A 123,639-nucleotide genomic window follows, 5' to 3' on the forward strand; every position below is an offset into this window, starting at 1 on the left:
TGTGTATACCTGTGGCGGATTCATGTTGATATATGGCAAAACCAATACAATATTGTAAAGTTAAATAATAAAATAAAATTTAAAAAAATAAATAAATAAAATTTTCTGATTTTAAAAACAAAGAGGGTAAAAGTCCAGTCATAAGAGAAAGGATTAGTCCAGGGTACTCCAAGAAGCATATACCAAGACAGGACTAAAGGAACAACTTTGTTCCAAACTAACTAGACGGTTTACATTTCACTCTCTGAATAAACCCATCTTCATGCCTACGTGTGTTCTAAGTCACTTCAGTCATGTCTGACTCTTTGCAACCCTATGGACTATAGATCACCAGATTCCTCTGTCCATAGGGATTCTCTAGGCAAGAATACTGGTGTGCGTTGCCACACCTTCCTCCAGGGGATCTTCCCAACCCAGGGATCAAACTCACATCTCTTATGTCTCCTGCATTGGAAGGCAGGTTCTTTAACACTAGCGCCACCTGGGAAGCCCCCTTCATGCCTACAGATACAGTTATCTTTCTGCTTGGAGTCTAAGCATCTTTCAAACCCATCTTAAATCTAAACTGTTTCCTCCTGAGTCAGACTTTTTACCTGTTCCCCTGGAACATGCTGAGGTCTAACTCTGATTATGAATCTAAAGGCAACAAGGGATAGATAGGGGTAGATCTTGAGGATAATAGCCATCCTTTCACAGTTATTACAGGATCTTTAAGCATCCTCAGATATAGAAGATAGGCTGCTTCCAGGAGTAGAGTGACTCACAAGTACAAGATTCTCAACTTCATTGAAAGACTTGATGAGGCTGAGGATTCAGCTTATGTTATGATTCTGAAACCTACAAAAGTAAAATTTGCTCTGATTTCCAGCAAGATTACCACTGAAGCTAAAAGAAATAAGAGGTTCTTTTAGGTCCACCACAGAAGCTCTGCCTCTCTGACCATTCACTGAGCCCGAGTCTAAAGACCTAAGCCTGTCATTTTCCTTCTTAAGCACTTCAGTTTGTTCAGAAGTAGCCATCCCTCCACTTGACCTTTTGAGCATATTTGTTGCCCCACAAGTAAGCAAAAGAGCCACTTGTTCCTACAAGGCACTTGCTTTAGTACACAATTTGCCACAATCAAACATAGGTGATATTATGGTTAGTTGTGATACCACCATTTTCCATGGATTGATGCATCCCAATTCACAGTTGTCCAAGGGCTCAACACTACATTGAGATCTAAGGACATGACCAAGCCAGCTCCCAAATGTCATTTTTTTTTTAATTTTTAATTTTATTTTATTTTTAAACTTTACATAATTGTATTAGTTTTGCCAAATATCAAAATGAATCCAAATGTCATTTTTAATTGTTTGTTTTATTGGACCATTCCTGACAGCAATCTTTGTATTAGTCAGTACCCAGTCACTATTTATTTTAACATAAAGAATATAATATTAAAAATTGTTGGTGAGATACTAGAAATCCTAAAGAACAAAAAGAGGATACAGAATATCATAGAGGTAGTAATTGCAGAAAGGGCTACCACCTCCAGGCCCAAGAGACAAAGGGAAGAGACTGGGATGATTGGAACTTAGAAGCTTAAAGGAAAATTGCAGACCTGAGATTGCCCCTCTGAGGATGGTGCCAGCTGGCTAGTGTTGGCTCTTTGAAGAACATGTAGAAACTGGCTCTATGAGTATTAGAACAGCTGTAACCTGGAACTAGCTATGGAACCAGTATATTGCTACAGTAGTGCTGACGGGAACAGGAAGCAAGTAGAAAGGAGTAAGTCCCTTCTTTTCTAGGTTCTAAACTCCCCCAGACAAGGAGCAAGCTGGCAAAGAAGAATGAGGTTTGCAGAGTCCCAGGCCCAGAAAGTAGAGCAGAAAAGAACAGATCTGATGAAAAGACAACCTACTAAATGGGAGAAAATATTTGCCAATGATATGAATGATAAGGGATTAATATCCAATGTATATAAACAGTTCATACAATTCAGTATTAAATACAACCTGGTTTAAAAATGGGCAGAAGAACTGAATAGGCATTTTTCCAATGGGGAAATACAGATGGCCAATAGGCACATTAAAAGATACTCAACTGATTCACACTGTTGTTGTAACAGAAACCAACATAGCACTGTAAAGCAATGAAAAAAAATTTTTTTAAGATACTCACTATCACTAATCTTCAGGGAAATGCAAATCAAAACCACAGTGAGATATCACCTCACACCTGTCAGAGTGGCTATCACCAAAACTCTACAAATAACAAATGTTGGCAAGAATGTGGATAAAAGGGAACCCTTATACATTAGTGGTGGGAGAGTAAATTAGTGCAGCTACTGTGTAAAACTGCATGGACGTTTCTCAGAAACTAAAAACAGAACTACTATATGACCCAGCAATTCCATTCCTGGGTATATACAAGAAAAAAAACAAAAACACTAAGTCAAAAAGATACATTCACCCTAATGTTCATAGCATCATTATTTCCAATTACCAAAAGATAAAAGCAACCTAAGTATCCACCAACAGATGAATAAATAAAGAAAATGTGACATATATACAATGGAATACTACTCAATCACAGAATGAAATTCTGCTATTTGCAGCAACATGGGTGGACATGGAAGGCATTATGCTAAGTGAAATAAGTCAGAGAAAGACAAATACTGTATGATATCATTTATATGTGGAATCTAAAAACTTACAACAAACCAGTCAATATAATGTAAAAGAAGCAGACTCACACATATAGAGAACAAACTAGTGATTATGGGTAGAGGGCAATATAGCGGGAGGGGAATGGTAGGTACAAATTACTGAGTGTAAGACAGGCTCAAGGATGTATTGTACAACATGAGGAATATAGCCAATATATTTTAATAACAATGAATGAAAATCAACTTTTAAATCATATAAAAATTAAAAACAATGACAAAAATTTTTAACGACTTTGAGTCAAAGGAAAATAATAATCAGCCAGCATTCTTTAAACCCATCCCAAATACCACTGCTGCTGCTGCTGCTGCTAAGTTGCTTCAGTCGTGTCCAACTCTATGCGACCCCATAGACGGCAGCCCACCAGGCTCCCCCGTCCCTGGGATTCTCCAGGCAAGAACACTGGAGTGGGTTGCCATTTCCTTCTCCAATGCATGAAAGTGAAAAGTGAAAGTGAAGTCGCTCAGTCACGTCTGACTCTTAGCGACCGCATGGACTGCAGCCCACCAGGCTCCTCTGTCTATGGGATTTTCCAGGCAAGAGTACTGGAGCGGGGTGCCATTGCCTTCTCCGTCAAATACCACACTTCTACCATAAAGCCTCTCAAGTTACTCGCATATAAATATTTGTTCTCTCTCATTTGAGTCAATATAGTAACTTGGTTTCCTTTTGGTGTCACCTGTATTTTTCCCTGAAGTAGATTTATGCTTGCACTTATCTTAATCTCTCCCCTCCCCACTGTCCTTCTCCTCCATACATGGAACACATCCATGCTGGTTCGTGAATCCTGAAACAGTAATTCACCTCTCTCAACATCCCCTGTGACTTCCCAATAACTAGTTGTATTGATTCACTACCACATAGTAGGTATACATATTTTAATGAGTGACTAAGTTAGTAAATAAATTTAACTGATTGAGTATCAGTCTAGGGAAATCAGACTTGGATAACACTAGGGGTTTTTGAACATAGGACCATAATGTGTACCTAAATTTTAACAATATATTGCCTTGGTTAAACAATATATCCTTTGAGGAAATAGAAGAAAATGGCCTCTTTGTGGAGTGATTGACCTAATTTCAAACTCAGGAAAATTCTCAGTATCTAATTCACTGCACCTTCCTCCTTATCCTCCTGACCATGTCAGAAGAGAGATATATGCCAAAATTTCACAGACTTAAGTGGATCCAAAAACTGAAGCCAATTTCACATAACACAACAAACAGAGAGAACGTATTTTGCAACCAGTAAGAAAAACAAACTAAAAAAAAGCATCTGGTGTAGACTTATCTGAAAAGTTAAACAGAATATTATACTCAGAACAAAGGAAGGATGGCTCCAAGCATTCTTGTGGAAAGAGATGAAGTCTGTTCCAAATCCCAAGATACCAAAAAATACTTCTGGCAGATGAACTGAATCACTGTTCTGTGTTACTAATAAGAAAATATTCAGAATAGGGTCACCAAGTTAAATCAACATTTACTTATAGAGCTCCTACGGAATACCCAACTCTACTAGGTGTTGAGGAAGATAAAATTTAGGTACACATTATGGTCTGTGATAGGAAATATCAAATCAGTCGAACAGAGGTAAGACTTAAAACTCATGAGACAATGAACACACCACCCCAGAAGTCTCCAAGGTAAGGGAGTGTGGGACATCATATTTGATCTGTAGGAACTCATCAGCAAAGTGTTTAGGTACTAGGAAGCCTTCTTGAGGAGACTGAAGTTTATTCAGGGTCTGAAAGATGCACAGGACTTGTACAGACCAAATGGCGGTGGAAGAGTTCCTCCACCCCTGAATTTAGGGGCCTGCACCAGGAGAGAGCATGATCACAAGCAGAGAGATGAGAAGGAGTGTGGTATATGTGATGGGCAGACAGGGTGTGTGCAGAGAAATGGTGGGATGGGTAGAGCAGGGCAGAGTGTGACTGCCAGCAGGAAGTGATCTTCAACTCCTAAGAAGGGGCATGACATAATAGGTGCTTTGGGAAGATTAATTTCTCAAAGTCACTTGAAGTCCCAGCTTCAGAAGAATGGCCCTTGGGAAAGAGCAAAAGAAAGAAACACTGCTAGCCGCAAAAGAGCACTCAAAGAGAATGGAGTTGAGTCTAAGTTCGTTCATTGGGACAGGCTGGGGCCAAGAAGGTAAAGTCGCCACTGAAGAAAGGAAAGGGGATACTGCCATTCTGACCCTTCAAACTTTCTTCTGACTGAACAGCTTTCTTCTCTGTGGCCCAAGGCTTCCTCTTAGATAAACCTGAGGGGTCATCTTCCAGGCAATTGCCATAAAATCTTGTGCTTGAAGGAAACTTCCAGGAAAGAGAAACCTAAATCTCTTTTCCTGTCTCCCTCTTCTATATTTGGCATAAACCAGGTAGAGCTAGACATCAGCTCAGGGAAAGGAGTAAGGGCGTAACTCTGTGGTCTGAGCAGTTCTGGAGATACAATGACATGAACCCCAGGGATCTAGAATCACAGTAAAGCAAGGCCTCTGGCTACAGTTGTGAGTCTCCCAAGACTCCATTAGGTTCGGCAAAATACAATAATGAGAATTACAAGATATGAAGTGATCTGGAAAATCTTCCCAAACCCTTACCTATTCTGCAATAATCAGCTTGTCTGTCAAGCATCAGTGCTTCTCACGCCTTATACAAGGCTCACAGTAAATTCTCTTATTCTCCCCCAGTCTCCAAGAATTCTAGTCTGCTTCCCAGGGAAGCCAGACAACAGGCAGCCTGTCCAAACTACTTCTGCTCTGTCCAGCATTCAAACTACAAACCACCTATGGAATTTGGAAAATGGAGAATTGAAGAAAGAGGAATGAAAAAGCTGAGCTGTTAAAGCTCAACATTCAAAAAACTAAGATCATGGCATCCAGTCCCATCACTTCATGGCAAATAGATGGGAAAACAATGGAAACAGTGACAGATTTTATTTTCTTGAGCTCCAGAATCACTGCAGATGGTGACTACAGCCATGCAATTAAAAGATGCTTGCTCCTTGGAAGAAAAGCTATGACAAACCTAGACAGCATATTAAAAAGCAGAGACATCACTTTGCTGATGAAGTTTCATCTAGTCAGAACTATGGTTTTTCTAGTAGTCATGTATGGATGTGAGTGTTGGACCATAAAGAAGGCTGAACGTCAAAGAATTAATGCTTTCAAACTGTGGTGCTGGAGAAGACTCTTGAGAGTCCTTGGATAGCAAGGATATCAAACCAGTCAATCCTAAAGAAAATCAATACTGAATATTCCTTGGAAAGACTTGATGCTGAAGCTGAAGCTCCAATACTTTGACTACCTGAAGCAAAGAGCCAGCTCAGTGGTAAGGACCCTGGTGCTGGGGAAAATTGAGGGCAGGAGGAGAAGGGGGCAACAGAGAATGATATGGTTGGATAATCAACTCAAAGGACATGAGTTTGAGCAAACTCCAGGAGAAGGACAGGGAAGCCTGGTGTGCTGCAGTCCATGGGGTGGCAAAGAGTCGGAAACAACTTAGTGACTGAACAACAATAAGAACGATCCTTATATAGCTGGTTTGGCTTATACTTCAGAGGCCCCAAACAGTAGTAGTCTCTCCACAGTATCCCCTTGACACATAAGGGGAGGCACTGGGAGGTACTTCCTCAGCAACATCTCCTCACACTGGGGTCCCATGCTGCTTCTAGGCAGCTGTACTGGACAGGATTTAATATAACCCCATTTTAGCTCATCTTAGGAGGCTCACATTTGGCCCTCAAGAAACCATTACACACATTTTATTGCAATACCCTCTGGGAGTGCAGGCCAAAGCCAACACAGAAGGTCCTTCCTAGGTAGCCAGCCAGAAGAGTCAGACACAACTGAAGAGATTAAGCATGCACTCATGCATTCAGTAAATCAACAGATTCAGAGAATGTTGGAAGGATGCTATTAATAGTTCAATTTTCTCATTTTACAGAGTAGAGATCTGAAGTCTTGTGAGAATTAACACAAAATATACAACCAAAGGGGTAAATCACTGAGTATTTATTATATAGCAATTAGAGAAGAGTATGAATGTGTTTAGGGGTTCTAGAAATACAAAACTGGTTTCCAATTCTTTTTTTTTTTTTTTTTAATTTTTGACTGTGCTGGGTCTTTTTTGGAGCACATGGGCTTTTGCTAGTTGCGGTGCAAAGGCTTCTCTTGCTGGGGAGCACAGGCTGTAGGGTGCATGGGCTCAGTAGTTGCAGCGTGTGGGCTTCTCTAGTTGTGGCACACAGGCTTAATTGCCCTGTAGCATGGGGGATCTTAGTTCCCCAACCAGGGACTGAACCCTTGTCCCCTGCATTGGAAGGTGGATTCTTAACCACTGGACCACCAGGGAAGTCCCTGGCTTCCACGTCATACATAACCCACTGTGCTAGACACTGCTCAGTGACATTGACCCACTCCTGTAGGGTCACTCCTGCATCCCAAGGATTTGAAGGTTCAAAATTACACTTCTAAGACTTGTTTGCAGTTAAAGCTTGGATACAATTTAGGTTTTCCCATTGAGATAAACATCTGGACTTGTAAGGCAAAGGGAAGCAGAGGCTACATTTCTGTGACATGTTGGTAGGCAAACATGTTCCAACAGATGTGTTTACATCAGTCAGACTCCATACCTCACTTTTTGAAGGCATCTGTGGTAATAGCAGAAGTTTCCTGTCCTTTGGGTGGTAGCTCTAGTGATATGACCTTACAAGGCCTGTGGCAGTCCTCTGGTTTCTGCTCCTCTTGCCCTTTTATCTACTCCTTTTTTTGTGAAATAGAATAGTTTCTGCTTCCTGAATCATGAGTGATATGCATATAGGCCACGAATATAAAATCTTAAAGATGGAAGGACCTTCTCTGAGGCATCAACTCTATAATTACCCAGCAAGTCCCCAAACATCTACCTCCTAAATATCTCATATGTCCAGTCTCTATTCTCCTTTCTGCTGACATTGCTCTAATTTAGGTTCCCCACATCTCTGCCTAGATTTCTGAAATAACCTCCTTGGTTTTGATATCCTTGATTGTCGTTATTGTCCATTCTAGTTTCCATGTGAATCTGATCTTTTCTGATCTTATCACTCCCTTGTGCAAAATTCCTGAATGGATCACCACAACCCAGAGGATGGTATCCAAACCCTTGAATGTGGCACTTCAATGCCCTTCATAATCTGGGCCCTGCCTGATTAATTCATCTGCTATTCCCATCACCTTCAGTTCAGTTCAGTTCAGTCGCTCAGTCGTGTCTGACTCTTTGTGACACCATGAATCACAGCATGCCAGGCCTCTCTGTCCATCACCAACTCCCAGAGTTTACCCAAACTCATGTCCATCGAGTTGGTGATGCCATCTAGCCATCTCATTCTCTGTAATCCCCTTTTCCTCCTGCCCCCAACCCCTCCCAGCATCAGAGTCTTTTCCAATGAGTCAAATCTTTGCATGAGGTGGCCAAAGTACTGAAGTTTCAGCTTTAGCATCATTCCTTCCAAAGAAATCCCAGGACTAATCTCCTTTAGAATGGACTGGTTAGATCTCCTTGCAGTCCAAGGGGCTCTCAAGAGTCTTCTCCAACACCACAGTTCAAAAGCACCAATTCTTCAGTGCTCAGCTTTCTTCACAGTCCAACTCTCACATCCATACATGACCACTGGAAAAACTATAGCCTTGATTAGATGGACCTTTGTTGGCAAAGTAATGTCTCTGCTTTTCAATATGCTATCTAGGTTGGTCATAACTTTCCTTCTAAGGAGTAAGCGTCTTTTAATTTCATGGCTGCAATCACCATCTGCAGTGATTTTGGAGCCCAGAAAAATAAAGTCTGACACTGTTTCCACTGTTTCCCCATCTATTTGCCATGAAGTGATGGGACCAGATGCCATGATCCCATCACCTTACAGTTCAGCAACACTGAACTAATTGCAGCTTGCTCTATCTTGTTCTCTTTTTTGTGCATTTGCACATATTTTTCTGACTATTTTATGTTCCTTGCCCATCATGTACCTAAGAAACCTCTATTCTTCCTTCAAGATTCAGCTTTCTTCTCATTTCCTCTTGAAGTTTCTCTCACTCTTCTTCCTCGATGTTCCTACCTGAGTGCCAGCACTCCACTGAATCACACTTCCATTGTGACTTTGATCACCTCTCTCCATTAGACTAAATGTTTCTAGATGGTAAAACTGTTCTTTCGATCTTTGAGCCCCCAACAGACTACTATAATGCATGACATGGGAAGCACTCAGGGAAGTGGACAGAGGGAAGGGGGGAAGAGTAGGAAGAAGGTATATAGAAACAGGAAAAGTGAGATGGAGACAGAGCCAAGATTCAGTGACTTTGAAATTCTGCCTGTTTCAAACTTTGAAACTCATCTTCTCCAAGAGTTAACTCATCTCATCAAGCCCTCCTAAATTTCTAGAAAATTGAAACTTTTTTTTCCACTGTTGGCCAAGCAAAACCTTTCATTATAGTCCAGGTGCATAGCCTTTGTTTACATATTCTATAATTCCAGAGCAAAAAAACATTTTAAAAACCATTGTTCCTCTAATCTCCCAGGGGGTTAATTTTACAGCTTTAATAACCATATCATAGTTACTGCTTTATTTTTTGGAACTAGAACCACAGACTTCATTCTTGCCTTTACCCTTTTCCTTTCTTCCTCTGCCCCCCACCAACTTCCTCCCCCCTCCCCCACCCCTGCCCTGTTCTCCTATGCCTACCACACTCAACTTTTCTATTCCAAGTTTTCTCTTCCCAGGGCTCTACGTCATGAAAAATACAAGTAAAAAGGAATTTTTACTTTAAGAAAAATAACTCCTCCCCTTTCCCAATTTTTACATCAAAAGACATTCTTAAAAGCCATTCTCTTCTATGTTTAGAGAACTGTAACTTCTCTGGGGAAAGAAGGTGGTTGATTAAGAGTAAGGCCCCTTGGCGCCAAACATTCCAAGTAAGTATAAGTGATCTGTTATGGTGGGTTTTTATGTAGAAGGCTTGAATTCTTGTTCCAGTTCTTATAAACTCTGAGACCCTGAAGAAGTAATTTCTAAACTTTTTGGAATGACAGCCATTTCATTTGCAATTGAGAGCATTAGATAGATGATTTATAAGGTCCTTACTGCTCTGGGGTTCACTGGCTCTGCTATTTTTGGCATCTTGAATAACCAGAAGAGGTCAGATTCAGTATCTTACTATAGTAAAAGTGGTAAAAAAAGAAAAAAGAGCATAAACATTTTTCCTTAGCATAAACTCTTAATGTATATCTATGTCTTCTTGAGTGTTAAGATGAGGATCGTGACATACAAACCTCAGCTGATTATTTCTACTGAAAAAAAGTTAAGCATTTAGGGATATCTTCTGAAGAAGTTCTCTCCAAATCCTCCTACAGACAACAATGGTGAAGAGAGTGGCCATCATTGGAGCTGGTGTCAGTGGCTTGGCCTCCATACGGTGTTGTCTGGAAGAGGGGCTGGAGCCCACCTGCTTTGAAAGAAGCAATGAAGTTGGAGGTCTGTGGGAATTCTCGGTGAGTAAGACAATAGAAAGTAATGGGTTTACATTGCAAATCAAATGTGAACAGTTGATCACAATGCTCCAGATGCTCTGGAAACTAAAATCTTCTCTCTCCCATCCTACTCAAGTCCTATCATTTAAAACTATCTCATACCAGCAAGGCTTATCCTGAAGAAGACTTCTCCAGCTCACTAAGTGTTGCCACCTACATGGCAGAGCCCAAATCTCTAGGATTTTAAGGGGTAAAAGGGTCAGTAGTTAACAGAGCTTCCCCATGTAACTGAAAGATCCTATGCCTATTGCTATTAAATCCTGAGAACATGGGCATGGGGGTAGGGGACTTGTGAAAAAGAAAAACCTAGACTGGGGTCAGAAGTCCTGAGTTCCAGTATCAACTCTGATTTTTTAAGCAGACAGATTTCAGGAAAGTCACTTTTTTTTTCCACAGTTCAAATGCTCATTAGTCAAATGCAGGAGTTGTAAATTAAGTTCCTTCTAACCTACCTCCTAATTATAGAAGGATATGATTTTTTAATTAATTCATGTCTATTAGGCACATATTATAAGTTATTATAAATGTTGATTGTGTGTGGTGTGTACATGGATATTAAATACTCTTGTCAGGCCATATCCAGAGAGAAAAATTATTATCTCTGCCACTCGGTTCACTGCTAGAAAAACAATGTAATCAGGAAATATTCATTATAAACCCAATTCTTAAATTTCAAAAAACAGCTTTGGGAAACTTCCAGACTTTCTGTCCTGAACTTCTTAGCCATTAGGATTAGATATAGATGATACTTATTTGGCTTGAAGATATTCTAGCCACATCATTTATTTTGTAACCTCAGTCTGTCCTGATCTCTGTATTGCGGAACCTGGAACAATAGGTTGCTCTGGGGGTCCTATAACTCTGAAAATATTGCATGAAATAAAGACCATCAATTTGTATTTTCCACTAGGAAATAATTGAGGTTTATTTTTATGAATTCAATTTTTAATTTACATTTGATCAGGGAGACATGACCAGCTTAATCTAAACCATGAAATGGTTGTTAATTGACTTATTCAGTTCAGTTCAGTTCAGTTCAGTCACTAAGTCATGTCCAACTCTTTGTGACCCTATGAATCCCAGAACGCCAGGCCTCCCTGTCCATCACCAACTCCCGGAGTTCACTCAAACTCATGTCCATCTAGTCGGTGATGTCATCAAGCCATCTCATCCTCTGTTGTCCCCTCCTCCACCTGCCCCCAATCCCTCCCAGCATCACGGTCTTTTCCAATGAGTCAACTCTTCGCATGAGGTGGCCAAAGTATTGGAGTTTCAGCTTTAGCATCAGTCCTTCCAAAGAACACCCAAGGCTGATCTCCTTTAGAATGGACTGGTTGGATCTCCTTGCAGTACAAGGGACTCTCAAGAGTCTTCTCCAGCACCACAGTTTAAAAGCATCAATTCTTTGGCACTCAGCTTTCTTCACAGTCCAACTCTCACATCCATATATGACCACTGGAAAAACCATAGCCTTGACTAGATGGACCTTTGTTGGCAAAGTAATGTCTCTGCTTTTCAATATGCTCTCTAGGTTGGTCATAACTTTCCTTCCAAGCAGTAAGCATCTTTTAATTTCATGGCTGCAATCACCATCTTCAGTGATTTTGGAGCCCAAAAAAATAATTCTGACACTGTTTCCACTGTTTCCCCATCTATTTCCCAAGGACCAGATGCTATGATCTTAGTTTTCTGAATGTTGACCTTTAAGCCAACTTTTTCACTCTCCTCTTTCGCTTTTATCAAGAGGCTTTTTAGTTCCTCTTCACTTTCTGCCATAAGGGTGGTGTCATCGGCATATCTGAGGTTATTGATATTTCTCCCAGCAATCTTGATTCCAGCTTGTGTTTCTTCCAGCCCAGCATTTCTCATGATGTACTCCGCATAGAAGTTAAATAAGCAGGGTGACAATATACAGCCTTAACATACTCCTTTTCCTATTTGGAATCAGTCTGTTGTTCCATGTCCGGTTCTAACTGTTGCTTCCTGACCTGCATACAGGTTTCTCAAGAGGCAAGTCAGGTGGTCTGGTATTCCCATCTCTTGAAGAATTTTCCACAGTTTATTGTGATCCACACAGTCAAAGGCTTTGGCACAGTCAATAAAGCAGAAATAGATGTTTTTCTGGAACTCTCTTGTTTTTCCGATGATCCAGCAGATGTTGGCAATTTGATCTCTGGTTCCTCTGCCTTTTCTAAAACCAGCTTGAACATCTGGAAGTTCACGGTTCACGTATTGCTGAAGCCTAGCTTGGAGAATTTTGAGCATTACTTTACTAGTGTGTGAGATGAGTGCCATTGTGTGGTAGTTTGAGCATTCTTTGGCATTGCCTTTCTTTGGGATTGGAATGAAAACTGACCTTTTCCAGTCCTGTGGCCACTGCTGAGTTTTCCAAATTTGCTGGCATATTGAATGCAGCACTTTCACAGCATCATCTTTCAGGATTTGAAATAGCTCCACTGGAATTCCATCGCCTCCACTAGCTTTGTTCATAGTGATGCTTTTTAAGGCCCACTTGACTTCAAATTCCAGGTTATCAGCCTCTAGGTGAGTGACCACACCTTCGTGCTTATCTGGGTCGTGAAGATCTTTTTTGTATAGTTCTTCTGTGTATTCTTGCCACCTCATCTTAATATCTTCTGCTTCTGTTAGGTCCATACCATTTCTGTCCTTTATTGAGCCCATCTTTGCATGAAATGTTCCCTTGGTATCTCTAATTTTCTTGAAGAGATCTCTAGTCTTTCCCATTCTGTTGTTTTCCTCTATTTCTTTGCATTGACTTATTAGAAGTAATTAAGTGCTGCTTGAGCATCTATTTTGACAGAGTTTTGTACTAAGTCCTGGGATGACAAATATGTGTTATAACCACTTTATGTAAATGGTTTCTACTTCATTTCGTGTAGCAAGCCTTAATAAAGTTCCACAATCTTGTGACAGAAAAACTCATTTAATAGCAAAACCTGTCCTGAAGTCATATGGTCAGGAAACATGACTGAACTGATATGATGCTATGTATATAGTCTTTGTCCAACTCCGTGTTTTGCTATAGTAATTTTATTACATTTGGTGATAGGGTGTTGTACCAGATCTCACTAGGAATATTAAGGAAAAACTTCAAAAATCTACAAATTCCAAAATGTTAATATATCTGGTCCTAAGAGTACAAACAAAAGATTATATAACTTTACAACAAGATAGCCCGTGGTGACTGTCAGTTAAATAAACAAGTGCCTTGAGATTTAGATGAGGCTGGACTCCTAAAATACTAGCAGGTCAAGAGAAATTTCCTATAGGGATAACACTTAGCTGAGACTTGAAGGATGTTCTCAGATGAGAAAAGTAAAGAACCATCATGTGACACAGCTGCAGAAAGAGGGCATTCCCAACAGTACAGACACCAACACTGTGCCAGCATCAGGTGGGAAAGGCTTCTAGGTAGCAGTGACCAGCAATCCACGAAAGGTGCAGGGAAGGCAATGAACACGGTGTATCCATGGATCTGTAAATTAACCAGTGCAGCTAGATCAGAAATTTTATTTTAGGAAGCACAAGATGGTAGATCAATATGATTCAAAGTCAGACTCTGGGTTATCCACAAGAGGGAAAGATATCTTTTTCAAAAAGTCGTTGTGTATAAGCAGAATTATTCTCAAAAGCCCTGTGGGAGTATGCTGCTGCTGCTGCTGCTGCTACTGCTAAGTTGCTTCAGTTGCGTCCGACTCTGTGTGACCCCATAGACGGCAGCCCACCAGGCTCCCCTCTCCCTAGGATTCTCCAGGCAAGAACACTGGAGTGGGTTGCCATTTCCTTCTCCAATGCATGAAAGTGAAAAGTGAAAGTGAAGTTGCTCAGTCGTGTCCGACTCTTGGTGACCCCATGGACTGCAGACTACCAGGCTCCTCCATCCATGGGATTTTCCAGGCAAGAGTACTGGAGTGGGGTGCCATTGCCTTCTCCGTGTGGGAGTATAAACATATACAAATATTCTAAACTTTAGCCCTCTCCATACACCCCACTTCTTCCTTCTTTTCTAAGAAAAGTTGCTTGGTATGCTGTATTATCAGAGGAATTTTTGAAAAGTGTGTTACATTAAGATTTTATATTGCAAGTTCTGTCATGTAGAAGGTATTCTGGAAGAGAGAAACTTGAGAATTCTGCACTTTTCTCTGTGTGCTTTTTCTGTAAAATAAAAACCAAATGGGATTTAAAAACCAGCAGGCTGAATGTGAGTGTGTCTTAAATTTTATACACTCTAATATAGGGCCTCATGACCTCAAAAGATTTTGTGTGGCTGTAATAAAAGGTTGCTCAACAAGCCACATACAATAGGTCATTTGGATTCCAAAGAGAAAAGTATTGAACCAGAACTATCTGAATGAATGAACACTCATTCATTCCTTTATTCATTCAGCAAATGCATATTTGAGTTCATTATGCATACGCATATGCATTAGGCATAGCTGCAAAGAAGAGGTAGAGCAGGCATGCAGTATTCTAAAAGCGGAGAGAAAAGAAGTCTTAGAGTAATCATAATACAAATGAATAAACAGAATATGATTAGGATAGTAAATACAATTAGAGCTTGGTGAAAGTAGAGATGACTTCCAATGGGTGGGATGGAAGATAAGGAAAGGCAAGAGACAGGGACAACTTTTGAGCTAGATCTTGAAGGTATATCTAAGCAAGCAAAAATGGGACTGATAAAATGGGAATATGAAAGATGATAAACCAGACTGCTAAAATGAGTGCACAGTAGTTTTGAATTAGTCTCTAACCTTGCCCTCAAGTTACTTATGTTCTAGTGGGGATGATAGGAGATGGACACAATTACAACCCAAGACAGACAATGCTAACATGCCCCATAGCATGACATCTTGTCCTAGACATCTAGGTCTAGGACAAGCTCTCCCAGCCAGCGGGGAGCATCTGAGCTTAATTTCCTCTCTACTGGCTCAAACCACCCCACATATTTAAATAATGAAAATGTGAACTCTCTGGAACTAGTGTCTTTTGTTTACATAATATTTTTATTTTCCTCTGTTTGTAGAACAGTCTTTTAGGGAAAATTCTAAGGAGCTGTAGGGAACATAGTCTTCTCTTGTGTTAAGTTTGGCTGGAGTCCAGTGGTGAAAGAGTCTAGTAATTCATTAATGATGGAAATAATTCATGGTCTTATCACCCCTCAGAGCAAAATCATACATTTTTTAAACCAGTCTCCAACCCACAGCTCAGCCCTCCCTTTACTGGGCAGCTTAGAAAACTCTTTCTCACAAACATTAACACAAGTTACTGGCTAGGGGTGAACAGTGACAGACCCAAACATGAGACCCCACCAAGCCAAAGCATTCACTCTCTTTCTGACCTTAGCAGAAATTTCCAAGTGAGGTTTAAAAAGTTAAAATCTCTGGGCTTAGTTATCGTGAGAAATGCAGCAACCACGAGTAGAGTAAGTTTATTTTTGTCACTTAAGGGGAAACAGTGAAGACTCAAGCAGCCCCCCAGAGACACAGTTCTCTCATTTGGGGTTGTTGGACTAGAGGGAGTTAGCTGTCTTGAATCCAGGAGCAATAAAACATTTCATCTTTTTCCTTCCTTTCATGAGAATTCCTTCAAGATTTGGGGAAAGATGGCTTGCCAGCTTTTAGATGTACTTTCAAGGCAGCACATTTTGTGAACTTTTATCCTATTCTTTAAACAGAGAGGAAATGTTTGTTTTGAACTTAGCCTTCCACTGCTCCTCAAAAGAAGCCACTTTTCAATTACATGGTGGTTTTACTATAAGATGCCAAAATTTAACACCAGTTCTAAGACTTCTTGTTTCTTTTGTTTCTTTGGTGAGGAGTGAATGCCACTAGTTGGTGGGTTCAGGAATTCCTCAAACACAGAATTCATTTACACTACAGAAGTGGTCTTCAGGCTTGGTCCCTGGACCAAGAGCATCAGCAGCACAGGGATCTTGTCATAAATACCCATTCTCAGGCCTCACCCCAGACACACTGAGCCAGAAATTCAGAGGTGGGACCCAGGAAGTGACAGTCTAAGGAGCCCTTCAAGAAATGACTTCTTTAGAGAGTTCTATGGCTAGTGAAGAGAAGAGTTCACCGAATTTCATACAGCCAATCAAACAGGCTAAAAGCCACAGCATCCATTGGACATTTAATTATGTTCTTGAAAATGAGTGAGATCAGACCCAGTGCTGTGACTGCGGGGGGAAAAAGAGCTAAACTGGAGCTAATCAGAGTAAAAGGACCAAGATGGAAGATTCACCAGCTCTGTGGCAGGTGTTGTTGAAGGCTTTCCTTTCCATGTCTTACAGACAGCACTCAATTTTTTTCGTGTTTTTTTTTTTTTTTTAACATATGGAAAAAGTTTCAATCAACTGAGCATTGAATAGTCACTGAGGGGAATGCCATTCTTGGTTTCCTTTGTAAGCCTTATTATTCTTCTTCAGTTTGGTCGCTCGGTCGTGTCCAACTCCTTGCAACCCCATGGACTGCAGCACACCAGGCTTCCCTGCCCATCACCAACTCCCGGGGCTTACTCAAACTCATGTCCATCAAGCCAGTGATGCCATCCAACCATCTATTCTTCTGTCGTCTTATTCTCCTTAGGACCATTCAGAAGAAGGCAGAGCCAGCATCTACAAGTCTGTGTTCACCAACTCTTCCAAAGAGATGATGTGCTTTCCAGACTTCCCATACCCTGATGATTACCCGAACTACATGCACCAAAGCAAGGTGCAGGACTACATAAAGACATTTGCTCAAAAGAAGAATCTTTTAAGATATATACAGTTTGAGGTAAGGACCTTATAATGTGTGCTGTTGACATCAATATGTTTAAGGATTAGAGGAGAAGCAGAGATACAGGACATTATCCTAGAAAATAGAGTCAAAGGTTTGGACACCTCACCAACCAAATGTTGGTTCAGATTATAAAGTACTCATGAATTGTTTTTATTTCTCCTTAAAACATGTTCTCCAAAGTCTCTAAGAGCTTTCAAAACATCATAGAAAGTGGTGGAGGCAGCTGTACCAGCCTAATGAACTTTCCACCCTCACACACTTACGTTTTAGAAACAACCCCAAAGTCTCTAGTTCACACTTAGACTTCTGTAGGTCCAATGCCCAAGTTGTGATTCTAATAGATGTGGCATTTGTTAGAGATTCTGCCTTTAATAAGAGAGTAACAATGTAAAAGGATAATTTTATTGCCCTCATTCTTCACACACTTAGTCCCTTAGATTAGAAGCCTTAGGAGTTATGGCATAGCAGCATTGTTTCCATAATTATAAGTAATTCTTCACATTTGTTTAGAACTCAACTTCAATCCATTAGTTATGTGCAGAGCATATATATATATATATATATATATATATATATAGTGGGGAAAAAAGAAGCAAAATCATAAATGGAACTTTACTTAATATTTTATTTATTTATCTTATTATATTTTAAATAATTTTACTTCTACCAAGCTCTGGGAGTTGGTGATGGATAGGGAAGCCTGGCATGCTGCAGTCCATGGAGTCGCAAAGAGTCAGACATGACTGAGTGACTGAACTGAGCTGATATCAACAAAACAGTCTTACAATGGAAGTGACTAATATTTCCAAAGGATAGTGTCCTTATATTGCAAAACAGAGATCAAGGATTGAAGCCTGAGATAATCTCATATTATTGGAGTAGATAGAAGAGGAAGCTAGAGAGGAAGAAGCCATGGATGTCAATGTAGGGTGACAGCAAGCAAATGATATGGCACCTTCATAAGATTCATAAGAATACTCACTGCAATGTATCCCAAATCTACTAACTACATGTAAAAAATATAAATATACCCCAGTGAGTAATTATTCTTGTGAAATTTGAAGATTCACTGTGACTTCCTATTTTAATGCCTTTCCACATTATTCTCAATGACCATGAGAACACACAGCAATTATTTTCTCCACAGAAATACTGCAAGGAACAAACAAACAAAAAACCTCGTAGAACTGTAAATAGAAGCAATTTATTTCTGGTTTTCTTTAAGACCCTGGTTACTAGTATAAAGAAATGTCCCAACTTCTTGATCACTGGCCAATGGGAAGTTGTTTCAGAAAAGGATGAGAAACAGGAATCTATTATTTTTGATGCTGTAATGATCTGTTCAGGACATCATGTGCACCCCAATCTACCAACGGATTCCTTTCCTGGTAAGTTTGGAAAATATATAAGAATCTTAAACACAAACATCATGGAATAAGATAGAGTTTTCCACAGATTGCACATAATGATCATTCTTAACATTCCAAATATTTTTTAAAAATATTTGTCTGATGATATGTCAAATATACTCATCATTGGCCTCATCCTAAAAGAATCAAGGACTTGCAGGTCAGAGATTAGATGAAGACATAGGTCTGTAGAGAAGAAACTTGGGTCTTAAAATTTCATCTATATCCACATTTTGCAAATTAACTTTAAAAATCACAGTAAGTGTGTAAGTATTTATGTGTGTGAGTGTGTAATGATACATTTCATTACTCTGCAGAAGTGGCAAATAGCAAATAAATACATAAGCAACCTCCCTTCCTTTTTCCTTTCTTCATCTTTCTTCCTTCTTTCCTCCTCCTCTCTTCCCCCTCTCCTTCCTTCCTATCTTCCTTCCCTCATTCCTTCCTTCTTTCTTTGCAACAGGAATGCATCCCCTCAAAAATATTAGAGCTCATATGTCAGAGGCTGATGTTCATGAAAGTGAAAATGAAAGTCGCTCAGTCGTATTCGACTCTTTGCCACCCCATGGACTATACAGTCCATGGAATTCTCCAGACTAGAATACTGGAGTGTGTAGCCTTTCCCTTCTCCAGGGGATCTTCCCAAACCAGGGATCAAACCCAGGTCTCCTGCACTGCACGCAGATTCTTTACCAGCTGAGCCACAAGGGAAGCCCATGTTGTTCTTAAACCAAGGTAATTAAAAGAGTAGAGATTAAGGAAGAATAGTAGATTGACATAATTAATGCTAAGAGGCAGCATATTTGGGGGTTCTGAATGTAGAATACCTGGGCTCAACTCCTTATTCTACTAGATACTTACCATGTAAACCTAGACAACTCACTAAACTTGTCTCAATTTCCTTTTCTTTTAAAATAGAGATAATACTAGTACCTACCATTCAGAGATGTTATCTGGATTAAATGACTAAGACAAGTAAACCCTCAACAAATAGTATGCTACTACTGCTGATAAGTCGCTTCAGTCGTGTCCGACTCTGTGCGACCCCAGACGGCAGCCCACCAGGCTCACCCATCCCTGGGATTCTCCAGACAAGAACACTGGAGTGGGTTGCCATTTCCTTCTCCAATGCATGAAAGTGAAAAGTGAATGTGAAGTTGCTCAATCGTGTTCAACTCCTAGCAACCCCATGGACTGCAGCCTACCAGGCCTCTCCGTCCATGGGATTTTCCAAGCAAGAGTACTGGAGTGGGGTGCCATTGCCTTCTCCAACAAATAGTATGGTTATTAGCAAATATAAGTTCAAATTCCTTAAGGTTTTTATGACGTCTTTAAAAGTAATTAGTTAGGGATTTAGTGCCAAAAATCTCCAAAAGGATAAGTGCATTTTAATTAGGGAAATTTTTAAAATTAAAATTGCTAATAGGAGAATTTAAAAATTTAAAAATAGTGGGGGGAAGAAAAGTGACTCTTAATGATTTCTTCTGGAAGTCAACTCAAACCACTCCCCATGTTCTGTTTAGGCCTCAACCGATTTCAAGGCCACTACCTCCACAGCCGGGACTATAAGGGCCCAGAAGTGTACAAGGGGAAGAGGGTCCTCGTGATTGGCCTGGGGAATTCAGGATGTGACATTGCTGTTGAGCTCAGTCGTCTGGTTACACAGGTATGAGATCTAAAAGATCTGGGGAAACAAACTTAGGATGGCTATGCTACAACAGCAGTATCCCAAGCACTGAGGATGGCATTGGCCATGTCATACCACAGTCTACCTGCTGTATATGCCAATCAAATCAAGGACTTGAGACACTCCCTGTGAAGCAATGTAATGTGTCCCATGCTAATAAGCAAGTATAGTCTGCTGAAACCAGAGTTAAGTACATGTATATATATGTAAGTATGCATTTTCGGTTTTAATTTTATGTTCTGATCACCTCCAAGCAAACTGGTTGCTAGTCAAGCTCTGCCTTTATTTATTTAATAGTATTTCTTGTCACCTACCATGCAACAGTACTATGCTTACCACCCTGGAAGAAACAAAGTTTAGGTTTTACTATTGTTTACCCATTCAACAGCCAACAAATAACAGGCTGTTTTTATGTGTCAGCACTCCATCAGGCTAGAAATAAACACAGAAGTAAGTCAAGCTACTTCTTTATTTCAAGGAGGAATCAATGGGTAGAAATAGGATGACAGGTACACGATCATCATGAAAGGAAGCAATGAGACTTTAGTTGTGGCCGTGGCAGCACCATGACTAGATAATCGAACTTTGCATGGATGAACTGTCAAAGAAGTCTCCAGAGGACTCCATGCTGAGTCATACATAACCAATAAACCCAAAAGAACTTAACATATTTCTAATACAAGATTAAACTTGTCACAGTTGAATAAAAAGCTCTCTTACTCCCAGGGGTCAGGTAGTCATTCTTTCAACACCTATGCACTTGATCTCTGGGGTGGAGAGAGGGTAGTTCTGCCTCTAAATACCTAGTTTCAAAGATGGACTATTCATCTTGACCTACCTCTTTAAAAGTGCTCCTATTTGGATATTAAGGGAAATGTATATGGAAATATCCATAGATATGTACTAACATATTTCTAAGGAAATAGTTGCTCAATAAATAAATTCGTAAATGGATATTTAAAAATACCTAAGGATTATTCAAAGTCAGACTCCCTTAGGTTATCACAAAAGTGATAAAATAGATAAGCAGTCGGGCTTGTCTTAGGCTAAAGCAGCTGCCCAAGGTCCTGGAGTGTATGTGTAGTGAGGATGGAAAAGGAGACCAGGCACAAAGAACAGAATTAAATCCTTGGCATTTCCTCAGGCTAATTTTGGCCAGCAAGTTAAATGCTTTACCCCCACTCAGCCAAGCAACTACCACCAGCCACCACCATTGACTGATCTTTACTAGACCTACCATTTTAGTCTTAAGGGTCTGCAAAGATTATACTTGTCACAGTTGAATAATGCATGCGTGCTAATTCACTTCAGTCATGCATGACTCTTTGTGACTGTATAGACTGTAGCTCACCAAGCTCCTCTGTTCACGGGATTCTCCAGGCAGGAATACTGGAGTGGCGTGCCATGCCCTCCACCAGGGGATCTTCCCCACCCAGTGATCTAACCCACCTCTCCTGTGGCTACTGCATTGCTGGCAGATTCTTTACCACTGAGCCACCAGGGAACAGAGAACTCTCATATTCCAAGGTGTCAGATAGTCATTCTTTCAACACCTATGCACTCGCCCTCTGGGGTGGAGCGAGAGAGGGTAGTTCTGCCTCTATCTAGCTTCTATCATGGACTACTCATCTTGACCTACCTCTTTAAAAGTTTTCCTACCTGAATAATGTATAGAGATGTCCATAGAATTGTGTTGTATCTGCTTAATTCTTACAGAGCGATATTGAAATCTGTTACCTTCCCTACCAGGTCATTATCAGCACCAGAAGTGGTTCCTGGGTCATGAGTCGGGTTTGGGATGATGGCTATCCTTGGGACATGCTGTATGTTACCCGCTTTGCATCCTTTCTTCGGAATGCCCTTCCTTCATTTGTCTCTGACTGGTTATATGTCAAGAAGATGAACATGTGGTTTAAACATGAGAACTATGGCCTGATGCCTTTAAATAGGTACTAAAAATAATACATATCTTATTATTAAAAAAAGTGAAGCACTGGTTTAAGTTGAATTCTTTCTAAGTCTTGCTTTAGTTATCACATTAAGCCTGGTGAAATTAAATTAAGGACTGCATAGATGACATGGTATAATCAGAGACCATGAATGGGATGAAAATCTTATTGAAATTAGTCTAGTGGTAAAAGTAGTAAGAAAGAATACAAAGTGGGCATGGATCTGTTAGCTAGATTACCCTAACATGCAAGATTCATTTGGGGTTGCCACAAGCCATAGCACAGAATTTTGAGGGCTGAGACATCTCATAAATGATTTTCTTGAGGAATATTTTGTCCATGCTTATAGATGAACACGGATAGCAATAGTAAGATGTACTCCTCAAGACTGTTGTGGTATTCAGTGAAATTTAATATATAAGAATTACTCTGTGAACTATAAAGCTTTACAAATATCAGTTCATATTAGTGTCTTCTAATGGGCATCAGTTCAGTTCAATCGCTCAGTAGTGTCTGACTCTTTGCAACCCCAAGAATTGCAGCATGACAGGCCTCCCTGTCCATCACCATCTCCCAGAGTTCACTCAAACTCACTTCCATCGAGTCAGTGATGCCATTCAGCCATCTCATCCTTTCTTGTCCCCTTCTCCTCCTGCCCCCAATCCCTCCCAGCATCAGAGTTTTTTCCAATGAGTCAACTCTTTGTATGAGGTGGCCAAAGGACTGGAGTTTCAGCTTTAGCATCATTCCTTTCAAAGAACACCCCGGACTGATCTCCTTTAGAATGGATTGGGTGGATGTCTTGCAGTCTAAGGGACTCTCAAGAGTCTTCTCCAACACCACAGTTCAAAAGCATCAATTCCTCGGCACTCAGGTTTCTTCACAGTCCAACTCTCACATCCATACATGACTACTGGAAAAACCATAGCCTTGACTAGATGGACCTTTGTTGGCAAAGTAATGTCTCTGCTTTTTAATACGCTCTCTAGGTTGGTCATAACTTTCCTTCCAAGGAGTAAGCGCCTTTTAATTTCATGGCTGCAGTCACCATCTGCAGTGATTTTGGAGCCCAGAAAAATAAAGTCTGACACTGTTTCCCCATCTATTTCCCAAGAAGTGATGGGACCAGATGCCATGATCTTAGTTTTCTGAATCTCAAGCTTTAAGCCAACTTTTTCACTCTCCTCTTTCACTTTCATCAAGAGGCTTTTTAGTTCCTCTTCATTTTCCACCATAAGGGTGGTGTCATCTGCATATCTGAGGTTATTGATATTTCTCCCGGCAATCTTGATTCCAGCTTGTGCTTCTTCCAGCCCAGCATTTCTCATATGTACTCTGCATACAACTTAAATAAGCAGGGTGACAATATACAGCCTGGGCATACTCCTTTTCCTATTTGGAACCAGTCTGTTGTTCCATGTCCAGTTCTAACTGTTGCTTCCTGACTGCATATACGTTTCTCAAGAGGCAGGTCAGGTGGTATGGTATTCCTATCTCCTTCAGAATTTTCCACAGTTTATTGTGATCCACACAGTCAAAGGCTTTGGCATAGTCAACAAAGCAGAAATAGATGTTTTTCTGGAACTCTCTTGCTTTTTCAATGATCCAGTGGACATTGGCAATTTGATCTCTTGTTCCTCTGCCTTTTCTAAAACCAGCTTGAACATCTGGAAGTTCACGTTTCACTTTTTGCTGAAGCCTGGTTTGGAGAATTTTGAGCATTACTTTACTAGCGTGTGAGATGAGTGCAATTGTGTGGTAGTTTGAGCATTCTTTGGCATTGCCTTTCTTATGGATTGGAATGAAAACTGACCTTTTCCAGTCCTGTGGCCGCTGCTGAGTTTTCCAATTTTCTGGCATATTGAGTGCAGCACTTTCACAGCATTATCTTTAAGGATTTGAAATAGCTCAACTGGAATTTCATAGCCTCCACTAGCTTTCTTTGTAGTGATGTTTCCTAAGGCCCACTTGACTTCAAATTCCAGGATGTCTGACTCTAGGTGAGTGATCACACCATCATGGTTATCTTGGTCATGAAGATCTTTTTTGTATAGTTCTTCTGTGTATTTTTTCCACCTCTTCCTAATATCTTCTGCTTCTGTTAGGTCCATACCATTTCTGTCCTTTAGACAGAAGCTGAAGCTGAATGGTTTTATGAAGACCTACAAGACTTTTTATAACTAACACCCCAAAAAGATGTCCTTTTTCACCTTGAAATGAGTACATCATGAGAAACACTGGGCTGGATGAAGCACAAGCTGGAATCAAGATTGCTGGGAGAAATATCAATAACCTCAGATATGCAGATGACACCACCCTTATGGCAGAAAGTGAAGAAGAACTAAAGAGCTTCTTGATGAAAGTGAAAGAGGAGAGTGAAAAGGCTGGCTTAAAACTCAACATTCAGAAAACTAAGATCATGACATCTGGTTCCATCACTTCATGATAAATAGATGGGGAAGCAATGGAAAGAGTGACAGACTTTATTTTGGGAGGCTCCAAAATCACTGCAGATGGTGGCTTCAGCCTTGAAATCAAAAGACCCTTGCTCCTTGGAAGAAGAGTTATGACTAACCTAGACAGCATATTAAAAAGCAGAGACATTACTTTACTGACAAAGATTGGTCTAGTCAAAGCTATGGTTTTTCCAGTAGTCATGTATGGATGTGAGAATTAGACTATAAACAAAGCTGAATGCTGAAGAATTGATGCTTTTGAACTGTGGTGTTGGAGAAGACTCTTGAGAGTCTCTTAGACTGCAAAGAGATCCAACAAGTCCATCCTAAAGGAAATCAGTCCTGAATGTTCATTGGAAGGACTGATGCTGAAGCTGAAACTCCAATACTTTGGCCACCTGATATGAAGAACAGACTCATCTGGAAAGACCCTGATGCTGGGAAAGATTGAAGGCAGGAGGAGAAAGGGACGACAGAAGATGAGATGGTTGGATGGCATCACCAACTCAATGGACATGAGTTTGAGTAAACTCCGGGAGTTGGTGATGGACAGGGTGGCCTGGTGTGCTACAGTCCATGGGGTCACAAAGAGTTGGGCACAACTGAGCGACTGAACTGAACAGAGATCATTCTGTTGTTTTTGAGATTGCACCCAATTACTGCATTTCAGACCCTTTTGTTGATTATGAGGGCTACTCTGTTTCTTCTAAGGGATGGAGGACATTTAGATATATTCAGTTAAAATATATTCTTTTTCAGATTCTTTTCCATTACAGGTTAATAAAAGATACTGAATACATTTCCCTGTGCTTATTTTATATAGTAGTATGTATCTGAAATCCCTAATTATTATTTGTAGAGTTTTCGATGATTCCCATTCTAAATGGTGTGAGTTGGTACATCATTTTAGTTTATTATTTCTCTAAAAATTAGCAATGTTGAACATCTTTTCATGAGCCTGTTGGCCATCTGTATGTCAAACAGATGTTCTTAAGGACTATTAATATCAACAGGAAAGAACTTTTCCAAAGAAGAGAGTTTAGTTGCCCTCTATGTGATCATGCTGATGTTCAACTGCTTAAATTTGGTTTCAGTGCTATGGACTGTTGCAGATATTTCTTGGAAATGAGGTACTTTATAGCATGGGCCTCTTTCTCTTGTTTCTCCACAGCACCTTGAGGAAAGAGCCTGTGTTCAATGATGAGCTCCCCTCCCGCATCCTATGTGGCACTATAACCATCAAGCCCAGTGTGAAGGAGTTTACAGAGACTTCAGCCATGTTTGAGGATGGGACAGTGTTTGAGGCCATTGACTATGTCATCTTTGCAACAGGCTATGGTTATGCCTACCCCTTCCTTGATGACTCCATCATCAAAAGCAGAAATAATGAGGTCACCTTGTACAAAGGCATCTTCCCCCCATTCTTGGAAAAGCCAACCTTGGCTGTGATTGGCCTTGTCCAGTCCCTTGGTGCTACCATTCCCACGACTGACCTGCAGGCCCGCTGGGCTGTTAAAGTATTTGCAAGTAAGTGGGCCATTCTGTCTTTCATTCATTTAGTCAACAAATATTTACTAAGCACATACTGCATGCCAAGCTCTGTGATAGGTGCTAGGGATATAAAGGGAATAAGACAGACATGAGCCTTGACCTCACAGAGCTTAAAACAGGGTAGGGGGAACGCTACAACAGGGAAAGGTTTAGGGTGTTGTGGTGAGGATAACTGGGTTGTGAGTTATTGTCTAAAAATAGAACAGTCTGAGAAAAGGTATAAAGGTAAGAGACAGCATGGACTGTGTGAGGAATGAGAAGCATTTTAGTGTAACAAAGTATAAAGCAGAGGTAGAGAGTAGCAAGAAAGAAAGGAAGGAAGGAACCAGAGCATGGAGGGCCTTACAAGCTATGTCAGAGAGCTTAAACTTCTCATTGGGGGATTGATAGGACTTTGAATGCCTATAAAAGCAAAAGAAGGACAGCAGTGGGTAACCGCAATGTCAAGTTACACTGCAAAGATTGAAAGGGCCCTGGTGGGTGTCAGGGCATGCTGGAGACATTATTGGTGTCAACGCTGTCAAAATAGCAGTGTCAGGCCACTCCTATATTCTGTTGATAATCTTCTCCCCCTTCCTCCACCTGGATCCTGTGGGCTTCAGGGGCAACGAGTATGTTTGTGTAGACAAATTAAGAATATAAGGGTGTACCCCAATGTTCATCGCAGCACTGTTTATAATAGCCAGGACATGGAAGCAACCTAGATGTCAATCAGCAGATGAATGGATAAGAAAGCTATGGTACATATACACAATGGAGTAATACTCAGCCATTAAAAAGAATACATTTGAATCAGTTCTAATGAGGTTGATGAAACTGGAGCCTATCATACAGAGTGAAGTAAGCCAGAAAGAAAAACACTAATACAGTATACTAACGCATATATATATGGAATTTAGAAAGATGGTAATGACAACCCTGTATGCAAGACAGCAAAAGAGACACAGATGTATAGAACAGTCCTTTGGACTCTGTGGGAGAGGGAGAGGGGGGGATGATTTGGGAGAATGGCATTAAAACATGTATAATATCCTATAAGAAATGAATCGCCAGTCCAGGTTCGATGCAGGATACAGGAAGCTTGGGGCTGGTGCACTGGGATGACCCAGAGGGATGGTATGGGGAGGGAGGTGGGAGGGGGGTTCAGGATGGGGAACACATGTACACCCGTGGTGGATGCATGTTGACGTATGGCAAAACCAATACAATATTGTAAAGTAAAAAATAATAATAATAAAATTTAAAAAAAAAAAGAATATAAGGGTTACACAGAGAAAAACAATGTCTCAAATGTTGATTTAATTTACTCCAGAAAACTAAAATCATGGCATCTGGTCCCATCACTTCATGGGAAATAGATGGGGAAACAGTGGAAATAGTGGCTGACTTTATTTTGGGGGGCTCCAAAATCACTGCAGATGGTGACTGTAGCCATGAAATTAAAAGACACTTACTCCTTAGAAGAAAAGTTATTACCAATCTAGACAGCATATTAAAAATCAGAGACATTACTTTGCCAACAAAGGTCCATCTCGTCAAGGCTATGGTTTCCAGTAGTCATGTATGGATGGGAGAGTTGGAGCATAAAGAAAGCTGAGTGCCGAAGAATTTATGCTTTTAAACTGTGGTGTTGGAGAAGACTCTTGGGAGTCCCTTGGACTGCAGGGAGATCCAACCAGTCCATCCAAAAGGAGATCAGTCCTGAGTATTCATTGGAAGGACTGATGTTTTGTTTGGTTTTTTTACTTTACAATATTGTATTGGTTTTGCCATACATCAACATGATTATCTCAATAGATGCAGAGAAAGCCTTTGATAAAATTCAACATCCATTTATGATAAAAACTCTCCAGAAAGCAGGAATAGAAGGAACATACCCCAACATAATAAAAGCTATATATGACAAACCCACAGCAAACATTATCCTCAATGGTGAAAAATTGAAAGCCAGAAGGACTGATGTTAAAGCTGAAACTCCAATACTTTGGCCACCTGATGCAAAGAGCTGACTCATTTGAAAAGACCCTGATGCTGGGAAAGATTGAAGGCAGGAGGAGAAGGGGACAATAGAGGATGAGGTGGTTGGATGGCATCACTGACCCCATGGAGATGAGTTTGAGTAAACTTCAGGAGTTGGTGATGGACAGGGAGGCCTGGCGTGCTGCGGTTCATGGAGTCACAGAGTTGGACATGACTGAGCAACTGAACTGAACTGAACTGAATCATATTGATCACCACTGTTAAAGTGTGCTTTTATTCAAGGATTCAAGAACCTTGGCCAATATAGTTGTACCTTACCTAACATACTGTTCATAGAAATTTAGACTATAGGTAATAAAGAAAAAGTTACAATCATAGAGCATATGTATATGTTTTCTTAACATGTTGTGGATAATCAAATTTCTATTTCAAACATACCATGAAGGATGATTACTTTCAAAAACCCATCATGAAATCTTTTGTAAGTGATCCTATTGTTTTTTCTCTTGAAAGGCACAACACTCAGGGGAAGATCAGATACAGTTCATATATCCAAGAAATTTACATAAAACTAAGGGCATCATTTATTCATTCAACAAATATTCACTGAACACCTGCTGTGTGCAAGGCTCTGTCTTGGCACTTAAGATACATCGAGCAAAATGACCAGAATTCTGGTCCCTTACTTTCTCATAGGGGCACAACAAATATCTGACCACAGGGTACCAGCAGGCTGAGGTGAGATATGAACAATGACTGGGGGGTATTCACGAGAATGTCATAATATCCCCTGCCATTATTACAGAGGCAAATTAGCTATAGTTAGCAATTGGAAGAGGCCTCCATTAATGTGAAATTTACAAAAAACTAAAAATTTTCTGTCATCCCTTAAAATCTCCTCCAGGCTGATGTTGGAAAATCCAGATTTCCTTCCATTGTCCCAATTGAATTGCCATGTACCTTAGATTGAATTATTTTACCAGACTATCTCTTGAGATAATTCTTAGTAAGAGGATGCAGAAAGAAATATGAAGACACTGGTAAGCTACTATATGCATGAGGCATGTTGAGGATTAGGCCCTCCATAATGTCATCAGAAGCATAAGACTGAGTCACTTGAAGCTACAAACTTCTCCACGGTCACTATCTCATGGAAGGCCAGCTTTGCAATTCCCAGAGCAAGTTCATTGGCTTCTCAAATCTTTGTTTCTGTGAATTGTTATTCTGCTAAACACACTAAAGATAGTTCCTCTTGATGTAAAATCTTTTAGGGATATAGTTCATAAACACTGAATGAAGTTCATCATGTGTAATTGCATATTTCTGATTTCTTTTTCTTTTTCAATATCTGACTTCATTTCTTTTTTAGATTCATGTACCTTGCCAACTACAAATGAAATGATGGATGACATTGAGGAGAAAATGGGGAAGAAACTCAAATGGTAAGAGATGATACTCGCTAATGAACAAATCTTAAAATTTGCCTTTATATGTAGGAAAACATTAATAGATTCTATAACCTTGTCATTAGTCAGTTCACATTTTTGAACCATTTGCTGTAATCAAGCAGTATTAGATGGGCAAATAATAATCATTATATTTCTCTTCTATAACTCTAGCACACAGGTTCTCAAACAGGGGTGATTTTGCCGCACAGGAGACATTTGGCAAAATCTGGAGACATTTCTGGTTATTGCAAGTGAAGAGATCATGCTAATGGGTAGAAACCAGGGATGCAGAGGACAGTCCACGTATACAAAGAATTATCCATCTCAAAGTGTCACTAGTGCTGAGGTTGAGAAATGACTGTTTTCCCAAGAGCTTATTTCCCATCAGCCACATGTCTACCACAAATTAGCTAACTGGAAAGTGACCAGTGGCAATGCTGTAACAAGAAAACCAAATACAGAATTAAATAGAGTTCACCTGCCCTAATATTTTCTACTAAAAGAATAGTCACTTCTGATTCATCCAATCATGAGTTTTCAAGTAACCATAAATGGGATTTGTAGGAAGTTAAGTGACTCAACATCAGATGTATAAATGTACTCTTTTTTGTGTTAATCACTCCTATAAAAGTCAGTCCTTTTCAAACTAAATATTAAAATCTATTAAAAATAATTGGGTAATGGATCACATATAGATGAATAAGTGACCATATAGGAAGTATTTCTACTTTAAAGTCTCTAACATGTCATTCATTAAAGGACCAAGAAAGTCATTGGCTAAGGGCCTAAAGAAGAGAAGACATGGGTATACTCAGACTCAACAAAACCTTCCCTGTTTCATACAGAAAACCATCACAATATTGTAATTATCCTTTCATACAGAAAACCATCACAATATTGTAATTATCCTCCAATTAAAATTAATAAATAATTTAAAAAAAAAAAAATAAAAAGATCAGCCAAAAAAAACCTCCCCTGCACCTCCTCCAGTTCACAGGACAGCTCTGTGAAATGAGCACTCCTATGTGCTAACAGTTCATGCAGCTTACTCTGCTTACTACCCTTTATGACTGAAGTCAATAAGAATAAAGAGGAAGGGAAAGAGAGGCCTCAATGTCAATCTTATTCTTAAGAGTTTCTAAAAGCAAATGAGATCACATTCCAAGTAAATGTATGAAACAATTTATAAATTGCAGCAAATATTAAAACTATTCATAAACCCAATTTCAGTTCAGTTCAGTTCAGTCGCTCAGTCGTGTCCGACTCTTTGCGAGCCCATGAATTGCAGCACGCCAGGCCTCCCTGTCCATCACCAACTAAAACACATCAATATAAAAATCTAACTCTGGAGAAGATCTTAAGCAAGTGTCATATAAAGAATATCATGTATCAAAGACTAAGTTAATCAGTCACCTTGAGACCCTAGGGTCAGTTTCGGCTTCATGGCTAGAGGCAAAAACCCAAAATGACATCATAGTTGAATAGAGGTTAGAAAGGAGAGGAAAAAACAAAAACAGGTCATTTAAGTCAAAGAACATATGATGCATTCTATGTTGTGAGAAAAGAGAGGAGTCATGGGGTGTTACTGGAGGTGCTGACTAAAATGCTCCTTTTCTGAAAGTAAAAAAAATGAAATTTGTGCCTCTGTTTACAAATGTGGCACTCACTGCAATGTGTTATTTTGTTTCCTCAGGTTTGGCCAGAGCCAGACTTTGCAGACAGATTACATCACATACATGGATGAACTGGGCTCCTTCATAGGGGCCAAACCTAACATACCATGGCTGTTCCTGACTGATCCTCAGCTGGCCCTGGAGGTGTTCTTTGGTCCGTGTAGCCCATACCAGTTTCGACTGATGGGACCAGGGAAGTGGGATGGGGCCAGAAATGCCATCCTGACCCAATGGGACAGGACATTAAAGCCAACCAGGACAAGAGTGGTCGGTGAAGCTAAAAGACCCCAACCTTTTTACAATTTGCTTAAAATTCTTTTATTCCCAGTGCTTCTTCTGGCTGTTTTACTTGCATTTTATTGATAAGAAATTTATTTGGGTCTCAGAATTCAGCCTAGAAGTTTAATTGCAGATATGTATACACATATATTAAATTTTATAGCTGCTGTTTCCCTTCTTGCAGATATAAGAATAAATCCTAGCCAATTTGACTAAAGTCTAAATAAAATGCAAAATAATAACTCTCTTTATGATGAGAATCTATACTTTAAATAGATTTTCACATACTGAATTGGCAAGTTTGGAGATGCTTAAGATAAAGAAAAAGATGGGAGGGTATATGGGAGTGAGCCCAGATTTGTTGGCTGAATAAAGTTTAATAAGCTTTTTAAAGTGTGTTTGGTCATGGGGAGAATTTACATCACAAAAAATGTTGAGTCTTATAACCCATGACACTGTATATCTCTCCATTTTAGATCTTTAATTTCTCCCTCTTGTAGTTTTTAGCACTGTGCCCATTTTATGTCATGTTTATCCTGAGTATTAAGCATTTTTGAATATTATAGTTTAATTTTTTTAATTTCTTATTGTTTATTGCTAATATATAGAAATGCACTCATTTGTTCTAGGAACTTTATATAGATCCTATATACTCTACATAAATAATCATGTTGTCTAAAAATAAAGATTTCATGTAAATGTATGGCAAGACCAATACAATATTGTAAAGTAAAAATAAATAAATAAAATTAAAGATATTTTACTTCTCTCATTTAAAATTAAATGTCTTTTATTTCTTTCTCTGCATTATTGCACTGACTAGAAACTCCAGTATTATGGATAAAAGTGGGGAGATCAGACATCCTTGCCTTGTTCTTGATCTTAGGAATAAAACATTCAGTCTTTTACCATTAAACATGATCTACCTATAGATTTTTCATAAATGTCCTTCATTAAATTGAAGAACAATCCTTTTGTTCCTAGTTTTCAGACAATTTTCATCAAGAATGGATTTTGTCTTTTTCAACTGCTTTTTTCTGCATCAGTTGAGATGGTCTCTTTTTTGTTTGTTTGTTTTAGTTTATAAATATGGTGTTTATAAATATGGTGAATTCCACTGTCTGTTAAACCAATCTTGCATTCCTGAAATAAAACCCAACTTGGTCATGATAATATTATCCATTTTATATGCAATAGGATTATATTTGTTAACATCTGCTAAGAATTTTTATACTTTTGTCTGTTAGGGATATTAATCTGTCTTTAATTTCTCATAATATTTTTGTCTGGTTATGGTATCCATGTAATGATGGACTTATAGAACAAATTGAAGAATATTCTGTCCTCTTTGGCAGAGATGTATATAATTGGCATTATTGTTTTCTTAAATGTTTAATGGAATTAGCAGTGAAGCCATCTTTAATCTGAAGTTCTTTGTGGGAAAAATTTTAAACTAAAAATTCAAGTTCTGTCATAGATGTAAGGCTATTCAAATTATATATTTCTTCTTAAGAGAGTTGTGGCAATATGAGTATTTCAAGCAATCTGTACCTTTTACCTAATGTAATTCAATAGTGACATGATAGTCTTATCAACAAGTGGTACTGGAACAATTGGATATTTATATGATATAAAAATAGTGATTTGAAACATAAAAACACTTGAGAACAGGAAAAGTGAAAATTTGAACTTCCCTGGTAGTATAGTGGTTAAGAAATTGCCTGCCAATGTAGGGTCAGATCAGATCAGATCACTCGCTCAGTCGTGTCCGACTCTTTGTGACCCCATAAATCGCAGCATGCCAGGTTTGCCTGTCCATCTCCAACACCCTGAATTCACCGAGACTCATGTCCATCGAGTCAGTGATGCCATCCAGCCATCTCATCCTCTATCGTCCCCTTCTCCTCTTGCCCCCAATCCCTCCCAGCATCAGAGTCTTTTCCAATGAGTCAACTCTTCGCATGAGGTGGCCAAAGTACTGGAGTTTCAGCTTCAAAATCATTCCCTCCAAAGAAATCCCAGGGCTGATCTCCTTCAGAATGGACTGGTTGGATCTCCTTGTAGTCCAAGGGACTCTCAAGAGTCTTCTCCAACACCACAGTTCAAAAGCACCAATTCTTCGGCGCTCAGCCTTCTGCACAGTCCAACTCTCACATCCATACATGACCACTGGAAAAACCATAGCCCTGACTAGACGAACCTTTGTTGGCAAAGTAATGTCTCTGCTTTTCAATATGCTATCTAGGTTGGTCATAACTTTCCTTCCAAGGAGTAAGCATCTTTTAATTTCATGGCTGCAGTCACCATCTGCAGTGATTTTGGAGCCCAGAAACATAAAGTCTGACACTGTTTCCCCATCTGTTTCCCATGAAGTGATGGGACCAGATGCCATGATCTTCGTTTTCTGAATGTTGAGCTTTAAGCCAACTTTTGCACTCTCCACTGTCATTTTCATCAAGAGGCTTTTTAGTTCCTCTTCACTTTCTGCCATAAGGGTGGTGTCATCTGCATATCTGAGGTTATTGGTATTTCTCCTGGCAATCTTGATTCCAGCTTGTGTTTCTTCCAGCCCAGCGTTTCTCATGATGTACTCTGCATATAAGTTAAATAAACAGGGTGACAATATACAGCCTTGATGAACTCCTTTTCCTATTTGGAACCAGTCTGTTGTTCCATGTCCAGTTCTAACTGTTGCTTCCTGACCTGCATATAGGTTTCTCGAGAGGCAGGTCAGGTGGTCTGGTATTCCCATCTCTTGAAGAATTTTCCAGTTTATTGTGATCCACACAGTCAAAGGCTTTGGCATAGTCAATAAAGCAGAAATAGATGTTTTTCTGGAACTCTCTTGCTTTTTCCATGATCCAGTGGATGTTGGCAATTTGATCTCTGATTCCTCTGCCTTTTCTAAAACCAGCTTGAACATCAGGAAGTTCACAGTTCACATATTGCTGAAGCCTGGCTTGGAAAATTTTGAGCATTACTTTACTAAGCGTGTGAGATGAGTACAATTGTGCGGTAGTTTGAGCATTCTTTGGCATTGCCTTTCTTTGGGATTGGAATGAAAACTGCCCTTTTCCACTCCTGTGGCCACTGCTGAGCTTTCCAGATTTGCTGGCATATTGAGTGCAGCACTTTCACAGCATCATCTTTCAGGATTTGGAATAGCTGAACTGGAATTCCATCACCTCCACTAGCTTTGTTAGTAGTGATGCTTTCTAAGGCCCACTTGACTTCACATTCCAGGATGTCTGGCTCTAAGTCAGTGATCAGACCATCGTGCTTATCTGGGTCATGAAGATCTTTTTTGTACAGTTCTTCTGTGTATTCTTGCCACCTCTTCTTAATATCTTCTGCTTCTGTTAGGTCCATACCATTTCTGTCCTTTATCAAGCCCATCTTTGCATGAAATGTTCCTTTGGTATCTCTGATTTTCTTGAAGAGATCCCTAGTCTTTCCCATTCTGTTGTTTTCCTCTATTTCTTGCATTGATCACTGAAGAAGGCTTTCTTATCTCTTCTTGCTATTCTTTGGAACTCTGCATTCAGATGTTTATACCTTTCCATTTATCCTTTGCTTTTCACTTTGCTTCTTTTCATAGCTATTTGTAAGGCCTCTGCAGACAGCCATTTGCTTTTTTGCATTTCTTTTCCATGGGGATGGTCTTGATCCCTGTATATGGGTTCAATCCCTGGTCCAGGAAGATTCCATATGCCACAGGGAAACAAAGGCTGTGTGCCACAAATACTGAGCCCATGTTCTAGAGTCCATGAGCTGCAAATACTGAGACCATGTGCCACAACTTCAAACCCCTCATTACCTAGAGCCTGTGCTCTGTAACAAGAGAAACTACAACAAGCAGAAGCTCACACACAGTAACTAGAGAGTAATCCCCATGCACAACTAGAGAAAGTCTGTGCACAGAAACAAAGACCCAATGCAACCAAAATAAAAATAATAAAAATAAATAGAAGAGAATGGAATGAAATATTTTTTTTAAAAAAAGAAGAAAAGTGATATTCTGAGTAAAGATACCTATGCTTCAAGAACATGTTTCAGGGTGTAAAGAGTCTCCTCCCAATCCAGACCCAATGCTACAGGGATGCTTTCCCCAACCAAGATTCTCGTGGAAGTGTGGATAAGTACAGCGTTGGCTCTTTTGATTAAAAAAAAAAATCTAAGCCAACTGGAAATTTCATTGGCAAATTGGAGCAGTTGGTATCTTATTCAGTCAAAAGGACTATGCTGATTTTTATCAAACTAAATTTGATGGGATGCTATTTACAACGTCTATGTACTTAGTCCTGTGTAGTAAACAGACTTAAGTATGTCTTTTTCCCATCATATTTATCAGTTATGCAAAATAAGATGAGAACAAGGAACACTGAGGAGCAACAGGGGTCTACAGAGCAAGGCAACTCAAGGCAATTCATATTCCTGACTTAGTTCTTAGCTGGATCTTTGGTGAAATTCATGTTGTATAAGAATATGTATATGTAGGTGTGTGAATATGTTTGTGACTGAATCCAGTGTGAGGATTATAGCAGGCAAACTCATTAACAAAGTAAACAAACAAAACCTTTTTTATCTGTTCATTATCATTGATAACCACTGATTTTTTTTTTTTTTTTACATCAGATTGGGAGAAAGTCTAACAGTTAAGCAACTGCTGGTTTCCCATCAAACACAAACTTCTTTTTCCCCAAACTTCAAACTTTTTATTTTGTATTGGGGTACAGCCAATTAACAACATTGTGGTAGTTTCAGGTCAGTAGCAAAGGGACTTAGCCATACATGAACTATTTTTAATGTTCTCCTTTACTCCTAAAATCCTGCTGCTGCTGCTAAGTCACTTCAGTCGTGTCCGACTCTGTGTGACCCCATAGACGGCAGCCCACCAGGCTCCCCCATCCCTGGGATTCTTCAGGCAAGAACACTGGAGTGGGTTGCCATTTCCTTCTCCAACCTAAAATCCTAGCATACAGTAATAAATTAAATTGAGATAATATACTTAGTGTGACCATCACAGAACTCATTAACATGACTCTCTTTCATGTTTGAGAGTACTTCATTAATCTTTGTGGCATTCCCTCTAACAGTCCATGGGGTCACAAAGAGTCGGACACAACTAAGTGACTCTATTATCATCACCTTGCCCCATTTTACAATTAAGTGGAAACTTTGAGGTAACATGAGGATTAAGGGTAGCACTAAGGAGTCCTTTCCAAGAGCTAATTGACTAGTTCCTATTGTTTTCTCTAAACAACACATGAGGGCATTGAGAACAAAAAGGACATATTTATGTCACTACCCACACATTAATAACATTCTTCATACACAGAAGTACTCTTCAGGAATATGATTAAATGCACTGTGTACATTATATATGTGTATGGGTATATACACATATATGTGTGTATGTATATAATACACATATACATGTTTGTATATACAAATGCATATATATGTATATATTATTTGCATGTGTATGTATAAATATGGCACAATGCATTTAATTATATTTCTGAAGAGTACTATACTTCATATGTGAATATACTGTATATGTCTTTGTGTGTGTGTGTACATATATAAAACATAGCAAAACTGTAACCAAGATTACAAAGACAATGTGAGGGGAGTAGTGTAGGAAACAGAGAAATATTTCCTGGACTTCTCTAGAAAAGGTTCCCAGAGGAGGTGTCATTTGTTTGGACATATGAAGAACATGCAGGAGAAGATGGAAAACAGTATTCTAATGAGAAGAAATGAACTTATCAAAGCCATGAATAAAAAAAATTCAAGTTCAGTGATAGAAGTAAAGGATATAAAAAGGAAAGTGATAGAAAATAAAGATGAACAGGAAGGTAGGGCCAAACTAGATACAGTGTTATATTTTATACTAAGGGCTTTCAGTTTTATAACATTGAAGTGCAGTACATGTCACCCCAAAATATGCCATTATGGCATAAGGATTATCTTGAAGTGAAGCCAACTGGGAATGAGACACAAGAAAAGCTATCTGCCTAAAAGCAGGACAGAAATTCACAAAGAACAAAGGTTAATACCTAAAGACAACTTTAGACTCTATCAGTCTGGAAAAACCACCAGAGGAATCTACATAACAAACTTTACTAAATAGTGCTTATCTTCACCCTTGGAAGCAAAAATCTGCTTTATTTTGTCCTGTCATTTCTCCACAAATTTATTATCTTTTTGTTGAAAATGCTGTATAAATTGGAATTCTAAGCCATCTTGGGGAGTTACTCATTTTCCTCTGGGCATTTCCCATGTAATATATGAGACATACATGTTAATTAACTTCTGTTTTTTTCTCTTATGAACTTATCTTTAATTACAGGGGTCTCAGCCAAGATCTCAGAAGGCTAGGGGGAAAATTATTTCTCCTTCCCTAGAATGTCTACTGCCAAGAGTTAATAGAGGTAAATATAGATCATACAATCTGAATTTTTTGAAACTTTAGGAGTTCAAAATTAACCTCAATTTATTTTTTCAAGCATACAACATTATATCTATACTTCTATATACCCTACAGTGTGCTCAACACCAAAAATGTAGGTTCCATTGACCACCATACATTAGATCCCCTTCACCCATTTGATCCTCTCCCTCTGGTAAACACTACTCTGTTCCCTACAAGGTTGGGAGGTTTTGTTGAGTTTGTTCTTTTACTTTGTTATACTTCACATATGATAAAATCATATGGCTTTGCCTTTCTGTCTGACTTATTTCACTTGGCAAAATACCAAGGTTCATTCATTTTGTCACAGTTGGCAAGATGTTATTTTTGTATTCCATCACACACACACACACACACACACACACACACACACACACCTTTATATACACCATTTCTTCTTTATCCATGTATCCACTGATGGGCACTTAGGTTGTTTCCATATATTGGCTATTGTAACTAATGCCATAGTAAACATACAGGTGGATATAGCTTTTCAAATTAGTGCTTTTTTATAGTGCTTTGGATAAAGTTGCAGAAGTGGGATAGCTGGATCATATAGTAGTTCTATTCTTAAATTTTTAATATTTAGAGGAATCTATATATTGTCTTCCAGGATGGCCGCACAAATTTCCATTCCTACCTTTTTCTATATCCTTGCCAACATTTGTTATTTCTTAGCTTTTTGATAATGTCAATCTAACAAACATGAAGTAATATATCATTGTGATTTTGATTTGCATTTCCCTAGTAATTAGTAATACTGAACATCTTTTTATGTGCCTGTTGAGTGGAGAGCAAAAAAGTTGGCTTAAAGCTCAACATTCAGATAATGAAGATCATGGCATCTGGTCCCATCACCTCATGGGAAATAGATGGGGAAACAGTGGAAACAGTGTCAGACTTTATTTTTTCGGGCTCCAAAATCACTGCAGATGGTGAATGCAGCCATGAAATTAAAAGACACTTACTCCTTGGAAGGAAAGTTATGACCAACCTAGACAGCATATTGAAAAGCAGAGACCTTACTTTGCCAACAAAGGTTCGTCTAGTCAGGACTATGGTTTTTCCAGCGGTCATGTATGGATGTGAGAGTTGGACTGTGAAGAAGGCTGAGCGCCGAAGAATTGATGCTTTTGAACTGTGGTGTTGGAGAAGACTCTTGAGAGTCCCTCGGACTGCAAGGAGATCCAACCAGTCCATTCTGAAGGAGATCAGTCCTGGGATTTCTTTGGAAGGAATGATGCTAAAGCTGAAACTCCAGTACTTTGGCCACCTCATGCGAAGAGTTGACTCATTGGAAAAGACTCTGATGCTGGGAGGGATTGGGGGCAAGAGGAGAAGGGGACGACAGAGGATGAGATGGCTGGATGGCATCACTGACTCGATGGAGGTGAGTCTGAGTGAATTCTGGGAGTTGGTGATGGACAGGGAGGCCTGGCGTGCTGCGGTTCATGGCGTCGCAGAGAGTCAGACACGACTGAGCCACTGAACTGAACTGAACTGACCATCTGCATGTCTTTTTTGGAAAAATGTTGGTTCAATTCCTCTGCCCATTTTGTAATTGGGCTCTTTGGGGTGTTTTTGCTGAACTGTATGACATCTTTATGTATTTTGGATATAATTACTTATCAGATATATTATTTGCAACTATCTTCTCCCATTCAGTAGTTGTCTTTTTATTTTATTAATGGTTTCCTTTGCTGTGCAGAAGCTTTTTAGTTTGATATAATCCCATTTGTTTCCTATCACTTTTGTTTCCCTTGCCTGAAGAGACAAATCTAGAGAGATATTGCTAAGACCAATGTCAAAGAGTATACTGCCTAAGTTTCTTTCTATGAGTTTTATAATTTCAGTGACCTGAATTTTTTAGGAAAAGACTCTGGCAGTTGAATGGAGGATGGCCTCACAAAAGAACAGTTTGGTATGAAGGATCACAGTTAGGAGACTGTTCTGGAAACCAAAGATGGTAATCTCCTAACTTAAACTGATGTGATGGTGATGATATTGGAGATGAGAGGCTAAATTCCAGGGGGAACTGATGGAATTAGTCTCTACCTGAACATGTAGAATAACACATAGAAAGGTAGAGACAGAGACAACATTACAGTTTCCATTGGGAACCTAAGTGGATGGTAACTCTTCCACCTGAACTAAATAATCTCAAAGGACCAGGTTCAGATTAGAAACAGTGATGACAAGTTAGGGTGAGCGAAATTTGAAATTCTTTTGAAAATGTCCCAAAGGCATTTGGAAGCATAGTTCTAGAAGACAAAAGTGAGAGTTTCAAAATTAACATGGGCAAAAATAGTTGTTGAAGCTAAAACCATGAGTGAAATCAGCTAGGGAGAACATGTAGTGTCAAAAGAAAATAGACAGCCCTAGTAGGAAAAGTAAAAGAAGGAAATTAAAAAGAAATACTTAGAAAGATAGAAGTAGAAACTAGGAATAAGTAACATGCTGAAATATGAAGAAAGGAGTTTTGAGGTATTTATACCCAACAAATACACATTGCCCATTAAATGACAATTCCAAGATTAATCTGAAATAATTAAAAAAAAAAAAAAGAAGAGCTTAGAAAATTTTGATGAAGACAAATCTGGAAGGAAATATTTCTCTGTCAGGTGTTTAAGTATTGTGTAAATATATGATAAATATACTATTATTTCAAATGAATACACAGATTCATGGATCAGAAAAAATGATCCAGGAAAACATGAATTTCTCAGGAGAAAATCTGTGTTGGTTGCAACAAGCCTAACCCAAAATGCCAAATCCAGACTTGTTTTTAGACTTATTCCCCTGAATCCACAAGGGAACAAGATTTATTTTCCAAAGTTTATTAAAACTCAGCTTGTCATGTCTCCTCCTAAATCTAATTGGGTCTAATAGCTTCAAAATGGTGTACAAGGGGGGCTGGTATTAATCGCAAAACTCTGATTCACAACTTGGAATTCAGGGATATTTCCAACCCCTTGGTGTCCATTCCACAAACTGAGGCAGATCTATGTCCCATTTAAGCAGGAAATAGCCAGAGTAGTTAGCACCCCATTCCCTCAAAGATTGGGAGAAGGATGAAACAGGAGTGGTTGAAACCAACTCCCCCTAAAACCTAGTTCCTCTGCCAAGTTAACCTTTCAATCCAAAATTTTATACCCTTTCTTGTCCTGTTACCCAAAAGCCAGGTTCACCTCTTGGTGGCTGTCAAGCCAAAAGATATAGCCACACCAAAGGTCAGGGAAAGGAAGGATTTTTTATTACTTACAGCAAGTAAGATGGAGAAGGTAATGGCAACCCACTCCAGTACTCTTGCCTGGGAAATCCCATGGATGGAGGAGCCTGGTAGGCTGCAGTCAATGGGGTCGCTAAGAGTTGGGCACGACTGAGTGACTTCACTTTCACTTTTCACTTTCATGCATTGGAGAAGGAAATGGCAACCCACTCCAGTATTCTTGCCTGGAGAATCCCAGGGACTGGGAAGCCTGATGGGCTTCCGTCTATGGGATCTCACAGAGTCGGACACGACTGAAGTGACTTAGCAGCAGCAGCAGCAAGTAAGAACACTAGAGATCTTTCCCAAAGCAGCATTTCTTCAAACAGCAAAAATCAGAGAAATTTTAAGCTTCTCTTCTTCTGAGGACGCCTTAACCTGTCTGCTTACAGTCCCAAGACTGAGGATTATCAAAGAAAAGGGGTCACTGAAACAGTAGAACTCTATGGGTCCCTCTTGTTTAAAAAATCCTTTCTGTTCTCTCCATTTTATTTATTTATTTATTTATTTTGAGTTCTACACGGTAGTGTTTTTTTTTTAATTTTATTTAATTTAACTTTACAATATTGTATTGGTTTTGCCATATATCAACATGAATCTGCCACAGGTATACATGTGTCCCCATCCTGAACCCTCCTCCCTCCTCCCTCCCCATACCATCCCTCTGGGTCGTCCCACTGCACTAGCCCCAAGCATCCAGTATCATGCATCGAACCTGGACTGGCGACTAGTTTCATATATGATATTATACATATTTCAATGCCATTCTCCCAAATCATCCCACCCTCTCCCTCTCCCACAGAGTCCAAAAGACTGTTCTATACATCAGTGTCTCTTTTGCTGTCTCGTATACAGGGTTATTGTTACCATCTTTCTAAATTCCATATATATGCGTTAGTATACTGTATTGGTGTTTTTCTTTCTGGCTTACTTCACTCTGTATAATAGGCTCCAGTTTCATCCACCTCATTAGAACTGATTCAATTCATATTTGAAGGGAAAATGTTTCAGCCTCCCAGATCTTCCCTGAGTTCCAAAGGGCAGATTCTAACAGTTGCTATTGGGTTGTTGAAAAAGTTTATTCGAGTTTTTCCATAAGATATGATGGGAAACCCAAACAAACTTTTTGGCCAACCCAATAATCAGGGAGGTGAGACAGAAGATAGTAACTTCCCAGCACAAGATTCCTGGAACACCACCCTGCTACCTCACCACCAATTAATAAGAGTAAAGTCACACATCATGCAGCCATCAAGCCATCACCCCAAATGTTGCCTTTAAAAATACTTACCCCAAAATCATCTGGGAATTCAAGCTTTTTTCAGTATCCATCCAAAAGTAGCAAAATGCGCATTCTTTTCAAGCACACATGGAATAATCTCTGGGATAGATCACTTGCTGGGCCACAAAACAAGTCTCAATAAATTTAAGAAGCCTGAAATCATATCAAGTATATTTTCTAACTATATCAGGATGTGATTAGGAATAAACTACAAGAGAAAAACTGCAAAACCCAAAAACACATAAAGGTTAAACAATACATTACTACACAATCAATGGGTCACTGAAGAAATCAAAGAGAAAATCCAAAAATACCTTAAGACAAATGAAAAAGAAAACACAATGATCCAAAATCTATGGGATGATCTAAAATGCAAGTTTATAGCGATACAAATCTACCTCAGGAAACAAGGAAAATCTCAAATAAATAATCTAATCTTACACCTAAAGGAAATAGAAAAAGAAAAACAAAATCCAAAGTTAGTCGAAGGAATAAGTTTAAAGAGCAGAGAATAAACAAAATGGAAATTTTAGAAAACAATTTAAAATATCAATAACACTAAGAGCTGGCTGGTTCCTTGGAAAAGATAAAATTGATGAAAACCTTAGCCAGATTCAGCAAGAACAAAAGAGAGAGGACCCAAATAAATAAAGTGAAAGAGTTATAACTGATATCATAGAAATTCAAAGGATCCTTAAGAGAATATATAAATAATTATATGCCAATTAAATGGACAACATAAAAGAAATGAATAAATTCCTAGAAATGTTAAATCTCCTAAGACTAAATCAGGAAGAAATAGAAGGTATAAACAGACAAATTACCAGTAATGAAATTAATGATTTTAAAGTTTCTAAAACAAAAGTCCAGGAACACATGGCTTCAGTTGAATTCTACCAAACATTTAAATAAGAGTTAACACCAATCCATCTCAAATAATTCCAATAAATTGAAAAAGGAAGAATGCAGGTCCATTACAATCAAATTTTCTAAAATTTTTGAAAGCTTAGTATTGATATTTATATCTGTTATTTTATTTTCTGGATTTTTAGTGTATGGAAACTTTTTTGAGATTTTTCAGCCTGGGACAGGCCAGTAAATACAGTTTTCAGGGGCTTCTAGTTTGAGATATCTTTCTTGCCTTCCTTGAAACAGTAAGTATTGCCTTCATATAGTCACCATTTCAAAGTTCAAAGGAATTTGAAAGGCTGCCTAGTTCATTCCTTGATAGAGGTTTGTGTTTTCTGCACAATATCCAGCCTCTTCTTTGATACCTATTTAGGCATATGATTCATTCATGACCTTCTGGAGCAGCCTTCAGATCACTGACTGCCTCTAGTCACATATCCAGTATGATTACTATTCATTCACAGTGGTGACTAGCCCTGCGATGTCTGTAATTTTCAGAGTCAAATGTAGGAGCCATGTTCTACTTGCTCAACAACCAAAAGTAAAGCACTGAATTAATTCCAAACTATGGTTTTAATTACTTAAATGAATATTGAAAGAGGCAGGATTACCTCCCAGAATCTATCCTATACAAATGTTTGCATAAATGCACAAAGATGGATGGACAAGGAGATTCAATGCAGCTTTGTTTGTAATCATGAAAAACTGGAAACAATTCAAATATCCACCATAATGTAAAATAATATACTGTAAAATATATGAAATCAACTTGACATGGAACTCTACAAAACATATTGTTTAATGAAAAAAAACTAGTAATTAAATAATATATGCAGTGTTTTCTCATTTATGTAAATGCTGCTGCTGCTAAGTTGCTTCAGTTGTGTCCGACTCTGTGCAACTCCATAGACAGCAGCCCACCAGGCTCCTCTGTCCCTGGGATTCTCCAGGCAAGAACACTGGAGTGGGTTGCCATTTCCTCCTCCAATGCATGAAAGTGAAAAGTCAAAGTGAAGTCGCTCAGTCGTGTCCGACTCCTAGCGACCCCACGGACTGCAGCCCACCAGGCTCTTCTGTCCATGGGATTCTCCAGGCAAGAACACTGGAGTGAGTTGCCATTTCCTCCTCCAATGCATGAAAGTGAAAAGTCAAAGTGAAGTCGCTTAGTCGTGTCCGACTCCTAGCAATCCCATGGACTGCAGCCCACCAGGCTCCTCCGTCCATGGGATTTTCCAGGCAAGAGTACTGGAGTGGGGTGCCATGCACATGTATATATATGTACATATATGTTTTCAATATAATTATGTTCATATATATCTTTCTTAAGATTTTTTTAAGAGGTATCATTCAGCCTACAAAGCACCTACAAGATGTTTGGTTAACTTCATGAAGACAAGAGGAAATGAAAGATTTTGTGTTTAAGAATTCCAGCCTCAACTGCAATTTTCGTGCTTTCTCAGTGACACTCCTTTTTGGTGTGTATCATATTACCACAGGGAGTATATGGTAATATGGTACCACATAATATGAGCTTTATCCATTATATAACAATGTTTACTGTAATTCTATCTTAGAGCACTGTAATTAGAGAGTTTTGTACTCACTACTAGAACGCACTTCATTGGAATAAACAATCATAGATGAGTTAACAAAAGCTCAGGCAAGATTGTGGACAAACTCACAATGCCCAGCCTGTGGGATAAATACTCTGGGGTCAAAGTGTCACAAGCCAATAACAGTATACTTTGCCTTATAGATAAGAGAAAGGTAAGAAAAAATGAATTCTGAAAGTCTCCAGGTAACTGATATAAACGATGTTTCATAATACATCATCCAGACAAATGCACAGGACTGCAAAAGAGATAATAATAGGATATTGATAATGCCCTGCCACCCCCATCCATCCTCCTTCACACTGCTACAAGGCTGGCACAGCAAGCCCATCCTTAATATCCTTCAAAAGCTTCCCATAACCCTTTGGATAGTGTTCAAGCTTGATAGCATACAAAACCCATTATCTGGCTGTAGCCTACCTTGTTCTTACCTCTCCCTGCTGCCCTCTTTATACTCTGGTGACATTGGACAGGTCATATTTCCTAAACTCATACCATAATGACTCATTGCTTTGCCTCAACCGTTCATGCTGTTCCCCTTGCCAGATAGCCCCCATGGCCACATACTCATTTCTACGACCCCTTGGATAACTCCTGATATTTTATTATTTATTTTTCTCCATAGTGGCTATTCCTGGAGGTCATTGCCCTGACTCTTCTTTTGCTCACAGTTGGCCCATACATTTACTTCTCCTCTTAAAAAAAAAAAAAAAAAAAACTTCTTTAAGTAAAAAAAAAAAATCTGACAAATTAATTTACACTCCATTTTCAATGACTGACATCTGCTAACACTGGTGAGCCCTTCCAAAGAAGGCTGATAAAATTGGCAAATAAAAATACAGAACATCCAGGTAATTTTAAATTTCAGGTAAACAACAAATAATGTTTTAGTATAAATGCAGCCTATGGAATATTTGTATTTCACCTGGAAACTCCAACACCAGGGTGTCTGAATCATCATTGTAGCAACTATTTGGTAAGGTGTCGTGCTAATGCCACAGGAGGGAAAAAAGTGCCGGGAGCCGGCATATTGCATATTGAGTGCATATTGCATATTGCATATTGAGTGCAGCACTTTCCACAGCATCATCTTTCAGGATCTGTAATAGCTCAACTGGAATTCTATCACTGCCAGGAGCCAGCGTGAGGAACTCCGCCCATGACAAAGGTCATGAGGAAGGAGGCTCGGCATACGCAAAGGTGGGATCGAGCCTCAGGAGTCCCCCTGGAAATTCTCAAGCATCTACCCCCAAAACCAGAGTCTGCCTACTTTCTGCTTTGTGCTTTCACCTACACCTCTGACTTTACGGGGGGCTGTCCCCCACTACCTCTCTCTGAAAAAAGAATTAGCTTACAGCTCCAGTTAATAATTCCTGGGTGTGACAGTGTTTAACCTACAAACTCCTTTGGAAATCCTCTAGCCTGCCTGAATAGGTTTTTCCGGCCACATGTGATTGTTCAGAGCCTCCCAACTGTGAGAGGCAGGAGATGTTCTAAACTGTCTAAACACAGATTCTTTTGAGTAGTTAAAAGATTGATTAGAAATTGTATTGGTGAAGGGTTTTTCACTTATTGAGCCAATGTTTGCTGCTAAGTCTCCATACTCCTTACCTACTGTGTCCTTGGCAGTGTATTGATTGATATAATGGGTGTATAGAAATGTAAAATGCAGCTTTGTCCAATGCTTTTTTGGAGGCTGGTGCCTGACTTTGGAATAATCACCTTTAGAGAAAAATAAGTTTCTTAAAATGTTAACAGGCCTCCGGGCCAGAAGATGATGTAAATCACCTGAACTTTTACATATGATAAGTTTGAAAGCCTGGCTTCAATTAGAACCAGGAACTGCTGTCCTTGCATGACTCCACCCCTTCCCCCATTATCCTCTATGCATAACTTAAGGTATAAAATCTACTTTGGAAAATAAAGTGCGGGCCTTGTTCACTGAAACTTGGTCTCCCCATGTCGCTCTCTCTCTCAAATTCTGGCTGAGTCTCCATCTGGAGCGCGGAACCCGCCATGCTTGCTAATTATGCCTGGGCTTCTAAGATCCGACCGGGGAGGCCTCAGTGTCTCCTCTCCTTCGGGAGAACGGAAGGACGCCTGCGGCCTACGTAAGTGGTGCAAACTTCTTGTCTTGAAGTTTTATTGGTCTCCCGCGTAAACCAACTACTCAGCCTCTTTTCTCCACTGAATTTTCCTACTGAGCTATCCTCATTCTATTATTCTTTATATCCTTAATTAATGTTTAATTAAGCAGTTGTTTCCTGACCCTCGCCTACACCGTCTCTCCTTTGAATACCCCGGATCAGCCAGGGCTGGACCCCGGCAAAAAAGTATCAAAGACTTCACCTAAATGAAATGGATAAAGACCCAAGAGTGGGACTTTGAGCATCTGTCAGCAGATGGAGAGGCATTTATCTGACCAGAGCCTTCCCACCACTCCCGGGTAAAATACTGAGAGAAAGATTTTCTCCTAAGTCCAACCTTAGAGTGCTCACATATTTATTCTTCTGTGAGTTTTCTCTTTGCCATGACTCTCACCTCTCACCTCATCTATCTTTAGCCCTTACCCTAGCTATTGCTCAGGCCCAGATATTCTGCTGTCTTTTAGGCATTCTAGCAGCACTTCTAAAGCCAATTCCAAATAGGCTACACCAAGAAGGCTCTTGTTCCGAGTACATGATGGTCTACAAGGCCAAAAATCTTACAAATAATCTTTACTTTCTCTCTCTCTCTCCTTAGCTATTTATAGCTATTATTAAGTCATCAGGTCCTGAAAATAGAAAAGGTCAAACCCAACATATCCACATTCTTCCTGCTCTCCTCCATCTACACACACACAAATTTGACTGTGGAGTACATTGTCCTTATGCTATGCTATGCTAAGTCACTTCAGTCGTGTCCAACTCTGTGTTACCCCATAGACAGCAGCCCACCAGGCTCCCCCGTCCCTGGGATTCTCCAGGCAAGATCACTGGAGTGGGTTGCCATTTCCTTCTCCAATGCATGAAAGTGAAAAGTGAAAGTGAAGTCGCTCAGTCATGTCCGACTCTTGGCGACCCCATGGACTGCAGCCTACCAGGCTCCTCCGCCCATGGGATTTTCCAGGCAAGAGTGGGGTGCCATTGCCTTCTCCACATTGTCCTTAAAATAAACTAATTAATTTTGTTGGCAACCTTTGCTCTTGTTCTCACTGTTCCCTTAAATAAATCTAATTCCATGAAGCATTAGCAAACAATTCAGATTGTCCTGTTGGAAAACAGAGGGATACATCTGGCACCATAAGGGAAAACTTCATCGAAAAATCATCAGACACCTCTACTTCCTCTCAAAGCTTCTCTTTGATTATCATGTCATTCTCATCATCTTCTCAACCCTTTCTACCCCCTGTTACTGCATTCTCCAGTACCAAACAAACCACCTCCTCTACCTTCTCCCTACTAATCTTTTACTCCTTTCTTATTAGTACAGTCCCATTTTCTCTAGTTTCCTCAACCATCTCAGTCAACAAAGGATTCTCCTTTGAACCATAACAATAACCTTTCTAATTTTGCCCATGTGTCATAATTGTCCAGTCACAAAAAAAATCAAGGGCAGCCTTGAAAGCTTAAAGGAAACACAAAGTAGCATCATAAAACTGGAGGAATAATATAGAAAGAAGAAAAAGGTAAATGACTTTGCTTTTTCTAAAGTTTAGAGCCACAGAGACTGTGATTATGGATTTTGTTCTAAAATGTGGAGATTTTTTCCACATCTCTATTAGGTTTGTGCATTTTTTAAATTATCCAGTTGTGACAAAGTTTGATGTTGACTAGATTCATCATTTCATCCATACAGTGAAATTTTTGTTTTGTAAATTTGTTACACACAAATCACATGCAAAATGTGACTAGCCTAAAATATTTATAACATATACTAAAAGGCTCAAAAAATTTTAATGGGAAACCAAATAGCGTTCTTTAAGCAAAGAAGTGGCATAAGTTAAACTAGCAATATAAGAAATTTCTCTAACTTCAGGATGGAGAATGTGTTGTAAGTGGGCAATGGTGGAAACAAGACTAGTTAGAAACCTATTGCAATAATTCAGGCCTTATTTCAATAATTCAGAAGATGTGATAATTCCAATAAGGATGTGAGTAAAGTATCCCTTTTTCTTATCTATAAAACAGAAGTTTCATGAACAGTTAATACTATAAAAAAATTGTAAGAGAAAACAAATATTACAAAGTACAGAACATTTTAAATACTTTGGTAGCAATCATGTTCACATGACTAATGAAGTTTTAAATGACTGTTTATTTTTGAAAGTATGTTCTTGAAAGACTTTGATTGGGCAACAACTAGCCCAAATTGTATTTTGATAACTTGTTTAAGTACATGCAATATTTGGCAAATACTTAGCACTCAATAAATATTTACTAAGTAACTGCACATTCATTATTTCTTTAAAAATATCCCCTCATTCAAATATTATAACAGTTGACCAGCTTCACCCTTTTACCCAAGATTCTATGAATTAAGCTTTCAATCCATGAAATAATCTCCTTTAAAAATATATGAGCTATAATCCAAGTATGTATTTTAGAATATGCAAAAATAGACCAGAAATCATCCTTGATTTATAAAGTAAAATCATGTAGTTTTAAATTACACAAAATATACTAGGATTAAAAGTTACAGATGTGTCTGCAGAGAATAAAACCAGCAAAAATTCAAGTTGTTTGTTTTCTTAAGAATTAGTGATATGGAAAGTGTACTGCTAATAAGATTTAAAGGATTTAGTTAAACATAATGAAGAACTCCCTGAGAGTGAGGACTGTTAAAAGAGAATGAGTTACAAAGGGAATTGAACATCTCCTTTTCTAAGAGGCTTTATAAAGATAATCAGTTCAGTTCAGTTCAGACACAGTCATGTCCGACTCTTTGCGACCCCATGAACCGCAGCACGCCAGGCTCCCTGTCCATCACCAACTCCCGGAGTTCACTCAAACTCATGTCCATCAAGTCGGTGATGCCATACAGCCATCTCATCCTCTGTCATCCCCTTCTCCTCCTGCCCCCAATCCCTCCCAGCATCAGGGTCTTTTCTAATGAGTCAACTCATTAAATATTCCCTTGGCATCTCTAATTTTCTTGAAGAGATCTCTAGTCTTTCCCATTCTGTTGTTTTCCTCTATTTCTTTGCATTGATCGCTGAGGAAGGCTTTCTTATCTCTCCTTGCTATTCTTTGGAACTCTGCATTCAGATGCTTATATGTTTCCTTCTCTCCTTTGCTTTCTACTTCTCTTTTTTCACAGCTATTTGTAAGGCCTCCTCAGACAGCCATTTTGCTTCTTTGCATTTCTTTTCCATGGGGATGGTCTTGATCTCTGTCTCCTGTACAATGTCACGAACCTCCATCCATAGTTCATCAGGCACTCTATCAGATCTAGTCCCTTAAATCTGTTTCTCACTTCCACTGTATAATCATAAGGGATTTGATTTAGGTCATACCTGAATGGTCTAGTGGTTTTCCCCACTTTCTTCAATTTAAGTCTGAATTTGGCTAGAAGGAGTTCATGATCTGAGCCACAGTCAGCTCCTGGTCTTGTTTTTGCTGACTGGATAGAGCTTCTCCATCTTTGGCTGCAAAGAATATAATCAATCTGATTTCAGTGTTGACCATCTGGTGATGTCCATGTGTAGAGTCTTCTCTTGTGTTGTTGGAAGAGGGTGTTTGCTATGACCAGTGCGTTCTCTTGGCAAAACTCTATTAGCCTTTGCCCTGTTTCATTCTGTATTCCAAGGCCAAATTTCCCTGTTACTCCAGGTGTTTCCTAACTTCCTACTTTTGCATTCCAGTCCCCTACAATGTAAAGGACATCTTTTGGGGGTGTTAGTTCTAAAAGGTCTTGTAGGTCTTCATAGAACCGTTCAACTTCAGCTTCTTCAGCATTACTGGTTGGGGCATAGACTTGGATTACTGTGATATTGAATGGTTTGCCTTGGAAACGAACAGAGATCATTCTGTCGTTTTTGAGATTGCATCCAAGTACTGCATTTCGGACTCTTTTGTTGACCATGATGGCTACTCCACTTCTTCTAAGGGATTCCTGCCCACAGTAGTAGATATGATGGTCATCTGAGTTAAATTCACCCATTCCAGTCCATTTGAGTTCTCTGATTCCTAGAATGTCAACGTTCACTCTTGCCATCTTCTCTTTGACCACTTCCAATTTGCCTTGATTCATGGACCTGACATTCCAGGTTCCTATGCAATATTGCTCTTTATAGCATCGGACCTTGCTTCTATCACCAGTCACATCCACAACTGGGTATTGTTTTTGCTTTGGCTCCATCCCTTCATTCTTTCTGGAGTTATTTCTCCACTGATCTCCTGTAGCATATTGGGCACCTACCGACCTGGGGAGTTCCTCTTTCAGTATCCTATCATTTTGCCTTTTCATGCTGTTCATGGTGTTCTCAAGGCAAGAATACTGAAGTAGTTTGCCATTCCCTTCTCCAGTGGACCACATTCTGTCATAAATCTCACTAAATCTCTATGTAGAATTCATAATGTCATGAGTAGAGTATGAGCTAAAGTTGATTTTTGCTAACTATGACTTCTGTCTTTCAAATTGAAAAGAAAATGAATAAAAGAATAATATTTAAATGGAGAATACTTAGCCTAATTAAGAAAAACTAATTATTTACTATTACAGCACAAAATGCATAAAAATTAGAATTATGGAAATTATAAATGATGATCTCTTTGCTAAGAAAATGCCTGCTGAGGTCCGTGGCACTTTAAAAAGTGAACCATATTATATATTTTAAAAGTAATCATTATTCAAATTTTTCATTGATTTTTCACTGATACCCTCAAAGGCAAATACTAATCAGTTTATTTGCCTTAAATTTAAAATTGGTAGGACTATATCAATAATCCTCAAGAAATCCTGGTGGATTAAGGTACCATTTCATTCAAAATCAATTGATCCTGAATGTGATCATTATTCAACATCTAGGACATGCAAAGCATTTTGCTAGTAAGGGAAAAATAGCTAATCCTGCTTGAAAAGAATTTATCTAAATGAGCACATACACACAAGCTACATATAAGCAAAAAAAATCTGGAGCAGTTGAGGATAGTGACAGCTGTATAATGACCCCTCTCCCAGGATCTCCTTATCAAATAATTTGAAACAAGTAGAAATAAAAGGTAATTTCTACACCAAAACACTCCTTCAGTATAACTTGAGGACAGAGGATGCCAAAACTGCAAAGTAATTGTGAGTAAAAGAGAAAGATCACCAAATAACAGAGTGCAACACTCTGCCACCCCTCCTCCTCAAATTGCAAGACTTTGTAGAGGCAGATCAAGAAAAACTGCATGAAAGAAAGATGGAGATAGTGAAGGAGGCTAAGGGTGAGTTGAACAATCTCTAGATTAATTACATTCACCATGCATTACAAAATACCAGAAAAACATCTAGGCAGACCAGAGTACAGACTAGACGAAAGGAACTTTAAATACAAGGAATTTGAAGAACTAGGCACCATTTTAAGGACTGGTGCAATATAAAAAGACAGACACTTTTTTTTTTTGGAAGAATGATTTCTTATTAAATTAATTAATTTATTTCAATTGGAGGATAATTTCTTTACAATATTGTGGTGGTTTTTGCCATACATCGATATGAATCACCCACAAGTGCATTCGTGTCCCCACAACCTGAACTCCCCTCCTACCTCCCTGCCCAACCCATCCCTCTGGGTTGCCCCAGTACACCAGCTTTGAGTGCCCTGCTTCATACATTAAACTTGCACTGGTCACCTATTTTGCATATGGTAATATACATGTTTCAATGCTATTCTCTCAAATCATCCCACCCTCACCTTCTCCCACATAGTCCACAACTCTATTCTTTACATCTGTGTCTCTTTTGCTGCCTTGCATATAAGATCATCATTACTGTCTTTCTAAATTCAATGTATATTCATTAATATACTATATTGATGTTTCTCTTTCTGACTTACTTCACTCTGTATAATAGGCTCCACTTTCATCCATCTCATTAGAACTGAATCAAATGCATTCTTTTTTATAGCTGAGTAATTCTGAAAGAGATGGGAATACCAGACCACCTGACCTGCCTCTTGAGAAACCTGTATGCAGGTCAGGAAGCAACAGTTAGGACTGGACATGGAACAACAGACTGGTTCCAAATAGGGAAAGGAGTACATCAAGGCTGTATATTGTCACCCTGCTTATTTAACTTCTATGCAGAGTACATCATGAGAAACGCTGGGCTGGAAGAAGCACAAGCTGGAGTCAAGATTGCCGGGAGAAATATCAATAACCTCAGATATGCAGATGACACCACCCTTATGGCAGAAAGTGAAGAGGAACTAAAAAGCCTCTTGATGAAAGTGAAAGAGGAGAGTGAAAAAGTTGGCTTAAAGCTCAACATTCAGAAAACGAAGATCATGGCATCTGGTCCCATCACTTCATGGGAAATAGATGGGGAAAAAATGAAAACAGTGTCAGACTTTATCTTTCTGGGCTCCAAAATCACGGCAGATGGTGACTGCAGCCATGAAATTAAAAGACGCTTACTCCTTGGAAGAAAAGTTATGACCAACCTAGATAGCATATTGAAAAGCAGAGACATTACTTTGCCAACAAAGGTCCGGCTAGTCAAGGCTATGATTTTTCCTGTGGTCATGTATGGATGTGAGAGCTGGACTGTGAAGAAGGCTGAGCACCTAAGAATTCATGTTTTTGAACTGTGGTGTTGGAGAAGATTCTTGAGAGTCCCTTGGACTGCAAGGAGATCCAACCAGTCCATTCTAAAGGAGATCAGCCCTGGGATTTCTTTGGAAGGAATGATGCTAAAGCTGAAACTCCAGTACTTTGGCCACCTCATGCGAAGAGTTGACTCATTGGAAAAGACTCTGATGCTGGGAGGGATTGGGGGCAGGAGGAAAAGGGGACGACAGAGGATGAGATGGCTGGATGGCATCACCGACTCAATGAACGTGAGTTTGAGTGAACTCTGGGAGATGGTGATGGACAGGGAGGCCTGGCGTGCTGCAATTCATGGGGTCACAAAGAGTTGGACATGACTGATCGACTGAACTGAACTGAATAGTCCATTGTGTATACATACCACAGCCTCCTGATCCATTCACCTGCTGATGGACATCTAAGGTTGCTTCCATGTCCTAGCTATTGTAAACAGTGATGAAATGAACTTTGGGGTACATCTGTCTCTTCCAATTCTGGTTTTCTTGGTGTGGAAACCCAGCTGTGGGATTTCTGGGTCATATGGCAGTTCTATTTCCAGTTTTTTAAGGAATCTCCACACTGTTCTCCATAGTGTCTGTACTAGTTTGCATTCCCACCAACAGTGTAAGAGGATTCCCTTTTCTCCACACCCTCTCCAGCATTTATTGTTTGTACGCTTTTTGACAGCAGCCATTCTGACCAGCGTGAGATGGTACCTCATGGTGGTTTTGAGATCAATGCAAAGAAATAGAGGAAAACAATACTATGGGAAAGACCAGAGATCTCTTCAAGAAAATTAGAGATACCAAGGGAACATTTCATGCAAAGATGAGCACAATAAAGGACAGAAATGGTATGGACTTAACAGAAGCAAAAGATATTAAGAAGAGGTGGCAAGAATACACTGAAGAACTATACAAAAGAGATCTTCACGACCCAGATAATCATGATGGTGTGATCACTCACCTAGAGCCAGACATCCTGGAATGAGAAGTCAAGTGGGCCTTAGGAAGCATCACTATGAACAAAGCTAGTAGAGGTAATGGAATTCCAGTTGAGCTCTTTCAAATCCTAAAAGATGATGCTGTGAAAGTGCTGCACTCAATATGCCAGCAAATTTGGAAAACTAGCAGTGGCCACAGGACTGGAAAAGGTCAGTTTTCATTCTAATCCCAAAGAAAGGCAATGCCAAAGAATACTCAAACTACTGCACAATGGCACTCATCTCACACACTAGCAAAGTAAAGCTCAAAATTCTCCACACCAGGCTTCAACATTACATGAACTGTGAACTTCCAGATGTTCAAGCTGGATTTAGAAAAGGCAGAGGAACCAGAGATTAAATTGCCAACATCAGGCGGATCACTGAAAAAACAAAAGAGTTCCAGGAAAATATCTACTTCTGCTTTATTGACTATGCCAAAGCCATTGACTGTGTGGATCGCAACAAACTGTGGAAAATTCTTCAAGAAATGGGAAACCCAGGCCACCTGACCTGCCTCCTGAGAAATCTGTATGCAGGTCAGGAAGCAACAGTTAGAACTGGACATGGAACAACAGACTGGTTCCAAATAGGGAAAGGAGCACATCAAGGCTGTATATTGTGACCCTGCTTATTTGACTTATATGCAGAGTACATCATGAGAAACCCTGGGCTGGTCAGACTTTATTTTGGGGGGCTCCAAAATCACTGCAGATGGTGACTGCAGCCATAAAATTAAAAGACACTTGCTCCTTGGAAGAAAAGCTATGACCAACCTAGACAGCATATTGAAAAGCAAAGACATTACTTTGCCAACAAATATCCATCTAGTCAAAGCTATGATTTTTCCTGTAGTCATGTATGATGTGAGAGTTGGACTATAAGGAAAGCTGAGCACTGACGAATTGATGCTTTTGAACTGTGGCATTAGAGAAGACTCTTGAGAGTCCCTTGGACTGCAGGGAGATCCAACCAGTCCATCCTAGAGGAGATCAGTCCTGAGTGCTCATTGGAAGGACTGATACTGAAGCTGAAACTCCCAGTACTTCGGCCACCTGATGCAAGAACTGACTCTTTTGAAAAGACCCTGATGCTGGGGAGGATTGAAGGTAGAGGAGAAGGGGACGACAGAAGATCAGTTGGTTTGATGGCATCACCAACTCAATGGACGTGAGTTTGAGTAAACTCTGGGAGTTGGTGTGGACAGGGAGGTGTGGCGTGCTACAGACCATGGGGTCACAAAGAGTAGACACGACTGAGCGACTGAACTTAACTGATAATGAGTGATGTTGAGCATCTTTTCATGTGTTTGTTAGCCATCTGTATGTCTTCTTTGGAGAAATATCTGTTTAGTCTTTGGCCCATTTTTTGATTGGGTCATTTATTTTTCTGGAATTGAGCTTCATGAGCTGCTTGTATATTTTGAGATTAATTCTTTGTCAGTTGCTTCATTTGCTAATATTTTCTCCCATTCTGAAGGCTGTCTTTTCACCTTGCTTATAGTTTCCTTTACTGTGCAGAAGCTTTTAAGTTTAATTAGGTCCCATTTGTTTATTTTTGTTTTTATTTCCATTGCTCTGGTAGGTGGGTCATAGAGGATCTTGCTGTGATTTATGTCACAGAGTGTTCTGCCTATGTTTTCCTCTAAGATTTTTATAGTTGCTGGCCTTACATTTAGGTCTTTAATCCATTTTGAGTTTATCTTTGTATAAGGTGTTAGAAAATGTTTTAGTTTCATTCTTTTACACGTGGTTGACCAGTTTCCCCAGCACCACTTGTCAAAGAGATTATATTTTCTCCATTGTATATTTTTGCCTCCTTTGTCAAAGATGAGGTATGCATAGGTACATGGATTTACCTCTGGGCTTTCTAATTTGTTCCTTTGATCTATGTTTCTGTCTTTGTGCAAGTACCATACTGTCTTGTGACTGTAGCTTTGTAGTATAGGCTAAAGTCAGGCAGGTTGATTCCTCCAGTTCCATTCTTCTTTCTCAAGATTGCTTTGGCTGTTTGAGTTTTGTGTGTGTGTGTGTTTCCACACAAATTGTGAAATTATTTGTCCTAGTTCTGTGGAGAATACCATTGATAGCTTGATAGGGATTGTGTTGAATCTATAGATTGCTCTGGGTAGTATACTCATTTTCACTATAGTGATTCTTCCAATCCATGAACATGGTATATTTCTCCATCTATTTGTGTCATCTTTGATTTCTTTTATCAGTGTTTTATAGTTTTCCATATATAGGTCTTTTGTTTCTTTAGGTAAATTTATTCCTAAGTATTTTATTCTTTTCATCACAATGGTGAATGGGATTGTTTCCTTAACTTCTTTTTCTGGTTTTTTTTTTTTTTCATTGTTATAATACAGCAATGCAAGGGAGTTCTGCATATTAATTTCATATCCTGCAATTTTACTATATTCATTGATTAGCTCTAGTAATTTTCTGGTGGTATCTTTAGGGTTTTCTATATAGAGGATCATGTCATCTGCAAAAGTGAGAGTCTTATTTCTTCTTTTCCAATCTGGATTCCTTTTATTTCTTTTTCTCCTCTAATTTCTGTGGCTAGGACTTCCAAAACTATGTTGAACAGTACTGGCGAGAGTAGGCACCCTTGTCTTGTTCCTAATTTTAGAGGAAATGCTTCAATTTTTTGCCACTGAAGGTAATGTTTCCTGTGGATTTGTCATATATGGCTTTTATTATGTTGAGGTATGTTCCTTCTATGGTTTCTGGAGAGTTTTGATCATAAATGGTTGTTTAATTTTGTCAAGGATTTTCTCTGCAACTACTGAATCATATGGTTTTTGTCTTTCAATTTGTTAATATGGTATATCTCATTGATTGATTTGTAAATATTGAATAATCATTGCATCTCTGGAATAAAGCTCACTTGGTCATGTTGTATGATCTTCTAAATATGTTGTTGGATTCTGTTTGCTAGAATTTTATTGAGGACTTTATCTATGTTCATCAGAGACATTGACCTGTAGTTTTCTTTTTTTCTGGCATCTTTAAGGTAGGTGCAATTTGAAAGGATAAACTATGTGTAAAGAAAGAGTCTTTGAAATACACAGCTCTGGGGGAGAAAAAAGACAAAAGAAAGGACAATGTGCCCTTTTAAATTTTGGTGGTAAAGAAAGAAGAAAAAAAAGGGTAAAAAATCTAGGAACTTCCAAGACAGAAAAAAAATAACCTCAAGATGAGAGGACTCATAACCCTTCCACTACCATTTAAACAAAAGAAAAATTTTAAATACCAGAATTTTTCTGTTCTTCAGGAGGAATGAATCATTAAGTGGGCAATCTAATAAAACATCCCACTATCATAAAAATAAAAATAAATAAAGAAGATGAAGACTCAGTTCTGTACAGTTCAGTCGCTCAGTGGTGTCCGAGTCTTCACAACCCCATGGACCACAGCACACCAGGCCTCCCTGTCTATAACCAACTCCTGGAATTTACTCAAACTTGTCTCCATGGAGTTGGTGATGCCATCCAAACATCTCATCCTCTGTCATCCCCTTCTCCTCCTGCCTTCAATCTTTCTCAGCATCAGGGTCTTTTCAAATGAGTTAGCTCTTCGCATCAGGTGGCCAAAGTATTGGAGTTTCAGCTTCAACATCAGTCCTTCCAATGAGCACTCAGGACTGATCTCCTCTAGGATGGACTGGTTGGATGTCCTCGCAGGGTCCAAAGGACTCTCAAGAGTCTTCTCCAACACCACAGTTCAAAAGATGAAGACTATGCTACATCTAAATAGATAGGGGAAAGGAGGAAGAGAGAGGGAAGAATATGGGAAGAAGATAATGGAGGGGGAGAAGAGGAGAAGATGGGGGAAAGGAGAGGAAGGAAGAGAGAAGGAGGGAAAGAGGAAGAATGAAACGAAGGAGGGAAAGAATGATGGAAGGAAGAAAGGGAAGGAAATCAAATACTTCCCAGAAATCCACTGGAAGAGTTATATGTATGTTTCATCATTAAAATTAAAATTGCATGGTGACTTCAAAGTGGAAGGGCATCTGTAATAATGAAAATCTTTTCCAACCTATAGTGGAAAAGGAAAACGAACTTGGAAGCTTTTGGAGAGCCAATAAACAGTCTCTGATATGTCTTTCCTCACAAACTTAATTAGTAAATATTTCAGTTGGATATAAAACTATAAGCTGAAAATATTATTACCTTAGAGTTTTTAAGTCATTGCCCCACTGTCTTTTAGTTTCAGTATTATTGTTAAAAGTCCATTGTTATTTCTATTCTCTTTTCTTCTCATACAACTTGTATTTCTTCTTCTGGAAGGTTATAGAAACTTCTTTTTACCCCTGCAATTTTTGTCATAGTGAAGTGCCCCTGTTTGGGGGTCCTTATACATCTTCAGGTCTAGATCTTCACCAGCTCAGTTTCTACAAACATCAAACTTTCAGTTCCCATCCAAGATGGATGGAGGCCAGCCTCATGGTTATGCCGTATTTGAGGGAGAAATATCTGTCCCTTAAACAAATTTTCAACCAATCTTGTTCTTTCCTTACCAACATCTTTGCAGTTCCTGATGCCCTCAACTCCTAAGCCATCCTGACATCATCTGATTTAATTCACCTTTTTTGTGTTACCATTTCTCTTGCAAATACATACATTAACTTTCTCATTTCTGATGAATCAATTCCCATCTTCAAAAAAATGTGTTGACACGTCTTCTTCTTTTTTTTTTTTTTTGTAGCTCTTTTTTTTTTTTTAACTTTACAATATTGTATTGGTTTTGCCATATATCAACATGAATCCACCACAGGTATACACGTGTTCCCCATCCTGAACCCTCCTCCCTCCTCCCTCCCCGTACCATTCCTCTGAGTTGTCCCAGTGCACCAGCCCCAAGCATCCAGTATCGTGCATCGAACCTGGACTGGCGACTAGTTTCATATATGATATTATTCATGTTTCAATGTCATTCTCCCAAATCATCCCACCCTCTCCCTCTCCCACAGAGTCCACAAGACTGTTCTATACATCAGTGTCTCTTTTGCTGTCTCGTGTACAGGGTTATTGTTACCATCTTTCTAAATTCCATATATATGTGTTAGTATACTGTATTGGTGTTTTTCTTTCTGTCTTCTTTACTGTAATCTCCTCTCCTATTCTGTGTATCCTTTGAATTTATGCTTTTTTGGGGGTATTACTATTAATATTTTAGTGGGATTTCAAGGGCAACAGAAGAGAAATGTGTTCAGTTAACCATACTTAGCCTGAAGTTCTCCTAATTACACCTGTAGTTTAATGAATAAATCTGGCGGCGGGGAGGAGTGGTTAAGGTGGAGGGCAGTGATGGGCTAAAACTGAGAGTCAGGAGACAATCAGACTTTCAGTAAGAAAGGACAACCACCTGAACTTTGATAGTAGCAGGCATAATGGAGATAAGAGGCCAAATTTCAGACAAACTAAGTTGATAGAAACGACTGCAGTTGGTTATTGGTTGTAAAGAAGCCTAACAGACACAGTATATGAGAGAAACTTGAGCAGGTTACAATTCAATAGTAGCAATGTAAGTTCTAATTTCTGTGTGGGTTGATCAAGAAAGACCTCAAAGATGGGTAAGAGTTTGATAGATGGAAATGGAGGCAAGGTATTATGATTAATCATTACAGTTTATTTGTAACAAGTTCTACAAAGACTAGGATTTAGACATTTTTGGGGTTTTTTTAATATTTTTTTTTATTTTTTAACTTTACAATATTGTATTGGTTTTGTCATATATCGACATGAATAAAACTGCTATTTCATCAGATACAATCAGTTTATGCCTTCCTGAATGGGGACTGTCATTTACCTCTTTAGGTAGATCCTCCTTTTGTTCCTTAGTTCATTGCTCCATTATTTCAGTAGTGACCATGTAAGACAAGCATCAAACACTTTCCTTAGGTGAACCCAGAATTCAGTGAAGTTATCCAAATGCAGAGGCTTTTTTGATGTCCTAAACAGTAACAACTGTGCTTGTTTCAACAGTTATATATTTTCATTGTTCAAAAAACTTTTAATAAAAAAAAATGAAAAATCTTATATTCACTCATGGCCTCTATCTACCAAGGTCCCATCTCCCTACTTTTCAGTTCCCATTCTCTGATCCCCTTGAGTATTCACTTTTATTAACTTCCTGAATAGTTTTTCAGTTTATTTATGCAAATATGAGAAAACTAAAATGCATTTTCGTTTTATTCTTTTGGTTTTACACAAAATATACCATGGTACATATGCTGCTCTGTACCTTTCTTTTTTCATTTAATAACATATCTTGGCAAGCAGTATATAGAGAAGTTTCTCGCTCTTTTCAAAGCTGCATATTATTTGACTATATGGATGGACTGTAATTCACTGAACCCAGTCTTCTATTGATGAACATTTTGTTTATTTCCAGTGTTTTGCTATTTCCTTTCATTATAATCTTGTAGGATCAAATATTTTGTTTAGAAATAAAAATTGGATGTTTTAGCAAAGCCTTGATCATTCAGATTTAGTGAAATGTTTGGCATTATTTTTGGTTTTGATTTTTCATAAATCTGGAGCTAGACCAATCTATGCTTAAAACCATCTATTGAATGATATATGTAAGCTTGTGTTTACTTCTAATTTGCCTTCCAGGATGCAAAAGTAGAAATGAGAATACCAAAAGTAGAAATGACAATATAGCAAAAAGGAACATTCGGGCAATCTTTCCCTGAGAGATAAAGAATTGAATAGAAAGATATTGGTCTTGGCAGCACAACATGCCCCAATTAGGGGGTCACTCACATAGTGTTGAGGCCTCATAACTGCAACTTTGGGATGTCTTTATTGGAGCTTCCCAGGGGGCACTAGTGGTAAAGGACCAGCTTGCCAATACAGGTAGAAAAGAGACATGGGTTCTATCCCTGGGTTGGGAAGATCCCCTGGAGAAGGGCATGGCAACCCACTCCAGTATTCTTGCCTGGAGAATCCCATGGACAGAGAAGCCTAGCAGGCTATAGTCCATAGGGTCACAAAAAGTCAGATGCAACTTACCATGCATGCACTGTAATTCTATTACACTCGTATTCTATTATTATGGTTTGTCCAGATCATGGTAACATCTCTTTCTTTATGGGCATGTATTTTTACTGGAGAGTATGAAGTTCTTATTGTCATTTGTACTGAGTATGGGATTATTCCCAAGAAGCAAACAAGGCAGACCAAGGTGATTATGCTTTCTGGGTTTTAGAGGCAGTCAGGCCTGGGCTTTAAGGTTTATCTCTACTATCAGTGAAGAGTCAACCTGGTGAAGGATTCTGAGATTTGATTCGGGCATATAGATTTTAAGAGAAGACACTTCAAGTATCAACTATAACTTACTCTTTAAATTGTACTATTATCTCCAAACCTTTGTTAATCAGTAATACCAAAAAAGTTTAAAATATGATTAAATATCATTTCACATCTTTAATATTAGATTAAAAGAACCTCTGAAAATGCCAAGTACCAGATAGAATGGGGATCAAAGAGAATTAGTCATTGTTGGAGGGAGTATAAATTGGTACATACATTTTGGAGGACAATTTATCAATATCTAGCAAAGCTGAAAATATGAATATGCTATAATCAAGTGATTCTGCAGTGAGGCAGGTACCCTGGAGAAACTACTGCACAGGTGCTCAAGTAAACAAAAATAAGAATATATTATTTATATAGAAAAAATAGAAATGACCCTTCATTAAATGGAGAACTAAACTATAATATATTTATATCAAGGAATTTGCCACATGATAAAAATAAATGAAATAAAGTTGCATAGATTTAGAAAACATGGATTTCATAAATATAACACTGAGCAAAAAAGCAAGTTACACAAAAATGTATAGGGTGTGATATATTTTTATGATACTATAATGTTTTATTCATTACATGTAGTAAAAGTATAAAGAAATGCACAAAAATATATAAGGAGACTGTTTACCTTTAGCAGGCATAGAAAAGAATAAAATCAGGGAGGGTACAAAGAGGGCTTCAGCTGGAGAGTGAGTACATGACTATGAGTTATACCTTTGTAACTTTGTAATATATTCATAAATGTTAAAAATAAAGTTACATCTTTATCTTTGTAGTACAATAGTGATTTAGGGGGAAGTGGTCCTCATAATAGCCAAAAGATAGAAACAACCCAAACATTCATCAACTGATGAATGGATAAATAAATAAAACATGGTATCCATACAATAGAATATTATTCAGCAATAAAAAGGAATGAAATATTTATATTTTCTACAACATAAGTGAACCTTAAAAAATTACTAACTGAAAGAAGCCATTCACATAAAAAAAAAAGATCATATGATTCCAATTATGGGACATTTCAGAATCAGCAAATTTTATAACAATAGAAAGTAAATAAACAGTTGCCTACAACTCAGGGTGGGGCTATGTGCAGAAAAATTTGGATGTGATTGCTATTCTGTACAGGAGTTCTTTGGAGGGTGATGAGAATATTCTAAAATTGATTGTGGTGATGGTCACACAACTCTGTGAACATACTAAAAACCATTACATTACATGGTTGTATGGCTAAACTATTTAAATTAATGAATTATGTAGCATACGAATTATATCCCAATAAAACTTTTTAAAAATCTGGTCCAAAGAGCATTTCCTTTGCTCAGACCTATCCTGCATCTGTTCCTTCATATTACTTTCCTACCACTTCAGAGAGATTTGGGGAATGTTTCTCTTGGTCCAAAAGCCAAGGAGGATTATTTTAATAGAGAATTGCCCCAGAAAATATAAAGCACATGGAAATGATGAGACTATATACATCACATGGGAGATATAGATGAGTTCATCCAAACAATAAAACTGGATCATAGTCAAAGGATACTAAGACTAGTTTGGCTTGTCATTTACCTAATGGTCTAAAGCAACGTAATGAGAAAAAACTTGTCCTTCTGGTTCTGCACTTCCTATTCTTAGGGAATGATGCATGTTTTTAAGTTATCTGTTAAAATATATAATTAAAAGTAAAAATGGAAATAGGAAGATATCAGGGCTGATATCTACACTGTTCTCTTGAGAGTATCCATAATTAAGAGAGCTCAGAACCTTCCAAGAAAAGCTCAGGAGGTGACTCCAGGACCCCAGCCATGAGGATGGGTAGTGCCAATAACCTCTCAGTCCTTTACAGTAACCAGCATACTTTCCAGTCCAAAGTCTTCTCAGCAACTTTGTGCCTATTTTAGAACTATAACTGATAGTGACAGAATCCAGGATCTAAAATCCTGCAGTTAGGACAACTTTACTTCACTATCGCACTCCACCTCAGTAACCTCTATTGTCCACTAACAAGTAGTTTTCCAACCTCTGTTTCAATAAAGTAACAGGGAATTCATTACCTCACCAAGCAGTTCATTCCCTTCTTGTACACCACTGTTAGCCAAAAAGTTTCTCCTTATATTGAAGTGAACAGCTTTTCTGTAACATTCACAAATTTGATCCTGAATAGACTTTTGTGTCTACTCAAAATAGGCTTAAATGACCTTTTCCATATAACAGCCTTTTTGAAGGCCAGCACCATATACTTTTCAACATATATCCTCTGGGCTAAACATTAAAAGCTTTTTCAGGGACTCCCTATGATAAGGTTTCCAGAAGCTCATTACCATCTTGGTTATTCTTAAACTTCCTTGTAGCCAAATTAAGCTCATTTCATATCCATAAAACAAGGATAGGTAATAATGCCTATGGGCTTCCCAGGTGGCGCAAGTGGTAAAGAATCAGTCTACCAATGCAGGAGATGCAAGAGGCACAGGTTTGATCCCTGGTTCAGGAAGATCTCCGGAGTAGGAAATGGTAAGCCACTCCAGTATTATTCTTGCCTGGGAAATCCCATGTACAGAGGAGCCTGGTGGGCTACAGTCCATGGGTCTCAGAGTCAGACATGACCTAAGCATGCACACACACACACACAAACACAGTAATGCCTATGGCCCTGAATTAACCAAATGAATTAATGTATATAAAAGTATTCTTACACCTTAAAATACTTTGTAAACATAAAATACTATTATAAAGTATCTGCCTCCCAGAAGCCAACTTCTCAAAACATAGTAGAAATTTGTAATACACAACATGATCTAAGGGTCAGTGGCATTGGAATCACCTGGAATCATATTAGAAATGAAGAATCTCAGACCCATTCCATATCTATTAAATCTACATCTGCAGTCCCAGGTGGCTCAGTGGTAAAGAATCTGCTCAGCAATGCAGGAGATACGAGAGATGCAAGTTCAATCCCTGGGTCAGGAAGATGCCCTGGAGAAAGGAATGCTAACCCATTTCAGTATTCTTGCCTGGAGAATTCCATGGACAGAGAAGACTGGTGAGCTACAGTCCATGGGGTCACAAAGAGTAAGACAGGACTGAACGATTAACACACACACAACAAGTATTTTATACATTAAAGTTTGAGGAACACTGCAGACTTTCACGGAGAAGGCAATGGCAACCCACTCCAGTACTCTTGCCTGGAAAATCCCATGGGCAGAGGAGTCTGGTAGGCTGCAGTCCACGGGGTCGCTAAGAGTCGGACACGACTGAACGACTTCACTTTCACTTTTCACTTTTATGCATTGGAGAAGGAAACGGCAACCCACTCCAGTGTTCTTGCCTGGAGAATCCCGGGGACGGGGGAGCCTGGTGGGCTGCCATCTATGGGGTTGCACAGAGTCGGACACGACTGAAGTGACTTAGCAGCAGCAGTAGACTTTCAAATGGGCATACACTTAGCAATTTCTCTTTTAGATTTTTATCCTGAGAATATGATGTGGTAAGTGTGGAAGAGATACACATAAATAAAATTCAGGGCGGCTTTTTCATAATAGCAAAAACTTAGAAGGAATCCAAAGATATACTAATAGAAAATTGGGCAGGTGATTGATGTTTCATTTGTGGATACACTCATTCTCCCCAGGAGGCCTTGTTGGTCCTTGGCATACCTAATTGCTAGCTAGGGTTATCTGTTGAGCCAGCTTCTCAGCTTGTGCTAATGGCAAGAAGATGCCTGCTCCCAAGCTGATGGCTGATGCTGTGAGCATAGCTGCATGCTCATTTGGACACATAGGGAATTAATATCTCCAGACAGATTATCTACCTGGGGAGCATCAAACCATTTGCCCAAGAGTTTAATCTCCCAAGGGTTCAAACAGTTTTAAAATACCGCTAGCAGCATATCCAGGTGTTTTCTCAAGTACAATTATTACAGGACTTTTACTGAGATCATAATTAACTAGAGAAGAGACAGTGAAGATGTAACTGGAGAACTGCTCACAGGCCACTTAAAAAAATTGTGACTCAATGTCAGTAAAGTGGCTTTTTCCCTCTTTAATTGAGAAACATGTTCAGCCCTTCTGTTCCTTAGTTTTGACCATTGCCCTTGAAGTTTCTTTTACTCTTTTTACAGAGTTACTTTACTTATTAGACAGAGAAAAACCTTCCACTGTGACCAAACAGTTTGGGAAATTTTAGGAAAATGATGTTTCCTGAATACCTTACTTTAAAATATCAAACTACACTTCTCCACTCCAAGAGCTTATTTCTCTGCTTAATTTTTCTCCATGGCACTCATCATCAACAACTCTACTTGTTTATTGTTTTATTGATTGCTTGTCTGGCTCTATAAAGAAAAGAGGTGTTGCCTCTTTTGTTCATTGCTGTGTGTACAGCACTTAAGAAGTGTCTGACACCTAGGAGGTGTTCAACAAGTGTTTGTTGAATGAATCTGTATTAAAAAAATTTCAGTATCCTTAGGTCCACTGGTCTTGTTAGGTGGATCCACTGGTCTTGTTGGCTAGAGAACAAAGTCCTTCATCATTTAGACTATATCCAAGGTATACTATGGAATAGGAAATGGCAACCCACTCTAGTATTCTTGCCTGGAAAATTCCATGGACAGGGGAGGGTGGAGGGCTCTTTGGGATCACAAAGAGTCAGACACAACTGAGCACAGCAAGGTACACAAAGGCTCTATAGCCTCTTGATTTAGTCTTCCTAATTAACGGTAGTGCTAGTAATTGAGATTGTAAGCAAAGGTAAGTTATCCAGTTCTATATCAAGGCAAAAAGACAGCAATGGACAGGAAGATATTAGAAGTTCTACTAGATTCATCCAAGCGAGCAGATACCCAAGCAGAGACATATGATGATACATAGCTTCAGGGAGGGTAAGGAATCTGGGAACAGGTAAGTTAGGATCCAGAAGTCATCAAGTCTAAGAAAGCCAGGCCAAAACAAGAATGTAAACTCCAGAATATATGTTTGTGTGTTAGCCACTCAGTCATGTCTGACTCTGTGAACCCGTGGACTATAGCCTCCCAGGCTCCTCTATCCATAGAATTCTCCAGGCAAGAGTACTGGAGTGGGTAGCCATTCCCTTCTCCAGGGGATCTTCCCAACCGAGGGATTAAACCCAGGCCTCTGCATTGCAGGCAGATTCTTTACCATCTGAGCCACCAGGGAAGCCCGTGTGTGTGTGTGTGTGTGTGTGTGTGTGTTTTAAATGATTTTTAAAAGAATGTAAATTCCATGAGATCATTTGTCCAGGCATGGTGATATGTCAGATATAGAAATGGGTATTTGTTAGATGGAAAATTAATCCATCAACAAAATGGAATTCAAGCAACCATTTTAAAAATGCTGCTATAACTGGGATGACCCTGAGGGATGGGATGGGAGGGAGGTGGGAGGGGGGTTCAGGATGGAGACACATGTACATTTGTGGTTGATTCATGTCAATGGTATGGGAAAAACCACTACAATATTGTAAAGTAATTAGTCTCCAATTAAAATAAATAAATAAATTTTAAAAAATAAATAAAAATAAAAGCACTGCTCTAAGTTTATTTGAGACTCTGTGAAATTTGTAGGTTAATTTTGACAAAAAGTTGACCTCCTTATACTGCCTTCTCATTCATAAGTGTGAATTCTCTCTGTTCAGTTCAGTCACTCAGTCGTGTCCAACTCTTTGCCACCCCATGAATCGCAGCACGCCAGGCCTCCCTGTCCATCACCAACTCCCGGAGTTCACCCAGACTCACGTCCATCGAGTCAGTGATGCCATCCAGCCATCTCATTCTCTGTCGTCCCCTTCTCCTCCTGCCCCCAATCCCTCCCAGCATCAGAGTCTTTTCCAATGAATCAACTCTTCACATGAGGTGGCCAAAGTACTGGAGTTTCAGCTTTAGCATCATTCCTTCCAAAGAACACCCAGGGCTGATCTCCTTCAGAATGGACTGGTTGGATCTCCTTGCAGTCCAAGGGACTCTCAAGAGTCTTCTCCAACACCACAGTTCAAAAGCATCAATTCTTCGGTGCTCAGCTTTCTTCACAGTCCAACTCTCACATCCATACATGACCACTGGAAAAACCATAGCCTTGACTAGATGGACCTTTGTTGGCAAAGTAATGTCTCTGCTTTTCAATATGCTGTCTAGGTTGGTCATAACTTTTCTTCCAAGGAGTAAGCGTCTTTTAATTTCATGGCTGCAGTCACCATCTGCAGTGATTTTGGACCCCCCCACAAAAAAAGTTTGACACTGTTTCCACTGTTTCCCCATCTATTTCCCATGAAGTGATGGGACCAGATGCCATGATCTTCGTTTTCTGAATGTTGAGCTTTAAGCCAACTTTTTCACTCTCCTCTTTCACTTTCATCAAGAGGCTTTTTAGTTCCTCTTCACTTTCTGCCATAAGGGTGGTGTCATCTGCATCTCTGAGGTTATTGATATTTCTCCCAGCAATCTTGATTCCAGCTTCTGCTTCTTCCAGCCCAGCGTTTCTCATGATGTACTCTGCATATAAGTTAAATAAGCAGGGTGACAATATACAGCCTTGACATACTCCTCTTCCTATTTGGAACCAGTCTGTTGTTTCATGTCCAGTTCTAGCTGTTCCTTCCTGACCTGCATACAAATTTCTCAAGAGGCAGGTCAGGTGGTCTAGTATTCCCATCTCTTGAAGAATTTTCCAGTTTATTGTGATCCACACAGTCAAAGGCTTTGGCATAGTCAATAAAGCAGAAATATATGTTTTTCTGGAACTCTCTTGCTTTTTTGATGATCCAGTGGATGTTGGCAATTTGGTCTCTTGTTCCTCTGCCTTTTCTAAAACCAGCTTGAACAACTGGAAGTTCACACTTCACATATTGCTGAAGCCTGGCTTGGAGAATTCTGAGCATTACTTTACTAGCGTGTGAGATGAGTGCAATTGTGCAGTAGTTTGAGCATTCTTTGGCATTGCCTTTCTTTGGGATTGGAATGAAAACTGCCCTTTTCCACTCCTGTGGCCACCGCTGAGCTTTCCAAATTTGCTGGCATATTGAATGCAGCACTTTCACAGCATCATCTTTCAGGATTTGAAATAGCTCCACTGGAATTCCATCACCTCCACTAGCTTTGTTCATAGTGATGCTTCCTACGGCACACTTGACTCACATTCCAGGATGTCTGGTTCTAGGTGAGTGATCACACCATCGTGCTTATCTGGGTCATGAAGATCTTTTTTGTACAGTTCTTCTGTGTATTCTTGCCACCTCTTCTTAATATCTTCTGCTTCTGTTAGGTCCATACCATTTCTGTCCTTTATCGAGCCCATCTTTGCATGAAATGTTCCCTTGGTATCTCTAATTTTCTTGAAGAGATCTCTAGCCTTTCCCATTCTGTTGTTTTCCTCTATTTCTTTGCATTGATCGCTGAGGAAGTCTTTCCTATCTCTTCTTGCTATTCTTTGGAACTCTGCATTCAGATGCTTATATCTTTCCTTTTCTCCTTTGCTTTTCACTTCAAATTTAGTTCTTTTGCACTGTTCTTATTATGACTAATATTATTTTGGAATGTTTTGAATAAATATGATTTTTTTTGCATTATGTCCTCTAATGTATATGTATGACCTATGGAAATCTACTGAATTTTTTTTAGTATTGTCATATTAAGTTTTGGTATTTCCTTTTCTATTCATCCACTTTGCTAAACCTGTGCCATTTTTAAACATTTTATGTGCTTCTATATTACATTATCCAATTAATGGTTGTTGTTAAAGTGTATTTTGGAGTTATTATTTAAAAAAAATAAATACACATGTTCAGTGTTTTATAAAAAAAAAATGCTGCTATAGATATAAAGGTATTGCTATATTGTAGAGTGAAAAATCAAGTTGGAAATTATATGTAGAGTGCGATTCCATTTTTGTTTATGTATTATCTGCATATATTGATATGAAAGATAAACAAAAATGTTATGGTGGATAAAGGAATAATTTGGACTTCTTTTTATCAGCATATTTGCTAACTTGTTAATGAGCATTGGTTATATCCATTATATCAATAAAGAGGATTTTTAAACTCTCTGTATGATACATGGGTACCTGTACGATGTTGTTACTGTAACCTTTACCCTGAACCCCAGGATATAAGCCTCTTGCTTCATTTCAGGACTCCTGACAAAGACTTTGGAGTTTCAGCTGGCAGAATGCCAGAGGAGGAGGCGGAGGACTGCAAGCTCCTCCCATTCCCCACAGGTTCCTCTGACTCTTAAAACGCTTCTGATTACCTCCCAGCATACAATCTACACAGGAAACTACTGTCAGCGCACTCAAAGACAGAAACAGAGGTAAGGATGATAGCTGGGGAAAGAGACTCAAAAGTTCGGTACTCTGAAGAATTTAACTGAAGGGGAAGCAGGGAGCGGGCCCAGCGTAGCCGCGCGGGAGTTACGTCTCCTGTTTGAGCTGGAAGCCGGTTCTCGCTCACATTCTCTGGAACAGGGCCAGGAGGGGAGCGTTTATCAGAGGGCTCCGGTTCCCGCGCTCCCGCCCGTGCTGCGTAATCTCGCCCAGCACCTTTCCTTCCCTCTTGGTTATGGCTTGACGAACCCTTAAGGACTCGTCGGCCAACGCTGTGGCACATTCTGGAAAAGAAGGAGAACCCTTTACTCTAGGGCAGTAAAGACAGTACTTGGAAGATGACGGGTCTAGTCATCCTTGCACAAGGCAAGCCTTCTGCTCTCTTTGGGGACTCTGAATGTTGGGACTCCTCCGCACTGAAGTACTGAAGTCTAGCTTATTCTCAGCCTCTAGAAAACTGTGTTCACTGTCTGACAGTACAGGCACAGGTGAGAAAGACTGCAGGTTCATTTCCAGACCCTCCAAATAACGTGTCACACAAATTCTTTTCTTTCCCAATGTTAGGTTTATATTATACTGCACTCTATTTAAAGTGTGCAATACCACTATGTCTTGGGCTTCCCTGATACCTCAGTTGTGGTTAAGAATCTGCCTGCAATGCGGGAGACCTGGGTTCGATCCCTGGGTTGGGAAAATCCCCTGGAGAAGGAAATGGCAACCCACTCCAGTGTTCTTGCCTGGAGAATCCCAAGGACGGGGGAGCCTGGTAGGCTGCCATCTATGGGGTCGCACAGAGTCGGACACGACTGAAGCGACTTAGCAGCAGCAGCAGCAGCATGTCTTTATTAAGGGGGAAGTGGTAGTCTCTCATGCAAAAAGAAAAAAGACACACTGAATAAAATTGTTTCAAAATAAAATTTCAAAAAAAGGAACTTAAGACTGGCTCATATCCCTGGTACTATGTTTTTGAATCGGTTGGCTTTGTTAAACAGGTTGCTTTTAAACGTTAAACCAAGACGTGACACAACTTGGCTTCTTTCAAGGGGAAGAGGAAACTGGGATTTGACTGGTGAGGCATTTTATTCAAATAGCGCTGCTTATTAAATGACCACTGCTACAGCATTTAAAGCCAGTTACTGTCCACACAATAAGGACGGTTTTACCTGTTGCCTCAGTGAAGCAGCATTAATTGATCAACTCCTTGACAGGATACCATGGCAAAGAAGGTGGCAGTGATTGGAGCTGGGGTCAGCGGCCTGGCCTCTCTCAAGTGCTGTGTGGATGAGGGACTCGAACCCACTTGCTTTGAGAAGACTGAAGATATTGGAGGACTGTGGAGATTCAAAGTAAGTGAGATCTTGTTTCTTGAACAGGTTGTTCTGCTATTGTAGGGTGATTCATACTATTGAGCCACCTTGGCTTTTCCTTAGCAGTTTTGATCAGATTTACTTCAAGCAGGAACTAAAGAAATAGGCTGGTGCCCAGGTAGCCAACACGGCATGTGAAAGAATCTTTTCCTCTGGATGCAACGATTGTCTTGCAGCCCACATTTTTGTTATTCTCAAAGCAATATAATGATATTAGAGAACATTTTACAAAATAGAAGTGAGAGGCATTCTGTTCGAGACACGACATAGTCTAACCATTGAGAACTTGCTTTTTCAGAGAGGGAGCTCTTATTACTGCTGACTTTTTTCTGACAATAAAATAAACAACGTTTGCTTGGCTTTCTGATAACATTCTAGTGTAACTATGGGCACTCTTGAAGTATCTATTGTTATTGTTCAGTCGCTCAGTCATGTCCAAGTCTGCAACCCCATGGACTGCAGCACACCAGGCTTCCCTATCCTTTAAGTATACTATACTTTTTATACGTATAAAAGTATATGTTTTTATACTTTATATGTATGAGTATATACTTATAAAAGTATATAGTTTTATACTATACTATACTTTTTAACTATATTTTACTCATTAAATTTATTCCATTAGCCAAACTCAAATACTGGTAATACTAGTTGTCCCTCCTGTATATGAGACAGCAAAAGAGACACTGATGTATAGAACAGTCTTTTGGACCCTGTGGGAGAGGGAGAGGGTGGGATGATTTGGGAGAATGGTATTGAAACATGTATAATAAATAAATAAATTACTCAGGTGAAAAAAAAATTAAAGAAAGATACAAAGATAGATAGCTATAAAGATTTATAACTATTTCTTCCCATAATCTTTTAAGTAAATAATTAGCTGGCCACCTCCTAGGTGTGAGACCTTGGGCAAGTTATTTACATTCCTGTGTCTTAGTTTTCTCAGCTATATAATGAGGAACAACAGAAAAGTATGATTATCTCATAGTACGGTTTTAAAAATAAAGGAAGATAATTTATGCAAAGAACTTCAAATACGGCAAACATTAGCTATGATACCTATATTCATATTTTATAGACAAGCAAACAGAAGCTGATGGAGGTTAAATGACTGGTCACTCAGCTGTAGGAACCAACATTCAAACCTTAGTCTCCATGACACCTAAGCAGGAGCCCCTGCTGCTGCTGCTGCTAAGTCACTTCAGTCGTGTCCGACTCTATGCAACCCCATAGACGGCAACCTACCAGGCTCCCCTGTCCCTGGGATTTTCCAGGCAAGAACACTGGAGTGGGCTGCCATTTCCTTCTCCAATGCATGAAAGTGAAAAGTGAAAGTGAAGCCGCTCAGTCGTGTCCGACCCTCAGCAACCCCATGGACTTCAGCCTACCAGGCTCTCCATCCATGGGATTTTCCAGGCCAGAGTACTGGAGTGGCGTGCCATTGCCTTCTCCGAAGCAGGAGCCCCTACTTATAACCATAATTTGCATTCCTGCTCAGAAAGGTTAAACAAACTTTTATCTCAGAACTCAAGAGCAGTGATTTTCAGATTATGTATCAAGTACATTCAAATGAGATATTAAAACTGGTGGGAACACTCCAGACACAAGTGAAAGATTTTGAGTGCATGAAAGCAGACTCTCACACCAGCAGAGACCATCCAAAGGGCTGTCACTACAAGCTGACTCATCGAGGAGATGGCAAGAACATCTAACATGTGTGCTTTCCCAGTTCAAAACGAGTCTTCTGCCAAGAGGAATTTTTTAACATTGGGTTTCTCAACTGTATATAATTATAAGACATGCCTAGAAGGTTTCTTAAAGATATGGATTCTTGGACACCAGCCCAGACTTACTGAATCAAAATCTTTTGAGGCAGGGAATATATATATATATATATTTTTTTTTAACATAAGTCCCAAATGAATCCTATGATGAGACAAATTCAGCAAACATTGCTCAAATACCAAACAAAAAAAATCTGTGTTTTCAGCTATTCAAGCACACTCAGAGCTAATGATGAAGATGTTGATCCTTATACAAAACAGGTAACTTTGCTGAGAAGAAACTGGAAAACAGCTTGAATCACATTCATTTCTTACTAACAACTAATCATTAGAATCATTATAGCTTTACCTGAGAGGGTGATGTGATTAAATGGAAATTTCTGTCTTACCCAAGGATGTGTTATTTTGCCTACTCTGGGTTCACATATAGATTCCATTTCAGATATTTTCCCCAGGTAGATTTTTTTTTCACCTAAGAAAGAAACATGAAATTTCAATAAGTCCATGTTTAATGATAAATTTGTCATTGCTTTGTTTTATTACCCAATTTGGGATTTACTATCAAAGAGCCAAATGTCTCTTATTTAATTATCATTAACTTGGACACAGAAGAGTAAGAGTTTTTTTGAGAGGTCTATCAAAAATATGACTTGATGGGTGGTACAAGAAGGCAGTGTAGGAACATCCTGAACTCACTTCCTCCCATGTACACAACAAATCCACAGCTACATATGGAGCAACTCTCTCTGGGAAGGACCTGAAAATGAGCTGAAAAGCCTGCCACAACAAAGAATAAAGGGGCTGCATTGAGACAGGTAGGAGAAGCAAAGGCATTATCTTTCCCCAAACCCCATCCTTGGCAGAGCAACCCACATGTGGGAGGGATCTCATGAACAGAGCACTTCTTCCTGAAAAGTGAAGGGTTTGTGCCCCACATCAGGCTCCCCAACCCTTGGGACCTGCTCTGGAGAGACAAGCCTCCAAAATGTCTGACTTTGAAAAGCAACAGGGCTTTCATCTAAGAGAATATTAGGTTTGTAGGGAATGGGGATTCTGCTCTTAAAGAGCTCATGCACAGACTCATTTGCCCTGGAATCCAGTACAAAGGCAGCAGTGTGGGAAGTGCCTAGACCATATGTGAAGGAGTTTCATTTACTAGTCTTAGAGCATCTGCCAGAGGTGCAGGAACTTGTTGGGACTGTCACTGGAGACAGAGGCACTAGCCAGAACCATTTTTGCATTCTCCCCTCCATTACTAGCACTGCTCGCTGCTCACTGCACCCTGCCCTTTGGTCCTACTAAAGCCTGCTAATCAAGTACCCTGACCCCCAAGCTACTTCCAGGGCTCCACCAAAGCTGGTGGGTAGGTGCAGACCACACAGTGGATGGCCCTGGCATGCTTGGCTCTGAAGACCAGCACAGGGTGGATTATGTTCTGGGTTCCACAGTCTGACAAAAAAATAAGACAGAGAGTTCTTAGCACCTCAACAACTGGGACCTATTAAAAACTTTGACTGCTTAGATACTCAGAAGACTTGAGAGACAGCCAAAGGGTAGGGCAAGGTAAAATGATAAGTTTCTTCTCTTACACAAGGCCACTCCTTCAATACTGGGTGAGATAGCTGTTCTATCTGGTACATAGAAACAAACTCAGAGACAGAAATGTTCCAAATGAAAGAACAATAAAACCCCAGGAAAAAAAAAAAAAAAACATAATGAAGCCTATATGGGAAAAGAATCTAAAAAAAAAAATAAAAATAGATATATGTATAACTGGATCACTTTGCTGTACACCTGAAACTAACACAACATTGTAAGTCAACTATATGCCAATAAAAATGTTTTAAACTTAATGAAACAAGATATATAATTTATCTGTAAAGCCCTAAAAGTCATGGTCATAAAACACTGAAAAGAATGAATAAACACAGCAAGAAGTTCAGCAAAAAGATAGAAAATGTATCAAACATTTCAGTACAGCAAAAAGATAGAAAAGTACCAAACAGAAGTCTTAGAGCTGAAGAATATAATAGCTAAACTGAAGAATACACTGAAGAGGTTCAACAGCAGACTAGATGAAGCAAAGAAATAATCGATGATCTGGAAGACAGGGTAGTGGAATTCACCAAAACAGAGCAGCAAAAAGAATTTAAAAAGTGAAGACAGCTTAAGGGACCTAGAGGGCAGCATCAAATGGAGTAACATTTGGATTGTAGATGTCTCAGGAGAAGAAAGAGAGAAGGGCACAGAAAACTTATTTGAAGAAGTAATGGCTGAAAACAACCCTAACCTCAGGAAGGAAACAGATGTCTGTCAGAATGGCTATCAGTTAAACACACACACACACACACACACACACACACACACACACACATAACAAATGTTGGCAAAGATGTGGAGAAAAGGGAACTTCCATACACTGGTAGCGGAAACGTAAATTGGTGCATGCAGCCACAGTGGAAAACAGTACAGTTTCTCAAAAAACTAAACTAGAACTTAACCATATGACCCAGCAATGCCATTTCTGATTATTTGTCTGAAAAAAACAAAAACACTAATTCAAAAAGATACATGCACCCCAATGTTCACAGCAGCATTGTGTACAATTGGCAGGATATGGAAGCAACATAAGTATGCACCAACAGATGAATGGATAAAGAAGATGTGATGTGTGTGTGTATACTATGTATACTATGTATATATATATATAATATATACATACATAATGAAATACTATTTAGCCATAAAAAATAATAAAATTTTGCCATTTGCAACAATATGAATGGACTTGGAGAGTATTTTGCTAAGTGAAATGTCAGACAGAGAAAAACAAATACTATATGATTTCACTTATATGTAGAATCTAAAAAATAAAGCAAACTGTTGAATATAACAAAACAGAAACAGACTCACTGCTATAGAGAACAAACCAGTGGTTACCAGTAGGGAGAAGGAGGATGGGAAGGGGAAAAGGAGTAGGAGATTAGGAGGTACAGACTGTTAGGTATAAAATAAACTATTGTTATTTAGTTGCTAAGTCATGTCCAGCTCTTCTGCAACCCCATGGACTCCAACCTGTGAGACTCCTCTATCCATGGGATTTTCTAGGAAAGAATACTGGACTGGGTTGCCATTTCCTTCTCCATAAATAAGCTGTAGTGAATATCTTGTAACTATAAATGGAGTATAATCTTTAAAAATTCTGAACCACTCTGTTATATACCTAAAACTTATATAATATTTTACATCAAATATACCTCAATTTCAAAAATATTTTAAACAAAAGTGGTTAAAAAACTATAACTACAATGATTATCTAAAGGATACACAGAAAAGATATAAAATGTGACATTAAAACATAAAATGTGGGGGGTAATATGAACTTGGCTGAGTATGACTGAGTCCCTTTGCCATCCACCTGAAACTATCACAACATTATTAACTGGCTATACTCCAATACAAAATAAAAAGTTTAATAAAAAATAAAATAGAGACTGAAAAAGCAATTGAAAATATCAATAAAAGAGTTGATTCTTTGAAAAATAAACAAAATTGATAAAACTTTACAGTAAGTAAAAAAGAAGATTCAAATGAGTAAAATTAGAAAAAAATAAGAGTTAAAACTAATACCAAAGAAGTACAAATGATCATAAACTACTACTATGAATAATTATATGTCAACAAATTGGACAATCTAGAAAATATGGACAAATTCCTAGAAACATGCAATCTTCTAAGACTAAATCATGAAGAAACAGAAAATCTAAACAGGCTGTTACTAGTAAGGAGATTGAATCAGTGATTAAAACAAACAAACAAAAAAACTTAACAAAAGTCCAGGACCAGATGGTTTCACTGGTGAAATCTACCAAGCATTCAAAAAATATTTAGTACATATCCTTCCCTATTTAATACCTAACTTCTCCAAAAATCTGAACAGGAGGGAACACTTCCAATCTTATTTTATGAGATCAGAATTACTCTGACACCAAAACAAGACAAGAATACCACAAAAAAGAAAATTATAGACCTATATTCCTAATGAGCATGGATGCAAAAATCCTCAGCAAAATATTAGCAAACTGAATTCAATAATATATTAAAAAGATTATATACCATGGTTAAGCAGGATTTATTCTAGGAATGCAAAGATAGTTCAACATACTCAAATCAGTCAGTGTGATATACCACCTTAACAAAATGAAGAACAAAAATCATATGATCTTTTCAATAGATACAAAAAACTTTTGACAAAATTTAACATCCATTTACAGAAAAAAAAAAATTCTCAATGAGTATAGATGAAATGTACCCCAACATAATAAAGGTGGTATGACTAGCCTTTGGCTAACTTCATATTCAATGATGAAAAACTGAAATCTTTTAAGATCAAAACAAAGATGCCCACTCTTCCTAATTTCATTCAACATAGTATTGATTGGAAGTCCTAGCCAGAGTAGCTAGTTAGAAAAAAGAAATAAAAGGCATGCAAACTGGAAAGAAGACGTAAATTGTAACTGTTGTGGATATGATTCTTATATATAGAATATAGACTATATATACATATGTATGCTGTTGCTGCTGCTGCTAAGTCGCTTCAGTCGTGTCCGACTTTGTGCGACCCCATAGACGGAAGCCCAACAGGCTCCCCTGTCCCTGGGATTCTTCAGGCAAGAAAACTGGAGTGGGTTGCCATTTCCTTCTCCAATGCATGAAAGTGAAAAGTGAAAGTGAAGTTGCTCAGTCACGTCCGACTCTTAGTGACCCCATGGACTGCAGCCTACCAGGCTCCTTCATCCATGGGATTTTCCAGGCAAGAGTACTGGAGTGGGGTGCCATTGCCTTCTCCAATATATATGTATATGTATATATAAATAGATGTATGTGTATGTATGTGTGTATATATATATACATATATGTATATGTGTGTGTGTATATATATAGATATACATATATATACACACCCTCTAAAGACGCCACCAAAAAAATTTAGAACAAATTCAGTTGCAGGTATAAAATTAATGTATAGAAGTCTGTAGTTTTTTATACACTAAGAATGAACTATCAGAAAAAGAAATTATGAAAATAACCCTATTAATAATTGTGTCAAAAAGAATAAATTAAGTACACTTAACTACGAAAGTGAAATATCTGTGCATTGAAAATTATAAGATATTAATGAAAGAAGTTGAAGAAGACACAAATAAATGGAAAGATATTCCATGCCAACCAATTGGAAGAATTAATATTGTGAAAATGTCCATATTACCCAAAGCAATCTAAGGATTTGATGCAATCTCTATCAAAATTCCAATGGCATTTTCACAGAAATATAACAAGCAATCCTAAAATTTTTAGAACCATAAAAGATCATTTTATATAACAAAGATCCTAAAATTTGCATAGAATCCAGAAAAGATCAGCCAAAGATGGAGAAGCTCTATAGAGTCAGCAAAAACAAGACTGGGAGCTGACTGTGGCTCAGATCATGAACTCCTTATTACCAAATTCAGAGTTAAATTGAAAAAAGTAGGGAAAACCACTAGACCATTCAGGTATGCTGCTGCTACTGCTAAGTCGCTTCAGTCGTGTCTGATTCTGTGAGACCCCATAGATGGCAGCCCACCAGGCTCCCCATCCCTGGGATTCTCCAGGCAAGAACAGTGGAGTGGGTTGCCATTTCCTTCTCCATTCAGGTATGACCTAAATCAAATCCCTTATGATTATACAGTGGAAGTGACCAATAGATTCAAGGGATTAGATCTGATAGACAGACAGCCTGAAGAATTATGGATGGAAGTTCATGACATTGTACAGGAGGCAGTGAAAAAGAAATGCAGAGTGGCAAAATGGTTGCCCAAGGAGGCTTTACAAATAGCAGAGAAAAGAAGAGAAGCAAAAGGCAAAGGAGAAAAGGAAAGATATACCCATTTGAATGCAGAGTTCCAAAGAACAGCAAGGAGATATAAGAAAGCCTTCCTCAGCAATCAATGCAAAGAAATAGAAGAAAACAATAGAATGGGAAAGACTAGAGATCTCTTCAAGAAAATTAGAGATACCAAGGGAACATTTCATGCAAAGATGGGCACAATAAAGGACAGAAATGGTATGGACCTAATAGAAGCAGAAGATATTAAGAAGAGGTGGCAAGAATACACAGAACTATACAAAAAAGATCTTCATAGCCCAGATAACCATGATGGTGTGATCACTAAGCATCACTACAAATAAAGCTAGTGGAGGTGATGGAATTCCAGTTGAGCTATTTCAAATCCTAAAAGATGATGCTGTGAAAGTGCTTCACTCAATATGCCAGCAAATATGGAAAGCTCAGCAGTGGCCACAGGACTGGAAAAGGTCAGTTTTCATTCCAATCCCAAAGAAAGGCAATGCCAAAGAATGCTCAAACTACCGCACAATTGCACTCATCTCACATGCTAGCAAGAAAGTGAAAGTGAAGTCGCTCAGTCGTGTCCGACCCTCAGCGACCCCATGGACTGGAGCCTAGGAGACTCCTCCATCCATGGGATTTTCCAGGCAAGAGTACTAGAGTGGGTTGCCATTTCCTTCTGCAGTGGATCTTCCTGACCCGGGTCTCCCGCATTGTAGGCAGACGTTTTACCATCTGAGCCACCAGGGAAGTTTCCAAAAAAAAAAAACTCAACGAGCGGTACACGGCCCCACCGCGGGGCCGGCGCACCCACCCCCAACAGAGAGGAGGGGTGGGTGGGGAGGGAGTTCTGCCCACGTGCTCTGGCAGTCGCCACGGTGGCCACTGCGCACTCGGGAGGGGCAGCGGCTGTCCCTCTCGGATCGCTAGAGAAGGCTTTCTCATCGAGGGCGCGCCGTCCCTCACCCAGATCGTCTCTCCTTCGGGCCCATGGAGGCGCTCCAGGAGCTGCCAGTCCTCAGCTGGGCGGGAGGGGTCTGCGGCACAGGTAAGCGGACGACCACACAGGAGCGTGTGAGCGGTCAGGGACGGAGCAGAGCCTGCGTCCCGCCCCCTGCAAGGCCTCATCCGTCAGCCTCCACGACGAGGGGAACAGGCACATCTCTCCTACCGTCTCTACCCACCGCCCTAAAGAGAGCCACTCACGGGACACACACACCACTGCTGCAGGGACCCAAGGGGGACACCGGGTTAAGGGAAACAACACCACCGCTCGGCCTCAGGCACCAGAGGGATGACCTGGAGCGCTCCAGGGGCACCACCGAGGGTCAAACGAGGCACGCTCACACACCCACGTGGCGTGGACAGCGCAGCAGTGGCACAGCCCTCCCCACCGCGGGGAGGGCCCACTCGCGGGGCACACGTGGAGAAGGCGAAGCGAGAGCATCTGCTGTGTCAGAAGAACAACGGCCCACTGACGCCCCGAGGCGGGGGACAGGAGACCGAAGGACAGGGCCAGAGGCTGTACCCAACCCCTGCCTTCCTCACCCTCCCCAACGGGCAGGGGGAAAGACAAGCGAGGAGCCCTTGGACAGACCAAGAAGAGCGGACTCGGTCACCGGGTTCATTAGGCTAGCAAAGGAGTGCTCAAAATTCTCCAACCCAGGCTTCAACATTATGTGAAGCATGGACTTCCAAATATTCAAGTTGGATTTAGAAAAGCCAGAGGAGCCAGAGATCAAATTGCCAACAACTGTTGGATCATTGAAAAAGCAAGAGAGTTCCAGGAAAACATCCACTTCTGCTTTATTGATTATGCCAAAGCCTTTGACTGTGTGGATCACAACAAACTGTGGAAAATTCTTCAAGAGACAGGAATACAGACCACCTTACCCACCTCCTAAGAAACCTATATGCAGGTCAGGAAGCAACAGTTAGAACTGGACATGGAACAACAGAGTGGTCCAAAATCAGGAAAGGAGTACGTCAAGGCTGTATATTGTCATCCTGCTTATTTAACTTATATGCAGAGTACTTCATGAGAAATGCTGGGCTAGATGAAGCACAAACTGGAATCAAGATTGCCGGGAGAAATATCAATAACCTCAGATATGCAGATGATACCACCCTTATGGCAGAAAGCGAAGAAGAACTAAAGAGCCTCTTGATGAAAGTGAAAGAGGAGAGTGAAAAAGTTGGCTTAAAACTCAACATTCAGAAAACTAATCATGGCATCTGGTCCCATCATGTCATGGCAAATAGAGAAACAATGGAAACAGTGACAGACTTTACTTTTTCGGGCTCCAAAATCACTGCAGATGGTGACTGCAGCCATGAAATTAAAAGACACTTTATCCTTGGAAGAAAAGTTATGACCAACCTAGACAGCATATTAAAAAGCAGAAACATTACTTTGTCAACAAAGATCTGTCTAGTCAAAGCTTTGGTTTTTCCAATAGTCATATATGGATGTGAGAGCTGGACTCTAAAGAAAGTTGAGCGCTGAAGAATTGATGCTTTTGAACTGTGGTGTTGGAGAAGACTCTTGAGAGTCCCTTGGACTGCAAGGAGATCCAACCAGTCCATCCTAAAGGAAATCAGTCCTGAATATCCATTGGAAGGACAGATGCTAAAGCTGATACTGCAATACTTTGGCCATGTGATGCAAAGAACTGACTCATTTGAAAAGACCCTGATACTGGGAAAGATTGAAGGCAGGATGAGAAGGGGACAACAGAAGATGAGATGGTTGGATGGCATCACCGACTCGATGGACATGAGTTTGTATAAGCTCCAGGAGTTGGTGATGGACAAGGAAGCCTGGTGTGCTGCAGTCCATGGGGTTGCAAAGAGTCAGACACGACTGAGTGAACTGAACTGAACTGATAAAAAGATCCTAAATAGTGAAAGCAGTCTTGAGAAAGAATAGCAAAGCTGGAGGCATCATGCTTTCTGATTTCAAACTATTACAAAGCGTTAGTAGTCAAGAAACAGTATGGTACTGTCATAAAAAAAAAATAGCACATAAGTCAATGTAAATGAACAGAGAGTCCAGAAATAAAGCCACATATATAGGGTCAATTAATTTACAACAAAGGAGTCAAGAATACACAATGGGGCAAGAATAGTCTTTCCAATAAATGGTGTGGAGAAAACTGAACAGCCACTGTGAAAAACTGAAAATCGATCTCTATCTTACACAACACCCAAAACTGTTTCAAAGACTTGAACACAAGATCAGAAACCATAAAACTCCTAGAAGAAAATGGAAGCAGTAAGCTTCTTGACATCAGTCTTGGTAATGATTTTTTGTATCTGACTTGAAAACAATTGCAACAAAAGCAAAAATGAACAAATGGGACTCCATCGAACTAAAAAGCTTCTGCACAATAAACTTCATAACTTTTTATCACGATAAATGAGAAATAGGACTTACTGTGGTGATCATTTCACAATGCATACAAATGTCAACCATTATGTCCTACATCTGAAATGAATACAATTTTGTATGCCAATTATGCTTCAATTAATATATATATATATATGATTTGATTAATTCCAGGAAGATTCTTTCTGCCCCAAAATATTTCTCCTGCTATCACATTCCTGATGTCTAAAATTTCAGAATTAGAGATATCATCCTGTGGGATAGAAGAGTTAGGTTAAAATTTGAATTAATTCAGTTCAGTTCAGTCACTCAGTTGCATCCAACTCTTTGCAACCCCACGGACTGCAGTATACCAAGCTTCCCTGTCCATCATCAACTCCCAGAGTTTACTCAAACTCATGTCCATTGAGTCAGTGATGCCATCCAACCATCTCATCTTCTGTTGTCCCCTTCTCCTCCACCTTCAATCTTTCCCAGCATTAGGGTCTTTTCAATGAGTCAGTTCTTCGCATCAGGTGGCCAAAGTATTGGAGTTTCAGCTTCAGCATCAGTCCTTCCAATGAATATTCAGGACCGATTTCCTTTAGGATGGACTGGTTGGATCTCCTTGCAGTCCAAGGGACTCTCAAGAGTCTTCTCCAACACCACAGTTCAAAAGCATCGATTCTTCAACACTCAGCTTTATAGTTCAAGCCTTATTAGATATAAAATGGTTAAGTATATAGCTCCCTGGCACTTGCAACAATATCACATTTCAAACCTCCTTTAAAACTATATCCAAGAGATAAATATAAACAATTTCTCTACCCAAAGAAGACAAAGTCTTCACTGAAGAGTGAAACATACAATAAGCAAAATTTCACAGGCCTCCAATGGGACCACATGAGGGTCTGGATTTCCAGGAGACAGTAGTGCCAAGGAAGGAGCTGCTGAAAATGCTGCTGGGAGCCTCCACACCCACTTCCAGCAATACTTGCCTCTCTACAACTCTACCAATCAGAATCAATGTTAAAATACGTTACTCTTTAACTTCTATATTTACACACAATTCTTCTAAGATCACTTAATACATTTAGTGGTGACAAGTTAAAACAAAATTTTAAAATTCCTGCCCCATGCCCAACTCAGATGGTGCTGAATTCTTCCGAAAGATTCTCTAGCACTTCCTAGTGGCCATTTTGGAACATGAGAAAGGTGGGTAATTAACATATATTTTAGCACTTTTTTCCAGCAACAGGAAACATTTGCTGTGCACCATGTCATTTTTCTTGACAATACTCCTAGGGCATAGGTGTTATGATTATCCTCACTTAACATATGAAGAGTTTAGGATAAATAACCTGCCCAAAGGGATACAGGTAGTAGGAAAATAATAAAAATGAAAGTCTGAATGAATCAGATAAAAATCACTCCCCTCAAAAAATTTACGGTCAATTCCTTTTACACTTTCCCACTATAGCTTGTGCTTCACTAGGTTTGAATGCTGCACCTCTACTAAAGGTTTAATGTGCACTAGCTTTTTCAGTATTTGCAAAGCTAATGCTATCATTTATATAATTACTTGCATATGAATTATCTCATTCTATACTCACAATAGTCTTTATTAATTCCAACTTAAAAGTGAGAAAGTCAAAGTAAGTGATTTGCCTATAGTTACTAATAAGTGGTAGATGACAATGAGATGACGTAACAAGATGTCTTAGAACCAGCCACGATATTGCAGTTAAACTTATACATGTTTACCCTCATGCTTCATCTCACAGAATTCTAAAGATGAATACTAAATTTGGAATCAATTAAAACCCCTGTGTGTTTTTCATCTGAATTATTGATGATTTGGGTCTCTATTATCCTGTCTTTGTAAAAACTAATTTTTTAATCTTAATTACAGGATTTCACATTTGTGCATGTTAGACATTATCTAGTTGGTTTTATTCTTAATCAAAGAGTGTTTATATGAAGTTTCAATCTTCTGTTAAGTTTTCTATGTTGAATAATATTAGAATATTTACTCACACCATATAAAAAATTAAACTCAAAATGGATTAAAGACCTAAATATAAGACCTGAAACCATAAAACTCCTAAAAAAGAACATAGGCAGAACACTCTTTGATATAAATTATAACATATTTTTTTTATTTGTCTAAGGCAAAGAAAACAAAAGCAAAAATAAACAAATGAGACCTAATAAAACTTAAAAGCTTTTGCACAGCAAAGGAAATCATCAACAAAATGAAAAGACAACCTACTGAATGGGAGAAAATGCTTGCAAATGATATGGCTGATAAGGGGTTAATATTCAAAATATATAAACAGCTTATACAACTCAGTATCAAAAAAAGAAGCAACCCAATTTAAAAATGGGCATAAGACTTGAATAAATATTTCTCTAAAGAAGATACACAGATGGCCTATAGGCATATGAAAAGATGTTTAACATTGCTAATCAGAGAAATGCAAATTCAAACCATAATGAGATATTACCTCACACCAGGGTGGCTATTATCAAAAAGACCACAAATAAGAAATGTTGGCAAGGATGTAGAACAAAGCTAACCCTTGTATACTGTTGGCAGGAATGTGTGTTAATACAGTCACTGTGGAAAATAGTATGGAATTTCCTCAAAAAATTAAAAATAGAATTACTATGCAATGCAGCAATTTCACTGCTGGGTATATATCCAAAAACACAAATTCAAAAAGATACATGCACCCCAAAGTTTGTAACTGCCAAAATATGGAAGCAAATGAAATGTCCATCAACAGATGAATGGATAAAGATGTGGCAGTATACATAATGGAATACTACTCAGCCATAGAAAATAATGAAATTCTGACACTTGTAACAACCTATGGATGGACCTAGATAGTATTATGCTTAGTGAAACAAGTCAGAGAAGGACAGATACTCTGTTATTGGTTATGTGTGTAACCTGAAAAATAAGACAAATGAATGTATATAACAAAACAGAAACAGACTCACAGATAGAGAGAACAAGCTAATGGTTGCCAGCAGGGAGAGGGAAGAGAGGAGGGGCAAGTTAGGAGTATAGGACTAAGAGATACAAGCTACCGTGTATAAAACAAATAAGCTAAGCAACAAGGATATATTGTACAGCACAGGGAAATATACCCATTATTTTGTAACAAGTTCTAATGGAGTACAATGTATGAAAATATTGAATCACTATCTGTACACCTGAAAGTAATATAATATTGTAAATCACCTATACCTCACTTTATTAAGTGTTTATTTGAAGTTTCAATCCTCTGTCAAGTTTCTATGCCTCCACACTTTGGGTATATACAAATTTTATCATCTGTATTTATCTCCATCAAATTTACTAATTTAAATGTTGATAATAGATGAGACTGTGAAGTAGACACCTGGGAAATCACCAAAAGGAATTTCCCATATGGTGCCATTTTCGCACTGACCAAAACATGTACTTTCTTTATTCTATGCCTCACAGCCTCTCTTCTGTTTCAATTGGCATGTTTTTTTTTTAACAGCACATTATGTTCAGTTTAACATTAGACAGAACTAGCTTAGAACAAAGAGCCATTTCCTTCCCTATAAAGATAACCCCCTTACCCTTGTTTTACTTCAGGAAGTTCTCTGTGATAAATGTATCACAGCATTATTCAATATATGTTTTTGTACATTGTTGTCCATTTAATAGAACCAAATTTAATATGTTAGATATTTGTAACTCTCCAGGAAAACAAATATAAAATACTATGGTTCTTAAGCCTCTTTACCAGCTGTTTAAGATATATTTTGATTGGTGGTTTAGTCACTAAGTTGTGTCCGACTCCTGCGACGTCATGGACTGTAGCTTGCCAGGCTCCTCTGTCTGTGGGATTCTCCAGGCAAGAATATTGGAGTGGGTTGCCATTTCCTTCTCCAAGGGATCTTCCCAACCCAGGAATCAAACTCGGTCTCCTGCACTGAAGGCAGATTCTTTACCAACTGAGCTACAGAGGAAAGCCCTAATTTTGGTTAGTTTTCCATAATTTTTTTTTAAAGAAGTAATGTTTACATGTATAGAATAGAATAAAGTTTGTAACATAATATTAGCAAAATCATAACATTTGCATGCATAAGACAAAACAAAGTTTATAGCATACTATCAGCAAAACCATTTACTTATTCCCATTACACTACTATTTTAATGTATCATTTAGTAGTATCTTAGTATCATTATGGGGCTTCCCTGGTGGCTCAGACAGTAAAACATCTGCCTGCAATGCGGGAGACCCGGGTTTGATTCCTGGGTCGGGAAGATCCCCTGGAGAAGCAAATGGCAATCCAGTCCAGCACTCTTGCCTGGAAAATCCCATGGACGGAGGAACCTGATAGGCTACAGTCCATGGGGTAGCAAAGAGTCGGACACAACTGAGCGACTTCACTTTCACTTTAGTATCATTAAGCCCTATTTACAATGAGGGGAAAATGCTCTGGTTAACATGACTTCTTTCACTCATTCAACAAACATATTACCCAGTTGCATAATATGCACCAGGCATATATTAGGTACTAAAAAGACACAATTGTACAGTCCCTACCATCAAAGGGCTGGTCTTTCGGGAGCAGGGTGTGGCAGGAACTAAAGAAAATCCAGAGTGCAGATTTATAGAAGCTGAAACACTGAGTGTTATGGAAAGCACAGAATCTCACTCAGCAGAAGGGTATGATACTTTTATTTGTCTTGACAATAAACAGAGATCAGATATGTGAAAATCCATCTAGGCCAAGCAAATGGCATGTGCAAAGGCGTGGAGGTTTGTGAAACTTGATACACTTAGAGAATAGAAAGTCATGTAACGTGACTGGAAAGAAGGATGCAGGTTGGCTGAGAGATAACTGATGAGGCTGGAGAGAAGAGCCAGAGTCTGGATGAGGACCTTGTGTCACATGCCAACGAGTGTACCATTTACCCTGAAATCAGTGAAGACAGTGAGCAGTATCTGAGTCAACGAGTTTAATTAGGGGACTCTTTCAGTGATCAAGGGCAGAAATTAGGGAAGTACCAGCCCAAAGGAGAGAGGGCAGAAAGCAATGACACTCTAATAAAGGGTGTGTCTCCCAGTGCTCATTGTGCATAAGAGTCAGCTGGGGAGCACTTCTAAAATACAGATGTCTGGGCCCAAACCAGACCTACTCACCCTTTTTATACTTTTCAAAGCTCCCCTGAATTCTTCTACTGGAATTAGTCCATAGATTAGCATTTGAGAATGATAGTTTTGCCTCTAATTATAGGACAAGGACCCACATGAGAAAAGAACCTTAAAAAGAGTGGATGTAAGTATAACTGATTCACTCGGCTGTACTGCAGAAACTAACACAACATTGTAAATCAACTATAAGCCAATAAAAAAATAAAATTTTTTAAATAAAAATAAGATGCTAAATAATTAAAATAAAATGTTAAAATAATTAAAATAAAAATATTCTTATTGGTAAGAATTTAAAGTTTCAGTTATACTTATCACAAGTAACAGAGCTGATAAAATCCACCCAAAAAAGTGAAAATATGGAATGTTAGGATATTTTCAAAGAAATAAATTTTATTTCCAAACTGCTTAGAATAACTAGCCATGAGAATAAACTATGGATTGTTAGAAGTCAATATAATTACATTTCATAACAAAAAACAATTTATAAGATTTTGTATTTACATTTGTAATAATTGAATCTATTTTTGCTTTGTAAGCTTGCTCCGTCTAGATTAAATATTAGCTTTATAATCTTTCTTAAACTTAATTTACTTTTTATATCCTTTTCATCTTTAAAGAATCAAAGATAAACTTCAGTCCAGCCTGTAATAAAAGATCATAAATTCTAAATCAGGGTTGTCTGAACTAACTTGGTTTTGGTACATAATCTTCTGACTTGCAAAAAAAATTATATTAAGAAAAATGCTTACCATATGATCAATTATCTTAAACAAGTAAATTGTCACTAATTCTATTTGTTAGGAAATTCAGGCTATTAATCTGTATTTGTGCTTAGCTCATTTTTAGGCAGCGCTTGTATTTTAAGTAAATACATGAGTTAAATTTATCTGTTTTGAAAGTCATGTCTCCTGTCCTTGCCTTGGTTGAGAGCAAAGCCTCTCATCTTATTTCTCTACTTTCCATCTCCAAAGCCCAAACTGATTTTAATTCAATGTGACAATAAGCTCCATGAAGATAGAAAACTGTGTGTCCTGGTAACACTTTATCCCTAACTCCAAGCTCAGGGCCTAAACAGGAGATACAGTTGATAGACATTTATTTATTTACTTTGGAGAAGGCAATGGCACCCTACTCTAGGACTCTTGCCTGGAAAATCCCATGGATGGAGGAGCCTGGTGGGCTGCAGTCCATGGGGTCACGAAGAGTCGGACAAGACTGAGTGACTTCACTTTCACTTTTCACTTTCATGCATTGGAGAAGGAAATGGCAACCCACTCCAGTGTTCTTGCCTGGAGAATTAATAAGAATCATCTTCCCTTTACAACCCCAGGAAAACTCAATTATACCCAGATTTATCTAAGCATATAGACATCTACTTCAGCCAGTATAGGAAGAAGTGTACATGGACAGAAAGCATTTTTTAATAGTTGTCTACCAATCAACCTAAGTATAAAGATTATTACTTGATGTTCATAAAAGAATTTTGATGTCATCATCAGTTGTGTCAAATTACACAAGTAAAACCCCCAAAGGAGAGCCTTGCCCTGGCCCTGAAACTACTATAGAGGCTCAGACATGAGAACCAGTTCTCTTCACTCAAAATTCTCTTAAAATGACCTGACAGAGGAGCCAACCACATGTTAAAGCCAATTTAAAGCACTTGTAAAAACTAACATGTTAGCTCTACTGTAACAGTCCATTTTCTTCTGTCTCAAAACTATGACTGGTTCAGTAAGACTAACTCTAATGGCCAGTAGTAATGCAAGAGAGGCAAAGATGGATGGAGCACTTATTTAAAGTCAGGCATTGTGCTAAGCATTTTATCTAATCTCATCAAAGCCCCATGACAACTGTCTAATGGAACAATTGATGAACTCTGTTTTACAGGAGAAAAGGAGGAATCTGACTTATGTAACTTGTGTATGCTCTGTGCATATACTATACCATTTTATATAATGGACTTGAGTATCCTTGGATGTGGGTATCCACAGAGGGTCCTGGAACTAATCCCCTGTGAACACTAAGGGATGACTGTATTATGCAATTTGAAGCTAGTGTTTGAAAACAAAAATACCATGATTTACTCATCCAGAGTTCAGATTATATCCTTGTATATGAGACAGAAAGCACTTCATATTTGAATACAAACTCCCTTTTCCTTCTGTACATACATACAGTTAATAATAAGACCACACCAAATCACCTAGAAAGCTGACATGCCCTAACATGAATAGTTTTTACCAAGCCACTTAATACTGTAACAAAGCTATCATCTGCCCCTCAATTACGGACTAGGAAAGATAAACAATCTGCTCATGGGAAAAAAGGCATCTGACTCCTGGCTCATGGTAGGCATGAGTGAATGAATGAATAAGGAAGAGAGAGCAATGGAGGAGGGAGGAGGATCTTTACAAACTCGGACTTTTTATTGGTCTTAAATGGCATGATCTGAGAGCAAACATCGTTTTAACCTTGGAAAATAACGTTAGTACCAATAATCTCTGAAATTTGGACCCAGTGAAGCCCAACACATATAAAGAGCTTCGCTGATAAAAGAGGAAAGATCCCACAGTTTAATCTTTAACTCTTTGAAATAAAGTATACTACTACTACTACTACTAAGTCGCTTCAGTCGTGTCTGACTCTGTGAGACCCCTGAGACCGCAGCCCACCAGGCTCTCCCGTCCCTGGGATTCTCCAGGCAAGAACACTGGAGTGGGTTGCCATTTCCTTCTCCAATGCAGGAAAGTGAAAAGTGAAAGTGAAGTTGCTCAGTCGTGTCCGACTCTTAGCGACCCCATGGACTGCAGCCCACCAGGCTCCTCCATCCATGGGATTTTCCAGACAAGAGTCCTGGAGTGGGGTGCCATTGCCTTCTCCAGAAATAAAATATAGCCTCTTGTAAATGAAATATCAGAAAATTCAGATGTGACAGATGATAGTGTGTTTGTATCAGTTCCTGTGCTGTCACAGCAGCTGCCTGGATGCCTTTATTCTGTGGTCAACAGTGAGGAGTCACTGACAACTTTGCTGAAGCTTATAGTTTCCTCCATAACAATAGACAATAACAATACTTTTGAGCACCTAGCACATCCCTAGTTTACAAATGACAGGACCGAAGCTCAGAGGCACTGACTGGTCCAGGCTCACACAGCCTAAAAGAGATGAATTCAAACCTGTGTCTAACTCAAAGCCCAGGCTCCTTCTGCTAGTCCAGGTTGCCTCTTTCCATGTCCAAAAATCTAAGGAGGCTTGACCTAAAGATCTGGCAGGAAAGTAATAATTTTCTATAAGTAATGGTAAGAAAGCAACATATACAACTGATTTATTACAATGGTAGTATTACAGTTGGATATTTACTGTCCTTTATTTACTATTCTGTAGAGGAGATTATAATGCCATTTATGTAAGATTAGGTAATTTACTACAATTAATTCATGAGTTCCTATAATCTTTCCATGTTTTTTTTACATCCCACCCTAGTGCTAAGTCATCATAGCAACTACTATATGCTGGATTATACTTAGTCTCTGCCTGTGCAGAAGCATCTGTTGAGGAGTTCTTGGGTGGCATTATTTACATTTTCTTATAAAGCCTGTTTGATAACATGCTGACTTCACAAACACTGAATCACCATACTTGGCTCTTGCACAATTTAACGTTAAAGCATTACGCAGAGCACTTGTTGTAGAGGAAATTATAAACTCAGCCACAGCATGTGCTATCTCCTGATAGCACACAACACTCAGAATCAAACTTAAGTTTTGATTGGGGAATCTAAAAAAATGATACAAATGAACTTACTTACAAAACAGAAAGAGACTCACAAACTTAAAGAACAAACTTACGGTTGCTAGGGGCAGGTGGGGAAAAGCTAGCTAGGGAGTTTGGGATGGTCATGTACACACTGCTATATTTAAAATGAATAACCAACAAGGATCTATAGTGTAGCACATGGAACTCAATGGTATGTGGCAGCCTGGGTGGGAGGGGGGTCTGAGGGAGAATGGGTACCTTTGAATGTATGACCGAGCCCCTGCGCTGTTCACCTGAAACCATCACAACATGGTTAATCATCTATACCCCAATACAAAATAAAAAGTTCAAAAGGAAAAAATATACTTGATTAGCATTAATACTACTTATTTGGGACTTCCCTGGTGGTCTAGGGGTTAGGAATCCACCTTCCAATGCAGGGGATGTAGGTTTGATCCCACTGGGTGAACTAAGATCCCACATGCTACAGGGCGACTAAGCCCCCAACACAACTAGAGAAAACCCACGCACTACAACAAAAACCCAGTGCAGCCAGAAACAAAAAAATACTACTTACCATTATCACTTGAGGAAGGTTGATTCACATAAAGCATAAGATAAAGGCGGGGGATTCAAATTAAGATGTGAAAACTTTCTGCTCCCCAAAGTATTCATTTTAACTGAAATTCTCCATTATAGTCTCTGACCAGTGACGAAGAGTGTATTGGCTCCTAAAGATGTGGAAGATGGGTGTAGCCTCCCCAGGGAAAATTTTGGAAGGGGGCTGATTGTCACAATCAGTTCAGTTCAGTTCAGTCACTCAGTCGTGTCTGACTCTTTGCAACCTCATGGACTGCAGCACACCAGGCCTCCCTGTCCATTGCCAACTCCTGGAGTTTACTCAAATTCATGTCCATTGAGTCGGTGATGCCATCCAACCATCTCATCCTCCGTCATCCCCTTCTACTCCTGCCTTCAATCTTTCCCGGCATCAGGGTCTTTTCCAGTGAGTTAGTTCTTCACATCAGGTGGCCAAAGTATTGGAGTTTCAGCTTCAGCATCAGTTGTCACAACAATTGACACTGATCAGGTAGAGATCTGGGAAGCTAATTACTGATGCATTCTTTAGCAACATAAAAATGGCACATACACAGCTCCTCATCCACCAGACATTTCAGTCGTACTGCAGCAATGAAAGGGGCTTCCCAGTTGGCTCAGTGATAAAGAATCCACCTGCCAAGGAGAGGTAGGTTCAATCCCTGGGTTGGGATGATCCCCTGAAAAAGAAAATGGCAACCCATTCCAGTATTCTCACCTGGGAAATCCCATAGACAGAGTAGCCTGGCCGGTTAGAGTCCATGGGGTCACAGAAGAGTTGAACATGACTAAACAACAACAGCAATGAAAGAGCTTCGAATCACGCAGGGGTTACATGTGGAAGGTGAGCAGGAAATCAAGGGATTTCTTTAATACCTTATTACCACTCCTTTATTTCATTAGGAAAATGTTGAAGATGGCCGAGCAAGTATCTATCAATCTGTCATCAGCAACACCAGCAAAGAAATGTCCTCTTTCAGTGACTTTCCAATGCCTGAAGATTTTCCAAACTTCCTGCACAATTCTAAACTCCTGGAATACTTCAGAATCTTTGCCAAGAAGTTTGATCTACTAAAGTATATTCGGTTCCAGGTATTGTATTTTGGGTAGGGGGGAGGGAAATAGCACGATAGCAAACTCAAGAAGTAATGTCATCACCTGTGATACTATAGGCTATATGCATAAACAGAAGAAAAACATTTGTCAAAATTAAGGCTTGAATGATATTGACAGTGAAACTGCATTTAAATTAGTATCTATAACCACTGAAGACGACTAGCCTCATTTCCTTTGAAAGGGTATATGAAAATAAAAGTTATGTTGTTTTATTTTCTTACCTTCTCCATAGAAATGGATTATCTTAGAAAATGGATTAGATAAACCCACAGCTCCCCATTCACCTCAGAACCCTATAGAAACCATTTTTGTTAATTTTTGATGCATTCTTTAGCAACATAAGAATGGCCAGATAATTCTGAAATGCAATTATAACTACTTTTCCCTTGTTTCCTCAAAAACAAATAATCAACAACAAAAAAACAATATCCTCATTAACCATCCTAAAGTTGTGTCAATAGCCTACACTCTGAAAACTAGTAACTGTGTCTAGGAAATAAATTATAGCTCTGAATAAATATTAGTAGAACTTATTTTTTAACATATTTCATTTTCTCAGTAATTTTTGTTTTACTATAGATTTGTATTACATTAATTTGTAATAATTGATTTGGTGGACATAAACATATGCAAATACCATGAAAATGTTTCAGTCTATCTAATACAGAGTTCCCCCAGTTGCTTCTTCTCTTGTTTATCGTTTTACTGATGTTGTTTTCTGGAGGTTGGAGAGGGGTTAAGAAAACTCACTCCCATTTATTGGTCTCTGAATCGGTATAAGCCATAAGATAAAAGAACTCAATTCAAACTATAAAAGGACATGTCCAGACTAAGTTCTGTATCAATACAGTGACCGCCCAGGAATTGGAAACCACCAGGTTGCCTGAGAAGGACTGAACTGGCTCAGGTCAGTTACATTTCTAATAACCTCCCCAGTGACAGTGAAGATTGGCCCTTGAACCACATTTTCTATAGCCAAGAGTCTGGAGTACTTTAGTGAATATATTATCAGTTCAGTTCAGTTCAGTCGCTCAGTCATGTCCAACTCTTTGCAACCCCATGAATCGCAGCACGCCAGGCCTCCCTGTCCATCACCAACTCCCGGAGTTCACCCAGACTCATGTCCATCGAGTCAGTGATACCATCCAGCCATCTCATCCTTTGTCGTCCCCTTCTTCTCCTGCCCCCAATCCCTCCAAGCACCAGGGTCTTTTCCAATGAGTCAACTCTTCGCATGACGTGGCCAAACTATTGGAGTTTCAGCTTTAGCATCTGTCCTTCCAATGAACACCCAGGGCTGATCTTTAGAATGGACTTGTTGGATCTCCTTGCAATCCAAGGAACTCTCAAGAGTCTTCTCCAATACCACAGATCAAAAGCATCAATTCTTTGGCACTCAGCTTTCCTCACAGTCCAACTCTCACATCCATACATGACCACTGGAAAAACAATAGCCTTGACTAGACGGACCTTTGTTGGCAAAGTAATGTCTCTGCTTTTCAATATGCTATCTAGGTTGGTCATAACTTTCCTTCCAAGGAGTAAGCGTCTTTTAATTTCATGGCTGCAGTCACCATCTGCAGTGATTTTGGAGCCCAAAACAGTAAAATCTAACACTATTTCCCCATTTGCCATGAAGTGATGGGACCAGATGCCATGATCTTCGTTTTCTGAATGTTCAGCTTAAGCCAACTTTTTGACTCTCCTCTTTCACTTTCATCAAGAGGCTTTTTAGTTCCTCTCACTTTCTGCCATAAGGGTGGTGTCATCTGCATATCTGAGGTTATTGATATTTCTCCCGGCAATCTTGATTCCAGCTTGTGCTTCTTCCAGCCCAGCGTTTCTCATGATGTACTCGGCATAGAAGTTAAATAAGCAGGGTGACACTATACAGCCTTGATGTACTCCTTTTCCTATTTGGAACCAGTCTGTGGTTCCATGTCCAGTTCTAACTGTTGCTTCCTGACCTGCATATAGTTTTCTCAAGAGGCAGGTCAGGTGGTCTGGTATTCCCATCTCTTTCAGAATGTTCCACAGTTTATTGTGATTCACACAGTCAAAGGCTTTGTCATAGTCAATAAAGCAGAAATAGATATTTTCCTGGAACTCTCTTGCTTTTTTGATGATCCAGCAGATGTTGGCAATTTGATCACTGGTTCCTCTGCCTTTTCTAAAACCAGCTTGAACATCTGGAAGTTCACGGTTCACGTATTGCTGAAGCCTGGCTTGGAGAATTTTGAGCATTACTTTACTAGTGTGTGAGATGAGTGCAATTGTGTGGTAGTTTGTGCATTCTTTGGCATTGCCTTTCTTTGGGATTAGAATGAAAACTGACCTTTCCCAGCCCTGTGGCCACTGCCGAGTTTTCCAAATTTGCTGGCATATTGAGTGCAGCACTTTCACAGCATCATCTTTCAGGATTTAAAATAGCTCCACTGGAATTCCATCACCTCCACTAGCTTTGTTCATAGTGATGCTTTCTAAGGCCCACTTGACTTCACATTCCAGGATGTCTGGCTCTAGGTGAGTGATCACACCATTGTGATTATCTTGGTCATGAAGATCTTTTTTGTACAGTTCTTCTGTGTATTCTTGCCACCTCTTCTTAATATCTTCTGCTTCTATTAGGTCCAAATTTGAAATCTTTCAACTGAAAATACCCAGACATTTTGTGGCCTTTTCACAACATTCCACATACATTTTTTAAAACTGTAAAAGCTTCGAAATTGCCAACACAGCATTTTGAAAAATATCTGAAATTTTGAAAAGCATGTAAAAGGGGCTCAAACACTTGCCAGCAAGAGGGATGCATGCCATTCATCTGGGAGAAACTCTTCACTTCCTTTGACATTGCTTCTTAAATACAGAAAACACAACATTTATATACACTTTTAAAAATCCATAAACCTCCACACAGCAAACAACATTTACAAAAAGTCAATAAACCAGTAAATTATTTAATCCAAATGAGAGTATGAAATGTATTGCTAGCAAGACATTTTAAAAATAATAAATATGACAAGCCACAACTACTGAGCCCACATGCTGTAACTACTGACACCCACGCTCCTACAGCCTGTGCTCTGCAAGAGAAGCCCACACACTACATTAAAAAAAAAAAATGAGTGGATATGAACAGACAATTCACAAAGCAAGAAATGTTGTGCAAACGTAACAATAAATGTTACCAAAAAAAAAATTCGCACTCACTAGTAAACAACAATATGCAAAATAAAGGATATGATGCAGACTTCCTTGGTGGCACAGTGGATAAGAATCCCTCTGCCAATGCAGGGACACAGGTTTGATCCCTGGTCCAAGATGATTCCATATGCCACAGAGCAACTAAGCCCATCCACCACAATTACTGAGCCTGTGTGTTGCAAATACTGAGCCTGTGTGCCGCAGCTACTGAAGCTCTCATGCCCTAGAGACCATCCTCAGCAACAAGAGAAGCCACCTCAACGTGAAGCCCATGCACTGCAATGAAGAGTAACCCCCACTCTCCGCAACAAGAGAAAGCCTGTGAGTAGCAATGAAGACCCAGTGCAACCAAACATAAATTAATTTTTTTTCAAAAAGCACATTATGCCTTTAATAAAATAAATAGGAACAACTCACCATTCATGGAGTGCTGTCATGGTGCCAGGCACTATTCATGGAATATCTTCTCTAACACAGAGTCTGCACAGAGGTCAACACGAAAGTTTTGTGATAAATGCTGATTGTGTGATCACTTGAATGATGAACACGTATTTTGTATCTTGCCCAGAATTTTGCTGTGATTTTCTGAGTCTCTCTCCTTATTCAGTCCTTAATGCTGGTTCCCACTGCTGAGTCAGGCCTCTCACACAAAGCAATACATCCTTGGTAGCATGTGCCAAGGAAGAAGCAGCAGGGCGCACTTAGCTGTCTTTGCCTTAAGTGGCTTGAAATGGCTTCAAATGGAATCTCAATGGAGCCAGACATTGCACTCTACCCTTACCTACTCCCGGGCACTGGACAAGGCCCCTTTTATGCCAGAGTAATTCTCAATGATGCCTTCTCTGTGTTTGATTCCAGACAACCGTCCTCAGTGTGAAAAAACACCCAGATTTTGCATCCTCTGGCCAGTGGGTGGTTGTTACCAAGAACAATGGCAAGGAGCAAAGCGCTGTCTTTGACGGAGTCATGGTCTGCACCGGCCATCACATCCTTCCTCATCTCCCACTGGAGTCATTTCCAGGTGAGGCCTGTGCAGAGCCCCGGCTTTTGGGAGTAGGTGTCCAGGTATTTAATGTTCAGGCTGGATTGACAGCAAAACTGGCTAGCTACGGCAACTCAGCATAATATTAAAATCAGGATAGAGTCAGAAACATTAAAGACTCCAAATACCATCTTTGTTTCTTTTGAGCCCTTCGGGTCTTCATTATTAGAGTTCAGCCAAAGTTCAGCCTCCCCCAAAGTGACTAAATGTTACTCAGAATTTCAGAGAATTTTCAACCAAGTTGGTTTTCTGTTGGAGAGATGCTTTCAGCCATATACCTTACCTTACGACAGGGAAGCCTGGCGTGCTGCAGTCCATGGGGTTGCAAAGAGTCTGACAGGACTGAGGGGCTGAACAATAACAAAAGCTTACCCTGACCTTTTTCTATCCTGCCAACACTTGTGACTTTGTTTCATTTTGGGGACTTCCACAGAGCCATCCCCACAGCCAGGGTTACTGGGGGTAGTTTCTGGACATCAGTGCTCCTATAAGATAGTGATGGATGTGGGGAGTGCAGGGGAAGATGGCCCCTCCCAGGCCTCTCCCTAAGAGAGCACACTTCCTTCCCAAGGCCTTTAGGAAAACATTTAATAGGGTGGTTCAGTCCAAGCCCCACATTATTCAAACCACCTGAGGAGCTTTTAAGGTTCAAATGACCTTCAAAGATTCAACTGGTCTAGGGTAGGCCTAGGTCAATTACTTGTTCAAGTGATTTCAATATGCAACCCGAACTGAGGCTTCCTGATCTAAAGCAATGGAACTTTCCAACAGAATCACCTGGAGGACTTTTAAAACCACAACTTTCTAGCCTCCATCCCTAGCATTTCCAGCTCTGTAGGTCTAGGCTGAAAATTTGCATGTCTAATAAGTTCTCCGGTGATGCTAATACTGCTGGCCAAGGGACCAACACTTTGAGAACTCATATGATCTAAAGGAGAAGGAAATAGCAACCACTCCAGTATTCTTACCTGTAAAATTCCATGGACAGAGGAGCCTGGCAGACTACAGACCATGGAGCTGCAGAGTCATATGTGACTGAAGCAATTGAGCACATGATCTAAAGGCTCTTTCAAGCAACCCATCATCAAAGACAAGTACTTTAATAGGGTCATGTTTTCCTAGGAAAAGACACAGATGTTTATCTTCAAAAAGGCCTGTCCATGGAAGCAATCTAGATGTCTATTGACAGATGAATGGATAAAGAAGCTGTGGCACATTCATACAATGGAATATTACTCAGCCATAAAAGTGAACACATTTGAGTCAGTTCTAATGAGGTGGATGAACTTAGAGTCTATTATACAGAGTGAAGTCAGAAAGAGAAAAACAAATATATAGTATATTAATACATATATATGGAATCTAGAAAGATGGTGCTGATGAACCTATTTTCAGGGCAGCAATGGAGACATAGACATAGAGAACAGACTTGTTGATATGGGTTGGGGTGGGGGAAGGAGAGGGTGGAACGAATGGAGAGAGGAACATGGAAACATATACACTACCATATGCAAAATAGATAGGCAGTGGGAATTTACTGTATGACTCAGGGAACTCAAACAGGGGCTCTGTGACAACCTAGAGGGGTGAAATGGGGTGGGAGATGGGAGGGAGTTTCAAGAGAGAGAGAACAAATGTATACCTATGGCTGATTCATACTGATGTATGAAAGAAATCAACACAATATTGCAAAGCAATTATCCTTCTGCTGCTGCTGCTGCTAAGTCGCTTCAGTCATGTCCAACTCTGTGCAACCCCATAGACAGCAGCCTACCAGGCTCCCCTATCCTTGGGATTCTCCAGGCAAGAGTACTGGAGTGGATTGCCATTGCCTTCTCCAAATTATCCTTCAATTAAAAACAAATTTTTTAAAAAAGGCTCTCCAAAGAAGACATACAGATGGCTAACAAACACATGAAAAGATGCTCAACATTGCTCATTATTAAAGAAATGCAAATCAAAACCACAATGAGGTATCACCTCACACTGGTTAGAATGGCCATCATCAAAAAGTCTACAACAATAAATGCTGGAGAGGGTGTGAAGAAAAGGATATGATCTTGCACTGTTGGAGGGAATGTAAATTGATACAGCTGGTATGGAAGACGGTATGGAGATTCCTTAAAAAACAGGAATAAAATCACCATATGACCCAGCAATCCCAGTCCTAGGCATATACCCTGAGGAAAGCAGGGTTGCAAAAGACACATGTATCCCATTGTTCATTGCAGCACTATTTACAACAGCTAGAACATGGAAGCAACCTAGATGCCCATTGACAGATGAATGCACCAAGAAGTTGTGGTACATATACACAGTGGAATGTCACTCAGCCATAAAAAGGAATGCATTTGAATTAGTTCTGATGACGTGGATGAACCTAGAACCTATTATACAGAATAAAGGGGATCAGAAAAAGAAAGATAAATATCATATTCTAACGCACATATACGGAAACTAGAAAAATGGTTTTGAAGAATTCATTTACAGGGCAGCAATGGAGAAACAGATATAGAGAATGGACTTATAGACATGGGGAGAGGGGAGGAGAGGGTGAGATGTAAAGAAAGAGTAACATGGAAACTTACATTACCATATGTAAAATAGGTACCCAATAGGAATTTGCTGTATGGCTCAGGAAACTCAAACAGGAGCTCTGTATCAACCTAGAGGGGTGGGATGGGGAGGGAGATGGGGGGGAGGTTTAAAAGGGAGAGGATATATGTATACTTCTGGCTGATTCATGTTGAGGTTTGACAGAAAACAGCAAAATTCTGTAATCCTTCAATAAAAAAATTAATTTAAAAAAAAGGCTCATCCAGTAAGTTGCTGACTTACTGCAATGTGGAAACTATCCTTTGCCTTAAATGTGCCTTGTTTTTAGTTTATTTTAGTTTTTATTTGCTTTTGCAAAATAAGAAAGATTAATATTATTCCAATTATTACACAATTACAATAATAGCACTTAATACTATGTTTAAGAAACATTTAAAAGAATATATGCTATGTGATAGTGAAGTATCATTGTATAGTCCAAAATAGGATACTGGATGGCTGGAAATCAATACCTGACTCTGCTCTATTTATCAAAACCATCTGTCCTCTAGTAAATACCTAAGCTGCAACCTCTGAAATCAACTTTTTTGGTGCTGAGCTATAGGCTTGGGCTTCCCTGGTAGTTCAGATGGTAAAGAATCCACCTACAATGCGAGAGACCTGGATTCAATCCCTGTGTTGGGAAGATCCCTTGGAGAAGGAAATGGCTGCCTATTCCAGTATTCTGGCCTGGAGAATTCCATGGACTGTATAGTCCAGAGGTTGCAAGGAGTCAGACATGACTGAGCGACTTTCACTTCACTTCACCAAATGCTTAACCTAACATTTTTTACATGCTTCATACTTTGAGTTTGCCAGTTGGCCTTAATATTGTAACTTCCCTAAGAGGGGAAATAACAAAACAAATGATTGATCCCAGAAAGGAAAAGCTGACAGTGCAGTTTTATTGAAATTAACTTGACACAATTCATGGATTTCTCTTTTCTTCACCCCCAAAGGTATCCAGAAGTTCAAAGGCCAATATTTCCATAGCCGCCAATACAAGCACCCAGAGGGATTTGAAAAGAAACGCATTTTGGTGATTGGAATAGGAAACTCAGCCTCGGATATTGCAGTTGAGTTGTGTAAGAAGGCTGCTCAGGTAAGATGCTTCCTGATTACCTTGTCTGCTGGGGGTCGGGGGGTGGCAGGGGGAGGAGAGGAAAAGGGAAGGGCATAGTAGAAAATCACAGCCATATAACCAAGGCTCCATTACTTGAAAATTGGTTGATTAGTTGGTTGGTTGCCCAGTGTGGTATCATAGGAAATCTAGAAATCAGGAAGCCAGTCAATCTCCCAGCTTTGCCATTAATCAGCTGTGTAACCTAGAGCAAGACATTTTACTTCTCTGGACTTCTCTCTTAAGTTTGGATCAGACAACATTCAGCACAGGAGGCCTTGTTTCTACCCAGGGGCTTCTATGAGTTGACTTGCTCATCTTTGGAGGAGTGCCTTTTAGAAATTTAATGCATATTTGAATTCTATTTGAAATGTAAACAATCCATAGTTCCCAAGAATCATTTTTTTAAAAAAAGAGAGATTAAATAGACAGTAAGACTCCCGAACAAGATCATAAATATTTAGGTGCTTCCTGAGGCCTTCCAACCACTGTTATCTTTGCACCTGTTCAGGAATGACACAGCTTAGCTGCCAGCGTCAAACATTACAAGATGCAGATGATGCTGACAGAGATGGTTGGGAATGGCAGAAACTAAATCCCTTTTAGAAGGACAGGCCTAGGCAAAGATGGGAAAATAGCTTAGGTTCCTCTCCCTGCAGCAAGCCCTTTCAACATGGTCTGGATTCCAGGGGCTCTATCACTCTTACACGGGCCTCCTTACCCTGGCATCTTCTGGCTACTCAGGACTTATTGTGGCCATGTCTACCACTGCCAAAAGTGCCCTATCCTGAGACTCACACTGTCAGGACTCAGATGTTGTCGTTCTTGGGCAGTCATATTTGACTCTGTGACCCCATGGACTATAGTCCTCCAGGCTCCTCTGTCCATGGGACTTCCCAGGCAAGAACACTGGAGTGGGTTGCCATTTCCTTATCCAGGGGATCTTACTGGACTGGGAATCTAACATGCATCTCCTGCACTGGCAGGCACTGATTCATACCACTGAGCCACCAAGGAAGCCCCAGGGCTCAGATGCCGAGTAGCAAATGTGATAAACATACGTGGTACTTCCCCAGGAGGTTAATGAAGGGGTTCCACTGGGACCTGTCAGAGTTACCACCCTGAGGACAGAGCAGGTCACTAACACCAGAAAGAGTTGTACTAGACACAGGAGGTCCTCACCTTATTTTTTTAATTTTTCAAAGTTTTAAGGCCTTCATGTGAAGAACAAGTACAGAGGCAGTAACTGTAAAGGCTCAGAGAAAAGCCAGCTCAGGTGGGGGAGGTGCCGAGTTCAGTCCCCTTACTGTTTGGAAAACCTGACAAGCTTGAGGAAGGGAGTATGATGAAAGGAGCTGACCTAGCCGTCAACTAAGTGAAGCTCCATACTAGACCACTACATGTTGCAGGTCAGTGATTTGGACTTAGAACAGTTGATCCAAACATCTTAGATTGCAAGAGTGTATTTCCTCATATGGGCTTTGTCATGTAACAGCCTGTCTATCATGCTAGATTCAGTATTAAGTAACCACCTTAGCTATATTTGTGTGCCTTCCAGCTCATTAATCTTTAAATAGTCTTTCCAACATTTATTAGATTAATAACATAATTGATCATTATGATAAAATATCTTACACAGAGTAATGCACTCTCAATCCTTCTTTGACAAGGCTTACCAGAGATTTTCTAGGAGCTGTGTAGGTAAGAGTTAGAACCAGGTGCACCTGCAAAGCTTAAAATTATAGTCCAAACTCATCTTAGTCCTGAGTGTGCCCTGCTTCTGTTAAAGGAAGTTCATGTTCATAATTATATGACTTGTTATACCACAGTCCAACCACCCACTCAAAATGCTCTGTGATGGTGCTGAGTCATCCATACACTTTCCCACCAAAACCCAAATCACTGGTCCTTTGCCTGAAGTATGCATCTGATCCTAAATCCTCAGACATATCACACTGATACAGCTAGTGGAGCTAGCCAGATTAGACTCCCCTGCTGCAGGTATGGTGACAGAGAAAGAAAGGGAATAAAACAGGCAGAGCTTCCACTGTGAACATGGATTGATCCTAAGTGTGTTATTCACTCAGTCATGTCCAACTCTTTGTGACCCCATGGACTGTAGCCTACCAGGCTCCTCCGTCCATGGAATTCTCCAGGCAAGAATACTGAGGTGGCTAGCCATTCTCTTCTCCAATGGATCTTTCCAATCCAGAGATCAAACCTAAGTCTCCTGCATTACAGGGAGATTCTTTACCAACTGAGCCACCATGGAAGCCCTAAAGAAGAAGGACAGATGATAAGTAATGGAAAAAGACTTCATAGAAATATTTAAGTACATTACCTAATACCTAGCCAAAATATTGGCTAAGCCAACAAAAGGATAGCAGCAGAAACAGTCAGGATGTTAAGTATATTACTACACACACACCAACAATTCAACACCATTTTATACAAGTGCTACTTTACAAGTTAAGGAGTTGAGACCCAGAAAAATTTGTCTCCAAATTCTGGCTCACTCCAGATATGAGGCACTACATGAAACTCCTCCAGCCTAAATTTACAAAATAATTATAGCTAGCAATACCTGTCATTGGCCAAGCAACAATTTCAGTCCTTTACATATATCATCTCCTTTAATTGGTACAATAATTCTATGAAGCAAGTACTGCTACTACCCCTATTTTATGGAGAGAGACACAGAGAGGTTGAAGTAACTCACTCAAGGCAACACAGCTTGTAAGTAGTAAGGCTGGGAGTCAAACCCAGGTAGTCTGAATCCAGAGTCCTCGATCTAGAATTCACAGTCTTCAACTCTTAAGTCAATCAGTTCCTTACAAGGGAGTATTAACGTGTTTATAAGTCCTTGTACAATAGAACTCACGGAGTTCTGGCATGTAAAAGTACTGACATGCAAAATTTTAAGAAGCAAATGAAATATGCACTTGGTCAATGGAGAAGTAACAGTAAACAAGGTAAAATACACTTGAAAAGAGATTTAAATGTACATCTTGAAAACTAGGGCAATATGAGTATACAAGGTAATGAATACATCTGACATATACACAAACACACTACTAGATATAAAATAAAAGCCCATGTGTAAAATATATAATCAACAAGGAACTACTGTATATATAGCACAGGGAAATATACTCAGTACTCTCTAATAACCTATATGGGAAAAGAATCTGAAAAAGAATAAATATATGTATATATATTAATATAACTGATTACCTCCCATATTAACTTCCATATAAAGTAATATCTATGAATAATAAAGGTTAGATTTTTAAACTCTGAGTTTTTAAAATAAATTCAAAGTTAAAAATCTGGCTTTTAGGCTGCAATCATACATATTTCCTTGGATTATAATTGTATACCTTTGCTATAAAAACAACTTGGGTTGGATAGAAAACTGAGAGGAGGGAAGACGTATTGAACCATGATGTAAAAATAGATTTGTGGGTTTTATGGTTGATTTAGCCCAGATTTTCTCGGATCTCCTTGAAGTTCTCAAGACTATGGTAGTCTTCCTCTATCAGTGTAACTACCCCTGGGCACCACTTGTACAATAAAGCTGACCCAGAGCAGTGAAAACTAGAAGATCCTTCACTTTGAAGTCAATCATCTTTAAGACAAAGCATTTCAGCCAGTTCTGGGGCCATACATGTGATATATTATCTACACAGTGGGTTCCTCCCAAAAAAGATGATGCCCTAATGTGAACTGCATTCCTTTTTGCTCACCAGGTGTTTATCAGCACCAGACATGGTTCCTGGGTCATGAGTCGTATCTCTGAAGATGGCTATCCCTGGGACTCAGTGTACCACACCCGGTTTAAAACCATGCTCCGAAATGCCGTGCCACAAATAGTTGTAAAATGGATGATGGAAATTAGGATGAATCAATGGTTCGACCATGAAAATTATGGCCTTATCCCTCAAAACAAGTAGAGTTACTTTGCTTTTTTATGGTATACTCATTGATAATCAGGGTTGTCAGAAGGGTTTCTCTTTGAAAAGAGCCAGATCACTAACATGGCAGTTCAGACCACAACCTAACAGTGTGGGTACCATATAGCTCCCAGATTTTGAATCCCAGATTCATTTTGTATGCCTTTTAAAAAGTTAATATTTGAGAAGATGAAGTATAAATATGAGTTGCTCCAGAGAGTAGAACTGGGATCGGGGGAGGACTTCCTAATACCCAGAGCTATCCAACATTGAAAAAGGCTGTTTTAAGAGATTGCGACCTTCCTTTCAGAGGGTGGGGTGGGAAAACTGATCCAAATTCTACAGGAGCCTGTTATCAAATAAAGAAAAATAAACAGCCGTATTTTTTGCTTGTATTCATAAGATCAGTGATGTATATCTTGGAGATTAACAGGCAATGAATATGTTCTCAAAAGCTACCCATGGGAAGAACTCTTATGGTGTAGAGTTAGCAAAGTATAACAGGCTCCTTTCCCGCTCCCCCGCCAAAAAAAAAGAACAGGCGAGCTTTGCAGTCTTTAAACAAATGCAATGTGGCTGCTGTATTCTGAGATCTGATATATATGCCATGCAGCCTTTTTTTTTTTAAGTGGTTCTCAAATCTAAAAAAAAAAAGGAAATTCTAGACATATAACCAGACTTTGCTCCACTATTCATGTTATCATGCTATCCATGGATATTCGAGATCAAAAGATATCCCCAAACTTAATTCTATGCATTAATTTTCACACTAATCTCTTTTTTTTTAAATAAAGACTAACTAAAACAGGTGTCATGAAGAAAAAAACTGGAATTCACACTAATCTCTTAATTAGTTTCAAAACTTATGGGAATTTAACAAATGTTTTCTTCCTTACTTATGATTAGATAGAGATTAAATGAAACAGCAAGATAATTAAAGGTATAAAACATAAAGCAACAGTGGAAATATCAGCAGGATAATGACAACTGGAATACTCAGGAATTGATCACAGGTGTTGGCATTTTGTCTAAACCCTTAGGATGTCTCTTTTTTTGCAATGTGTTTTGCCCACATCATCTACATGCATGTTTTCCTTATTTGTTGAAGGAAGAGATATGTGACATGAGAATAAAGTCTGAGAGTAAAGCTTGGGGTAGGCCAAGTTAGAAAGTCAAGTTAGAAAGTTTTACAAATATTTCAGAAACCACTCTTTTCTCAGATCCAACCCCATAAAATATTAACAGAGTTCAAAACTCCTCATTAAATACTCCTTTCTGAGTGTTTTCTTCTGCGTGTTTCAGATACCTTGTTAAAGAGCCTGTTGTAAATGATGATCTTCCAAGTCGTATACTCTATGGAGCCATCAAGATGAAATCAAGAGTGAAAGAGCTCACAGAAACATCTGCCATCTTTGAAGATGGAACAGTGGAAGAGAACATTGACATCATTGTCTTTGCAACAGGATATACTGTCTCGTTTCCCTTCCTTGAAGATCTTGTTAAAGTAGAGAATAATATGGTCTTGCTGTACAAATTCATGTTCCCTCCTCAACTGGAGAAGTCAACTCTTGCATGCATTGGCCTCATCCAGCCCCTAGGTTCCATATTCCCAACTATTGAACTTCAAGCTCGTTGGGTAACCAGAGTTTTCAAAGGTAAGTGAGTGGGTTAGCAGGCAGGTGAGTGGCTGAGGGTTTCACACTTGGTGGACTTTGCTCAAAAACAAGTTTAGAAAAGGAGGTTGCCAAAAAGAAGGTTTCCAACCTTGGCTGCTCTCACAAAACTGGCATCCTAAAAAATTAGCAGAGAATTCAAAAAATAACCAATACTGGGATACAAGAATAAATATCCATAATCATTCCTTTAAAATATTAGAAAATTCAGAGAATTTCAATTGGCATAGTGTTAAGTACATATTACTTTTTGTTGGACTAATGAGAGAACAGTGAAGAAGGAAGACATCTATGACTCCAAGTTTTGCCTATAAAATGTTTATAAATTCCTTGGGATATGTGCAAATCAAGAGACCTAGGGCCTACTCCATATTTAACTTCAAATTAACTCTTAATATCTAAGCACCTCAACCTCACAGATCCCTACAAAGCTATAAAATTATTGAAATATTTCTCTCTGAGCATTGTGTAGCACTTTGCACTTCTCAGAATACTATCTCCCTGATCCCAGGGTTCAATTCAGCTAAACAAAAATTTATTGAATATTCAGCCCTGTGCTGGAACTTGGTGGCATTGAGACAAATTTAAATGGATCATTTCAAGATAGTAAGACAAATGCTTTGTCAGAGGAATGCATGGAGTGTTTGGAAAGAAGAGAAACGGTGCTGAGCAACAGCAGAGTGGGGCTGAGGAAGGGCATGTGGTCAAGGAAGACTCCTAAATAGTTGGGTTTGCCAGGTGCAAAAAAAGGAAGCCTTAAGTGAGAACACAGAGGTGTGATATAGATGGAGAGTTACATGCTATCTGATATTCCTAGAACATGGGGTGTGAGGCAGAGAGGGGTGAAAGATTCTTCTTAGAGAGCAAGGGTGAAAACAGAGGAACCTTTTAAGGCACACTAACAAGCTTCAGAGAAGGCAATGGCACCCCACTCCAGTACTCTGGAAAATCCCATGGACAGAGGAGCCTGGTAGGCTGCAGTCCATGGGGTTGCGAAGAGTCGGACACGACTGAGCAACTTCACTTTCACTTTTCACTTTCATGCATTGGAGAAGGAAATGGCAACCCACTCCAGTGTTCTTGCCTGGAGAATCCCAGGGACTGCAGAGGCTGGTGGGCTGCCGTCTATGGGGTCGCACAGAGTCGGACACTACTGAAGCAACTTAGCAGCAGCAACAGCAGCAACAAGCTTGAATATAAAACATAGATCAGCTCTTTCCTAATTTCTTGTTGTTGTTTAGTCTCTAAGTCATGTTCAACTCTTTTGTGACTCTATAGACTGTACCCTGCCAGGCTTCTATGTCCATGGAATTTCCCAGGCAAGAATACTGGAGTGGGTTGCCATTTCCTTCTCCAAAAGATCTTCCCAATCCAGGGATCAAACCTGCGTCTCCTGCATTGCGGGCAAATTCTTTGCTGCTGAGCCACCTGAAGCCCCTTCCCAAATTTAGCTGGTAGACCCAAAACCATCCAGTGGACCCTTCTGAACCCTGATTAAGTCTGGCCTGAGGACCTAGAGTCTCCACTTAAGAAAGCTCTTCTGCCAGAGGACCCAATGAAAGGTTCTAAGCAAAGACCAGACATTATCAGATTTACATTTTTGGTAGATTATTTCAGCATTAGTGTGAAAGATAGATTTGAAAGGCAAAAGGAATAGAGTCTCAGAGACCAGTGAGAAGGCTATATAATCGTCTATACTAAAACATGATACAACCTCAACCAGGCAAAGAGACAACGTGGAGAAGAGAAATAGTTAAGGATAAAACCAGCAGGACATAATAATTGGCTCCAAGAAGAAAAATTAGAGGAAAAGAGCAGAATCACAGGTGACTTGCAGATCTCAGGTAGTGGAAACTGGATTGAAAGTGGTGCTGTGATGAGGGGAGGCATGTGGAAGAGTATGCAAGCCTGAGCAGGAGGACTTCAGTGATAGGCTCAATTTTGGACTCATTGAATCTGAGATGTCTGATGACTAGCCACATCCAGGGAGTGTTCGTTCTTCAGTCATGTCTGACTCTTTGCAACCCCATGGACTGTAGCCCACCAGGTTCCTCTGTCCATGGAATTCTCCAAGCAAGAATACTGGAGTGGGGAGCCATTCCCTTCTCCAAGGGATCTTCCTGACCCATGGATCAAACCTGGGTCTCCTGCACCACAGGCAGATTCTTTACTGTCTGAGCCCCCAGGGAGCCAAAAAAAGTGAAAGTGTTAGTTGCTCAGTCATGTCCGATTCTATGCAACCCCGTAGACTGTAGCCTGCCAGAGAAACTGACCATTTTTCAGCGTGTCTGAAGCTCCAGGGACACTTGTGACACAGATGGACTCCCAAGCACACAATGATAACTCACATCAATCTTTCTCCATCCCCACTGCCCTACCCTAGCTTGTGCCACTCTCTCCCTCACCTGGTGTACTTCACAGCCTCTTAACTGGTCTTGCTTCCTTTAAACTCACCTCCCTGGAACCCATTTTCCAAAATTCAACGCCTAGGAGAATCTTTCCAAAAGGCAAACCTGATCAGGTCACTTCCCACAGCTTCCCACCACCTTCAGAATGGAGCTCAAGCCACCTGGCGCAGCTCCCTGGCTTCTTAGGCTCACTTTCTCTCTCCAGCTTCCTCTCTTAACTGCCACCACCCCACCTCAGAGTCCATGGTGTAGTCTGGTGAATCCTGGGCAACATTACACAGAACTCAATGTGAGTGGCACACGCTGGAGTTCAACAGCACAGCCTCCCTGACTGGTTTAACATGGGTCAGTGGCCAAAATTTACATGTAAGAATCAATTACTAGATAAGGCAATGATACTGATTCAAACCAACTGCTCAACCAACCTTTTATTTTCTAGGTTTATGTACCTTGCCCTCAGAGAGAACTATGATGGAAGACATTATCAAGAGGAATAAAAAAAGAATTGACTTGTAAGAATTTTTTTTAATTCTTTACATAGAACAGTATTGAACTGCTCACAAGAATCACCTAGCTGCTTCTTAAAAATGCAGATTCCTGGGACATAACCCAGACCAACTTAATCAAAATCTGGATGAGACTGGAAATTCATATTTTTGTGTTCTTCCAAGATGATTCTTATATGTGCTGGTTTAAGATCCAACTTCTTAAAAATAATCATTTCACCAAATGAGAACATTTTTCCTTGACATATTTTCATTTGTTTTGTATGATGCCTGTGTTAGATTCTATATCTTCTCACACTCTGTGGTGGTGATAGTAGCCTGAGTATCTCTGGAAAGTTAGCTGGGGGAATTCCCATCAAAGCAAATTAGAAAGGAGTTGATATGGAATGAAAGTCGAGGATTTATACTTTGTGACACAGTAGAATCCATAAGTGATCTTAAGGATCCATTAAGAATCCATTCCATAAGGAATCCACAAAATTCCATAAGTGATTAAGTATATTGGAAGGTTTACTCGGGGGCCTTACATCACATGTAAGGATTATCTCACTTTCAAGTTCTAATTCATCTATTATATGCCAACCAGAGTGCCAGATATTTTAATAATTTAACAAGAAAATATTAAGCATCTCTTCTGTGCAAGACACCGAGCTACACTTTCATCTGTAATCTGGTGAATCTTTGCAACAATCCTGACTAGTTTTACTTGCCAGAAGATTTGTAGCTGCTTGCTAAATACCAAATAATAATAATGGTTATAAACCCCATCACATTCCTAGAACTTCTATGAATTCAGACTTATTTATTTTATATCCTACTCTCAATTTGAGATGTGGGTCTCCTGATGAAATATACTAACACTTGCCACCAGAGTCATTCAAAACTCATTTATTCATTCATTCCTCTCTCTATTCTTTCAGCAGCTATTGAATACCTAATGTTCTTATATAACAGAATATTTTGTGACTCTGTCTTTTTTTCTACATTAAGGTTTGGAGAGAGCAATAGCCAGATACTGCAGACCAATCACATCGAATACTTGGACGAGCTCGCTGTAGAGATAGGTGTGAAGCCAGACATCCTTTCTCTCTTGCTAAAAGATCCTAAACTGGCTGTGAAACTCTACTTTGGGCCGTGCAACCCCTATCAGTATCGCCTGGTTGGGCCTGGGCAGTGGAATGGAGCCAGGAATGCCATCTTCACCCAGAAACGAAGGATACTGAAGCCTTTAAAGACACGGGCTATCAAAACCTCATCAACTTTCCCAGTTTCCTTCCTACTGAAAATCCTGGGGCTTCTTGCTGTTGTGGTGGCCTTTTTCCCCCAACTTCAGTGATTTTAATCTATCAGCATAATCCTTTAAGTTTTAAGAGCAGTCAGTACCTCTTAAAGAAAAAAAAAAAACTAAAAGAAAAAATATTAAATCTAAAGTCTAAATTTTAGAGTTGGAAAGAACACAGAGAGAGAAAGAGTTAGAAGAATTAGGTATAAAATGTATAAAACCAAAATTGTGTCATGAAATTTCTTTGCCATCCATCCTTCCCTCAAACTCACCAGACTCTCCAAAAAAAAAAAAAAAAAATCAATATAGTAACACTGGCTGAATAGTGCTGCCAAGCCTGAATAAAGGAGAGCCATATGGAAAAATAGTAGAATTACACAGAATGAAAAGCACCCATGGTTTAAATTATTGGAAAATTTAAACTATGGGTAAATATTTAAATTTCTGCATGTTGTTCTTGATAATCCTCTTAGCCAAACTTTATTTGGTCACAAAGTTCTCAAATGTTAAGTCAGGCTCCATTTGCTTCATGGAGAATCACTCAAAAATACTGGGAAAAAAAAAAAGAGAGGATAGACTTAGAAAACAAACATTCGGACAGGTTTTTAGGGCCTCACATTAAAAGCTGAGCAAACAGCCACTTTTCTTATATTTGTCTTATATTTTTGAAGGGCTTCCCTGGTGGCTCAGGCAGTAAAGAATTTGCCTGCAATGCGGGAGACCTGGGTTTGATCCCTGGGTAGGAAGATCTTCTGAAGGGAATGGCTACCCACCCCAGTTTTCTTGCCTGGAGAATTCCATGGACAGAGGAGCCTGGCGGGCTACAGTCCATGGAGTCACAAAGAATTGGACATAAGTGAGTGACTAACACTTTCACTTCACTATATTCTGATAGAGACACTGCTGTAAAATTAAAAATAAACATACCATAATAGACAGATAGATGTATTTACAATATTACTATACATATAATATGTATTTACCATATATATATTGAGAGAGAGACTACTTATCATATACCAATGTGCACATTGTGTGTATTATTTCATTTAATTCTCATGACAATTGTGTGAGATGGGTGCAGCTCTTGTACCCATTTTACAGGCTACGAAACTGAGACTCAAGTTAGGTAACATGCCCAGGGCCATCCATCTTGTGATGGAGCTGGAATTGGAACTCAGGTTTGCCTGACTCCAGAACTGAATATCATAACCTTGCCCCATAATACTTATTTACAAAAACCTCTACTATTAACAAAATACTAAAGTTCTATTTATAATCACATATGTATTACTTTTGTGGGTCCTTTATGTAGAAAACAATACTCTTCTCACAAATAAGATCTGATTAATTTTATTTATAATATTTGGGTTATATTTTAGCTAGGTCTAAAATTTGTCTGAAATGCTTATATAATAACGTTAAAGATAATCATTTACATTTTCAAAAAACAAGTGTTAAGGGAAAAAAAGTATATTTCCCAAGTAGATGAAAAGTATTTTAATGACTGGGCCTTCTATTTAGCTCTAACCAACAAATAACCAAGGCAAAAAGCAAAACAGTATGTAATCTTTGTCATCTGATAAAAGCAAGCATACCAGCTTGTTAGGAGAGACAGATATTTGCTTAGAACTGAACTTTAAAAATGTCACAAGCAATTCAATGTCAATAGATATTGAGCAACATAATAGATAAACATCTGGTTATACAACATTCATCACAGCCGTTATTTCTACAAATTGTGCTTTGGGAGATTAAACCATGCCACAAGCCCAGAAGAAGACCTTCAAAGATAGCAGAAAGGTCAGAGATTCAAGATTTAGACAAATTTCTCCTTTTATTCCTCCAAAGCCTTTGGGGTCATCACTCTTCACTTGGCCTAGATTTCTTTCTCAAGTGCCCAGAACAATGTGATGGCAATCCTGTCAGTGGAAACTCTTTAAAGGCTATTGAAATGATACCAGCCTTTAAATACAGGTGGTGGTTTTTTTTTTTCATTGCTCCTATAAGCAGATTCCTTTGAAAAAGTGTATATGGTATATATACTTAGTTATCAATTAAAAACCAGATACCTTGCTAATTATTAAAAATCATTTACAAGCCATTATATTAGTAATAATAATAGAATAGAATTTATCAAGGCTTTATAGCAAGAGTAGGCAAACTACTGCCTGTAGGTCAAAACCAGCCCAGTACTTAGATCTGTAAATGAAGTTTCACCGGAACACAGCCTTTCTGTTTCACTGATTGTCTGTGGCTGCTTTGAAGCTGAAATGACAGCATTGAGTAGTTGCTAACAAAAACAGTATGGCTCACAAAGCCTAAAATATTTACAGAAAGTTTGTAAATACAGAAAGCTTGCCAGCCCCTGCTTTGTAATGTGCAAAGCTTTGCCCTAATTGTTTTTTCATAACTCACTCATCATTACCACTACCCAGTGAAATGACTATGGTTATTATTCTATTTCTATAGTGGAAGATTGAGAATCAATTGTCAGGTCGATGCTGAATCAGTGGGGTGGCGGGGAATAATGCCATTAAGACAAAATTGTTATTCAATTTACATTCTTGAAAATGTTTAGAAAGAAGATGATCACTTGAAATCATTCCAAGTATTCTGGTATATTTTTTAAACATAAATAGTTCATATCCAGAGCCTGAGATTGATTAAGGAAGACTCATTCAAGTCTGTTCCTTTGCCTCCATACATCCTGAAACATGAAAGTATCCTAGATAAACAAACCATCTAAGATAGTTTGTTCCAAACTATGACCCACAGACATTTTCTGCATCAGAATATCTCAGAGAGTTTTTAGAAGTGCAGATTCCTGAATAAAATGTAACTGTAATTCAGACCTGCTGGATTAGAATCTCCACTGCAATCTACAGTCTTGATAAATTCTCTGGAGGATTCTTGTGCACATTAAATCTTGGAAACATTGGTTTGAGGCTTCTCAAAAAAACACTGCTTTCAGAGATTATTCCATGAATTTTTCCAGTCCTAAGGCCCAAATTCCTCCTTAGGTTCAGTCTTACAATTTCTTGCTGTAGAATGTTTGTTCTCCTGAGAAGGATGTTAGCTAGCTACCATCTTCTTGCAAAATCTCTCCCTGTGATGGTTCCCTTTTACTAACTTCTGATTTTAACTATTCTTCTCCAGATGATTGGTCCTTGAATTTCCACCCTCAAAGCCAAATGTGTCATATTTGCAGAAAAATAAAGATATTTGAAAAATAAAACTATTGGACCATCATATGTAACAAAATTAAAGATTTTCAAAGCTTAATTGAATTATAATCCAGCAGTCACATTATAATGAGGATGGCTAAAGAAGATTCTTCATCATAACTGGTCTTTCATCCTGGAAGATGTTGCTGCTGACCTGCAACGCCTTGTACAGAGCTTTTGGCTATTTCCCAAGAGGGAGAATATGTTTACGCACAACATACCTCACTTTCTGGTCCAGTCTGCCTTATGACCAGATCATGGATCAATGAGGCTAAAACAAAGGCTCCTGAGATTGTTGTTCAGTTGCCAAGTCATGTCCAACTCTTCAAGACCCCATGGACTGCAGCATGCCAGGCTTCCCTGTCCCTCACCATCTCCCAAAGTTTGCCCAAGTTCATGTCCATTGCATCGTTGATGCCTTCCAGCCATCTCATCCTCCATTGCCCACTTCTCCTTCTACCTTCAATCTTTCCCAGCATCAGGGTCTTTTCCAATGGGTCAGCTGTTCGCATCAGGTGGCCAAAGTATTGGAGCTTCAGCTTCAGCATCAGTCCTTCCAACGAATACTCAGGGTTGATTTCCTTTAAGATTGATTTTAAGATTCTAATCTCTAATCCTGAGATTAGATTCTACTTAATTCAGTTTAGGTGCTAGAATGAGATTAAATATGCAAGGGTTTTATTAAGGAAAATGACTGCATGAGAGGAAAGAGAGAGAGCTGTGCAAGAAAAGGCTGAGTCACTGAACAGCAATGCAAGTCTGACCCTGAATGAAGGAGAGAGGGAAGATGGGTGGATGGAAACATCATAGACTGTTGTGCAGTCTAAAGAGGAATTGGCAGAGCCACTGGGGACACGCCAAGCCATCAGAGAAGCCCTGACTCTCCCGTGAATGAAATGTTTCAGTCTCTGTGCTATGTCATCACCGACTGAAAGCAGCTCATGGGAAAAGTGGCCTGAGCATGAGTGCAGCATCTCAAGTACTGCAGCTAACGCCCTTGGTTAATCACACTCCCTATTGTGAAATATCTATAAAACACATTCTCATGGTTACCATAGGTTCATAATATTATCTTTATATTCTTTACTTAGTTGAATCAGCATTTTTAGATTAATTTACCTAGTTAGTCATCAGTTTCTTCCACAACCAATTCTGAGATATTAGTGTCCCTTCCCCTTGCCCCAAAACTTCCAGTCCCTAAAAGCCCAGACTCAAAGGTGTTTGTGAGAGTACCAACAAGGAGATGCTATGGAGTTCTCCTTTCCTGCTGACACCTTACTCCTTTCCTCAGAAAACTTCAGTGGCTCTCCATCATTTATTATTCAAAATTCTCCACACCGGCTGTCACTTGCCTTCCCAGCACTCCTCCCACTGTGATGCCATCACATCTTCCCTCCAACGTTCTCAACACTGCCTCACTAGCTGCCCTTTCTTCACGCTATCTACTCTTGCCTTCCCAATACTCTAGTAAGATCCCATCCTTCATACAGTGCCAGGTCAAATGCTTTCCCCAGTCCCTCCAGCCAAAATATATCTCCTCCCCCTCTGTATTACCAAACCACTTTGTTTCAATTTTGCAATAGTGTTTACACTCCTGCCTTTTATTAGGTTATTTCTGTAACTCCTAAAGAAGTCACCTCAGTTTTCTGAGACTGAGTTTTCTCAACTGAGCATAGAAAAGGGGTCAGATGATCACTAATTCCCAGTAAGTATAATATTCTATGGTTTTATCATAATTTGTTAACTGTCAATTTTTTAATAATGGTTAAATAGAATGTCTTTTGTAGTTCACTAGCACTAACAGCATGGCACCCCATTCCAGTTCTCTTGCCTGGAGAATCCCATGGACAGAGGAGCCTGGTAGGCTATATTGTCCCTCGGGTCGCTAAGAGTCGGACACGACTGAGTGACTTCACTTTCACTTTTCACTTTCATGCATTGAATAAGGAAATGGCAACCCACTCCAGTATTCTTGCCTGGAGAGTTCCAGGGACAGAGGAGCCTGTTGGGCTGCCATCTATGGGGTGGCATAGAGTCAGACATGACTGACACGACTTAGCAGCAGCAGCAGGAGCACTAACAGCAAAGATGACAATTTTGTGCCAAGAAGCTACCAAACCCAACTTCCAGAAAATACACAGAAAAGGCTTCTTTGGCACTCCTCAGGGTAAAGCAGTAATAGGAATCATATTTTGGAACCAAAGGATCACTGCAAGTCACTGGGTCATTTTAAGGATGGAAGAGACTAAAGAGAATGCTCTCAGATATGAAAACAGAGATTCAAAAGAACTCAGGTCACCATCCAGGGCCACATGAATAGTCATGTCTCCTGAATACCAGCTGGTATTGCTTCCTCTATCAGTTCAAACAAACTGCAATTCAGACTGGCTGCTTTATCTTGTGGGTGAGAAGTATACACCTAAAACTTGTGTTTTCACACCCAGATATCCATCTATATCTGTCATATATTCTGGGAGAGGAATTTTAGTTATAACTATTAAACAGAGCTTTAATTGTTAGACATTCCTATACTTTGGGCTACTAGCCAGTAGAAAGTAATTGATTCTATAGGATCTTAATTTCTCTTATTGTGAAACGATTTCAAGTTTAGCAACCTAAAGAAACTGGAGAAAATACTAAAAAGTCATATATCAGTCATTTATTATGTTCTAAATATTATGAAGAATTCAATTTAAGTTCATCATATTTAATCCTCAAAGCCTATTTTATATACCAGGAAATTGAGACATGGTGGCAAAAAGGCTTTTCCAAGTTATGTGGGTTATAAGCAAGCCCATCTGGGTTTTACTGCCAGAACTGTCTGACTCTGCAGCCTGTGCTAAATGATGATTTGAAGGATGATGAATCAACAAAAAAATCATTTATTATTTCTTCATTTTCCAATGTCCATCTTATATCCAAGGTAAAATACATGTTAATCAATTTTATCCCCTCTCTACATACACACCAAGAATGGGGCTGATCCACAAGAGAACTAAGAAGTTGATGAAATGCAAGTTGTCAAAGAAGATTCAAAAATAGTTTTAATATATTTGTGTGTCTAATAAAATAACATAAAATTGTATGAATATCTACAGTAAAAAGTATGTTAACTTAGGTATTAAGGTATCTAAATAAGAATGGGGACAACATTTGCTTGAAAAAAATATTCTTACAAGTGCCTGGGGGCAAAAAAGAGAGACTTGAGTTTGGAGCAAAACGAAATTCTTCAGAAGAGAGAAAGGTTCAGGTTTTTTAAAAGAGGATGGAAGGAAAGAAAATAAGAACAAAAAGAAGAAAAAAACAAGCAGGATAGCAGAATGTTGGGTAGGAGGCCATGCAATCTCTCCTTGTGATTCTTCAGCTAGTTAGTAAAGCTATTAAACACACACACACACACACACACACACACACACACACACAAATACTGAGTGGAGCTAGACATTTTGTGGAATAGAGAAGGAGCTAAGCCCTGCACTTACATTGGTTTGGGACAAAAAAGTAATAGCACAGAGTCCAATGCAGACATAGAGAAGACCATGCAGTGGCTGGGAATACCATGATGAGCAAGAAAAGCCAGATGCACACTTTAAAGATTTATATAACTGAGTTCTGTAGTACTTACAAAGCACTTCCACAATTATTATCTAACCTAATCCTCACCACAGCCTCACGTGTTAGGCAAAACAAGGATGACTGTTCTACTCTGCACAGAATACTAACGAACCCTGATTTCTCACCAGTGTTCTTTCTACTTCACCCCTCGCTGCTATTCTAAATACAGTAAGTCCACTAGGTACAAATGAATTCCATTACCAGAGTGCATTGGTAAGTTCAATTTGTTTGTAAATCCAACCAAGTTAGCTTAGGAACCCAGCAACACAATTGGCTATATAGTACCATACTATAATAGGTTTACTATACTTTTCACACAAATAATACATAAAAAAATAAACACAAAAAATAAGAAAAAAATTTAATCTTATGGTACAGTACCTTGAAAAGCACAGTAGAACCAGTTATATCACCACTGCTTTTATGCTTGCTTCCAGATATCCTGAGCTTGAAGTAATGGTACTGTACTCGGTACTTTGTACAGTAAAGTACACAAAAGCACAACCACTTGTAGAAGATGCACACATGCCAATGTACACCAGACACCTGAACTAACTTACATAATTGGACACACAAATGCACATTTGTGTCTTTGAAAGTTCACAACTTGAAGGTTCCCACATATGTCACCATGTAAACATTTCCCATTAATTACAAACTTCTTAGGCAGTTACAAAATATAATAGCACCTTAAGTGTTATAACAGTTTCTAACTCACTGTTGCAGACTTTCCCACAAAATTTTCATCAAGCTACAAAGACATCTAAGGGAACTTAGAGTGGCTGCTATTTGCTCTCATCCTTAGATGGCAGAGGTGTGAATCACTGATTCACCACTGTTGACAGAGAAAAGACCCATTTCAAGCAAAATAATTGGCCTCAAGTAGGCATGGTACAATTTCCACCTCCCCTTTCAATGCTACTGTTCTGCAGGTGTATTCTCACAAAAAGAAAAACAATCTCAACATGAAAGGCACTTAGGGAATTAACTCCACTTAAGAACACGTGTATTAAAAAAAAAATATATATATATATATATATATATAGAGAGAGAGAGAGAGAGAGAGGCACAGGGGGCTTCTTGATGCTTTTTGTGTGGGGGAGTTGAAGAGTAAGGAGTTGTGACTGTTTTAACTTTTTTAGAGGGAGAAAGAAAAAAATTGCAATGGGTAGGTCCAATTTACAACTGGGACTAAAACTGAGTAAATTCTATGCTCTCTTTTAACTTTGAAATTCTGTGGCTTTAAATATGAACAGAACAGGGGAAGAAAGGAAGGGAAGTGAGACTTCAGAAGATTATTTAAAAATGCAATGAAGGAGCAAACAAACATCCCTCTAGTGCATCAGTCATTACAAGCAAGGTGTGATGCATTAACAACAAATCCTTAAATCTCAAAACTCTGAAATAAGACAAAGACTATTTCTCTTTCATGCTATATATTCATTGGGAGTTAAGCTCTGCTCATCATAGTTACTCAAAGCATCAAGCTAATGGAACAGCCATGTTGAAAGTTTCTCCTTACCACACTGAAAGAAATGAAAGTTCTATGGGATCTCATGCTGCTGCTAAGTCACTTCAGTCATGTCCGACTCTGTGCAACCCCATAGATGGCAGCCCACCAGGCTCCCCCGTCCCTGGGATTCTCCAGGCAAGAACACTGGAGTGGGCTGCCATTTCCTTATTCAATGCATGAAAGTGAAAAGTGAAAGTGAAGTCGCTCACTCGTGTCCGACTCTTGGCAACCCCACGGACTGCAGCCCACCAGGCTCCTCCATCCACTGGATTTTTCAGGCAAGAGTATTGGAATGGGGTGCCATCATACCAGCAATTAAATCCTCTGAGCCCAGAAAAGACACTTGCTACTTTGGTTCACAGTTCACTGACCAGAACTAGTCACATGTTCCCAACCAACCACTAACAGACCAAGAAGTTCAATCTTACCATGTACCCACAGGGCAGAAATTCCAAGTTACTTCCTAAAGATCACCATCATCCACCAGTTCAGTTTCTTAGGGTCTAGGTTTGTTTCAAAAAGGGGCCTGGATAGATTTCACCATTCCAAGGACTCAGTTCAGTCGCTCAGTCGTGTCCGACTCTTTGCGACCCCATGAATCGCAGCACGCCAGGCCTCCCTGTCCATCACCAACTCCCAGAGTTCACTCACACTCACATCCATCGAGTCAGTGATGCCATCCACCCATCTCATCCTCTGTCATCCCCTTCTCCTCCTGCCCCCAATCCCTCCCAGCATCAGAGTCTTTTCCAATGAGTCAACTCTTCACATGAGGTGGCCAAAGTACTGGAGTTTCAGCTTTCGCATCATTCCTTCCAAAGAAATCTCAGAGCTGATCTTCAGAATAGACTGGTTGGATCTCCTTGCAGTCCAAGGGACTCTCAAGAGTCTTCTTCAACACCACAGTTCAAAAGCACCAATTCTTCAGCACTCAGTTTTCTTCACAGCCCAACTCTCACATCCATACATGACCACTGGAAAAACAATAGCCTTGACTAAACGGACCTTTGTTGGCAAAGTAATGTCTCTGTTTTTCAATATGCTGTCTAGGTTGGTCATAACTTTTCTTCAAAGGAGTAAGCATCTTTTAATTTCATGGCTGCAGTCACCATCTGCAGTGATTTTGGAGCCCAAAAAAATAAAGCCTGACACGGTTTCCACTGTTTCCCCATCTATTTCCCATGAAGTGATGGGACCAGATGCCATGATCTTCATTATCTGAATGTTGAGCTTTAAGCCAACTTTTGCACTCTCCTCTTTCACTTTCATCAAGAGGCTTTTAAGTTCCTCTTCACCTTCTGCCATAAGGGTGGTGTCATCTGCATATCTGAGGTTATTGATATTTCTCCCAGCAATCTTGATTCCCGCTTGTGCTTCTTCCAGCCCAGCATTTCTCATGATGTACTCTGCATAGAAGTTAAATAAGCAGGGTGACAATACACAGCCTTGACGTACTCCGTTTCCTATTTGGAACCAGTCTGTTGTTCCATGTCCAGTTCTAACTGTTGCTTCCTGACCTGCATATAGGTTTCTCAAGAGGCAGGTCAGGTGGTCTGGTATTCCCATCTCTTTCAGAATTTTCCACAGTTTATTGTGATCCACACAGTCAAAGGCTTTGGCATAGTCAATAAAGCAGAAATAGATGTTTTTCTGGAACTCTCTTGCTTTTTCCATGATCCAGCGGATGTTGGCAATTTGATCTCTGGTTCCTCTGCCTTTTCTAAAGAACCAGCTTGAACATCTGGAGAATTTTGAGCATTACTTTCCAAGGCCAGGGGCAGCAGCCGGGAGGAGCAACCCCACATCCAAGGAGCAGTGGCTGCATGGGCACAGGAGAGCCTCGAGGAGCTATTCCACGTTCAAGGTCATGAGGGGCAGCAGTGAGGAGATACCCCTCGTCCAAGGTAAGGAGCAGTGGCTGTGCTTTGCTGGAGCAGCCATGAAGAGATACCCCACATCCAAGGTAAGAGAAACCCAAGTAAGACGGTAGGTGTTGCAAGAGGGCATCAGAGGGCAGACACACTGAAACCATAATCACAGAAAACTAGTCAATCTAATCACACTAGGACCACAGCCTTGTCTAACTCAATGAAACTAAGCCATGCCCGTGGGGCCACCCAAGACAGGCAGGTCATGGTGGAAAGGTCTGACAGAATGTGGTCCACTGGAGAAGGGAATGGCAAACCACTTCAGTATTCTTGCCTTGGGAACCCCATGAACAGTATGAAAAGGCAAAATGATAGGATACTGAAAGAGGAACTCCCCAGGTCAGTAGGTGCCCGATATGCTACTGGAGATCAGTGGAGAAATAACTGCAGAAAGAATGAAGGGAAGGAGCCAAAGCTAAAATAATACCCAGTTGTGGATGTGACTGGTGATAGAAGCAAGGTCCGATGCTGTAAAGAGCAATATTGCATAGGAACCTGGAATGTCAGGTCCATGAATCAAGGCAAATTGGAAGTGGTCAAAGAAGAGATGGCAAGAGTGAACGTCGACATTCTAGGAATCAGCGAACTAAAATGGACTGGAATGGGTGAATTTAACTCAGATGCCCATTAGATCTACTACTGCAGGCAGGAATCCCTCAGAAGAAATGGAGTAGCCAGAGTGGTCAACAAAAGAGTCCGAAATGCAGTACTTGGATGCAATCTCAAAAACTACAGAATGATCTGTTCGTTTCCAAGGCAAACCATTCAATATCACAGTAATCCAAGTCTATGCCCCAACTAGTAATGCTGAAGAAGCTGAAGTTGAACGGTTCTATGAAGACCTACAAGACCTTTTAGAACTAACACCCAAAAAAGATGTCCTTTTCATTATAGGGGACTGGAATGCAAAAGTAGGAAGTCAAGAAACACCTGGAGTAACAGGCAAATTTGGCCTTGGAATACGGAATCAAGCAGGGCAAAGACTAATAGAGTTTTGCCAAGAAAATGCACTGGCCATAGCAAACACCCTCTTCCAAGGCCTCAAGTACAACTAATTGACAATAAACCCTAAAATTAGGGGGAAAAAAAAAAAAAGGAAGGTGCTGTTGAAGGCCAGTCTTTTCATTTTTAATTACTTTAAGTTTCTTGATAATTATGGAAAATGAGATGCTATGATCAATGGCTAGGTTTATACACAACCAACACTATAAAATTTTTGTTTCCACTTATGTTAGCAGCTTGCCTGGTAAGGCCCTGAGACCTCCTTGGTGGGCACCAAAGGTGCATGTGCAATCAAGGTAAGTGCCTAAGTACTGGAGTTTGGGACATTAATCATGGCCCTGGCTCTCAAGGTATCCCTGACTCAATATCAAACATATTTTGATTTTTAAAAACACACTTGAACTAATAGTCGTCTTGAAGCCTTAATTTTGGGGTAAAAATTAAGCTTTGAAATCATCCAAATACTATCATCTTCATAGCTACAGGAAGGCAGCTGAGCTGAACAAAGCCAACAATGCTGTTTCGGCGCCAAGTCTTCAATAAGCCAGAAAAGGCAAAGGGTAAGTGTTGTGAGCCAGCAACAGACCCAATGATACAGAAGGCCCTCTGAATGTAGGGCTGAAGGGTGTAGTGAAACTACATTGAAAATCAAGGGGGGAGAAAAAAAAAAAAGATTTGTCTTTCCAGAAGCTTCTCCATGCTTCAGTCTTACCAATCAGTTTTGGAGTTTAGTCCCTGTACCTGTGGAAGTCATTTCAATATTATAAATCAAAAATCAAGACACCTTATCTGGTCTAGCAATAGCATCATCATCACCATCACAGCCATCCACAGCGTGTGTACTGTCTACAAGACTCTATACAGATTCATCCATTCCCCACCACAACTGTGTGAGGCGAGTATTATTATGCTGATCTTAAACTGAGGAAATTAAAGGTTTAAAAATTAAATAATTTTCCCAAGATTACTCTAATAGTGCCTGGTGAAACTTTACTTAAACCCAGGACTTCTGATGCCAAAGATTGTGCT

General features: G+C 39.4%; 2 protein-coding genes and 1 long non-coding RNA gene across 5 annotated transcripts; 2 read left to right on the plus strand and 1 right to left on the minus strand.

The window, feature by feature from the left end:
* Nucleotides 1-10,098: 10,098 nt before the first annotated feature.
* LOC129653983 (putative dimethylaniline monooxygenase [N-oxide-forming] 6) lies at nt 10,099-31,588 on the plus strand. 2 transcript variants are annotated; one of them, XM_055583591.1, is made up of 8 exons: nt 10,099-10,230; nt 16,878-17,066; nt 18,298-18,460; nt 20,005-20,147; nt 21,918-22,117; nt 25,745-26,100; nt 29,474-29,546; nt 31,246-31,588. In XM_055583591.1, exons 1-8 carry the CDS (start codon nt 10,099-10,101, stop codon nt 31,586-31,588), a joined length of 1,599 nt encoding a protein of 532 aa, XP_055439566.1. The 2 variants fall into 2 exon arrangements, with proteins under 2 accessions (XP_055439566.1, XP_055439567.1); XM_055583592.1 differs by lacking the exon at nt 16,878-17,066.
* A 15,388-nt stretch (nt 31,589-46,976) lies between these two features.
* Nucleotides 46,977-111,852, plus strand: FMO2 (flavin containing dimethylaniline monoxygenase 2). 2 transcript variants are annotated; one of them, XM_055582217.1, is made up of 11 exons: nt 46,977-47,162; nt 70,271-70,448; nt 71,454-71,530; nt 71,670-71,807; nt 93,330-93,518; nt 97,605-97,767; nt 101,343-101,485; nt 105,253-105,452; nt 106,759-107,111; nt 109,977-110,049; nt 111,034-111,852. In XM_055582217.1, the coding sequence occupies exons 4-11, from the start codon at nt 71,676-71,678 to the stop codon at nt 111,377-111,379; spliced, it is 1,599 nt and encodes a 532-aa protein (XP_055438192.1). In that variant the 5' UTR covers nt 46,977-47,162; nt 70,271-70,448; nt 71,454-71,530; nt 71,670-71,675; the 3' UTR covers nt 111,380-111,852. The 2 variants fall into 2 exon arrangements, with proteins under 2 accessions (XP_055438192.1, XP_055438193.1); XM_055582218.1 differs by lacking the exon at nt 71,454-71,530.
* On the minus strand, nt 96,167-98,351 carry LOC129653009 (uncharacterized). Its single transcript, XR_008714895.1, has 3 exons — nt 98,072-98,351; nt 97,164-97,226; nt 96,167-96,398 (listed from the first exon to the last, which is right to left on the minus strand). It is a non-coding gene; the product is annotated as an uncharacterized LOC129653009 (long non-coding RNA).
* Nucleotides 111,853-123,639: the final 11,787 nt, after the last annotated feature.

Source organism: Bubalus kerabau, chromosome 5 (assembly GCF_029407905.1).
Source record: "Bubalus kerabau isolate K-KA32 ecotype Philippines breed swamp buffalo chromosome 5, PCC_UOA_SB_1v2, whole genome shotgun sequence".
Taxonomy (NCBI): domain Eukaryota; kingdom Metazoa; phylum Chordata; class Mammalia; order Artiodactyla; family Bovidae; genus Bubalus; species Bubalus kerabau.

Bases quoted from the DNA above. Each gene is read 5' to 3' on its own strand.
- FMO2 (XM_055582217.1), top strand. From the start codon at position 71,676: ATGGCAAAGAAGGTGGCAGTGATTGGAGCTGGGGTCAGCGGCCTGGCC. The intron at 105,453-106,758 runs GTAGAGTTACTT...TGCGTGTTTCAG, and splicing joins GGCCTTATCCCTCAAAACAA to ATACCTTGTTAAAGAGCCTG. The intron at 110,050-111,033 runs GTAAGAATTTTT...TTCTACATTAAG, and splicing joins AATAAAAAAAGAATTGACTT to GTTTGGAGAGAGCAATAGCC.
- LOC129653983 (XM_055583591.1), top strand. From the start codon at position 10,099: ATGGTGAAGAGAGTGGCCATCATTGGAGCTGGTGTCAGTGGCTTGGCC. The intron at 17,067-18,297 runs GTAAGGACCTTA...GTTTTCTTTAAG, and splicing joins TAAGATATATACAGTTTGAG to ACCCTGGTTACTAGTATAAA. The intron at 22,118-25,744 runs GTACTAAAAATA...GTTTCTCCACAG, and splicing joins GGCCTGATGCCTTTAAATAG to CACCTTGAGGAAAGAGCCTG.